This window comes from Urocampus carinirostris, chromosome 15 (assembly GCF_059441175.1).
Source record: "Urocampus carinirostris isolate Australia breed hairy pipefish chromosome 15, RoL_Ucar_1.0, whole genome shotgun sequence".
NCBI lineage: Eukaryota > Metazoa > Chordata > Actinopteri > Syngnathiformes > Syngnathidae > Urocampus > Urocampus carinirostris.
The window spans coordinates 26,111,994-26,246,153 of NC_142363.1; the positions used below are offsets into that span (position 1 = coordinate 26,111,994).

A 134,160-nucleotide genomic window follows, 5' to 3' on the forward strand; every position below is an offset into this window, starting at 1 on the left:
AATGTGTTGGGTGTCCTGAAACAACAGTGCTTAAATTTAGATGAGAGCAGATAGTTCGAGTCATTCCTAAGACTTAAAAAGTGGTCGGCGGCACCCTCTGTTGGCTGCGGCTGCATCGGCTCGCTACAACGGGTCAAGGTGCAATCGACATTTCGTTCTGTGTACATTGTTACACAGAATGACAATACAAGGAAATTATTATTATTATTATAGTTGCAGAGGGAAAACAATTATGTCATGATTACTAATGTGACTCAGCCCGCTCTTTTAGCGCCAACTGCCGCGGGTTCTGATTGGCTCCCAATCAGTATTTGAACCCAGTCCTGTCCGTCCCCTTTTGTCTGTCTGTCTGCGAACCTCAGTGAACATTAGGCAAGCATTTTTCGATCCTGACTCCTACCTGTCCCGTTTTTTGCTCCAGTCTGTCCCCAGCTTTGACCCGTTTTTGATCCTGACCATGTCTGATCTCCCATCCCGGCTCCCGACCTCTTTTTGTCCTCGACTACGTCTTCTCTCTTTTTCTGGCTTCAGACTCGCTTCCGACTCCGAGCACGTTTTTGCTCTCCTGTCCCAGCTACCGACTCGCGTTTTCCGTCCCTGACACCGCCATCGCTCGCCACGGAAGATCCACTTCCGCGTTCAGAGCACAATCCGAGTACCAGAGCGACTCGCGTCCAGCGTACACCGGATCGTGGGCGCAGCCCTTTATCTTCCTTCCAATAAAAATTTGTGAGAAACGCAACGCAAGTGGGTCCTGTCTCCGTTCTGGTCCTGACATATAAAGGCTATTTGAACTTAGTTGAGAATTGTAAACACATACTTAACAGACAAAATGTTCTACTTTCAACTTTTTAAGGACGTCTAAAGGGACGCACACCACCTTTAATTTCCAAAACAGAAAGTTGATTGTTGTGGAATAAGGGGCTGTTATTTGGGAGGGGATGACCTTTCAGGGAATAACGTTCTGAGAAATTAGATTTTTCTTCCAAATATGAGCTACAAATTAGAAAATCCAATTCCCTCGTGCGACCTACTAGACCTTCATGTTATTAATATTCCAGCATCCAGTCTGTTTTTTAGGGCCCCTCTCGAAATTGATTCTCTCATTTCTCCGTGCCTCATCAGGAGGATGCATGTGTTTAAAAAGATAAAAAGGGAGGAGGGCTTATGGAACCAAGGTTAAGTAATAGCAAATCAGCGTTGTGAGAGATGGTGACAAAGCATTTGATGCGCCTCAAACGCCCCCCGCCCTTTGTAATTCCCCGTTGACCTTGGCTTGTTGCTGGTGACTCTGACACCCGTCTGGGGCCCGGTCACGGGGGCCACTTCGAGATGTGCAGATGGAGCAACCGTTAAGAGACGCACTTGGAGATTCCCCCCCAGGCTGGAGGGGGGATTGGGGGAGGGGGGTACATTGGGGGGTGGTCAGAGGTTAGGGCTCAGCCCCTGGCAGCCCCCTACCTTCAACTGGCTCCCCACCAATCCCCTTTCGGGAGGGCCATGGGAAGACGACACATTATGCAGTTGATAAGATTAGGGTGGGTGTGGTGGAGGGATTGGGGGACATTTCGTGTTTAGCTGCCATGTGCAACTCACAAACACGTACAGCTTGAGAATTTTCTGTTATTTTTATTTAATGTTGTTTAATGTTTTCGTTTTTTTTAAATGAGATACTACTAAGCTCATTTGTTGGACTTATTTTTAAAGCTCACATAATCAAAAAAAATTACTCTCATTTGTCCAAACTACTGCTCAGGAACCATCTGCGGCTTGCTAACCATTTTTCAGCAGCCCGGTGCATACTTCGAAAATAGTATATGCTCATACGAATTGAAAGTCTTGGAGGGTTCGGGGATTCCTTTTTTTCTGCAGTTTTGAAAGTGACCGCATTAATATAAATATAAAGGATAAAAAATAGATTTAATAGAAAAACAAAAACCAAAAAATTAACAAATAAACAAAATAGTTTCCATTAACTATTTACAAAAAAAGCATAGCTTTATCCATTTATTGAACTTAATCGTTGCAATTTTGAAAGTCACCACATTAATGTAAATAAAAATGATTCTAAAAACATATAAAATAGATAAAACAAATAACTAAATTAATAAACTAACAGATATTGAAAAATAAAAGCTCAAAGCTTCAAAAAGGTGACGACAGTAAAATCAAATAAAATGAAGTAATGAAAATAATATCTAGTTCTAAACTGTCATGAACTGGAACTGGATCAGGACCCAAATGCGTGACATTTTACACACAAGTCTTTTATGTTACGGGAAATGGGGAGTCATGCACGTTAGGCAGCAGTCTGGCATGGAATGATAGGAATCCAGAAGGCGACGAGATCGATACCAATTGCCCGAAAAGATATCGGACAGATGGGGTCGATACCGGACAGGACGGGAGAGACAGGATTGATATCAAAACAGGATATCGAAAATAAACAGGACAAACTAGACTGGAACGAAACTGGAAAATGATATTGAACAGGAAAAAAAAAACGGGAACAATACCGGACAGGAAATACCAACAGGAAACAGGACCGAGTCAAAACCCACGTCTTGCGGGGCAGAGGTTCGTTGACGGACTGACAAAGGAAGAGTGAGAGCACTGAGCTTAACTAGACGGGATGCCAATCTGTCAACGAGCCACAGCTGACGCCACACGAGCGGGGCCAATTGGGCGCCATGGCAACCGTGACACAAACAATCTTTTTAGAATGTTATTTGTTTTAAAACATAACAAAACAATCCCGTATTTTCATGGAAATTAAAATACATGAAAAAATAATACAGTTTAAATAAATCAATAAATGAGGTCCTTGCATTCTTCCATGTTTCTGTTTCTCAAATGAATTATTCATTTGCATTAAGGGGACATTGTGTATTATTTAGCACCTTATAATGGTAAAAAAATATCGATTTGAATAATAAGAAAAAATACATGAACTATCATATAAAAATGTATTATTTTAGATAACATGAGGCTCACCAAGAGGGAGCTGACATACTTGTTGGTTACATGGCTGCTACGGCCCCAAACCAAAACATTGTGAAAGCTGGGTAAAAAAGAATTAGAAGAACTAAAGTGCTGTTTGGTCACTTTGCGTCCCTGTACCTCTTTGTGCTTTGTAGCACTCATTTCCGATTGCAGTACACAGGACAGCGACATCTGGTGGTCAAATAGTACACTGTGTCCCTTTAAGGTTCGTTACAGGAACAGTTTTGTTTTGAAAAGTACTTAGGAGACAAATGTTTTTATTTTCCATGTTTATGTCAATACAAAAATCACAATTCTAAATCTTTCTTCAAAATTGAGCTTTTTTAATGCATTAAGAAATATAATAATCTGTAAAAACATCTGATAAGAACAAATATTATGCATATAGGTTGTCCATTACCCAAGATACTTGCTCATAAATACATACTCACTAACACTACTGTTTAATGCTTTAGACCACCACTTTTCTCCCCAACCACCAATTGTGTATGTATGTACGGTAACTATTTAGAAAGTCCAGCATTTTCATTATTTTTCCATGCATGGTTGAATATTGGAGCTCTTTTTGTTGTTGCTAGCGTTAACAGGAAATTACCCCTCTAAAACAGGCTGGTTGTGTTCTCTCCCAAAAGCTTAATTACATGAACCCCGCCTCCTTCCTCCCCGACACACACAGTGAGCAATAAGTCAGTGCATCATTGAGTGCATGCAAATGAAGCGTACCAGTACCCCGGTCATTGTGTTCTCAGTCAAGTGATCAAGATCAAGTCATGTGACTGACTACTTTACCGGCTAATGACATGGGCACACACACGGCTTTGATGCATATTAATGCAAGGGGCCTGCTGTGGAAAGGAGGAAACAATGGGGTGGAAAGGGTGAGGTGGAGGGGGGGGGGGGCAAAGCAGGTGCAAAGGGGAAGAATAAGAGGAGTGATCACTTCAGGTTCATTCACTGTAAAAATTCACCTCCAGCCTCAAATAGGGGCTCTGTACTCAAGATGCTTATCGATATAACTGATAAGTCGTATTTTTCCTTTGTTGTCATTGGTGGTAGTTAAGGCAACAGACTTAATCTAATTTGCTTGTCATTGCTCCTCATGTTGAGGTTTTGAGTTTGTCCTTGCCCTCATGTAGGTTTTAGATCAGGGGATGGTGTCATAATAGTCTGTGGTCTGCAATAATCTGTGGTCTGTGCAGCCCTTTGAGACTCTGTGATTAAGGGCTATACAAATAAACTTGACTTCACTTGAATGTGGGGGATTTTGTCAGATTTGGATCCGGAACCGTTCCGGTTGCATCCAAATCTCAAGATCAAAACTGTCTTGTTGCGTATAATCAAACCATTAATACTGTACACCAAGGATCCCAGACCTTTTCTGAAGCTGAAAGCTACTTTTTTGTTACTGATTAGCACAAAGGGGTACCAGAATCGATACATTTAAAAAAAAAAAAAGTTAATATTTTATTTCTATGTTATTATTGTATTAATACCATATTGCAATGATTAGAATTAAGATAAAATAGACTCAGTCAACCACACCTGCCATGCATAAGGGCACTGACTTTTTTAACATATATATTATAGGGTTGAACTTAGAACAAGTCCACGGGCAACTCATGTCTCTATAGGGATTTACCTGGTGTCACAAGCATTTATGAAAGCAATAGAAAAGCATGGAAGTGTCCCATTGTTTGTTTTTGAAAGAATTTCATGAACAGAATCCGAACGCTTTTAGTTACACCTAAAAATAATTGAAATGTGTTTAAGAGGGGGCAAAAATCCACATGCAAAATACTAAACTGTGTTAAATATTTTTCATTAAAAGTTATGAATGACAGAATTAACAAAGAGCTAATAGCGAAGAAATCATGCTATCATTACTTTTTATGCTGTGAACGGAACGGAACGGAAGACTTTGTCATAACATATGGTTCCTGAGCAGTAGTTTGGACAAATAAGAGTCATTTTTTGATTTTGTGAGCTTTAAAAATAAGTCTTACAAATGAGCTTAGTAGTATCTCATTAAAAAAAAAATAAAAAAAAATAAAACAACATTAAACAAAAATAACATAACAAAATAAACATTGTTTGCAACGATATTACACATGGAATTCTAGGATAAACAATATAAACACGTAATAAAGACTTAAAAGTGAAAATTAGATAAAAATAACATCAGGATAAATGGGCAAAAATATTCACAAGGTACAAAGACACCAAACACAATAAAATCAACGCAAAACCCAGTGACAAACTATCCTCAATAGATAGAAAAACAAAACAATACTGCAAACGCACAATCGAGGGGTCCAATCGAAAACTGTTATTGTTAGTCACACCCCTGCTTACTCTGCCACGCCCCCTTCCTTACTAATGACGCCTGGGTGTTTGTCTTGCACAGTTGCACTCTCAAATACTACAGGCAGAAGGACGCAAAGAATCCTAAGTAAAGAGGAGAAACATAAAACATAAAAATACAAGACAGAGAAGAGGAGAACCTCCCTGCAATTCCATGCAGACACTCCAAATCGCATGATGGATTTTTTGGAGCGCAACTATTTCCCTCCATGCGACTACACTTTCAATTTCTGGAACGACTACCTGGGCTTGACCACCCTTGTGGCCCCGCCGACCCGGATCCCGGCGTGCAGTGGCCCCAACTCCATCACGGAGTCCCTCAAAGCCACGCTAGGCTTGGACGACTCGCACATCTCGCTTCTCCGCGCACGAGACGAGGTGGGCGGCTGCGCAGTGAGGAGGGGCCCCTCGGTGCGTCCGGAGGCACCGGAGCGCGGACGCAAGCAACCCCCGCGAAGCAAACCCGAGGTGCGGGTATGCGTGTTCTGCCGGAACAACGGCGCCCCGGAGGAGGTTTACGGCACGCACATTTTAAAGACGGCGGACGGCCGGGTGTTGTGCCCCATTTTGCGGGCGTACACGTGCCCGCTGTGCAGCGCCAACGGGGACAACGCGCACACCATCAAGTACTGCCCGCTTTCTGCCCGGGAGAGGGAGCCGCCCGCCGGGCACAGGGTGACGCTGCAGGGCAAAGGATGCAGAGTGCCCGGGAAAAGGCTCAAACTCTTTCAGTAATGAGGGAGATTACCGGGCGACTGCACCTATTGTTTGATTTTCATGGGTGGGATATTATTACCACCATTCAACATCACTATAAGGTCTTTGTTTGTATTAAATAATGGTTTTATAATGCAATCACTGTGAAAAAAAATACTATTTGTCATTCTATTTTTTACCAAAACAGCATATAATCCGAGTCTGATCCTGATTGCACATTTACACTGGATAAAAAGGTTTACAAAATATAGAATGTACATGTATTACTTCAAACAAACATTTATTTTGAGTGTTGTCCTTTTTGAGCGTGATTTGCGCTCAAGTTTCAAACTAAATTGATTCCAGATCTGATGCTATTTCCACGTTTAGATTCAATGTTATCAGATCCTTTAATCACCTGGTCATAGGGGCACCACTTCCTCTGGTGTGTCTTAGGCGAGTACAGCCTGGCGGGGCCCATCCCTTTGTAGGTTGTTTTTTTGTTTTCAACATGAAACAGAAAACAATGGTTTCCTTGGTTACCTGTATCCGGGGAAGCCTCCTGATCTGACTCAGATACATCACCTTTGTCATTTTCTTGCTGTTGTTTTTCGGTGTAAAGTGTCATCTAAATCTCTTCGGAAATTACGAATGATTTAAAAATGTTATTTGGAAATCTTTGCAAGATGTATGAAATCGTTTTACGAGGGTGTTATCATTTTTGCCACATGTAGACTCTATTTTTAAAACAGGTCAAATCGAGATCAATTTTCGTTTGTGAATAAGAAGTAACATGATATTAACATAGGGTGTTACAAAAGATGTACAGTACTAATGAGAATTATGGCTTTGATCTAGATTTGTGAAAAATGTAAACATAGGTTGTAACCTAGGGGGAAAAACACCCGCTATGCCAATACAGTAATCGGTTCCCACTGAACAAAACACTTAAATACATATCCAATATAATTGTGATACATTTATCTATCCATCTATCTATCTATCTACCCTGCTACTATTCCTTGAGAGGGGTGACCGACAGCAAGACAAACACATACAAAAACAAAGAAAATTAAAAAGGGACAAAGTGGCAAAAAAACACACAAATTTTTTTGGACCATGGCCAATCCAAATGCCCTAACACCCAAACAAGTTAAGCACCTCGGCACCCAAGTTGGTCATGCTTTCGTCCCTCCAAATTAAACGGGACACACGAAAGCGGCCATGTCACCCGGGTCAGGGTGACACAACACACTCTTCTGCTCAACAGCAGGGACAGACAGCTTTCACTGGTTTACCCCTGCCGCATCATACGGGTGCCCTGCCCATCCCTTAGAACGCGTATAATACATTTAATACATTTACAATAAGCAATCAGAGTATGAATTTGTAAAATTAAACTGAGTTTAATTCCAATCTGTTTCAAATTTTCACCTGTGGACCTGATGTATCAATTTGGATGATAATAAGGAGACCGAGTCCAAAACATCTAAAGAACACTTTGGATTTGATCTAGATTTGTGACAAATGCAAACAGTAGGTTGTATACTTGCTAGAAAATTGAAGTTTAAGTTTGGAATAACAAAACTCACAATGCTGAAACAAATTTAATCTGATTCGATTAGTGGGTTTACACCGTCATACAAAATACTTTATCTAATACAGTTGGAATACATTTACCATGAGTGTCCCGAGTAAATAGTTGTAAAGTTCAACTGAGTTCAATTCGAATCTGATTCTAATTCTCACATTTGGGCCTACCGCGTTTCGATGACTTAGGACACCAAAATAATCGTGTGCAGTCTGTTGTGAATTTGTAAAGGCGGGATAAGAAGACAAACCAAACTTGATGGCACATGATATGGACATGAAAAAGAAGCATATTATATGTACCACGGCATAGTGCCGTTGATTTGTGTGTGTGTGTGATTATCTTTTGTCATGCGATTTGTGGACTTTGAAAGTCCTCTTAGGTTTACGATCTGTCACATTTTGGTCTCCTGAATGGAGATTCGAAGGAACATAAGCACTCTTGCAGATTAATAATGACATCATAATACATGTGCTGCACTGCGACGGTGAGAAGCCTAACGCCTTTTCAGCACTATATTCTTATTTTTGTGGCAACTTTTCTACCAAAGCAACACCTGTTCGTGTATGTAACTCATATGCAGCATATTCTTGACCTATTACTTAGATTTGTTTGAATGTAAAAACGACAGAATGTAGATCTGACGATGCAGTCAAAATATTGTTTTGTTAAATTTGAATGAATCCTGTAAATTATGTAAAAGGGTATTAAAGAGCAACATTATAAGGTGTTTAAAACATTGTCCTGTATTTATTTTTACAATACGGGGGAAAAATATTGTATATGAACTTGGAATTGAAAAAAATGCACTCGTGAGAAACAAAATGCCGTCAAAAACACAAAAATAACATGTGATATAGCGCTCTCTAGCGACTAAAATAGTAGGGCCAAATAACGAATGGCAGTGGAAACGGAGACATAATGATCTGAAATATCTTATTCCATTTATTTGCAATTTACACTAAAAAATGAATTACTAAATGATTGAAAAACAAATGCCGGGATGAATAATTTAATTTTTATGGTATTGATCTAGATTTTCAACCATTTTCTTTTTTTCGTTTGTTTTTTGATGATTTTTATTTCGTTTTTGTAGTTAATTTAGAAAGAAATGATCATTTATTTACCTTATATGGCAGCTAGAATATATTTTCTCGTATTTTACTTTTTTTCTGAAGAAGTTATGAGAAATTAGGGCATTTTTTCATTGTTGGTATTTTATTATAATTTAAAAAAAGTTAAATTAGAAAATTATAATTCAAAAGATCACAGTTACATAATATGGCAGATGGAAGACATTTCCTCTCATTTTAAGATTTTTTTTCTAAAGAAGCTAAGAAGAATAATGGCATTTTTTCATTACTATTTTTTATATATATTTTGAAATTATTTTTTTCCAGTTCAATTAGAAAAAAATATCCTTCAAATGATCACGATTACCTTATATGGCAGATAGAACATATGTTCTAAGAAAAACAAACACTTAAACATTGGAAGAAATGCCTTAACTCAAAACAGACTTTTTGAACGACATTCTCTTTTTCTTTATTGCCACAATTTAAAGAGACACGGTGTACACTATTGACCACTAGATGTCACTATACAGTTTCGTGCAACCGAAAACAAGTACTTCAAAGCGCAAGGAAGAATAAGAACTAAAAAGACTCAAAGTGACCAAACAAGAGGCGCTAGATTCTACACAATGTTCCTTTAACGGGAACTAGATCGGTACTCCATAAATACACTCATCTATTCCTTAAGAGTCACACACAAAAAATGTAATAATGCAAGGACCACTTTATTTTTGGTGTGTTGTTTTTTTACTGATATACATATATTATGTTTTGAATTTCCACTAAAATACAGGGTTTGTTTGGTCAAGTCAAGTCATGTTTATTTGTGACGCCCTTGAGACAAGTTGTCTCAAAGGGCTGCACAGACCACAGATTATTGCAAACCGCAGACTAGCATGACACCATCCCCTGATCTAAAACCGACATGAGGGCTAGGAGAAACTCAAAAACCTCAACATGAGGAAAACGAAGAAACCTTGAGAAGGGACTGCACATGAGGTCATCCCCTTTCCAGGATGACCAGGCTGCAATGGATGCTGCATTAACAAACAATAAAGTTAAAATAATCAGATATAAAGTTAAATATATGTGTCATTAATTAATCAAATTGTATATGAACATTTTCAAAAAACACATTCATTTAAATTTAAATTAATTAATCAATTGTATACTTTGTCTTTTCGACAATCAATTAGTTAATTACTGCAAGTCATGATCCACAAATATATTTTAACCTAAGTTTGCACATTTTTTTTAAAGGAAACACATTTAAAACCTTCCAAGATTGATTTTTCTTAGTTTGTATTTAGCACATGAAGCTATGAGTGTTATGAAGAAATTAAAACTGATATTAAACGTATTTTCTGGTAATTAATCATAATTAATCACGGATATAGAAATAGAGGGGGAAAAATATATTTTCTCAGTTACTGTAACTCATAATGAATCAGATATGTATCTGTATAAAATACTAATTATCAAATATTATAGGCAACTCAATCACCAATGTAAAAAATGTCAAGATCACATATTTATCAGTTAAAATGTGTAAAAATTAAAAAACACAAAATTAAATAATAGTTAATAATTTCTCATAGTTAACTCAGTTTATTTAATGTTTTAAAACATAACAAAAATAGTTTTGTAGAGGGCTTGTTTTAAATTATGTAAAAATGTTTTCATTACTTAATTTGATTCATTTCATTTTATATTTTTATCTTAATTATTAGTTTATAAATGTATTGTTTTTTATGTTTTTATTATTTATATATAATTTATTTTTTTAATAATCTGTACATTTTAAACATATTTGAATAAAAATTGCACACAAAAAATATATGTATTTATGTGTGCACATGTATTATTTTCTGAGTATTCAGCGAGCCGCCGAAATATGGTCAGTGGGGTGCAGTTGGCCCCCAAGCCATAGTTTGGACACAATTTTGATACATTTATTGTGTCTAAGTGTTTTAGTATTCAAATATTAAATTTTAAAAAATCTTGGATTAAGATTATTTAAAGAAATGCATGTTTGCATGATAGTTCATGTAATTTTACTTATTATTCAAATCAATACTTTTCTTTTTTAATGAATGAAGTCTGTCTTCATACCAAGAGGAGGCGCTAAATAGTGCACAATGTCCTTTTATAATCTGGTTTTCACATAGACTGCTCCATCATCTCTTTTTTCACTAGCACAATTGCTGTGAGAGAATCGAGAGTAACCTGGTTGCCTTCACTGCAGCACTCAGCTATTGGTTGACTGGTTTGTGACGTCATCATGTGTGTGTATTTAAAGGGCTTGTGTGTACTCTATATAAAAAAAGTCAGTTTTCTGCAGCGTCCCCTAAGCTGGTGCAGTGCACAAACGCTCAGGCTCACCATGAAGGGGACTTCCTTCTGAAAACATCTATTTCACCTCCATAAATATAAAAAGAAAACTTTCACCATGAGCTCCTCCATCTTCTACCGTCGGCCTCAGGACCACAGCAGGGGTTCCCGCTTGGAATCATCCTCATCTGAGTCCCACAAGAGCATCACTGGAGCAAATTCTTCCTCATCCCAGAGAGACATGCTTAATTCGCGGCGGCTTGAGAAGGAGCAGCTGGTGGACCTCAACGACCGCTTCGCTCTCTACATCGAGAAGATCCGACGTTTGGAGGCTCAAAACCGGGCACTGCAGGCTGAGCTGGAGGTGCTTCAAGGGCAATCGTGCCTTCCGTCCCGCTTACAGCAGGTTTATGAAGGGGAGGCGTGTCGTTTGAGGGCCAAGATGGCTTCGGATGGCCGGGAGAAGATGCAGATGGAGGCAGAGAGGGACTACCTGAAGGAGGTTCACCAGAGGGTGAGGGAACGCTGCCAAGAGGAGACCCAGCGCCGAGAGGATGCCCAGGAAGCCGTGATGACGGCCCAGGAGGCGGCGGGTCGAGCGGAACTCTCATACCTTGATGCTCAAACCACAGTGGACTCACTTTGCGATGAGATGAGCTTCCTCAAAAAGGTCTGTGGATGTTTTTCGTTGTATTCGTTTTTTGTAGTTGGGTGATGATTTGCAGGAAATCCATTTGAATGGACGATGACCAAGGTGAAATTGTTTTTTTTCTCCCTTTGAAAATTGACTTTGAACCTTGGAACACCAAATCATGGGAAACAAAGTTTTAAAATTGTATTGAGCAAATTGAGGAATTTTTCTATCATTGTTTTCCTAGCAGAAGGCAGAGGTCAGCAACGTAGTGCCTGCGGGCACTAAATAATCCCTGAAGGAGGAGATATTTTTCTCGTCCACATGGTTCTGTTGAGGTTTTCTTTAAAATAATAATAATTTAAAAAAAAACACAGAATATATTCTGGGACTGCGAGTACGGAACAAACTGCGTGCATGTCACGAGTTTCTCAACAACAAGGCGGACCATGGTTTGTATACCAGAGGGGAGAACATTGAGAAAAAGGCAGGCCAGGACAACAACAGAACCTGAGTATAGTGGAAAATTCCTAAAATCCAACCCCCAAACTCATCCGGTGACAAGTTTAAGATCAAGTCTCCAGGCGATTCTTGACAACACACTAAACATGACTTGGAACAATGTAGAGATTGTCATACGTCGAGTGAATACATTAAGAACATATACTTCATTCAAATATATGGATTCTCATAAGGTGTCTTAATTAAAAGTATTTTTTTTTAAATGATTTATAAAAAGAAATGGTAAGTAATCGTAAACTCATACAATTATGACTATACATGTCATGATTACTCATTGCTCTCACCTGTGCCCGCTAGTTTGGCGCCAGCTGCTGCTTGTTGCCTAATTGATTCCCCTCCTATTTATACCCAGTACCCTAGTCACTCCTTGTCAGTCCGTCAATGAACCTCTTCGCCCGCAAGACGTGTTTTTTGACTCTCTCTGGTATCCTGCTTGTGTATCCTGTCCGGTATCGATCCACTATCTCTCATACTGTTTGATATCTGAATCAAGTCTCCAGTCTCTGGTATCGATCCCGTCTGTCTCGTCCTGTCTGATATCTTAGAAAAGAATATAAGAGAATTTACTTTTATTGTCATTCTTTGTAACCATGCACACGGAACGATACACCTGACCCGTACAGTTAAACTGTAGCGAGCTGATGCAGCCGCAGCCAAACAGGGCGCCGCCATTTTAGACCCAACTTGCTGTGTTGATAGTCATTAGGTGACCAAACCCCCCATTTCCAACCCTTAATGCCGAGGGCCAAGCAGGGAGGCGTTGAGTACCAATGTTGTAAGTCTTAAGTATGACTCGGCCGAGGCTTGAACCAGCGACCTCCCAGTCTCGGAGCGGGCGCCCTACCATCTAGGATACCATTTAGGCTTGTTACAGGCTCCGGTATCGATTCTGCCAGTCTCATCCTGTGCGATATCATGCGCCAGTCTCCAGTATCCTGTATCGATCCCGTCTGTCTCGTCCTGTCTGATATCTGACTCCAGTCTCCAGTGTCTGGTATCGATCCTGTCTGTCCCGTCCTGTCCGGTATCTGTTCGTGTATCTGGTGTTAATCTTGTCGGCCTCTGGCTTCCTGTTTTTCCACGCCGGACTTCTGTCTTACTTCTTCCCCCCAGCGATCGTCAAATAACTGGCGTTTGTGTTCACGCGCATGACTGCCTCATTCCGTAAAATAAAGCTTGCGTGAAAACGTTACGCATCTGGGTCCTCCTCCTGTTCTGGTTCTGACACACACACACACATATGTATATATATATATATATATATATATATATATATATATATATATATATATATCATTATATAAAAAAATCTTACGTCCTTAAATTCATTGTGCGCCTCTGAAAAGACCCCCAGCACTCCAGCTAAGGCACATATTATATATATTTACTAGTCTGGCTCCGTGAGAATATTTTTCTACCATGTGGCCCCCAGGGTAATACAAGTTTAACACCCCTGGGCTGGTGAGTGTAGATTTAAAGATGACAGCCAATTATGTCTGCCCAATAATCCATGAGGAAAGCACAGGAAGAAACTACCTGGATGACGCTTCCGCCGGAGCCAAATGATAGGGTAACTGCAGGGTCCTGAGTCGGGAGCCTCCCTTCATTGATGTTTTTTTCCTTTAAACTCGGAGAACATCTCATGGTGGTGGAGCAACGGCAGGGACGTCTCCCTGCCGCCCCCTGCATGTAATATAACCCAATTACTGGACCTACATACAAAAAACTATATTGATGTGATTATAACAATATACATCTTATACCTCTTATTTGGAAGATCTTTACAGAGGAGAGTGAGGAGCTGAAGGCCCAAATGGAGGTCACAGACATCATCGTGGAGGATGTCTCAGGGTTGGCGGCTGGGCCCCGTTTGGTTGAGGGACTTCAGGAAGTCCGGGCGCAGTACGAGCAGCTAGCAAGCGAGAACATGCTAGCCGCCGAGCGCTGGTACAAGCGCAGGTGCACTGCGGTGGAGGATGCTACAAGCAGGGATCGTCGGCTAGCACGTACAATTCGGGAGGAGACCTCGGAGTATCGGAGGATGCTGCATGCCCAATCTGCTGATGTTGAGGCTCTCCGGAATGTCGTGGAGGGGATGAACAAAAAGATTGGAGAGCTGGAAGAGATGCAGGCCAAACATGTGGAAAAATACCAGGTAAGTCAACATGGTAGACTTGGAAATGTAACTAGATTGTTATTCAATAGTCTATCTACATCCATTTATTTATTTTTGCATTCTGTTTCTAGACAAAGATTGACCAACTGGAACGAGACATCGATGATGCGAAACAGAAGATGGCGCTCTATATGAGAGAGTACCAAGACCTGCTCAATGTCAAGATGGCACTGGATATTGAAATAACCGCATACAGGTGAACACACCCTACTTTTTTTTTTAATAATTTTTTTTATTTCGGAAGCGCCTTCCTGGACACCCAGGGTCGCTGGGCACAGAAAATAAAACAGGGATGTTCCAGAAATAACAACAACAAACAAAGAAAACAATATTAACAAAGTACAGTAAAAAAATCACTGATTTGCATCCTTTGTTTATTGATGTATCCCTGGCGCTTCATCTCTCTTGCTGCTGCTGGACCTTAGTGCTGCCTTTCACACTGTGGACCATATATCTTACTAGACTGGCTGGAAAAAATTGATTGGTCTTCCAGGAACCGTCCTCTTATGGTTCAAATCCTACCTCTCAGATAGGACGCATTGTGTTAAATGTGATGAAATGAAATCTGAGCCTTTTAGTTTTACCTGTGGTGTTCTGCAGGGTTCAGTAACTGGCCCCCTTCTTTTCAGCATTTACATGCTTCCATTAGGTGATATTAAAAACTAATTTGAAGGTTTTTTTGTGTGTGTTATAAGTAAACTAAGTCTCAAAAATATAGTAAAACCTGGAAAAACTAAATATAAACATTTTTCTATTAATTCCCTAAAATAATACTCAAAATGAAGGTTAACAGATAATTTTTCATTCAACTATATTTTGTAACTTTTTAATTCCCAGTATGATTTAACACTCATTTTTGGAATTGTTTTGCATGAATTCTTTTTATAAGTTTTTTTTTAGAGTAAAACAAGAAAAATATGAAAGAAATATGTGTTTTTCTTTACTCCAAAAACATTATAAAATCATAAAAACCTTAAAAGGTAAACCATTATCAGACACATTTTGTAAGTTTCTTTTATTTTACTCTGGTAAATTAGTTAAAAATACAATAAAAAAACAGACAAAGTATATTTGCAATGAGTATAATTATCTGCAGGTAGGACAATGTAAATATTTTAATCTAAATAGTTACTAGTACCCGCATTTGAGAACCACTACACTTACTGATTTCTCAAATACTAAAATTGATCAAGAACTCTTTGATAGACATTTGGTCTGAACTGCAGTGACAGTTTTTTTCTATGTTTTTTTCTTTTTTAGAAAACTTCTGGAGTCTGAGGAGCTGCGGTTATCGGACACCAATCTTCCCTCCGTGCATTGAACTCATTTAAACATCTGCCATGTTTACAAACCGTCACCTAAATGTCATCCACGTCAAGTGAGACAGGTGCTAAAAAACAAGCGAGATGTCCCCCTTCTTTTATACACATTTTGAATAAGTATTCATGCTGAGCTAAACTAAATGTGACATAGGTGGGACGGCGGATGGGTGGTTAGCGCGCAGCTCCATGGTGCCGCAACCTCCCCCATGCAGAGTTTGCATGTTCTCCCCGTGCCTGCGTGGGTTTCCTCCCACTTTCCAAAGACATGGAATTCAGGTTAATTGGCCGGTCCAAATTGTACCTAGATGTGAATGAGTGAGTGAATTATCTGTGCCCTGCAACAGTCTGGCAACCAGTTCAGGGTGTCCCGTGCCAACTGCCCGAAAATAGCTGGAATGGGCTCCAGAACCCCCGCGACCCCACTAAGGATAAGTGGTGCAGATAATGGATGGATGGATGGATGTTGTGACACCTTTTTTAGTACTCTATTATGAAAATGAATGAAACTACTTTTATTACTGAAGAAGACAGAGGGGTTCATTTAAGATCCGAGACACTTATTTTCTTATACAATATAAGTCAAACGGAGTCTCTGAATGTTGTCTGTATGATAAGGAAGAACAATTTAAAATAGTGTGTAACTTACTGTGCAGATTTTCTCACCTGGAGATGATCTTAAATAAAGCTTCTTAAATTATTGCAAGTAACAGCAGGAATACCAAATTCACAAAAAAATTTATTTGTTTGTATGCTCATTCGTTATTGATCAGAAAAAAGTAAATATTTATTTTGACCCCAATCTGTTATTCCAGGATACACGTTAACAATATGACTGGAACAGCTTTTTTTCCATCTTCGCAACATTGTAAAATTTCACCCTTTGCTGTCCCAGTCTGATGCTGGAATTAGAATTCATGCGTTTGTTACCTCCTGTCTCCCGAAGTCCAGCATCAAGAGCCTTCAGCTGGTACAAAATGCTGCAGCGAGGCTTTTAACAAAGACAAGGACATTTGATCATGTTACCCTGTTTTTGACTGATCAGCAATGGCTACCCGTCAGTTTAAGATGTGATTTCAAGGTTCTGTTAGTATTATACAATAATATGTATGGACTTGACCTTTAATATCTTAATTTCCTCCTATGTTCCTGCTCGGACCCTTCACTCAGAAAATGCTGGTCTAATAGTGATCCCAAGAGCCTAGAAGAAATCCGCAGGTTCAAGAGCGTTCTCCATCCGGGCCCCGGTGCTATGGAATGCTCTGCCCTCTGAGATTCAATTTGCAACCTCAGTGGAACTGTTTAAATCTAGACTTAAAACACACCTATATTTTATAGCTTATGAATGACCCATATTTCATGTTGATGATGTCTATGTATTGATTTTAATGCCATTGCAACATCCATTGCAGCCTGGTCGTCTTGGAAAGGGGATTACCTCAAGGTTTATTTATTTCCTCATGTTGAGGTTTTTGAGTTTTTCATTGCCCTCATGTAGGTTTTAGATCAGGGGATGGTGTAATACTAGTTTGTAGCCTGTACAGGCCTTTGAGACTGCTTGCGATTAAGGTCTATACAAATAAACATGACTTGATTTGACGTGTGGTAGGCTATAGAATTTACACTCACACAATATTCTCATCCTTCACTTTCTAAAGACAAATATCACATTTTCAATCCAAGTTTACACTAAATTTTCAGCAACTTGAGTGAACTTGAAATGCTAAGTAATTAAGTGGTTAACTTCTTAGCTACTGTTTGAACATCTATCCAGTAGAGGGTGCTAACAAACGATACATAAAACGTGTATACAGTATTAGCAAAAACAGTCTTAGTTATGCAATTATGATTATAAACAGTGACATAAAACGAAAACTTACTTCAAAATAGGTTGTGACTGACGACGGTGTTTTCTATACATATTTTTGTCCTGTTTATAATGAGCCACTCGAACGTTTTTCAAGATTGATTCAAAACGGAATTCCTCAATATAATTCTTCTTTTACTATGACAACGCGTTGTTAGTAAACAGCGCCATCTACTGTACGATTGAACCATAGCAGATCTCAACCAGTGAAAATGTTTAAAAAATAATTTCCGGCACTAGTTTCAGGCATTTTTGTAAATACCGGTACTTGAATCATCATGTTACTTAAAATAAGAGTAGGCAGTTTTTCTTATTATTTGCGGTTACTGTGGTTCAGGCCGTAGCCTAATACAGAAGCTCATTCATATTATTTTGGTTTATCAATTGGACTGTCATTTTGGAGTTGGCTACATTTTAATCAGTTTTTCAAGATTTCGATCAATTTTTACATTGTTTTAAAAAATGTTTTCAAAATAGATTGGTACATATGTAACGGGTGTAATAATAAATTTTGTTTTATTGAAATTCCTGCTGAAATATGTGTATAGTTTTTGGTAAGTGTCCTGCAATTATGAGTCCAACAGTGCCACCTGCTGGTATCGGGTAGGGTTTGTTTTGGCGTTTGACAATTGACCGGAAGGCGGGGTTTGTTGGCAGTCTACAGAGAGAGCTGCCAACGGTTAGACACCTCTTTTGGTGCTCCACAAAAAATGTTAATTTTAAACATTATAACCACAGCTGACAAATCTATCAACATGCACAGTTATGTGATTGATGTTGTCAAGCCGTTTGGATTTATTTTTGTTTTGTTTTTGTTGTGCTAAAATGTTAATTCCCCTTGTAGAGATCAAAGCCAGCAGAGAAGCTAATGTTGTAACTCATTTCATCTGCAGGTAAATTGTATTTGTTTTTTATACTCATTATTATTATTTCTATTTTCTCATATATAAAAAAAGGATGACGTTGGTTGAAATTCAGACTAAAGAAAAATATGTTGAATTCATTGTAAACGTTAAAAACCACTATACGATCTCTTGTTAAAAGTATCTTGTTAAAATGGATGTAAAAATGTATTGTGATATTCTAAAATGTATTTTATATAAATTGAAAAGAAAGCTCTTTGATTTGCTATGGGCAGTCTACAGAGAGAGCTGCCAACGAGATCAAAGAGATCAAAGCCAGCAGAGAAGCTAATGTTGTGACTCATTTCATCTACAGAAACTGTAATAAAAACCTCATCATCCAGTCCAGCGTGAATGTGGATCTTTGGTGGGACAGGTACACTGCGGTTACACATAAATAAGCAAACTATATCTGCCTGTGGAACATATTTTTACTCTGTTTTCTGTTATTTGTTTTCTTAATACAATTATTTGTGGTCACCGTGGCTCGCCAGGGCGTAATACTGTGTTTTCATTTTGGTCAATAATTTTTCCTGTAGTTTTGAATGTTAAAATACATATTTTTACCTATTTTTCAAGTTTTACTATCTTAATGTTTTGGTTTTTCTTTATAAAATAACAAAAGTAATAATAAAAATGAGAAAGAGTGTGTAATAATAGAATACATAAGGTACGAAATACAAAGGGAGGAGATAAAAGGGGTGATAGAAGAAGGAATAAAGGAGATATAAATAAAATGATTTTAAAGGATTACAGGACGAGAATTTGAGTAGAACGGAAAAAAAGTCCACAACGATTGGAGGCGGTAACTCATCAAATTGATGAATGTCAAATCCCGTTAAATTCGAAGAAGAAGATCACTTCCGGGTCAGAAATCACACACAAGATGGCGCTCCCCTTCAGATGCTAAATGTTGTGATACTTCATTGTCAATGTGACACATTTAGGCTCGTTTAACCCTCTGAACGCGGCCTCCTTGAACGACTGACGACGTCGACAATGTTCCGAGCCGTGCGGATCGCTCGGCTGCTGGTGCCCGGTCGGTCCGTGCTGGTGGAGGCGCATCGCGGGCGAAAGTCGCGAACTGACCCGGTCGCCAAGTCCAAGATCGGGCGAATCAAAGTACCCCCTCCGGTGGACCCGGTAGAAATGGTCGTACTGGCGGAGAGATTTTCCGACTACAAGCTCATCATGAGGGCACTGCGGTACTGAGATGCGACTATTTGGCTTCTTATCATTGCAAAATGTTTACATGCTAATGCTAAATAGAATGGAAAATAATTAATCGTAATTGATAATAACGTAGTCCGCTTTTTTTCTTTTCTTTTTTACAAATAAATTAAGTCAAGTCATGTTTATTTGTATAGCCCTTAATCACAAGAGGGTTTAGAGGACTTTACAGACTACATACTATAATTACACCATCCCCTGATCTAACCCCTACACGAGGGAAAGGAAAAACTCAAAACCTCAGCATGAGGAAAATGAACAAACCTTGAGAAGGGATGTGTGGATTGTCAACAAAACCTAAAGTGCAAATTCTTGAGTGACTGGTGTGTAAAAAAGTGCGGGTACGGGTAACAAGTATCAGTGCTGATACCAGCATTTTTAAAGGAAGAAACATTGCAGGGACAGTGATGTATTATTTAGCGCCTCCAAGTGGTAAAATAACGTTTATGAATGGAATAAAAGGTAAAATACATGAACTGTCAGACGTGGCACTCAATGATAAAAATGTATTAAAATCCTCAAAATACAAATGACAAAGATGATTACATGTTAGGAAAAAATGCAAATGCTTACAAGGTGGTGCTTTGGAATGGCCTGTGTTGTTAGCGCATCAGAAAAAGACTGTCTAATGACATTAGCAGCAACATAACAAAACATAAGAATAGATATATGAAATATGTATTAAAAAATCTTTACATAGGCAAGATAAACTATTGCAGTTTTGTGTTGTTTTTTAACTGTAAAATGCAACAGATTTTTGGATTTAATATTTCTCATTTAAGTCAAGTCATGTTTATTTGTGATGCCCTTAATCACAAGGAGTCTCAAAGTGCTGCACAGACCATAGACTATTGCAAACCACAGACTATTATGACACCATCCCCTGATCTAAAACCTACATGAGGGCAGAGAAAAACTCAAAAACCTCAACATGAGGAAAATGAAGAAACCTTGAGAAGGGACCGCACATGAAGAGTGAAATACTATATAAATCGTGTATTGTTTTAGTTTTAAAATGTGCATTTTGTAAGACCGTGTAAAGTTGTTTTCAAATATAACTATGTATTTGAAAACATTTGCCTTAATTCACTCATCAATATTACCAGCTAGGTAGCCTTGGGGGGTAGGGCGCCCACCCCGAGACTGGAAGGATGCTGGTTCAAGCTTTGACCGGGTGATACCTCAGACTTACAACATTGGTACCCTTTGCCTCCCTGTTTGGCGCTCGGCATTAGGTTTGGAATTGGGGGGTTTGCTCACCTAATGTCTCCCTACTAGATGTTGGGTTGAGCGAGGGGGCTGGGAATCCCATCCTCTTTAACAATCTCCCAAAAAGAAGTCAAAAATGTGAACGTGTTCTTGACTCTAGCCACCTCCCACTAGGGCAGGGGTGTCAAACTAATTTTAACTCGGGGGCCACACGATAGAACAAACATTCTGCCGGGGGCCGGACTAGTAGATTAAAGAGAAAGAAAAATAAATAAAAGAAAGAGAGGTAGAGAAAAAGCGACAGGGCGGGACAAAGAAAGAAAAAGAGGGAGAGAGCGTGAGAAACAAAAGAGATGAAAAGATAAGTCGTGAGAGAGGGGGAAAGAAAGGGAGAGGAAGGAAGAAATCCAAAGAGAAATAGAAAGACAGAAGGAGAGAAAAGAAAGCGTGAAGGGTAGGAAGAGAGAAAGAGAAAAGAGAAAAGGAAAAAATGAAGTTGGAGCAAAAGAAGTTAAAAAGACACAAAGAGAAAGAGACAAAGACCAACAAAGGAAGAGAAAAAGAGAGGCACTGAGAGTGAAAGAGACAGAGAGTGGGAGAAAAGAGGTGGAAGAGAGAGAAAAAGAATTACAGGTACATCGTTTGTGAGAGGCACCTGGCTTTGGCAACATCAAGTGGACATATTTCAACCTGCAGCACGTTTTTGTGCTTCCCTCAGTGAGCGAGCGAGAGAGAGTGAAAGAGACAGAGTGGGAGAAAAAGGGGTGGAAAAGAGAGAGTGAAAGAGACAGAGTGGGAGAAAAGGCGTGGAAAAAGAGAGAGGGTGCGAGAGAGAGAGAGGGAAAGAGACCGAGACAGAGGGGGAGAAAAGGGGTGGAAAAGAGAGAGAGAGAGACAGATAGAGTGGGAGAAAATGGGTGGAACAGAGAGGGAAAGAGAGTGGGAGAAAAGGGGTGGAAAAGAGAGAGAGAGTGAAAGAGACAGAAACAGAGAGTGGGAGAAAAGGGATGGAAAAGAGAGAGAGTGAAAGAGACAGAAACAGAGTGGGAGAAAAGAGAGAGAGAGAGACAGAGAGTGGGAGAAAAGGGGTGGAAAAGAGAGAGAGGGGGAGAGAGAAATAAATACAAGTACAGCGTCTTTGTTTGAGGCACCTGGCTTTGGCAACATCAAGTCGACATATTTCAACCTGCAGCTTGTTTTTCTCTTGCACTTCTCTGAGTGTTATCTCGCGGGCCGGATTCAATCCCTTAGCGGGCCCGATCTGGCCCGCGGGGCGCCTGTTTGACACCTGTGCACTAGGGGGATAGGGCTCCGGTATATAATAATAACAATAATAATTGGCCATGTGTATGGATGATTATCCATCCATCCACACCTTAAAAAAACTTAAAAAATAAACCTCAACATGATACATAGTATTGGTACTTTCCCATCTCTATACTCACTAAATTACAAGGAGTATTTCTAAATTAAAAATGTTCTTTTAAATCTGAAAAAGAAAGGGATGGACCCAAATGCCACATTTATTTTCTTTCATTTTGAAATGTTGAAAGGCATGAGGGATTTGCACTATGGACCAAGTCAGACTGCTTTTATTATTAGAGTGGAGTTCAAGGAGGAGGTGCTTCGGAGGAAATACGACGAGGAGACGGGTTCCATGGCGGAGGCGCGAGCGCGACAGGAAGCTGAGGAGCATCGTAACCTCATGGAACTCAACCAACAAGAAAACCTGCGTCTGCTCCAGCTACGGTCGGCATGACTGAAACACTTCACATGCTCGGTTGCCTTTGAAAAAACATTGTTCTCCTCCAGACTCGTGAGGGTCCGAAACGAAACGGAAGAGGCCAAAAGGAAGAAGTTGGAAGAAGCTCTCCAAAGAGAACAGGAAGAGCAAGAATTTGTCAGGCAGAAAGAAGTGGAAATTGCGCAGTTGCAGGTACACTAGTTCACCTCAATCCGGTTTTTCTTTTAACGAATATCAACGACATAAATTGTTGTTTTTTGACTTGGTCACAGGAGGACGCAAAGAACTTCATCACGTTAGACAACTTGGACCAGCGCATCGAGGAAACGCTGGACAACCCCAAGAACTACAACTTTGCCGTGGATAAGGAGGGCCGGGTCGTTAAACAGACAGTGTTACAATGACAATTTCGGACATTAACTAAGAAAACTGTTGACATAAAACAAAATAGTCCAGCAAACTAAGGATATCCTCATGGAGAACTCTACACAATTATTTCTTTTGAATTTCCATGTTCTTGCTTGTCTTTTTCGTTTTAATGACAATAAATTCATGTTGGGGTTGCTAAATCGCTTGGGTTTGTGTTAGGTCATTGACTTATTTACCAAAACCATTATAGTCCATTTTTGTCAATTGCACCTTTTTGAAGATTCCCATTTTGGGATGACTGGCATTTAGTTCCACGGAAGCAAAAAAATGGACTGCATTTATATAGCGCTTAAACCAGCCACTAAGGACCACCAAAACGCTTTACAATACACTTCACACTTTACCCATTCACACACACAAACAGTAAAACAAATCAAAATAGGCTGTTTTTGTTGTGATAACGGATTGATAAGTTCTGGAACTCAATTTATTCCAGAATAAATTCAATTAAATGAAGTTGTAGTTAGTCATAAAAGCTAACGCTATACACTAGCCCAGTGTTTTTCAACCAGTGTGCTGCAGATATTTGCAAAATTTTGTTTTTGCAAAAAAGCACGCCATTGTTGAGTTTGCTTTCTTCCAGTGATAAGACAGTTAACTGTAACATTCATCCAAATCAGTAGGTGGTAGCAGACAAGATTTTTTTTTATCTACTAATTATCTGCTCATGGGGTAGTACAGGGAAATTTACTCATTTTGTTTCAAGAGGATGTTTAAGATTGCACTGCAAAACAATAATATGAATACGATAAATGAAATAAACTTTTCACATAACTTCTCATTTTACTTATATTTTTATTTTACAGGTTAACAAAAATTTGAAAAAGTTAAAACTTAGTTAAAAAGATGTGCCACTGGCAGACAGTTTTTGCATATTTTAAGTATTATTTGGTTTGGTTAGTTTTAAAGAAAACCTTTACACTGTCAATTTGCGCAACATGATAATCTAAGCTTAAAAAAACGTTAAATTGGTGCCAGTAAATCATTTTGAAACATCTTAAAATGTGCTTAGAGATTTTATATTGAAAATAAGTGTGCCTCGTCTCATATAAGGTTGGGAAACACTGCACTAGCCTGTTTCGTTCACTGGCATGCTAAATCCAGCAGGAGGCAGCATATTGAACGAAGAAAGAAATTTAAAATACTAAATGTTATGCTCCCCTAAAGTATCGTTTTTGCCAATTTAGAAATCATTTATATTTAATATTAGATATGAAAATACGAATACCAAACTAAACAGTTGGGACAGTTGTATTCCTTAATCACTAGCGTCGCAAGTGCACTAGGGGGCGGCATTGCACAAGAAAGCAAGGGAAAATACTCCAGTGTATCAAAATATATTGTCCGCCTGACAATTATGATTCCCCAAATTATATCAACATTTAAAATGTAACTAGCGATTCAGGTTTCTACTTTTTTCGAATACATAACAATCTTTGAATACTAAACAAATTCTCTTCATTCAAGAAATGTATTTTCACTTCAAAAACGAGTCACTATTCAATCAGTTTAAATAAAAAATTAAAAAAAAACGAAATTGTAATTTGTGATGTGTTTTCATTTACAATTTTGTTTGCCAGAAAAATATTTCCGAAATACATAAATGTATAAAGTTTAATATACATTATTTTCCTCTAATTTGTTTTCCTATAAATACATAAACAAAATTTTCATTCAAGCCCATCTGAAGTTCTTTCTAAGTAAAAATGAAAGTCTTAATTTATCCATCCATTATCTGCACCGCTTATCCTCAGTAGGGTCGCGGGGAGTCTTAATTCAATTGGTGTTAAAAAAAAAAAACTAAATAAAAACAAATACATCCATTACTGTAGATCCATGAATCTTTTCATTTAAATTTTCTGACCAACAAAAGACAGAAGACCCTCTTGAGCAACTTTGCCATCCTTGACATGTCAGCACGGAGTTTTAATTGGATTACGGTAACCAGTTAACAGCTAATCGCTTCTTAAATCGATTGAAATAAACTCTGGACACATGCGAGGGACGCACGCCAGCCAAGAATGTGCTAAAAAATATGCAGCTCGTCAATAGAGGGCGCTGTGAGCAATGGTTTGATATAGTTCAGTCAATTTTGATAAGAGTAAATGGTAAATGTTCTGCACTTATATAGCGCTTTTCAAGTCAATGAAGACCTCCTGAGCGCTTTACAATGTGCTTCACACTTACCCATTCACACACACACTCACACACCAACAGGGAGTCAGCCATGCTAGACGTCTACCTGCTTATTGGGGGCATTAGGGTATAAAGAAAAGGAATTATTTAAAGGTGCAGTCCAGAATTTGGGAATTTCCAACTGGCTGACGCCATTTCCGGGCTTAAGTCATCATTGCAGCCTCTGTCAAGCTCCTTGTGTGGTGCGTGCAGGTACGAGCATTTCTGAGATGCTGTTAAATAAACCTGTTTTTTTTTTTTAAATCTGTTTGGGGGGTTTGGGTTGGTTTGGACTGTATTTGAAACAGGCTTTTTATTACTTTTACCATTCGAATGCTACACTAACAAAAACCACAAGCATAAAACCCCTCTCCACTCCACCTCCCTACTCCTTTTTCTGCATCCTAATGTGTTACGCGTCTAAATGAAAATCAGAAAGGCCCATTGGAAGTGTCTCGTTTTATTGCGAGCAGCAGTTGTGATTATATCAGTGTGCATACACATCATAATTCCAATAATAATAATAAGAATTCAAATTGATAAAAAAAAAATAGAATCTTTTTTTTCCTATATCAGAAAATACAGCACCATTCAAAATAATACTGGGAAACTTTGGAGCACCTTTGAAAAGGTAATAAATAAATTCACAATCAAAAGACATTAGAAATAACTGTAAAAAACAGCTCTAAAATGTCCCCAACGAAGCTTTTAAATTAAAAAAAACGCTGCAAAAAATGTCGGACCCTAAATCAGCATCCTTCCATTTATCATTTTTTTTAGGATTAAGAAATCTGGTTGTTCAACTGACCCGGGTACTTCTCAAACTTTCTCTCTGCCTCTTCGCTGAAGGCGTCACCTGTGGGGGAAGATTACAAGGTTAAAGGGGCAATGTGTATTATTTAACGCCTATCACTGGTGAAAACTTCATTCAATAGAAAAAAAACCTTGCTGGGCAAAAAAAGAAAGTAAATGGGGTTGTTTGGTCACTTTGAGTCTCCGTAGTTTGTGTTCTTACTTGTGTGTTGTAAAACTCCTTTTTGGTTGCACTACTTAATATAGTGACATCTAGTGGTGCAATATTACACACTGGGGCTCAAAGGTTGTAAAAGAGAAGTGTCTTTTTGGGGAGCGTGACCGTTTTGGGGGTGGGCGGCTTACTCACCCACATGACAGTTGTGGAACCAGATCCGATGCCCGTCATATTTGCAGTTGCACTTCATGGCGTTATTGGTGAAGTCGCTCTCGGCGACCTCAGCGTTTGGGTTGATCACCACCTGAGTGGTAAGAGTTTGCCCCCCAAAAATTAAAAAATGTAAAAAAGTAAATGGTCTGCATTTTTATAGCGCTTTTCAAGTCAATGAAGACCTCCCAAAGTGCTTTACAGTTACCCATTCTATCAAGACCAGAACGGACACAGGACCCAATTGCGTTATGTTTCTCACAAGTTTTATTAAAGGAAAGAGGAAAGGCTGCGGCCAAGATCCGGCGTTCGCTAGGCGCGGGAAGCAGGTCGCTCTGAACGCGGAAGTGGATCTTCCGTGGCGAGCGGTGAGTGTCTGGAATGGAAACAGGTCAGTACCCGGGACAGGAGAGCAAAAACGTGGTCGGGGTCGGAAACAAGTCGTAAGCCAGGAAAGTAGAGTAGGCGTGGTCAGGATCAAAAACGGGTCAAAGCCGGGGGACAGACGGGAGCAAAATAGGTGGGATCCGGGGTCGAAAAAGGCTTGCCTACTGTTAACTGAGGTTTGCAGACGGACTGACAAAAGGCGACAGACAGGAGTAGGTTTAAATAGGGACAGGGAGCCAATCAGAGTCCGAGGCAGTTGGTGCCAAAGGAGCCGGCACAGGTGATTCACATCAGTAATCATGACACATTCATACACACACACATACCGATAGCGGCGTCAGCCATGCAAAGCAACTACCTGCTTATTGGGGGCATTAGGGATTCAGTGTCTTGCCCAAGGACACTTCGAGATACAACACTGAGTGGCCGGGAATCGAACCTGCAACCTCTTGATCCCAAGACGAGGGCTTTACCTTTGTCATCGCCTCAAGGTTTGTTTTTATATAAAAGTCTCAGAGCCACAAGTGATGCAATGCATATTTTATGATGTGATACTCAAAATTCCGGAACAAAATAGGTTCTCCCAGTGATTTAGGCCTGGAAGGGGCGCCACTAGGCTGTCCTTGCCAAATACACACCACAGGAAATGGTGCGGGGTAGAAATGAGTATTGTCACACGCTGCTGCCCGTCCATGCTAAGGTACGGCTGATTACATATGAGCGGGATGACGCTATACAATGAAAAATAACAGCGACCAGATGATGAAGGTGCTGTATCTGAGTCAGATCAGGAAGCTTCTTGCTATTGGCAACTATGGAAACCAGTACCATCTGCTCCATGTGGGGGAGCAAAACCCTACCTACACAAACGGCCTGGAGAGGAATAGGTACCGCCAGGCTGTTCTTGACCAAAACACACCACAGTAAGTCGTGCCCAGTCTTTATCAGATGATACAATATATTCATACAGTAGACCCCCGGGATACGGATCCCCGCCTTATGACATGTCCACTTAATGGTGTGGAACAAGATGTTTCTTCAGCCCCTCTCCAGCCCTGTTCCTCACTATATGACCAACAAATTATTTTAAGTGCCTGAAATCCTCTTAAACATTGTGGTGTTTGCGTGTATGATGAGTTACGTCTCGAAGATGCTTGTTGGCTTTTAGTCGACATCATATAAAATGCTGGTCTTCTATTGGTATGCGTCGAGGCTTAAAAAAAATTTGGATATGCTATTGGCTAAACTCCCTCCCACAATGCCTTTCTCTTTTAGTTCAGAACTTTATGTGCTCCGTAAACTGTTACTTAAGAGTGTTAAAGCCCTTTTTGTTCTAAATAATGATTTCCAAACATGGTGTGAGCAAAGCTATTTTGTAATTTTTTTTTTTTTTACAAAATACTGCAATTGAGGATGCCAGCGTATTTACTTTCACTGCAGACGGCGCTGGGCGAGGGGACGAAGGAGTGCACAGGTTGTGTGTATAGCTCCTCCCATTCTTATCGCTCACCTAATAGAATTGCCCTGGGTGCATTGCTAGACATTTTGGGTGTTTACAGTTTGTTTTGTGGGTTTTCAACATAACGTGTCTTAGAAGTGAGCATACATTGTTATGGGCTTCCATATTAAAGCTATTAAGCCATGTACAGCCGAAACGGGGTCTGTTGGGTGTGACACCTAAACTGGAAACTGTAGTTAAGATTATGCCCTATATATACTGGACCGAACCTTGCCTAATTATGGCCGGTGTGGCCCTGGCTTCCCATGAGCACTATTGGCTTTGCTTTTAATTGTACAGTAAATAATTGCACATTTTATATTTCATCTGCAAGCCAGATGTACTCATGAAAAGAGCTATAGGTTACCGACCCCTGACTGAGACAGTCTGCAATTTAATACAGTAAATATGAAACTGTGGAATTAAAGCTTGCAATTATCAAGAAGTACGATGAATCGCTACTCTCGCTAAGTTGCATGGCCAAACCCAACCCATAATTGGGGCTATCAATAATAAGGAATCCGTCGCTCCAACTCGCCCCCACCGCATCCACCCTTAACTCCACTTGAGCAGCTAAAGTCATGACCCCATCTCCTGGCTTGAATCATAATTACAGCCTCTGTCAAGCTGCTTGTGTGGCACATGCATGGATTTTTTTGATGCGCTCGAAATAAACTCTTTTTTAAAATCTTTTTGGGGGGTTGGGTTGGCGTTTGGAATGTATTCGAAACAGTCCTTTTCTTACTTTCACCACTTTTCATGCTACACTCACATAAAACCGTGTTGACATTTTCCACGCATGAGCATGAAATTACTACTCGACTCCCAGCCGCCTCCTTTCCTCCAGCCTAAGATAAAAGTAGATAGCCGCGGTGGGAAAAAATTATAAAGCCTCTTCGAACTCAGTTGGGCCTTGTTAACGTATACTTAACATATAAAATATTCTACTCTCAACTTTTAAAGGAAACCAAAAACAACACAATCCAACTTTAATCATATGCACAAATATTACACACAAGTATTATGTACTTTGTTATTTTAATGTTTTATCCAGGGTAGAAATGAGCTTCTTACTATAGGTTTCTATCCCCCGCTATACAACTGACCTGCATGATGTAATTTCCAGGTTTAACGTCCGTGATGTCGATCCACTGGCAGTCGATGTCGTGGCGGTACATGTCCCAGCAGCCCACCGTGATGCCCTGGTCACCAAAGTTAGCACACTCGTAGCGCTTGGAAACACCTAGTGCAAGATTAAGATAGAACACTATGGTAAAGACATAGAACCTCCACTAGCAGGATAACTAAAAAAAACTTGACATCTATCCTTCAATGGTCGCAAAATAGTAAAAAATTATTAGCTTAAATTTATTATTATATTGTTTAGGTTATCTTAGCATTGTTAGTTGTTTTAAGACCACTTGTTTGTTGTTGTTACTTTGTACATGGGGTTTGTTATCTAACAACCATCCTTTTTTTGAGCACACCTGCCTCATTTCCTGCTTTTGTCTATACTCCTAAAAATACCATATTAACGGCACTGTTCTTTTAAATATGTCACAGTTGCCATTGCGGTCCAATTGGCGCCGCCCATGTGGCGCCAACTGCGGCTCGTTGACAGATTGGCTACCTTCTATTTAAACTCAATGCTCTCACTTACCCTTGTCAGTCCGTCAACGAACCTCTGCCCCGCAAGACGTGGGTTTTGACTCTGCCCGGTTTCCTTCCTGTGTTTCCTGTCCAGTATGGTTCCCGTCTATTTTAGTCCTGTTTATTATTGATCTCCAGTTTCGTTCCCGTCTAGTTCGTCCTATTTAATTTCGATATGCCGTTTTGATATGAATCCTGTCTGTCCCGTATCGACCCCATCTGTCCCGTATCTGCTCGGGCAATTGGTATCGATCGCTTCGGCCTCTGGCTTCCTGTCATTCCACGCCAGACTGCTGCCAAACTTGCATGACTGCCCCATTTCCCGTAAAATAAAGGACTTGTGTGAGAAATGTCACGCATTTGGGTTCTCCTCCTTTTCCGGTTCATGACAAAATATCCCAAATTGCAAAAGAAATTTCAAACTTCAAATTAGCAAGGATTTGTTTTCCCTTAAATACGTCGTTCAAATAGTACAGTATATAATTTACTGCAAACTATGTGTTTTAGGTTAACAGTCAACAAAAAAATGTTTTTCTTTATTTCAAAATCAGAGTTAAAAATTTACTATCGCCCAGGAATCCTTCATTTTTTTTAAACCTCACTCAAAGCTAACAAAATCATTTGTTGTTCTTTGCAAAATCACGATTAAAACCTATTAAAATGCCCCTGATATATTTCTTTTTTCATGCGGGCCTCAAAAGAAAACTGCCTTATAGTTTCTGGAATGTATGTGAATCGCAGCTACCGGGTTTCACATATTTCATGACGTTTTCCTGGTACAAAAAGTTTCTATTTACCTTCCTGGCAGTCCGAGTCCTCCAGACAGAAACTGGCTTTGTGCCCTTCGGCCACTTTGGTTCCGTTTGCATTCAGAAGATCGTAGTGGGTGAAAATGTCCATGCTGTGGTAATGTCTGAAACAACATTACAGGAGTTGTATTGACATAAATATTGCAGAGAAAGACATAGTGTAGCATTTGATGGGGATATGGAGGTTCAACATCGATAGCCGTCATTAGCACTGAGTGTTTTAACTTAGCTTTAGCTTGGGAAACGATTTAACCTACCAACCTGCCCAACACCACTTAATAAATGCCATTCTAGCGTACCTAAAATGAAAGACATGGTTATTGCTGCAATCCATTATCCTCGGTCGACTATTGCTGCGAGCAAGGGCTTAGAGTACAAACTTGTATCATGCGTGACGGCTCTTCTTTCTGTTCTTTCCACCTAAAATGAACAGCACCTATGCGGCAGTGATCCATTATCCCCGCTTGACTATTGCTGCAAGCGGGGGCTTGGAGGATAAACTTGTATCACGCGTGGCGGCTCTTCTTTCTGTTTTTTTTTTCACCAAAAATGAACAGCACCCATGCGGCAGTGATCCATTATCTACGAATGAAAACTGCTCAGAGCGTGGGCTTGGAGGACAAACTTTTATCACGTGTGGCGGCACTTCTTTCAGTTCTTTCTACCTGAAATGAACAGCACCCATGCGGCAGTGATCCATTATCCTCGAATCACTATTGCTACAAGCGGGGGCTTGGAGGACACACTTTAATCACGCGTGGCGGCTCTTCTTTCTGCTCTTACAACCTAAAATGCACAGCACCCATGCGGCAGTAAGCCATTATCCCCGAATGGCTATTGCTACGAGCGGGAGTTTGGAGGACAAACCTTTTAATGCATGGCGGCTCTTCTTTCTGTTCTTTCCAACTAAAATGAACAGCACCCATGCGGCAGTAATCCATTATCCCTGGTCGACTATTGCTGCTAGTGGGGACTGAGAGAGCAAATCTGTGTCATGCTTGGCTTCTGTTTTCCGCTCTTTCCACAGAAGATTAAGAGCACCAATGTGGCCTCCATCCATTATCCCTGGTCGACTATTGGTGCGAGCGAGGGCTGTCAGGGGACAGGTTAAAAATATTTCGCATATCACAGGGGGTGGGGGGTGGATGGGGGGGATGTTCCTGATCCCTATTAACTGCGATAAATGAGGGATTACAGTTAATAATTGACTATTTCTATTACCCGTGACAGGCGTGCCACACCCACGAGTGTCGTCCAGCTTTGGGTTTGAAGTCGGCGCGTCCGATGTTGTGGATCTGCGAGGAGAAACGCAGCAAGCGGCGATGACCATAAGGCCAGTTAGCTTTGGCAGCCGATTTGGACAGGCAGTCCTCCTCGGCGGCACAGTAGAGCATGTGAAGAGGCCGGTCCTCGATGTAGACCGACTGCTGCACCAGCGTGGCGTTAAGGACCAGGTCGGATGCCGCTGTGAGGAATGAACATCGATAACTGTCAATTCTTATATGACTGGAACAGATGTAAACTTTTTGTTTCCACTCACTTTCTGAGCAGATGACGCCGGCAGCGAATTTTGCAGCGGACTTTTGGCAATTGAAGGTCTTGTGCTGCTGGCACTGCGCTAACGACATCTCGTCCCCGTTGCATTTGACGCCGCTTATGATCATTTCCGTTACGTTGCTGCTGTCCCAGTACCAAGTTTCCTTAGAGGGAGGGGCAGACATGGAGCGGACAGCCGATTACAGTTGAGACAACAGGTTGTACACATTCAATGTTGGCGCAAGATTGGGGTGGGAAATATTTGTCCTCTGAGGCCATGGTTTGTATCAAAATATGCATGTAATGTCGCCAATTTAAAAATACAATAATTCAGTGTTTTGATTACTTGCATCATTATCATTTAATTGGCAGTAATTAGAATATAAATATTATGATTTCTCAGATTTACAGCTGAAAATTGTATTATTTTAGACATGAAAATGTATTTCAATTCATAGCGTAGTAACTTTGGAATTTGTTATTTAAAACAAAAAAAATCAATAAAAATATTTTGTGGGACTTTTTTTTATTATACATTTAAAGTTACATTGGTTGATTACCAAATTACATTTTCCGCAATTTTTTTTATGGCATTTGAAATAAAAAAGCAGGATTTTTTTGGGAATGATTGGATATTGTTCAAAATTAGGAGCATCATTTATGTAATATTTGAAAATTATTATTTAAAGTTAACGAGTATTGACATTTCATTAAAGAAAATGTAAGTACTTGATACATTATTTGATTTTCTGTCTTGAATATCATCGAATCATAATATAGTTTTATTATATAAAAATATTTCAGTATTACTGAATATTTATGCTTTTAGTATATTTATATTTATAACATTTCAATCAATATCACATTTTTTAATTATTCATTTTTATTTTCTTATGATTTAAACAATTTTAAAAGGGCCGAAAGTAGTGAGGTGTTTTGAGTTCACTTTCCCTTTAATAAAATACTTGAGTCAATTATTGTATAAAAGTCCTTTAAAATCACATAAAAAAACAGTTTTGTTGTGCCATTTACCATAAGTACATCAATAATGTATTGTGATAATAATATATGATGTGGGGCTTATTTGGTATTTTCTTTTGCTGCTAAATGTTATTACACCGTTTTTTATTGCACTATTGTTACAATGTGCTATTTTTTCATTGCACTATTATTGACACTTAGGCTTTTGACCATTAAGAGTCTTTTTTATGTGTTTTCCTTGGAGTGCCATGTCTGATCTTGTTTCATACAACTTTCAACAAGTTGTTATCAGTGACTAATAAAGACAATTCAATTTGAATCAATAGTAAAAAAAAATCAATTAAACGTATGAATCAATTAATAGAGGCTATATTTAGTTACAAATACTTCAGCATAATTGATTATGTTAAATAAAGGAAGTGTCCGATCTGCGTAAAACCCAAAATAAGATCCTTATTGTGAGGCCAGTGGCCCATCATCTTATTTTGGTAGGGATCCTCTTCACTTACGGTGATGGCGTGCATGGAGTAGCCCAGGCCGAGCTGCCTGCACGCCACCATGGCCTCCCTAGTGGTCCAGCCCGCACTGCAAAGAGTACCCCATCTGGAGCCCACCCGAATCTCCACCCGGCCTTCGTATGTGGTGCGGCCCCCTACCAGACGAATCTGCGGACCACACGCCCTGCGGAGAGTCACTCAGGCACCCTTGCATGCAAATTGCCGAGATTTCAAATACAGATACAAACATATTGAGCTCAACTTTAATTTCTTCAAGTTCTGTTAGAATGTAAGTGTTTAGCCTAAGTTATTAGCCTGATGCTAACCTGGATTGTTTTTGTTTTGCTTTGCTTGAAAAGACAGAAAAGTTAGTTCAAAACGAATTGCCACTGAAAAGGATATGAGAGGAGTTGAATTTTGACAGCATGTTAGCAACCTACTTGGTTAGCTTGGTTAGCGTAGCCTAGGCCTAGCTGCCTGCAGGCTACTATGGCCTCCTTGGTGGTCCAGGTCTCTCCACAGATCAGACCCCAAACTTCCGTACCGTTGGTGTCCAAGCCCAGGACTTCCACACGGCCTTCGTGGCGACTTCGCCCCCCTCCGAGTCGGATCTGTGTGGCGGGTCCAAGCGGGGGTTAGTGCAAAGGTCCGGTGGAATCGGGATTTATATGGATCCCACTGGAGCCTTTGTGAGCATTTACATGGACAAGATTAGATGGTTTAAGCTGTAACTAGTCCATGTTGAAGCTATCATTACTGCTGTCAGGATTCTCAAATGGGGCTGGAGGCTGGAAACTATATTGTGGAGCTTCCACATGTCAATGTGTATTGTAAAATAAACAACCAGAAAAAAAGTATGGTGTTGTGATTGCATGTCAGTCTAATCCCCATGACGATGAAAAGGAACCATATTTAATCAATTGGAACATGATGAAAATAGTGATGCACACAACATTGTAGAACTTCTATGGCCACAGATACACGCTGATGTTGCACTATCACACCATTTCAACATATACCTAGCACAAAACACCATTGCCATTAATATAGTGCAATGATCAAATAGATCCACACAACCCTGTGGAGCCTCCATGCATCAATGTCTACTGCAATGTAAACATTGGAAAAAACATATTGAGGAGTGATGAAATGTCACCTCCATCATGTACAACCATGTATTGGAACATGATTAGAAATATTGATGCATACAACATTATGGATCTTCTAGGTGACCACACTTCAGACTCAACTGAATGATTAACATAGATGCAAACAACAATATAGAATAATAACAGCACTGTGAAACTATCACATAAAATCTTTAGCACTCCTAACATAGATGCCAGCAATATTGTGCAATGGCCACCATGTACTACTGAAGACAACATCATCACAACAACTATAACAGAAAAATGGTCACCAGTAATATTGTTATTGGACCACATTATAAAAACCACATCTGAGAGTCTATTTGATACATGCACTCACACAACATTGTGGAGCGACCAAATAAGATGTTTTTAGAACTTGAATGTGCAAATGAGGAAATTAAAAAAGAAAGCACCAATTTTGCAAAATGTTCCGTTACAAAGTGTACTAAAATGTAAACAACGGATGCACACAACATTGTGGAGGGACCACAATATTGTTGAACAATCACAGGTTTACAGCATTAGTAAGAATATATGTCCTGATAGCAGTGAGGAGAACATACTAGCTTGTTAGAGCATTTTAGTCTGATGTAAGTCAACTAAGCACTAAATTGATGTGATGAAATAATCACAAAATGTTAGTCAGAAAAGAGACATTTTCCGGCCAAACAAAGATACTTCATAGAAAGGGAGGTGTCACTCTGACCGAGTTCTCCAGGCCCATGTAGGGGATGTTGCAGCGGACGGCTGCGTCCTCCGTATGCTGGCAGTCTTCAGACGTGATGTTCTTGAATGGGCAGCTCCAAATGGAACGCTCGTGGCCCGAGCACTTCACCTCGTTCATGTAGATGGGACCCACACCTAGGAAAAAAATGTGTACGGAAGAAAAATGTGTACGGAACCATGCAGGAGAAATGTTTTCAACCAGTTTAATTGTGGAAACGAGAGCAAACACCACGTGTTTATGGAAAAGTTGGTGTTTTCCTTGATTCAATGAAAAGAGGAATTGTGGAAATAAGACTGAAATAATCGATTAAGGAACAGTATATACATATTCTCTTATTTTTTATTTCTTGATAAGAAGACTTATAACAAAAATGTTTCATAATTTAAATTCAGGAGGGTTGAAATTTTTGCAATATTTTAATGACTGAATCCCATTGAAATACAAAAAAGAAAATATTTGTTTAATTAGTTTGTAACTTAATCCGCCAATTTCCTTTTTTTAACACATTCGCTCCCATTGACCTATACAGACGTCATTGGCGTTAACTAATTCTGTCACGATTGACCTTTGTGCCAGAAGGCGGCTACTCAACTCTTTTCCGCCTTCAAACGACGCTCCGATTCCGGGAGCTCCCTGCTCCTCCTGCCCAGCGATCGCCGAATTGCTGGCACTTGCTTTCCTGTACCTGACTTCTCAGCTTCCACAATAAGGTTTGTTGTGAAACGTTACGCGTTTGGGTCTACTATCTGTTCTGGTTCTGACAAATTCGGTCAATGGCAGCGAATGAGCTCCGACAGATGTTGGAATAAGCTATTGTTTTCCCTCCAAAAATGTTCTTATTGGTCGAGCTCACATTTCATAACTCCTTCACTGCCGTTAACGGGTATAAACGCCATTGGAATTAGGTCATTCGCTACCATTGACGGCTACAGACGTCATTGGCATTAACACATTTGCTTCTATATACATCTATAACCGCCAATAGCAGTGAATGGGTTCTGACAGATGTTGGAAAATGGAAACTCAAGATTGGTTGAGTTCCCTTTTTCAGAAGCATGGACGCCATTGGCACGAACCCATTCACTTTCTGCTGTAAATGTCAATGCAGTGAATGAGTTCAGACGAATGTTGGAATAGGATAATGCTTTCCCCCCAGAAAATAGAGATTGGTCGACATCCCAATTTAAAAAAAAAGGATTCAAATGCAGTTCAAAGACTAGGTTAGATTTGGAACTATAAAAAAGAGGCTTCATTGATTAATCTATGCTAAGAATTATGCAGTTTTGTATTTTCCAAGACTTTAGTGAAAGAGCGGAAATACATAAATAAATTAATCAATCAATTTTAAATTCCGAAATGATCCCAGTTGACTAATGATGGAAATTCCAGCGCTTCCTTGAAATTGTTTACATGAATTCTCATCATGTCATCTCTCAGCATGTAGATCTTAAAAAAAATGTTTGTGCATGTCAGCATTCCTTCACTACAGAAGAAAAGACCCAAGGAAAGTTCCAGAAACAAGTCAGCAAAAATGTATGTGTGTGCGTGTGTGTGTGTGAGTGCTCCTGGAACACAACTACTATTCTCAGTAGGAGTACTGTAACGCCTTATTAATAAAACTGTTGTTACAACATGGTGCGTTACTCTACTTTTTAAAATCGGATCATTAATTAAAACATCCTCTGATCGCTAACTGTTGTTCTTTCGCTAACAATTTAACATACAACCATCCATCCGCCAACACAAAATTGACTAAATACAATTACAGTGGCACCGTCACAAGCACAGAGTATGAGAATGCTGAGGTTCTCCCAACTGATATTCTCCCTATTGTTTATATTAAAATCCAACTATAAAATAAAATACTAAAATCTGTGGGACAGTTTATATGCGAATAATTGGTTGTGTGTCATCAGTAGCAAATGGTAGGCAGCGTGCTGGGAGAGGGCGTGGCTTATGCAGGAACAACAAAATAAATAGGGCAAAGTGAGAATAGAATTTACAATAAAAAGGGTGCTGAATTTTGGTAAATTTACTTTTTAAATGCCCAACACTGAGTGTCCCACCTTGTCCCATGCGTCCTCCCGTCAATGCTTCCTTAGCGCTACCAAATCCGAGTTCCCGACACACAACACTGGCCGACTGCAGGTCCCATCGGTCGTCACAAACGCTGCCCCATTCGCTGCCCTTCAGCACCTCCACTCTGCCCTCGCCCAGCCGGGCCCCGCCCTTCAGCCTTACTGTGGCCTATAAAAAAAGAAACAGTACAAATTGAGGAATTCAGGAATAATAAGATTGAACGTCATGGGTCACTACAACAATGTGGAGCAATCACATATTGTTTTAAACAGCATGGACTCAAGTAATATCAGGCATAATGAAGGAAAAACACAACATTGTGGAGCAGATGAGTATAGCACAATGTTTACACATAACTCTGTGGCAAGAGCACATGTCAAATGTAACAAAACATGGAGGCATGTACAACCCGGAGTACCCAAAACATCACAGAGTAACTAAAACACATAGAGCACAATCTCCCAGATGCACAACATTGTGAAAATGATGAAGTCCACGAGATAAAAAAACAATGTAACCATACACAAAATTGTGGATTAGTGTCTACTATAAAGATCAGTTGACACATAAAACTGAGGAGTGATAAACTGCATACAACTCTGCAAAGCATCACATAACTTAAACAAAGAAAACGCACACATCATGAAGCAACACCTACATTATAGAACGCACAACAAAAAATATGCACACACATGCAACAATGTGGAGCAACTATTATCAAAAAAATACATGCCACGGTAACTCTGTGATGCACTGCATGCCTTAAGCATAGGCCACACAACACTGCAAGGCAACAACTACATCATGGAACGTCTACCTAGATACACAAAGGAAAAGCACTAACATGCAATGTGGAGAAACCACTATTAAAATAATCTGTGGAGAGATCAATTACACACAACTCTGTGACAGACCACCTTACTTAAACAGAGGCCATGCAACATTGTGAAGCAACTACTTGATTGGGGAATAACTGCCTGGACATACACAATCACAAATCCGTGGACACATACCATTGTAGAGAGGCCACACTTCCAAGCTTAGATTACACAAATATGGAGCCAGACAACAGTGTGGAATGACAACAAATTTGCAAAGTGATCAAAACTTTGGAGCAACCACACAACACTGAATAAGAAAACAAAATATTAAAAAATGCATACAGCATTGTGGAGCAACCCCAATATTGTTTTTATGTTCCAAAATGGACTCGTACAACATTGTGAAATTCCCACTACATCATGGAGTGATTCCAGTTTACAGTGTAAGATGACTACTTTTGATGAGCAACATCACAACAACAAAAAAAGGAACACAAAATACCCCAAAATGCAACACACAACATTGTGGATCATCCCCAATATTGTTTTTGTGTTCCAAATTGATGCATACAACATTGTTAAATGACCACTACATAATAGAGTGATTCCTATCTCCAGTCTCAGAACTAAAGTTTGGGTAGCAAAAACCACAACAAAAAATACCAAAAATTGTGGCCAACAAGATTGTGGAACGTATTGTGTTCCAAAATGGATACACACAACATTGTGAAATGACCAAAAGATCGTGGAGCTATTCTATTCCACCGACAAGCCTCCTTACCGGAGTTTTGGCTTTTTTCTTCAATGATGTGTTTTGCATGAAGAGCGGCCCTGGCATGCAGCTGATGACGACTGGGGCGCCTCCCCGGCACGTTGTTGTACTGTTGGGCCCGCTGAACTCCATTGTGCACGCGGCCAAGTGCACCTCGGTCCCTGTGCACGCCACTGAGTGTACGCGGAACATGCTTTTCTGGCGCTCCAAAAACAACCTGCCAGATGAAAATAATAATTTGGGATCATTGTATGTATGATGGAAAATTTTACAACAGAAAAAGTGTCCCCGAAACCAGAAAACTGTTTCAAGCGTGCTCATTGCCGCAGCGACACCATCAGCGCTCACGTTACCTTGGAAAAGGGCTGCTCTGTTTAGACTTAGCAAAAACTTTTGCGGTTTGCCTGCAAGGTAAACATGGGTTAGACTGCCAGTGTCATTAGAAATACAGATTTCAAAGGAATGTTTCACTTTAAACATGGTGGCTAGCGCTGTGTGGCTACAATTCTTTCTGTATCCACGTGTTGAATTTTTGGGCCCTTTCCAGTTGAAAGTGAGACATCCTTCTTTTCAAATAAAAAAATGAAGAAAATCAATGCGATACATTGATAGCACATCGATTTGAAGTGTACTATTGTGATTCGAATACTAACACAGAAAATACTAGCTACACACTCATTTGAATAGCAAATGACATGTATTGAAATAAAAGGAAGATTTTTGATTATCATGATTAATTCGGGGGCAGCACTGCAGCGCAGTGGTTAGTCCGTGTACGGCACAATTCTGTGGTCATGAGATCGAACCTTCCTGTGTGGAGTTTGCGTGTTCTCCCCGTGCTTGCGTGGGTTTCCTTCGGGCACTCCGGTTTCCTCCCACATTCCCCAAAACATGCATGTCAGGTTAATTGGCTGGTCCAAATTAGAACATGCAAACTCCACACAGGAAGGTTCAATCTCATGACCTCAGAACTGTGCTGCGGACGCGCTAACCACTCTCCCACTGTGTTGCCTATGATTTTTACCATTATCACTGATTAACTTGTTTTCCCCAAGAAATTATTTTACCGATAGTCGTTAGTACAATAAATAAATTATTTACAAATTTCAAATGGGTCTAATTCATAATTATTAAGTAATTTATTTGTTTTTATTGAACCATGTACAACTTTTGGATTCACAAGTACAAAGCTTCGGTCTTATTTCAGTAAGGGGTTTCTTTTTATATTATACTTTGGTTTCTTTGTTCCTAATCAGTTATTTGTACCAAGGGTTACATTTTAAAAATATAAATACACACCACAATAATCAAATCTTCTTTTATGGAAATTTTGATCTAGCAGGTAAGCTTTGGATTTTTTTTTTCAACAACAACACTTATTTTAGAATTACAATTATAAGCAATAATTAAAAATTATCCGCTATTACTCAGTTAGACGGCAAACTGGCCCCAATTTAAGAGATTTAAAGATTACACTTATATTCAAAGATCCTTTGAAATGTGTGTGTTGTTGATAAAAAACTCAAAAAGGCTTTTCCTGTGTGCAGACACAATTAAACGAGCACTAATCTAGAGCAGGATGGTTTCTTGTATACTATAAAAAATGTCGATCATAGCTGTACCAAGAAATAGTCAAAAATGGTTAACATGAATCTAAGGAAAAGCGTTAATAGCTACTCTAAGAAGAAAAGCAACATCCGTGAGCGGCGGATGCGTTTTCTCCCCGGCGACAGAATACCTGGCACCTGCCGATAGGTTAACTTTGGACCTGGAGACCTTTTCGGCGGCACGCTTTCTCAAACGCCTGCAACCCACCAAAAACTCAATCACACATTTTACAGCAATGATTTCTGGAGCTTACAGTATTTTGAACGCGTACGAGTTTTACACTTTTGATTTCGACGATTACACTTTTTACAACGATGAAAGGCGTTTTCACACTGTCCCATAACACGTGTAAGTTACGGTATACACTTACAGTTTTTATGACAACACTTTTTACAGCGGTGATTTCTGGCGGTTACATATTCTGAAAATGTATGAGTTTCACATTTTCAGTTTGAGCGCTCGACTTGGGACTGAAAAGTTGCAGGTTCGATTCCTGGTTCTTCCAAATTAAATGTTGATGTGTCCTGGGGTAAGTCACTAAACCCCAAATTCTCCCAATAAACAGGTAGGTGTCATGATTATTGATGTGACTCACCTGTGCCCGCTCATTTGGCTCCATCCGCCGCGGGTTTTGATTGGCTCCCTGTCACTATTTGAACCCAGTCCTGTTAGCCCCCTGTTGTCAGTCCGTCTGCAAACCTCAGTGTTTACTAGGCAAGCCTTTTTCGACCCTGACTCCCACCTGTCCTGTTTTTACTCCCGTCTGTCTCTGGCTACGACCTTTTTTAATCCTGACCACGTCTGCTCTCCTGTCCCGGCTTACGACCTCTTTTTGTACCCGACTACATCTAATCCCCCGTTCTGGCTTACGACTCGTTTCCGACCCCGAACACGCCTTGCTCTCCCAGTCCCGGCTACCGACAAGTTTTTCTGTTCCTGACACCGCCATCGCTTCTTACGGAAGATCCACTTCTGTGTTCGGATCACAATCCGTGTACGATAGCGACTTGCTTCCCGTGTCCAGCTAATACCAGATCGTGGGCGCTGCCCTTCCTCTTTCCTTCAATAAAACTTGTGGTAAACGCTAAGCAATTGGGTCCTGTTTCCATTCTGGTCCTGACAGTAGGTGCCTTGTATGGCTCATGCCGCTACGGGAGTGTGTGTGTGTGAATGGGTTGTGTGAAGCACATTGTAAAGCGCTTTGAGAAGTCTTCATTGACTTGAAAAGCGCATTTACCATTTTCCATTCTCAATTACAGCCATGACCTTTGGCTTGTAAAGTATTTGGAACATGTACACTTTTAGTAATAACAACTAAATTTTAACAGTGATGATTTCTGGCGGTTGGAGTATTCAAAAACCGTACTAGTTTTACGTTTCCAGTTTTGACAACTACTGTATACTTTTGACAGCGATGATTTCTACTTGTTACAGAATTCCGAACAGTACGATTTTCACGCTTTCGGTCTTTATGATTACACTGTTCACAGCGATGATTTCTGGCAGTTACAGTATTCCGAACAATTACAAGATTGACACTTTTAGATTTTAAAACTATACTTTTTACATCAAAACATTTGTTTTGTTCTTTGTATAATGTTGCTAACAGTGTACGTTTCTGGCTTCTTGGCAAAGAGGGGACATTAGGGAACAGAGGTGCTGACATTCCACAAGTCGGCAACGTGAATTGAGGTCAAACTTAAATATGCAGATACTCCAAAAATTTCACATTTGGCGCCCAACTTTTTGGTGTGAGTCTGCATGATGGCTACTTCAGCCCCACTAAAAGACTTCTAAGGTAGTTCATATCAGTAAAATTTCTTATTTTTAGATCAAAATGCCATGTAGACAGACTTTTCAGAAAATAAATTTAGATCTACTCAATATGTCAACAAATACACACTTTTTAGTGAGTAAGACTGAGTGTGAGCGTATCATTCGCCCCTGTACTACCCAGAGTGCTTTGAGGCATCGGATTACTCAAAAGCGTATACATGCATGAGTAATAGGAAAATGAATGGACTAACCCAACCATTGCAAGCGGAATAGTCGCAGTTGGATCTTAATCGGATTATTGTATAACATTTAAAAGTGAAAAAGTACAAAGGATAATAAATGCCCTTCTCCTGTGTCCCACAACCTAACCCACAAATGATTCTTTAAAACCAGAACAAGGTCACCAGAAGCGCCTTGAGACCAAAAGTTTTCGAAACAGGATGTACAGTATTTGAGGCTCGGATGTGGTTGGCTCCTGCAGAGGTTTCACACACACCTGACGGACAAAAACACACGGGAAGCACACATTTTTAAATGGAAGCCTTTTTTTTGTCCAACCTGGAATAGGAAAGACAGAGATTCTCATAGAGCCCTTGCAACTACTAGATTGTTGCCGTCATGTGAAAAACAAGTATCTCCACTTTTGGCATTTTCTTTAACATAAAACGTGAACAAAAGTAAAAATCTGAAAAAATGCAAAACCTTAAAAGGAAAAGAATGACAAAAATGTAAATGCAATATAGCCAAATATAGCTATTCCTTGTTAAAATTACACTTTTCCACTTATTTGATTACTTAAATTATAATGGCTATATGATTTTATGCACTTTTATCTAGTATGTTTACTTTGATAATAACTACAGTGTCAATTAATGTAATTCAACGTATTTAATTACTTTAAAAATATGACAGTACAACTTTATGTAATCAATTTTAGTTCATTTAGTTTAATCAATAAGACTTAAAACTTAATGCAATTATGAACAGTTTATTCATTTATAATGTTACTGTATAATTTTATGTACATATATTTAATTTAATTACTTTAATAATAATGACTGTATGATTTTATGTATTCATATTCAATTTTTTTACATTAATAATACTTACTTATCATTCCATGTTCTTATATTTTGTTTTATTATTTCATGATAATTACTGTATCATGTATGTCGTTATAATAACATTCGAAGTAAGATCTTAAGCCTGAGCCCAAACTGAAATTCAGGTCGGGCCTAAAATGTCAATCATTGGGTGGGCTTCAGGCCGGGCTTCTCTCGCTGACTTTTTTTTTTCGCACGATGGGTTCAGTCCCACTTTCCCGGGATAGAATTGGTTGTGGAGATCCTCTACAAAGAAAAATAAACTGAAAACAATGAGGAATGGGTAATTTATGAGAGAAGCCCGGCCCGAACCCGAAACTAATCATTGACATTTTTGGCCCGACCCGACCCAAATTTCGGTTTAGGCTCAAGTCGGGTTCGGGCTTAAAATCCTACCTCCAATGTAAATGTAAGTACATAAATTGATACAGCAATTAATATTAAATAATCAAACTAAATATTATAACATAATAAGTCAGTGAGAGAAGTTCTCCAACTTCTCACAAATAGGAAAAAAGTCCTCACAAATAACGTACCAAAATTCGGGTTTGCTCCGGGACGGGTCCCTCAAATCAAGTAATTTGTCAGGCTTGGGCTGGTTCGGGCTTCAATACACGCGGACCGGGTCGGATTATTTAGGTACAATCTTACCTTTAATTTACATTGATCACTTAAATCATAATTACTTTATCATTTTAGGTACCGTAGTTTCCCAACTATAGGGTGCACATAAAAGTCTGGAGTGCGCCCTTTCAAGCAGTACACTTCATGTGTATTGTAAGGTGGACGTAAATGAGGATAGCATGAGACTGCTATAGGGTGAACTGGACGAAAAAGTGTACTCATGTTTGGGACTTAAAGGTAAGTTATTTTTCTCACACAATTTTGTCAGCTAATATCTCGGACCACCTATTTAACGAAGTGTACAAAAATCAGCCACACTGACCGGTAGAAGTTCTTGTTGACCTTCCTCTCGTGAGGGAATCCCAACATGCCGCAAACCACACGGGTGTTTTTCACCGTCCAGCCGGCATCACACACTTGCGCCCAGCCGTCCTTGTACTTGACCTCCAGGACGCCCTCAGTGACCGGAAGACGTTTTTTGGCCGCCGCTACCACCGCGCGCAGTCGCACCTCCTCCAGTTTGTTCTCGTCCACGTGGGCCTGGTGAAAAGTGTTTTTAAAAAGATATAAATATTTTAGGTCAAACGAAAGATCATCAAATGGACAGACCTCGATGAAGTTAGCGTCCACGAATCCCGGGATCCTCTCATCTTTGCACACCACGCCGGCGTCCTCGTCGTGAGTGCAATCGCTGTTGCCCCAACCGCGAGATTTGCACGCGCCGATACTCTTCTCGCCGCCGCCGCACTGCACGTTGTCCAGCCAGATCTTACCTTCAACACAATTTATGACAACTGCAACCACTTGTTGCTAGGCAGACTTTGTGGGGCTCTGGCGAAACTGCACTGAAACATGTATTTTGATTTTAAAAGTGTTTAAAATTTGCTAATTAGTTTAATGGACAACTGTTGCTGGGCAGACTTATTGGGGCTCCAGTGAGACAGCACGAAAATATATTTCTGGGGAAAAAAACCCAGAAAAAAACTAAGTAGTTGATGGGACAACAGTTGCTAGGAAGACTTTGTGGAGCTCCAGCGAGATTGCACCAGAATATCTCTTTCGACTCCATTATTTTTTTAAGTAACTCATTGGTTAATTTTACAATTGTTGCTAAGCAGACCTTGTGGGGCTCCGGTGGAACTGCACTGAAATATGTATTTTGGTTTTAATAATGTTTAAAAGTCGCTAATTAGTTAAATGGACAACTGTTGCGAGCCAAACTTAGTGGAGCTCCATTGGAACAACACTGAGATATATCTAACTAAATAGTAGATTGGACTGCTGTTGCAAGGCAGACCTTGTGGGGCTCCAGCGAAACTGCACTAAAATATGTATTTCATTTTTCAAAACGTTTAAAAGTCGCAAATTAGTTTAATGGAACTGTTGCTAGCCAGAATTAGAGGGGCTCCAGTGAGACTGCACGAAATATATTTTCAGGCAAAGAAATAAAAATAAATAAAACGTAATGTCATGAGCTCTCTCTCTACCGGTAACCAGCACCAAAACCCCCCTCTGCTCTGTCACTGCACCCCGATCAGTTCCACCTGTCTGTTCTCGTTTATAACCAGCTGTTCTGAATTCCCTACCAATCAAGCTCTGTATTTAAAGCCCTGCCTTACAGCCTATCTTTGTCGGATTGTCTGCAAAGCCTACACCCGGAACCTGTTTGTCAGCGCTTCTGACTCTGAACCTGGACCTGTTTGACACTTCTGCCTTCTCTTCTGCCCCGGTCTTTCAGAATCGTGTTTTACCTACTCCAAGACCTGCCACACCAACCCAGTTGCTCGGTTTCCTCTTCGTTCCATCTTTCATGCCATCTTTCTTAACTCCATCTTCCTTAAAGGTAATCCCAAATCTCCACTTCAAGATTTCTCTTCGCTCCAAGACCCTCTCTCCCGTTTTGCCCCATCCTGAAATAAACTTTCTTAACGTGACGCAATTGTGGTCCTCGTCTGTCTGATCCATGACACAGAAGAAGGTAGATGGACGACGATTGCTAGGCAGACTTAGTGGGGCTCTGGTGGAACTGCACTGAGATATATTTTTAGGGCTTGAAAAGAATAAAATAAATAAACAATTTTTTGATTGGACAACTGTTGCTAGGAAGACTTTGTGTAAGAGTGCACCTAAATATCTCTTTTTTAAATGTAACTCATTAGTAGAATTGTTGCTAGGCAGACCTTGTGAGGCTTCAACGGAAAGGCACTGATTTTTTTTTAATTTGATTTATATGAATGAATAAATAAACAAATGAAATGATCTGCATTTCTATAGCGCTTTTCAAGTCGATGACTTCCCAAAGCGCTTTACATTGTGCTTCACATTTCCCAATAGCGGCCGTGATCTGTGCAGCCATGTAAGGCGCTAACCTGCTTATTGGGGGTATTGGGGGTTCAGTGTCTTACCCAAGGACACTTCGGCATGTAACACGGACAAGCCGGGATTCGAACTGGGATCCCTTAATCCTAAAACGATCGCTCTACCTCCTGAGCTACCGCCGCCCCAAATAAATAAATAGTTGGACAATTATTGCTCGGCAGACTTTGTTGGGCTCCAGCAGAACTGTACTGAAATATATTTTTTTATTTTTTGGCTTAAAATAAAGTTAAAACGTAACTAATTAGTTGATTAAAAAATTGTTGATAGGCAGACTTAGTGGGGGTGCAGCAGAACAATACTAAAATATATTGTGGGGCTTTTATTGTTTAAGTAACTAATTAAATAATGTACAACTGATGCTAGGCAAATTTATTTGGGTTTGAAAGCTTAGGGTTAGGTACTATTATCCAAAAAGCTTTTTGGTATAAATTAAAACATTGTTAATGAAAGCATTTGATTTCAGAGCTCAATGTTATTGCTCCATTAACAGTACTTTCTTGTTACTTAGCAACTCCTGCAAATCCATAAATATTTGAGTCTATTAGTTTTTATGGTATTTACATATAAAATATAGTTGTCTGTCCCTGTGTGCCCTGCGATTGGCTGGCAACCATTTCAGAGTGTCCCCTGCCCACTGCCCGATGATTGCTGGGATGGGCTCCACCACCCCCGCGACCCTACTGAGGATAAGCGGTGCAGCTAATGAGATGAGATGAGACATATAAAATACTCTTTTGGTATTGCCCCAAATACAGCCCTTGTTTCTAGGCAGAAATCATGAGGCTTGATGACAACTGCCCTATTTTTATTTGCTTGGTATTATGGGTGTGGCTTGTTACTCTGAGAATTTCATAATAACTGCTTCAAATACATAAATATCTTTGTTTAATTGGTAAAAAGAAAAATACACTTTTTATGGTAATAACATATCAGAGAAGAATTTGTGCGGCATGATCACAACCGCCCTATTATTCATTTCTTGGCATTATAGGTCTAACCTGATGCTAGGCAGGCCTCATAACAACTCTTTTGAACTCATAAATATTTAAGTCTCTCGGGTAAATATAAAACACATTTTTTTATGGGATTGACTCATGGTGTAGCCCCAAATCCAGTGTTACTTGCTAGGTAGAATTTGTGGGGCTTGATCACAAGCGCCTAGTTTTGTATTTTTCTGGCATACGCCTGACTTGTTAAGCAGAATTCGCAGCAGAGGTAAGATCTTAAGCCAACCCGAATTTTAGGCCAGGTAGGGTCTAAAATGTCAATCATTATGTTCAGGTCGGGCTTTTTTGCTGCATATTTTTATTTTTATTATGCGCCTGTCATTGTTTTTCTTTGTCTCTCTGCCTCTCTCTTTCGGTGCCACTCATTTTGAAGAAAAGAATAGAATAGAATAGAATAGAATAGAATAGAATATACCTTTATTGTCATTGTTACAAAATGGGTTAACATATTGTGACAACGAAATTGGGCATGGCACTCCAGTTTTCACATTGGTCTCCTACTGTGGTTTATGGCCCAATTTTCAGCCCGTCAAAATGACCCATGGCCTTAAAATCTTCCCGTCGTCTTAAAAAAACTGTCAATGATGGAAAATTGTCGGTTTACTGTACCGTCTGCAGACTCAGAAATATAAAAGATGTAAATGTTTATACAGTCTTGTTTAACCTAGATTTCGTTACAAAAAACAAGCTTTAATTTGTTATCATAAATCCGCTCTCCTCCTCCTGAGTCCTGACAAATAAAATATGATATTTCGGGGTTGCTTCGGGATAATCAAGTTAATTGGTCGGGCTCAGGCTGGGTCAGGCTCAAATACCCGCGGGCATGGGTCGGGCTGGATTTCTGAAGCCCGATCTTACCTCTTCTTCACAGGGCAAAGTAAAGGGCCAGATATTGGCTGTATAAAGCAAGCTAAAATCCCAAACAGAGTGTCACATCCTACCTTGCCCCTTCCCGTATTTTGCGCTGTGCGTCCAGGCCGTGGCCTCCACGAAGCCCAACTGTCGACACAGCACGTTGGCATTGCCGATGGAGAAATCGTCATCGCATATTGTGCCCCACTCGCCCCTGTAGAAGACTTCCACTCGGCCTTCGTTATGCTTGCGAGGGAATCCGGCCAGTCGCACTTTCAGTTTCTCCGTCTGAGCGGACGAGGATGGCGACGGGCGCAGGTTGGCGAGCGTTGTGGACGGTGTCTGGCCGAGGCAACAGGGCGAGCACAGGACGAGGAAGAAGAGGACGCACAGGTGGCGCCCACCAGTCTGTGTCGACATTTTCACAGCTAGAAAGATGATTTCAATTTGAGACAGAATAATGGAGAACCTAATAGCATTCTTAAAGGGACAGTGTGTATTACTTTGCGTCTCTTGTGGAAAAAAAACTACTTGGGCTGCGCAATCCATCTACATCTTGTTTTGTTCTTGTTTTCTCGTTGTTTGACTTTCTGTGTACAGTGACCTTGGGTGTCCCGAAAGGCGCTTTAAAGTTAAATTTAATATGTAATATTATCACAACTATCATCACTATTATTATTACTACTATTAGTTTTTATTATTATTATTATTATTATTATCGTTGTAGTTATCATTATAAACTGACACCTAATTTTTAAAAATGAATTAAATAACAATAATTTATCATTTATACTAAAATTAGAACTGTACATTTAAACCACAAATTTGAATGTTTTATCAAACACGTCGTTCTCTCATCCATTTTAAAAATAAATATAATAAAAACACCAAAAGTTTATTGTAGAAATGAGCCTTATTAATGATATATTTTATACCTAGATTGACATAACCGTTATTTAAAAGTACTAGATATTGGTTCAAGACAGCAATCTCCAGACATAGCCCATACTATAAATGTACTGTAGGATTGGATTACAAATGCTGGATTTTTTGTTGTTATTGTTGTTTTTGGTCAGGAAGGGGCACAATTTTTGGGAAATAAAACAATGTACTAATAAGGTTTTTCCCAATGTGAAAACAATCACTATTACAATAATAGTACTACAAAATAAGACGCATTTTTTTCAACTTAGCATAAAAAGCATAAAACAATTATGCTTAGAACAAAATAGTGGAAACCGTCCTCTATACCTATTTGGAATCGTCATCCATCTTCCTTTCAAACATTCCCTCGACTTTTTTTCCCATCCCGGTAAGCCCTCGCGTACTAAAATAAGTGTTTGTTCGACTGCCGGCGTCTTTGCCAGAGGTTGCTGACCTCACTGGCTGCACGTTTTCTGCTCTGGACTCAACATCACAGTGGGAAGGCTTCACAGCATGTGTGTGGACTGTCTGGGTTCGGATGAGGGAAATGTATACTTGAATAAAAAGCCACAAGCAAACCTTCCCCAATTCATTCGTTTGATGTGGGACTCAAGAAGCAATGAATCACGGGGGGTGTGGTCTTCATTATCTCATTCAGTGGCATTGACATCTGGTGCAATATTTTACAGTGAAGAAAACAAGTATTTGAACACCCTGCTATTTTGCTGTTTCGCCCTCTTAGAAATCATGGATCGTTCTGAAATGTTCATGGTAGGTGCATGTCCACTGTGAGAGAGATAAACTAAAAAGAAAAATCCAAAATTCACAATGCTTGATTTTTTAACAATTTATTTGTGTGATACAGCAGCAAATAAGTATTTGAACACCTGAGTATCATCTAGAATTCTGACCCTGAAAGACCTGTAAGTCCACCTGCACTCCATGTATCATCCTGAATCAGATGCACCTGTTTGAGGTCCTTAGCTGCATAGAGAAAAGTGTCCACCCATACTATCGGTAAGACTTTAACTTGTAACACGGCGAAGATCAAAAAGCTGTCAAAAGACACCAGAGACAAAATTGTAAACTAAAAGAGCTACGGAGCAATTGCCAAGCAACTTGGTGAAAAAAGGTCCACTGTTGGAGCAATCATTAAAAATGGAAGAAACTAAACTTGATGGTCAATCTCAATCAGAGTGGAGCCCCATGCAAAATATTATCTTGCGAGCTCAATGATTGTAAGAAAGGTAAGGAATCAGCCCGGAGCTACATGACAGGAGTTGGTCAATGACCTGAACAGAGCTGGGACCACCGTTTCCAAGGTAACTGTAGGTAATACACTAAGACATCATGGTTTGAAATCATACATGGCACGAAAGGTTTCCCTGCTTAAACCAGCACATGTCATGGTAAGTTTTCATATGACCATTTGGATCATACAGAGGAGTCATGGGAGAACGTTTTGTGGTCAGATGAGACCAAAATAGAACTTTTTGGTCATAATTCCACAAAGCGTGTTTGGAGGGAGAAGAATGAAGAGTGGGGGTGGTAGCATCATGCTTTGGGGGTGTTTTTTCTGCACATGGGACAGGACGAGTATACTGCATTAAAGAGAGGATGACTGGGTACGTGTATTGTGAGATTTTTGGGCACAACCTCCATCCCTCAGTCAGAGCATTGAAGATGGGTTGTGGCTGGGTCTTCCAACAAGACAACGACCCGAAGCACACAGCCCGGAAAACCAAGGAGTGACTCTGTAAGAAGCATATGAGGGTTCTAGCATGGCCCAGCCAGTCTCCAGACCTGAACCCAATCGAAAATCTTTAGAGGGAGCTCAAACACTGTTTTTCTCAGCGACAGCCCAGAAACCTGACTGATCTAGAGAAGATCTGTGAGGAGGAGTGGGCCAAGATCCCTCCTGCAGTGTGTGCAAACCTGGTGAGAGACTACAGGACCAGTTTGACCTCTGTAATAGCAAACAAAGGCTACTGTACCAAATATTAACATTCATTTTCTCAGGTGTTCAAATACTTATTTGCAGCTATATCATACAAATATAGTGTTAAAAATCATGCATTGGGATTTCTGGATTTTCCTTTTTAGTTTATCTCTCTCACAGTGGACATGCACCTATGATAAAAATTTGATAATTAAGAAAAAAAAAGAAACATTAACTCGACTTATATGCATGCCACTTCTATCAGGAGGGCGGTATAGGAACATGTGCGCCAGCACAAACAGACTGAGAAACAGCTTTTTTTACCCAGAACTGTCGACCAGCTAAAACTGCAGGACTTGTAGGCTGTGAGCCACAGCAAAACACACTTTTTCTACTCAGAAGCCCTTTGATGTACATATACAAAACAGAATATAAGTACGTAGTTTTTTTTATTATTATATATTTCATTCTATTTTATTGTTACAGACGCTCCCCTACTTACGAACATACGAGTTACAAAAAAACGGTAGATACGAACATTTTTTTCAGGATATGAAAAAATATCCGGACATTGCAGTACTGTAGTGCCTCTTTCCGCCGCTACCGGCGTGTGGCGCTGTGAGAGCTCAAACCCAAAGAGGAAATACGCTTCCTCTTCCTAGTTCGTGTGTAAACATTCTATCCTGTACCTCCACCGCGCTAAGAACTTTGACGTTTTTATTGTTTACTATCTCGTGCATCCATTCAATATGGTCGGTGTAAAGTGTATAGAAGAGGCGAGCAGTTTCTTTTGAAATGAAAGTGGAATAAGAAAGCCTGATGCGGTTGAGAAAATGGTTGGATCGCTTTTTTTGAAAACTTTTTACCACGGAGGAGGACCTCTTGAATCGCTTCTTCCAAAAGTAAGTTAAACTCAACTTTATTAATCTTTATGGAGGATATTATTTTATGAAATGTTTATTTTAGTACAAAAGAATACAGGTTACTTATACAAGCCTTACACATACTTATATAAACCTCAAACATACAAAACATAGCACTGAAGCAACTTACGAACAAATTCAACTTACGAACAATTGTTCGTAAGTAGGCCATCGTCTGTAATTCTATGTCGTCGCTAAGTTATTATTTTATTGCCAATGTATAATTCTTAAAAGTGGGATTAAAATAGGCTCAGCCAAACACTGAAACATCTGCCTGGGGGCACGGGGTTATTTACATAAATAACAGAGCTAATTACATAAATAAATCAAAGGCTAAATTTAAAAATAATTTTGAAAGAACTGGTTAGGCATTTAAAAGGACAGTGTGTATTATTTAGCTCGTCTTAGAGGTAAAACAAAAAAATATTGATAAGCATCAACTAACATTTAAAAGTACATTTTTTAAAAATTCTCATAGGTTGACACATTTGCATCTATTTTAACATAACATGAGCTGACATGCTTGTCCACCATCTTGCTGCTAAAAGGGTACCCCCAAAAAACAAAAACCTTGTTGAAAGGCTGGGAAAATAAGAAAAATGGTGTGATTTGGTCACTGAGTCTCCTTAATTTAAATTATTCCTTGTGCTTTTTAGCAATTGTTTTTGGTTGCACTACACAATGCAGCGAATTTGGTGGTCAAATAATATACACTGCCCCTTTTAAGACACTTTTTCATGCCAGTTAGAAATAAAATTTTCAAATTTGAAGCATCGCTGGTGAGGTACTTTTAGAACCGGTCCTCGGGGTACTCAGATAATCTCAAGGGGGCTACCTGGTGCTCGGGTGACCCGATTTAGATAATGAATAGACAAGAAAAAACTGTGTGTAATAATTAGTGCCTCCTTTTGGTACAAAAACCTTTAGTTCAGTTAAAAAATATATTTTGAACACCAGGCAAAAATACAAGAGCTATCATCGGAAGGTTAATTCATACATAATAATCATAGGTCGAGACATTTACATTTATTTTACATAGTAGAATCCGGGGCAGCACAGTGGTTAGCGCGTGTGCGGCACAGTTCTGAGGTCATGAGATCGAACCTTCTGTGTGGAGTTTGCATGTTCTCCCCGTGCTTGTGTGGGTTTTCCTCCGGGCACTCCGGTTTCCTCCCACATTCCAAAACCATGCATGTCAGGTTAACTGGCCAGTCCAAATTGTCCCTCGGTGTGAATAAGCGAGTGAATTGTCATTCCCTCTGTCCCCTGCAACTGGCTGGCAACCAGTTCAGGGTGTCCCCTGCCCACTGCCCCAAGATAGTTGGGATGGGCTCCAGCACCCCCGCGACCCTAGTGAGGATAAGCTGTGCAGATAATGGATGGATGGATAGTAGTGAGCTATCATCTGAAGGTTAATTCATACAGAATTATCATAGGTCGAGAAATTTGTATTTATTTTACATGGTGGAATCCATACCTAGTAGTCGCAACCATGTTTGTCTGGCGTCTTTCTGAATAAAGTATCTATCTATCTATCTATCTATCTTTCTGCTTGCTCTGGTACGGGGTTTTGTTTGCATTAGGCAACAGTGTCATCTAGTGGTCAAATATTACACACTGGGGCTTTAAGATAGTGATGATGTGCCTTTTTCACGTCGAGACAGTAGTATTTTTAATTATTCAAACAACACTTTTTCAACACGAAGCTATCTAAAACACGAAATGTAGCGACAGGTTAAGACTACTGTACTTCATTCTTGGGCTTCGTGTAAACAAACACCCCATTCAAACACATCGTAGCCTACACAAAAAGTTGTTAACTTTTAATGTATATGTGTAATATGTTATGTTAAACCATGTGTGTAGTAAAGCTTACCTTATTCGTGTGAGCTCCGTAGTTTCCTTTTTTTTAAATGTTAGAAAAGAGGAGGAGAGTCACGTGACTTTTCACGCTTGGCTCAGTCTAATTGCTGGTGTATTTAGGGTCGGGGGGTGGCTATGGAGGAAAGTGGGGGGATAATAAGTTGTTGAAAAGCGAGAAGAGGAAAATGTCGTCGTCTTCGTCGCGGGGGCAGTAAATTGCCAGCTGTACAACTCGGCTGAAGAAGAGGAGGAGACAGGAGGGGAGAGAGGAAAAAAGAAAAAAAAAGAGAGGAGGGGGGAGCTGAGTCTAATTCCTGGTAGGTGCACAACCGGACTCTTTCACGGCGGCTCGGATGATGCTTGCGTAAGGGCAAGGAGGGAAGGTTTATTTTTATTTTTAAAGGTAAAATCGTTCACGTGACTCACGCATAAACGCTCACCAACCTGGCCCGCAGGCACCAAGTAGTCCCCAAAGATCACCCAAGTAACTTCAGAGGGTCATCAACACAGCCCAGAGAATCGTTGGTTGCTCTCTACCCAGTCTGGAGGACATTGCGTGCTCTCGCTACCTCAGCAGAGCAGAAAACATCATCAAGGACTTTTCTCACCCCGGCCACCACCTCTTTGACCTGCTGCCTTCCGGCAAGCGCTACAGGTCACACAAAACAAAAACAGACTCAGAGACAGTTTCTTCCCCAGAGCCATTACCACCCTTAACACACACCGCACAAAATACGTAAACTCTTGCAAACACACTACCTCATACAGATGTAAAATTGTATTCATGCCTATGCTCACTTTGCACAATGTTGCCTATTTTTGCACTAACGCATATTGCACTAATATGATCCCAAAACTGTATGTAACATCCTAGATGCCCACACTTCTTGTGTAAATATTGTGTAAATTATAACCTTTTTCTTCTTTGTTCCTTTATCTTCTTTGTTTTCTTTTTTCATCACTGTTAAATGTGAACCTGGAGTGCCACGCCCAATTTTGTTGTCACAATATGTTCAACCCATTTTGTAACAATGACAATAAATGTATATTCTTTTCTATTCTATTCTATTCTATTCAATTCTAACTGGTTCCGAAAATGGTAATAGGGCATTATCATTTTTTTTTGTATATATCTCTCCAGATGTAATTAATAAAAAAAAAAATTCTTCTTAAAATAAGCGAATCATTCATAAAGGTCAGGGCACCACTTCCTGTGGTGTGTCTTGGGCAAGTACAGCCTGGTGGCGCCCATCCTTCTCCAGGCCTAGGGGGTCTGGTTTAGGGGTTTGCTTCCCCACATCGCCTGGTTCGTGTTTATAGCGGTTTCCAAAGTGGTTAAGCTGGAGCACCTCTTTTGCGAGAAAGGGGGAACCAATGGTTTTGCCATATGGCTGTTTCTTGGCCCTTTTCCTTACACTGGGTGTCATGGCAGGATTTCTCCCACGGCATTTTTTTCTCTTGCTCCTCGACACCCAGCAAGTGTATCGTCACCATTACTGTATTCAAAGTCAAAATCATCATTATTGCCGTCTCCATATGTTTTCAGCATACTATTATAATAACAATAATTTTCTTTGGCGATCACGGTGACAACTGACTGTTTTGTGGTGTGGTGTGTGTGTGTTGTCCATCATACAAAGTGTCTTTGAACCTACTAGATAGATAAAGTATCTATCTATCTATCTGTAACCGCGTTGTACGTGTCCCACCAAAGATCCACATTCACGCTGGACTGGATGATGAGGTTTTTATTATTACAGTTCTGCAAATGGATGAGTCACAACATTAGCTTTTTCTGCTGGGTTTGATCTCTTTGATCTCTTTGTAGTACTCTGGTTAAACTGACAAAACCCCGCCTCCTGGTCACATGTTAGAAGCCAAAACCAAACCCCACCCCATACCAGCAGATGGCACTGTTGGACTCAGCATTGCAGGACATTTACCAAAAACTATACACATATTTTAGCAGGAATTTCAATAAAATAAAAGTTATTATTACACCCGTTACATACACCCCCCTGAAATTCTGCTAAATATGGGAGTGCTACACTAAAAAGAAAAAAAATCACATGCCAAAAAGGCAAATACTGATGAAAAAGAGGACACGAAAACTGGTACAGTATTACAAGGAACAAACTGAAGTGCATGTCAGTTCTAAAACTCTCCCAAACGGAGTGTGAAAAGAAAGGAGGCGAGCAAACTCCTAACTAAGCACAGACTCAAAGATGCCTGTTACATCTCTGAAATATCAAACATTGTTCCTGTAGTTGTAAGTGCTCACATAGGCACAATTCTTGTGAAAGTGCATCTCTACTGAACTTAAACTAGGAACTTGCAGATATTGCGGACAGATGATTGTCACCTACCACATGGTCATTCATCTGACAAATAAGACGACTAGGAGGCCTGATGGACTGGCGGACCCTAAGACCATAACGGTTAGGTTGAGCACAAATAACCTGAGCTTGAAGGTCTGGGGCAGTCAAGTCTAAACAGTCAGTATCAGGGGAGTCTGCGTCCAGATGGTCAGTGTTCAATGGGGTCTCGTCTGGGAGACCCATACCCAAAGGGATCATGTTTTCAGAGCACTGTGATGGGCTTTCCGTATTGTCACTTGAAGTATGGTCAACATCTTGTTCGGGGATGTGCTGACTTCCTCGGCTGGATGTATCAACACTGCGAGAGTCGGACTGGGCATCAGATCTGCTGTCTAGTGAGTTATCCTCTACCTCTGGATGAACTTGCTCTTCACCTGCCTGTATCACCCAGTTTACTGTACGGACATCACTGTCTTCAACCGCGTCAGGTAAATCAGGGCATACATCACTTCCATGCATAGCAGCGTCAGACTCTGAGTGTTCAGATTCGCTGGCCAGATCATCCTCACAGGGCAAGAAGCTAACAGAGAGCAGCAAATTCCTGTGAACTACCTTCTCTTTGCCCGTCAGACAATCCTTGACTCTGTAGACATTGAGATCAGGCTTGACTGATATGACTTCATACGGGGTTGACTCCCACTTGTCTGCAACTTTGCGTTTCCCCGGGACACCTCTGTTGGCGATCAACACCCGGTCTCCCACAACGAGAGGTGATCCTTTGGCCCTACGGTTGTACAGCTTGGCATGACGAGTCTGTTCTCTGAGAGTATTCCTCTGTACAATCTGAGCAGCTTCATGTAGATCTTTCTTCAGATGGCGTACAAAGTCAGAGTAGCTGACAACAGCATCATTGGTATTAGCATGTTGAAACATGACATCGACAGGGAGACGAGGGATCCTACCAAACACTAGGTAAAACGGTGCAAACCCTGTTGTCTCATGCTCTGTGCAGTTATAGCAGAATGTGAGCTGCTGCAGCATTTGTGGCCACTTTGCTTTGGGCTGAGGGGGAAGGGTTCTGATCATATCTCCCAATGTTCGGTTGAATCGTTCTGCGATGCCATTTCCCATGGGGTGGTACGGAGTGGTATGGGATTTCTGCACCCCTGCCATCTCTAGAAGCTCTTTGATCAGTTTGCTCTCAAAATTAGCTCCCTGATCAGAGTGGATACGCCGTGGGAAACCATAGACAAGGAAGAAATCCTGCCACAGACGGCGAGCAACTTGTTTGGCGGTTTGATTTCTGCAAGGGAAGGCGTGCGCCATCTTGGAGAAATGATCAGTTACGACCAGGACATCTACAGACTTGTTCTCTTGCTCAGCAGTCCAAAAGTCTATACAGACCAACTCCATAGGCTCAGAGGTGACTATGTTCTTGAGTGGTGCACGGTTGTGTGGTTCCGGTGTTTTCCCTACTACACAGCGCTGACAGGATTTGACATAATTCACAACATCACGTTCCATGCCATTCCAGAAGAATCGTTGCCGCACCAGAGACAAAGTACGGTTCTGGCCTTGGTGACCTGCTGAGTCATGTAAACCTTGAAGGACTTTCTGTTTCAATGAATCAGGCACCACAAACTGGAAGATTTTCTTGGCCATGTGAGGATCTTTCCTTATTTTGTAGAGCATGCCATTCTGTATGGTGAGTCGGCTCCAATGCTTCAGTAGTTTCATCACACTAGGCGACTCGACAGCTCTCTCACGCCTGGTAGGTCTCTTGTGTCTATGCACAAAGTACATGGTCCTGCTTATTGTGTTGTCCTGTTCTTGTAAACCAACAAGCTGACTCTGTGGGAGTGCCGTTGACTGATCTCCCTTCTGCAGAAGATTGAAGTTGGCGTCTGTTCCCATCACTTGACCCACGCCACCAGTGGACTGAGCACTGAAGACAGCAGCAACCTCTTCTGATGTCACAGAACCATTGGAGCCTGATGGAATTGCCCTTTTTACTGACTCGTCTGATGTCCCAGCACTCTCGTCTACAACAGCGTGACAATTGTTGGATACTCTGAACACCTCTTGCACAGTACTGTTGTTCACCCTGTTGACTTGGTCCAAGAGCGAAGTATAGGGCTCGGTAACAAGGCGATGACCCACACATGACCGTACAAATGGCTCACGGCTCAGAGCGTTGGCTACGATGTTCTTTGGTCCGGGAATGTACTTCAGGTCAAAATTGTATGCAGCTAGCTTCGCTACCCACCGCTGTTCACACGCATCAAGTCTTGGTTTGGTCAAAATGTATGTAAGTGGGTTATTGTCGGTCCACGTGGTAAAGTGTCTTCCTTTCAACCAATGGCTGAATTTATCACATACCGCCCATTTCAAGGCAAGAAATTCGAGCCTGTGTGCAGGGTAGTTGAGCTGGGAGCGAGAGAGCGTCTTACTTGCAAAGGCGACTGGTCTGGCTACTTTTCCACCAGGTGGCAGCTGTGACAGGACTGTTCCAATCCCATCAAAGGATGCGTCGACAGCCAGAATAAACGGCGCATCAAAATCTGGGTGGGCCAGAGTGACACCTGTCACGAGGTCGTGCTTCAGTGTTTCAAAGGCGTTCTGGCATGCATCGGACCAATCTGCAGGCGTCAGCTTCACTTGACCTTTCTTGCGGGCTCTCTTGCGCTTATGCTTGTCACCAGATTCAGATGTGAGCCTGAACAGAGGTTTTGCCTTCGCAGAACATGCTTCAATGAAGCTTTGGAAATACATCACCATGCCTAGAAAAGATCTGATTTTACTAGGGCATGGCGTCTTGCCATCCGACTCCATTAGATCAGTGACTTGTACGTCATTTATCGCTCTCACTTTCTCGGGGTCAGTCCGAATTCCATCCTCACTGATGACATGCCCAAGAAATTTCACAGTCCGTCTGAGGAAAAAACACTTTTTGGGTGCGAGCTTGAGGTTGTGTTCCTTAAGGCGAGTAAACACCATCTGCAGGCGTTGGAGTGCAACTTCCTCTGTGGGGGCAAACACCATCAGATCGTCGAGGTAACATAATAGGCTCATGAAATTCTGATCACCAAATATTGACATCATCATCCTCATAAATGTTGCTGGGCTGTTGCAAAGTCCCTGAGGGAGCCGGTTGTACTCGTGAAGGCCGAATGGTGAGGAGAATGCCGTGTACTTTCTGTCGTCAGGGTGCAAGGGGACATTGTAGTAGCCTGACGTCAGATCCATTGTGGAGAAAAAGGCATTTCCCCCAAGTGCGGCCAAAGCATCAGCTTGATGCGGTAGTGGGTAGGCATCCTTTATGGTTCTTGCATTAAGCCTTCTGAAATCAGTACATACCCTTAGTTCTCCATTCCGCTTCCATATGAGAACAAGCGCAGATGCATAGTCGCTAGTCGACTTCTGAATAATTCCTTTCTCTTCCATCTCGTTCAGAGTCGTCCTCAGTTTTTCATACTGACTTGGTGGTATACGTCTGTAGGGTAGACGGAACGGCTTATCATCAACAAGGTGGATACGATGTACAAACTCTTTGGCCTCTCCACAGTCCATCTTATGGCGAGAAAAGATTGACTCGAATTGTTCGATGATATGAAGGAGCTTGTCTTTACACTGCAGCGAAACCTCACATGACTTCAGGTCAATGTCTTGCAGTCCCAGAGCTTCCAATGCACGCATCATGTCCTCTTCTGACCTGGGTCGGACCTCTTTGCTCTGTACACTCTGCACGTTGCACTTGACCTCCTCTGCATTGGGCAGGTCTTCCGCTGCGATACAAGGAGACACATCTGCAATTTTCCTGTTTCTTCTCAGCACCACAACTCTGTCCGTGGGATTAAAGACTTTAACAGGCACCCATCCATCTCCCCAGAGTGGAGTAACAACTCGTCCGACAAGGACTTGTCTGGGCGCAGCCTTAGATTGGGTTGGCTCAACGACCACTGTGCTGCCCGCTGATGCCCCGGCCAACTCAGGTAACTTGCCCCAAATAACGTACTCGGTCCGTGGATTCAGCGTCACGCAACTCTTGATCTTTACTGTCCCTACCTTGTCTGGAATGCAATCACCTCTCCATCTCTCTGTGTTGGAAAGCATTGACAGGAATTGACTGTGGTTATCGGACAGACCGTTGTCAGGAGTGGAAACTAATCTCCAATAGCCATCAGTACTTTTCAATTGAGTCAAAATATATTTGATGGCATTGCTGCCAAGGATCATCTGTTCTGTCTGGCCTGGCACCACCATTACTGGTATTATCATTTGGCACCCGTAAACTGTGACGTGAATGTCGTACATATCTCTGGGAGAAACTTGGTGTCCACCGCAGCCTACAATGACATAATCATCGGCCGTGTAACTCATCATATCAGGGAATTGCTGCAGGAGGTACTTAGCTGTGTCCTCACTTACTGTACAAGCCATCGACCCGCTGTCCAACAGCGCTCTGAAAGTGGGGCCTTTTTGCACAAGTACAGGTGTGTAAAACAGTTCGTCAGTCTCCGCTATTCTCTGAAACCCCTGAAAGATCAGCTTCTTCGATGGAGGTATCTTGTTGCTATACAACTCATAAATTGATTTATTGTCTTGCATGTCAGGCTTCACATTAGTGGTGGGAGGTATACTCAGTTGATCTGCACTGTTCTCCCCTAAGCGCAGATCAGTTAGTTTCCCTGAGGCAGCGGGACAACTTTCGTCACTGGACAATCACGTCGAGAATGCCCTGGGGCATGGCAGTGAAAGCAAAGGTTTTTGTCTCGGCAATGAGAGAGAGCACTGTGTTCGACTTCTTTGCAAATGATACATGGCTTGGCAGTGAAACCATTTATTCTGGCTCCAGGTCGCCTGGTTGGAGCTCCCCCTCTCTCTTGAAACTGGTTCGAGGTAACACGTATCAGAACTTTCTCCAACATACTAATAACGTCCGTTAGAGAGACATACTGTGGGCTCGAAGTCTGAGGTGGCTGGTGCACGAGGGTTGGACCATGGTTCACCTCAGCTTTGTGTACGGCAATTTCCGCTCTATTCGCAGGTTGTTGTAGGGAATCTGCTTTGTAGCTCTTCTCAGCGTGGTATTCATTCAGCACCTCTAGTACCTCACATGCTGACCACTTTTCGATGGTTTTTGATCTGTAAGTGAGTGCCAGTTCCTTGCATGGGCAGTTCCTAATAAATATGCGAGTAACCTCTATTTCAGGGTTGTCAAATGTTTTGCCCTGCTCTCTCAAGCACTCAGAGGCAAGGTCAGCTGCTCTGTTTAGTCTCAGCCAGTAGTCATAGGGGTCTTCCTGGTCTTTGGGCAAAGTTGAATAAAAGTCAGCTAAAGGGACAGCAGAGTACTTGGTACAGCTAAAGTATTTCCTGAGAAGACTATAAATCATGTCAGGGCGGGTATAGACGTCTATATTACTGTTTCTAATGCTAAACCTAACTACATCTTTAGCTTTTCCTCTCAAATGTATAAGGATTTCCTCTGCTTGCTCTTCAAGTTTCACATCACTCCTTTTTATAAATGTCCTCATTAGATCTTCCCACTCATGTATTGTTATTGAGTCTGAGCCATCCCCAATAAATGACGGCGGTTCCTTAACCTTTCTCTGCGTTACCACCTGACTCAATCTGTTTGCTTCATCTTGTGTGGCAGCAGCGTTAGGAGCTACTATATTATGTGACTGTATATTTGAGAATATGCTATCAGCCAATTTATGTCCTATCTCCTGAATAATATTTGCCATGTGATCAGCTAAACCCTCAGAAATTTCACTCGCGGAATTTGGCGTAGATGTGGGTCTGACCTGAGGTGAAGGTAGGCTAGCATGTTGGTCAGCTGCATTATGGGTGCTCACACTGGAACTTGCCTCTACTCTATGTGTCGCACCACCTGGGGTAGAACTATTATCAGAGGGGATGGGGGTAAACATGCCCCTGCCCCTGCCAAAGTGAATAGGTGTGTCAAATTGTGGAGCTAACACATTGCTCTGATTAAACATGTTTCAAAGATTAACAGAAAAAAATGTAAATAAGTCAAAATCACAAAATAAATCAGCAGCCTTCGTATCACTGTGACACTGCACTGTAATGAGCTAAACAATATCGCTCATGTAACTAAAATTTCAAATACTGTGAGCTCATGTGGCAGGTAGGACAGTCCTCGGTTCGGCGAGTTTGATAGAAGTCACGGGTCACGGCACCAATGTAACCGCGTTGTACGTGTCCCACCAAAGATCCACATTCACGCTGGACTGGATGATGAGGTTTTTATTATTACAGTTCTGCAAATGGATGAGTCACAACATTAGCTTTTTCTGCTGGGTTTGATCTCTTTGATCTCTTTGTAGTACTCTGGTTAAACTGACAAAACCCCGCCTCCTGGTCACATGTTAGAAGCCAAAACCAAACCCCACCCCATACCAGCAGATGGCACTGTTGGACTCAGCATTGCAGGACATTTACCAAAAACTATACACATATTTTAGCAGGAATTTCAATAAAATAAAAGTTATTATTACACCCGTTACATATCTATCCATCTATAGACCACCCATTAAAAAGACAAAACATGGGAGCTTGAACCAGATGCCTCCAGCATGAAAGCTCCCACTTGTCTGACCTAACTATGAGTTGTGCAGTACATGTCCATTTTAAGTTCTTAAGTTATCGCTATGCCATTGCATCTCCATTTATTTTGTTTTCTTTCACCGACATATTCATTCACCCTATTGTTTTGTTTGTAAATAAATCTAGATTGTAATGAATATGCATAATGGTGACAGAAATATAATAAAAATAACAACACTCAACAATAACAATAATAATAGTCATATGGTAGATAATGATATGAATGACAATAACAACAAAAATAATAGTCACGATAATAGTTATAATAATAACAAGCCTGATTTTTAGTCATCTATTCATGGTATAAGGCTTCTGCTCACTAACATTTGGATACTATTAACAATAATAACAACAATAAGTCACATAAAAGTTATAATCATCATAATAGTTATAATAATACCAGAAGACTTATTAATTGTACCTTTATATTCACTTTATAATGCTACTAATCACTGAATATCATTCAGACACCAATAATAATGACAATAATAACAACAATATTGAGAATTAGTTATGATAATAATAAAAATATGAATTTTAATAACAATGTTAGTTATTTGTTTAAACCATCAATTTGCTATGTAATGGTTTCAATCCCTAAATATCATTCAAAGTCCATTTACTATACTTTCAGAATAATGCTTTTTTTTCTGTATCTGGATTTGAATTGGTCAATATTTGGATATTGTTTGAGCACATCCTGTAATTTGTTCCTAAATTTCACTACACCAGAGGCAACGCAAAGATAGCTAAGCGGCTGCTTAGAGCCCTACAACCGCTAGGGGGCCCCCAAGAGTAGTTAACTTTTTGGGTGCCAACACTGTCACTTTGTGTGTCCACTCCAAAATACTTCTACAGAAATACAAAAATACTACACAATAACTACAAATTAAATATCAAAAATGGTTCTTGAAAACAGGGACCTCATATATTATTTTGCTTTCATTCTGAAAATTAAAAAATTGTACAGAAATGCTACAAAAAGGCAACTACAGTAATACTACAAAAAATACTAAATATGACAAAAATACTATTATAGCAATGCGACAAAAATACTATTAATTATACTTCTACTAAAATATTTAAAAAATATAAATACTTACTATAATACAAAAAAATACTAGAGAAATATTACTACAAAAATACCAGTACAAGAGGTTTACAACACAAACACTGCAAATGACACCTATCGCAATACTACAAAAAATCTCCTATAGAAATATCGACAAAAATACTACAGAAATACTACACATAAACAATCTTCTATGGAAATACCACAAAATACTAAAAAAATATAATACTCCCAAAAAAGACTATAATCATGAAACTACTGTAATAATACAAAATACAACAGATATACAACAAAAGTACTACAGAAATACTACTATGGAAATACTACATACAGATTACTTCAGAAATACTACACAAAAACTACAGAACCCCAATAAAAATCAGACTTTAGAAATACTAAATAAAAACTTCAGTATAACTTTAAAACTAAATAAGAAACGAAGTGCTCAAAACAGTGACTTTATATATATTTTTGCTGTAATAAACCATTTTGATGAAACTAATCAATTTCAAAAGAAGTATAACATGTAGCATGAGACCCCAGACTCCAAATGAGTTCTATTAGGTATGCAAATGATGAAGTAATAAGGGGCCCTAAATCTAATTTTACTTAGGGCCCCATGAAGGTGCGGGCCAGTCCTGCTCTACACAGACATACATGTACTTTTCCTGGTGGTCCTTTTATCTGGTTGGATCTTAAAGTTACTACATCCCTTTAAGTTATAGCTTCCTTCTTTTCGTGTAAATACTTATTGGATGTTCTCTGGGAGTATACCTTTGTTCACTTTAAATAGTAGTTGTAAAGTGGAGAACTCCACTAGGTCAATGAGTTTTAATAATTTGGACTGTAGAAATTGTCATGACCTGAATGGAATCAGGACCCAAATCCGTAACGTTAACCGCAAGTTTATTGATAGAAAGAAGAAGGGCTGCACCCGCGATCCAGTGCTTGCAGGTCGTGGGAAGCAAGCCGCTCATACAATCGGATCGTGATCCGAATACCGAAGTGGATCTTCCGGAGCGGGTGATGGCGGTGTCGAAGACGGACAAAAAAGGTCGATAGCTGGGACAGGAGAGCAAAAACGTGGTCGGAACCAAAAACAGGTCGTAAGCCGGGACGAGGGAGCAAACGTGGTCGGGGTCAAAATACAGGTCGTAGCCGGAGACAAACGGGGAGATCAGGAACGGACAGGTGGAAAAAAACGTGCAAAAAGCGGGACCGACTGGAGCCAGAGTCAAAGTGCTTGCCTTGTAGAACAGAGGTTTGCTGACGGACTGACAGCAGGAGAGTGAAAGGACTGGGCTTAAAAAGGACAGGGAACCAATTAGGTAGCCCGCAGCGGCTGGCGCCAAATGAGCGGGCACAGGTGATACTAATCAGTCATCATAACAGAAATAAAATATTGGTATGAACAACACAGTACCCTGCTTTGTGTATAATTATTGCACATTTTTGGAGTATAAAAAAGGGATGGAGTGAACTTTTGTATTCATCCATCCATCCATCATCTGCACCGTTTATCCTCAGTAGGGTCGCGGGGGTGCTGGAGCCCATCCCAGCTATCTTCGGGCAGTGGGCAGGGGACACCCTGAACTGGTTGTCAGCCAGTCGCAGGGCACTTTTGTAATCACTGACCCATTATTGGCCATATTTGAAAACGAATTTGGCTTATAAATACCTGAAATAATTTTAGGTACCTTAGTTTGAATGCGTTTTCCGGTTTAATTCACGGTCTACTGTAACGTGTCGTAAATAAGTAAAAACAAAAACTCTTGGAAGTAAAACCTTTGTTTATTAGGGAATTATCACACTTTAGTGATAACCTGAAACAGTTTTAAAATATTTCCCCCCTCTAAAAACACAGTACGATTGTAAAAATGATTGTCGCATGGCAGGCACTTCTACTTTTTTTTTTCTTTTACACGTCAGGAAAATAGACACATTGAGACGAAAATGGGTTATTGTAAACATCAAAGAGTCTGTCGATGATTTTTGATAATATTTTCACGTCACTGTGGAACGCGTACAACATTATTGCATTTATCTGAGGATGTTTAGCTTGATGCTGCTGTTTTGGTTAGCAACCATTTCCAACTTTGGTTACTGTCTGTTGCAAAAGAGGGTTGCTTTTATTTTCAGTTACAGTATTTGCAAAAGCAAAATGTCTGCAGCCAAAAGAATGAGACTGAGAAACGAAAACCGAGGTAAGAGGTTCAAACAGAACTTTGAAAGGAGCCTATCCTGATCAGGGCATCTATTTGATAGTTTACTAAACATGACAACATGTTGCAGCAATTACCTTGACGCCATCTTTACTGCTGACTTGGTAGGCAAAACAGCACAAATGTCTGCTCTATAACAGCCATTTTTTGGTAGTCATTTCAGATTGAGGTGTTTCTTATAAGATGTAACAGACATGGACTTAGCAATTACCTCATTTTTAGTTTTGTTAGCAATAGCTTAAATATTACAGCAAGCTTACTCTTTCATCTCTGTCCAGGTCTCCAACGTGGTTCTTGGAGAGATGTTTGAGCTGTTGATTGAGCCTATTATAACTTCTAGTATTACCTGATAATAACATCGTAGTAACATGCTGTGTTATGTTGAAAAAGAATATCAAACTGGTAGCCCTTCACCCTATTCACTAATACGCCTGCTTTGAGACTGGGAGGTCGGTGGTTCGCGCCCCGGCCGAGTCATTCCTAAGACTTAAAAAGTGGTCGGCGGCGCCCTCTGTTGGCTGCGGCTGCATCGGCTCGCTACAACGGGTCAGGTGCAATCGACATTTCGTTCTGTGTACATTGTTACACAGAATGACAATACAAGGAAATTATTATTATTATTATTAATAATAACTAAGCTCTTATCTTCAAAAAGGTAGAGGATTCCTGGCTTAGATGGTTATTTTAATTGCAGCTGCTGTTTTGGTTAGCAACAGCATTCAATCTGTTTTTCAATTTTATTGAGCCCTACCTGCATTTTAATGAGTAAATGACCATATTGAGGATTTTTAAGGGACAGAAATACAAATAAAAACAACAACTCTTGAACAGAGCTCTGCTGTTCCCCAAAAATAAATTTTGTTTTTAAATAACTTACTGGAAGACATGGTGTCTTTTGCTGTGCATACAGATACGAAAACGGCAGACAGGTCCGGCTCTAGAATCCTACTTCACCTGAATTAGTTTGACGAGAACTAATTTACAAAAAAAAATCCAAGAAGAGCAGTCTATATATTCCAAGAGACTTCAGACCAGTGTGGTGATAATCATTCTAAATGCACAGTGTGACATAATTCTGCACCATAGAAAGTTGGAATGCAACTTTTTGTTTTGTGGATCTCTTCTTTTTTTCCCCCAGCTGCTTCACGTTGGATGTAGCAGCTCCAGCAGAGCTCCAACCGCTCCAAAGTAACCCTAGAAACATATATTCCATGAAGATCAGTACACAAATATGCTTTATGTGTTTGCTCACCTCATGGCGCAGGAAGAGCGCTTTGAGTTGGCCTTTGGACCAGTAGTCCATGGCATACGCTAGCAGCTTCATGGACAGCGTGTTGACCCGCAGGAAATTTCCGACAAAAACAACACGCTCGATGTTCTTGGGTGGTCGGCAAGAAGGTTGGAGAAAACACATTTGATGGTTTTAGTCTGGCCGTCAGCTTGTTTTTACAATAAAGAGTGATTGTATCATATTATTTTAAAATGAACAACCACAAGTCGTTTTATTTAATGCTCAAAATGGTCAAAAGTCTTAATCATGCAAGAATAATGTTTCCTTTAGGAGGAAACATTACAATAGTAACGAAAACAAAGTAATACTGTATTTCGGAGAGTTACAGTGGGACCTTCCTACTTCGCGGTTCGATGTTTGCGGCCTCAGAGCTTCGCGGTCTGTAATGGTTAAAAAAAAAAAAAAAAAAAAATATAAAAAAAAAATATATATATATATATATATATATATATATATATATATATATATATATATATATATATATATATATATATATATATATATATTTTTTTTTTTATTTTTTTTTTTTTTGAAGGGGCGTCGCTACTTCGCAGATTTTCACTTATCGCGGGTGGTTTTGGTCCCCATTAACCGCGATAACCGAGGTCTTACTGTATTACGCTTTTTTCACATAATTTAGTTCTTTAATTACAAGAACAAGGATGTATTTTCAGGTACAGCATTACAGTGGACAAACACTATTTGTGGGACATAGTGAGCCCCCCTTTCACTTTTAGAAAAAAGGTAGTCATTTTTCTAATGGCCAAATGATAATAAAATGTCTTGAAGAGCCAATAAGCCCAGCACAAATATGGCTTCCACATTTTTTGTTTCACTTTGGAATGGATGGAACGACTGCGTCCCCTTTTAGATGATTCCCGCACATACCAATTCACCATGTACCATCATGAAATCTGATAGCATGACATTTTGAAAGTAATCCAAGGCATGTATTGATAAAATAATGTTCTTACCGTAAGGAATTATGTCGATTGGAGGGACATTCTCAAGTACAGAACATTACGCAAATTTCTCACTTCTTTGGCTTTCTAACAAGTTTAGCAACTTCAAACACCGTCATCTGATCCTTGTGGTATCAGATTTCTCAGACCACGGCCAAAGAGGCATGAACTGGTCAAGCGTCCCTGGTCCAAATGAAAAGAGGAGCTGATCGATAGCTCGCCCTCTTTTCTTCTGCCTGCCTGGTTTGCTTGCTGTACAGGGGAATCCCCCAAATAGACCAGCATTATAGCGGGGAATTTTTTGAGAAAATAGGCTTCTGCTTCAGTCTGCTCCCTTTGGACACATATTTATGTATTTTATCATTGTATTGTACTGCTGTTTTTGTGGGAGTATTTCATTGTTTCTTCTTGTTAATTAGTGCCTGATGTAATTTTTCGTGATGTGCCTAAATATATATATATATATATATATATATATATATATATATATATATATATATTTATTTATTTTATTTTCCCCCAAGAAAAACAAACCAAGTATTTATGGAATAAATGTACGAGTTTGCCGCACCTGCTGAAGAGGTTTTGAATTAGGACAATAAATGTCTTTTAATAGTCACAAAGGGGAATAAACACATTGATATTTCAAATTGAAATTCCATGGCAACCAAATTTACTGGACAAGACCTACAAAATTGCATATCATTTCTGACAAAAACGTATTTACTGGAGATGCAAACTAGAAAATAAGCATTAATCGAGGTAGAAAAACAAACACGGCATATCAATTGAGTTGTTTGAAGACAACCCTGGCGCTTTCATAGCCCTGTACAATGCTGCTTGATCGAGACGCCACAAGGCAGCACCGTAAAGAGGCTGAAAGCACGCAGGGATCACGTCCATGCCGACTTTTTCCCAACAAGTTTCCGCGCACGAACTCACCTCATTGAGCGCACACATACGAGTGATGGAGCCGATGTTGTTGGTGATGGTGACCAGCGTGGCCCTGGCCAAGTCCTCTTTGGACACTGACTCTCGCTTGTCTTTGGATATCATGTTCCCAAAACTATTGATGACAGGGAAAGAAAATGACTTATTTTGTGATACCATAAAAATGTATAATATTAAGATATGAAACATATAATGTTAATATTAGTATAATGCACTTAGAACGTACACCAGTCTTTACAATGCAGGCCGGCCCCCAAGCCCTACTCTGTGAATATTTTTGGTATAATTATCCTGACATTGTTTACGTGTTTAACCTCGGGTGCCAGGTGTAATCTCGTAAACAATTATATTAATGACCATCTGATTCTACTGATTTAAGAGGCACAATAAGAACCTGATTGATGAAATAATCGAGTGAATTTTATTTTTTATTTGTTTTGGGCAGCATTAGCTCAGGAGGTAGAGCGCTCCTCTTGGGATCAAGAGGTCGCAGGTTCATTTCCAGACTCTTCCGTGTTATATGTCCAAGTGTCCTTAGGCAAGACACTGAATCCCTAATGCCCCCGATAAGCAGGTAGGCGCCTTGCATGGCTGACTCCCTATTGGTGTGTGAGTGTGTGTGTGAATGGGTAATTGTGAAGCACATTGCAAAGCGCTTTGGGAGGTCTTATTGACTTGAAAAGCGCTATATAAATGCAGACCATTTACCATTTGTTTTGTCATTTAGGGTTTGAATTGTACTGTACAACTGCCACTGTGAATATGCACATATTTAATATATATCAATATATTGTTTCTTACATTTTTATCTTTTGAATTTTTTTATTTATATTTGCACTAAAAGGAGAATACCTCATATATTGTATAATGGCAATAAAAGCCATTCATTCACTAATATTCTCCAACTCACAATTTCAGTTTATCAACAACATTTTTATTTCAATCTTTTAATGCATAGCAATATAAAACAAGTGATTTATCTGTAAAAGGACAATGAAACGTTTTTATAAAATTGGAAAAAACACAACTTAGTACATCTATCGAGCATGCTGGTAATCTATTCTATCTTTTTAAAACAATTTTATGGCAAATGTCTTGTGTGCAACAACAAATTAAATAATTTGAACAATCTTTTTTTCATTGTTTTGGCTCAAGACCAACAATTTACTCTGGAAACCAAAGTTTGATTTGTTTACATATTTTCTGACAATATTTGGCAAACTACTTATTATATTCATTAATTTGTTCTTTTACAGCGATTTAATAGATATCGATTAATCGATTCATCAGCCGATCATAATCAACAGATTAATTAAATGTTGAAACAAACATTTGTTACAGCTCTATAATTTTGTTAAAATAATATTTTTGGGTTTAATATGCTAAATACAGATGTCCATTCTCACTCAAATCATAACACGGATTATTTATTGCCACATTGTCACTTTTAAAATGTGGAAAAATAATCCAGATAGAATGCCTGTGTTACATACCTGGAGGCCACAGCCCAGCCTGGAAGTCCAAAACGCTCGTAATCACCTCCGTATATGTCCCTGACTAATTTATCAACGCGTGTGCTCTCCCCAAGTGACGCCATTTCCAGAGCTTCCTCGAAGGTGGAGCATCCCGTAAGCAGGCAGGAGAGACCCAGGAAGGTTCCTCCGCCCAGGCTAAAAAAAATAAAATAAATCACGACACCATCATAAACTTCATTTCATGAACTGCATCCATGCATGTAATCAGGACCGAGTACCTAGTCCCGGTGACACGTTTGTAGTTGTTCTCCGAGTAAACTGCCATGATGCTGACACCGGAGCCGATGTTGACGAGAAGCAGCGGGTAGGGGTTCTCCAGCGTGTACGGTTTCTGCAAGCAGCGCTCCGGCTCGGCCGGGTTTTCGAAGTAGTAGCACTCGGATAGACCGCCCGAGACCACTGAGTCAATGTACAGCACGCCCCGGATCAGACAGTCCAGCTCGTCTAGCTTGTGAAGTTCTAGGTCGGCCGTCTGGATTGGTGTAAAGTTATGTGACGTTAGTGGTACTAATTTCATTACTTTAAATGCGATATTGGGATCTTGCTTTGCTTGTTTAATTTGACACGTGCTAAGTTAATAGTTTAGTAGACGTTCAAAATAAGGTGAACAGACATCAATGGGTTTTAAACATGAAATGAGAACAGGAGAACCCAAACCTCAGATAAGGATTTCAACCCGTTCTAAAAGCTTTCCCCTGAGCCCCTTATATTTCATCGCTTAAGTTACAAAAGCAGACAAACCCTAAAGGGTGTGGATATCAAAGAACAGCTACATGATCAGCCAATTGTGACCATGATGTAAGCAATGCGTAATAGTCCAAACGACGAACATTACTAATCAAAGTACTCAATACAACTGGCATCCTATGCAGGTCTCAAACATTAAAAATCGAAAAATCTATTTACACTTTATCGTGTACTTATATTTTTAAATATTCAAATGAAATACAGATCCTAATAAAAAAGGTAACATGTATTTCAGTAACAGAAAATTATCCAATAAGTAAGTAACTAAGTGATTTGCTTGACAACCTTGTATATAACTTATATTATAGCTGATCCTGGTCAGAAGAATTCTTATGGTTAAAAATAAAGCCAAAACAATTATGCTAGTTAATTTAAGATGATCCAGCATACATTTGTATTACCTCATAAAGTTAAGTTGTTTTATAAATTATTTTTAATAAATTATTCATGAGAGAAAAATGGATTGCCAAATTACTTAAATTCCTTTATTTTATAGTATGACAGACAATAAATTATCTTCAATTACAATGATTTCCAATTCAAATTCACATTCTTTTAAAAGATTGTAACCTCAATAATTAGTTATTAAAAATGATTTAATATAAATTAAATAAATACAGCTAGTAAAAAATAACTTACTCTTTATTAAATACATTTTAGAATAAATGTAAAAATGTTTTATGTATTATGTTGATTTAATCATCTTTTTTATGTAGAATGAATGTTTATGATAAAATACAGGGGTTCCAATTTTTTTTTAAATCGTTTGATATTATTGATTATTATAATACATATATGTATTTCCTTGTATGAACTCCCAAACAGATAATTTGTGTATAAAAAGAAAAAAAATAGATTTATGTTCCTCATTAGAATATGCTGTATTTGGATTTCCCTTAAAAGTAGAAGCACATTGGTCGAGTCACTTTTCTACCTTTTCATGACGTGTGCGAGCCATCAAAGGGCTCAGCCATAATCAATTACACGGCTACTGGATGTTCCTTATTAGAATAGATATATTTAAAACTGCAGGTTGTTGTTTGACTAATTTTCCTCTTGTGCTTCACTCAGCATTGTCTCACGGGCCACTTAAAATGATAATCCTTGTACTTATATAAATTTCATAGTGCCCTGTTTAGGTGTAGAATCCACCTGTGCTCTTGGGCGAGACCTGTAGGGGGCTATGACGCTTTGCATGACAACACCATGCAAACTAATGGAAGCTGCCGTTAATCACGATGGAAAAACAAATGTAATGGCAAAGCGAAGCCACCACAAAGCAGTGTCAGCATCATTTTTAAGCAGACTTGTTGAGAAACATGGCAACAAGTTCAATCATTTTTAAGCTCTTCACCCATAATTCAAGCACTTTTCAACGCTTAAAAACACGACATTAAAATTTAAAAACCCTGTATTTAAATCTCAAAGGATATCACCTGTGTTATGGGTCAAAACTCAACAAAAGACACTCGTGAATGATCAATTATTGTGATCCCTAAATTAAAAAAAACAATATAATCATTGAACCAGTCTACATTCAACCTAATTGCAAAAGTTAACGCACCGTTCGGAAGTCGGCTTCGAACTTGTAGGCACCGCCGCCGGTGGCGCAGAGGCTTGTGTGCAAGCTGGAGAAGTGCTTGTTGCGGCCCATCTGTAAGAATGCGGGCAGGTCGTGCGTGGGGAAGCGGATGAAGTGCAAGTTGCCCGTGCGGCCGCACAACGTCAGCTCCCTTAGCTCCAAGTGAACGTCGCGGATGCCCGTGGTGCCGTAAGCCGTGTTGGATGTCAGGTAGCGCCGGATGCTTTTCAAGTTCTCCACTTCTTCCTGCTCCTCCTCCGCCGTAATGTCGCGGGGCTCAAAGTACACCAGTTTGACCAGCGTGCCTCCGATGTCCATGCCGAACCACGGGAACGCTGAGTTTTAAATTACATAATCCAGGTGAGGCCCTATACTACACAATAAAATGAATACAGTAAATACTATACATGTGTTTCTGTGGAATAAAATGCAATTTTGAAACTAATTTGAATAAATGTTTCATCAGTTTGAATCTTTAACATTTACAGCATCTCTTACTGTATTGCATTATCACTACTTCCCAGATTTAAATCAAGGATTGTGTGTTGCATTCTGATTGGCTCAACACCACCCTGCCATTTTTCTGCTTGTGGGTCAATAGCGTTGCTCACATTCATAAACGGCTTAAAAACCCCCATTTCGTATGAGCAAGGGGGTAAGTTTGGTGTTGACATTAGTGGGGACATAGCGCATTTTTTAAAAAAATGATCACAGAATATTGGTGGGGACAAAACACTGATTGCTTGACATGGGTGGGGATGGCAGATCAGGTCTGTGTCCACACATCCAAAAGCCCTCACTTCCTCGTGCTACCTCCTCTATCCAGCGATCAAGAGTGTGTGGGTGGCCCCCGAGTGACCGAAATATTGTGATAACGTCACAGGAAACATCAGGCACTGAAAAATTCCAGCAAACTTCATGCATCGTTCATGCAAAAGTTCAATGTTCTTGCAATGAAACGTTATTTTGTAAGAAAAGTGCCCTTGTGTTTAAATATTGGAGGTATCACAAATGCAAAAAAAAGCACCTAAGACAAGTCAACTCAAGTCATATTTATTTGTGTAGCCCTGAATCACAAGAAGTCTTTACAGACTACCATTACAGCATCCCCTGATCTAAAACCTACATAAGGGCAAGGGAATGCATTATTTCACAAAAAGTTGCTTTTCTCAGACGTTTTCTTGGAAATAAGTATTTTCAAGAAACTAAGCAATGTTTAACTGTTGTTTACTAATCTTAGAAATGAAAGATCAGGGTTCTAGCTTTCTTGTTATATATTCTAAGTCATTATAGCTACAGAATTAATTATTTTGTAGGCATTAAACAATAGATCAAAATGGCCAAAATAAGGATGTCATCTGCACTTCCTATTGGAGAGAAATGTCTGGCATTGAATGAGTTAACATATGTATATACAATGATTAGGTTTTTACCCCCCACCATAGACAATTTCACTTTACAATCCCCACTACGGAGCAGATTAATGTCGTATCCCGGGGGTCTATTGTACCAGTCTGTGATATCTGTATCAATAAATATTCCGGATCTTGGTATCGGTTAGAAACATATTGTAATTAATTTCCGTACTAAAAACGGTATAAAGAATGTTTAAGAATTGATTTGAAAGCCGATGATGATGGCCACCGAACGCATCTTCTCCCACACCCCCAACAGCGTAATCATCATCTTCATCATCCCCAGCATCAAAAGAACAGTGTTCAGCCAACGCCATCTTGTTGCAAAACAGCAATGGACGATCACACAAAATTATCCCCTTGAAATAACATTGTCGGCTATTCATGTTCGGATCAAAGCCCGCGAAATGACGTCGGCATTGTGCCTTCATCATATATGTGTCGAATTTATTTAATTTAAAACAAAATAAAAAGTTTAAATATCAATGAAAAAAATGAGAGTATTTTCAAAATGTTAAAAATAATAAACGTTTTTTGTTTTGTTTTTGTAAAGGTATGACAACTCTTACGCGGCCTGCCCTTTTTCACCGAGTCGCTTCGAAGCCTCGGCGTTGCGTCAGAGGCACGGCGGGGAGACTGTGCCCCTCCGACCGATGCGGCCGCCGCCTCCTTGTCGGGGTCGCTCTGGAGACAGCGCGAACCTGGCGCCTCTTTATCGGAGCGCGGCTGCTTCTTCGTGGGCGACTCGTCCTCGTCGTTCGCGCTGTCATCTTCGCGGTGGTGATGCCCGTTGGACGCCATTAATAAGAAAAAAATATTGAAAGAAAGAGAGCGGATGTGTTCACGCCATACATGCTGTTGTAAACGGCAACAGGGGCGTGTAATTGATCCGGTTTGGATCCGAATTTAGAAAAAAGACTAAGATGATGCTAATTTGGGAGCTAACTAGCTAAATTGACTCGCCGCTTTGTGTTCTTTGTGAGGTGGGCGTGGTCTTTACATGAGTGACAGGTCAGGAGCCAATCACAACTAGAAGATTACAATAACTGCGTTTAATTTAGCTTCTTTAGGATATAGTGATTTTTTTAACCCCAAAAAATGTTTTTGATGCTCATTTTATTCTATTTCTTCTTGATTTTTAACATGCGTTCTTAGAATGCGCCTTCCTCAATTTTATTGTTTTCTTCGGGTGCAAAACCAGAACATTTATCCACATCAACAACTTGACTGAATTCTAACAGTTATCAATGCCTGACTGAAGAAATGTCATATACTGTACACATTTCCCCCCCAAAACAGGTAAACTACTAATAAATAAATTGCACCCTTTCCGAAATATCGAAGTACTATGTAACCATGGCAACAATTGTGTGGCTTGGGAGCATTAATACCCCTAAGACTCAAGTTTAAACATTGATAAATAGGTGTGCAAAACCACTGAAGATGCTTTAAAAAAAATCTTTGTTGGATTCATCCATCCATCCATTATCTGCACTGCGTATCCTCAGTAGGGTCAGAAGGTGCTGGAGCCCATCCCAGGCATCTTCTGGTAGTGGGCAGGGGACACCCTGAACCGGTTTCCAGCCAGTCGCAGGGCACACAGAGACAGACAATTTACCCGCTCATTCACACCTAGGGACAATTTGGACCGGCCAATTAATCTAACATTCATGTTTTGGAAATGTGGGAGGAAACCGGAGTGCCCGGAGGAAACCCACGCAAGCACGGGGAGAACATGCAAACTCCACACAGTTTTGATCTCATGACCTCAGTACTGTGGCGCACAAGTGCTAACCACTGCGCCGCCGTGCTGCCTCTTTGTTGGATTAATTCATTTAAAAAATGACAAATCACCAAAATGTAACAACCACTTCAAGTTTCGCTCCAATTTTATTATACTATATGCAATACAAATACAACCATCACAATTTACACAAAAAACATGGTTTACAGACTACAGTAATTATTGCACATATGTTCACTGGTAAGCTGCACCGCTGCCATAAGTTTTACGATTTTTTTCGTCAAACTTGTCTGCTTTTGAAACCATTACAACCAATTATTTACAAAAAACGGAAAATGTTCTATAATGGACAGTGGTTAGCTTTTTTTCACTTATTTTACTTAACATGATTCAAAACAAATATATATATAATTATGTATATTTACCTGAGAAACAGTTTCTCTGGGACTTTGGTAATTAATAGATTTCATGTGTTCTACACATTTCTTACAATTTCATGTCATAATTATCAAAGCCATTAAGGGACAAGGTGTAATATATTAACACTAAAGGTTGCTATACTGTGTAGCGCAATCAAAAATAAGTGCTGAAAAGCACATGAATGAATATAAACTATGGAGACTACAGGTGAACAAACCACATCAGTTTTTTCTCTCACACAAGAGTGGTTGAAATAAATACTACAATTACTAAAACAATAGAAATAAATTACTAAAAACATGGCATCAAAAGGTATCGAGCATGGTACAATAGCAAAAAAAAGAAAGAAAGAAATAGTATCTAGTGCTGATTCTACATTTAGCCTGTAAAACCGTCACAACCTTCCTAACAATAAGGCACCGGTAATATTCCCAATTGTTGCCAAACCAGAATTATTAGCAGGGAATTGTGCAATTTCACTTTAAGTCTTACATTTGAAACACAAGAATTGTGATTCGATCTGCAACCTCAGTGGAACTGTTTAAATCTAGGCTTAAAACAAACTTCTATTTTATAGCATATGAATAACCTATATTTTATGTTGACAATATCTGTGTATTATTTGTTATTGCAACATTCATTGCAGCCTGGTCAACCTAGAAGGGGGATGACCTCATGTGCAGTCCCTTCTCAAGGTTTCTTCATTTTCCTCATGTTGAGGTTTTTGAGTTTTCCCTTACCCTCATGTAGGTTTCAGATCAGGGGATGGTGAAATAACAGTCTGTACTTGGCAATAATCTGTGGTCTGTGCAGCCCTTTGAGACTCTTTGTGATTAAGGGCATCATAAATAAACATGACTTGATTTAACTTAAAAGGACCGGCAAATTTGAATTGAAAGATTGGTGCGAGTATGTTTTAAAAATGTACGAAAAATATAAGAGTTTAGCAATTCTTTCTATAGAAAAATAAAAACCCATGCAGACCATGAAAATAAATATACATAAAAAAATATTTAGCACGCCAACTAATGTTCTTCAACTGTTTTTTTTTCTTTTGCATAGCCCAGACGCATTGCAGGCAATAATCCGATTGGAAGCGGGATTTTGGATTTCTGGTGTATTCCGAATGAATCGTTGACATGCTTTGATAGGAAAAAAAAACCCAACCCGTTTTCAATGGCGTTTGCGAGTATTTCGATTACAAGTGAAGCAGGAGCGACGGCATTACGCAAATAGACGTTTTCGCATGCAAAATGAAATAAAGGATGATTTCTTTTGTCACCAAATGCAACAAAGTAGCGTGATCGTTTCTTCCAAAAATGAGCTCCATCACTTCGTCTTGTGTGTTGTGATGTGCATAGATTACACTATATATGGCTGGATACAATTGTAAAATCCGCTATATAAAGATGAATACACCTGTTTTCACCACGGAGGTGGAACTGAAATGGAAATCAACAGAGAAATCCACCAAAACACATGAGGCTTTTTTAGTGAGTTTGCATGTATCATTAGTCTCTGTACTACAAGTCCCACAGTGCTTTGCTGCATTAAAATATCATGGATGAGGGGATACTGCGAATTACGCACAGGCATTCGGATTACTCGAATTTGGATACATGCAAGAATTATTGGAATCTGAAAGGACAAACCTAACTATTGCAATCAGAATACTCACAGTATACTAAGACCTCAATCGGATTTCTGGGAAAGTTTACATAGATATCAAAAAGCGCCCTCTGTTGGGAAAATGGCGGATTGACCCTCTTGTTTTAATTTCCAGTTAATATACAAGCCCCCTGACAAATAGCTGCTTTTAATGAGTAAAATTTCCCTTCTCTTTTTTTCCCCAGAGTCCCTATATAATGTACCGTACTCAGGGTTTCTTAACCCAGGGGTCTCAAGCTTACGGCCCAGGGGCCAATTGTGGCACTCAGGGTGATAGTTCGAGGCCCTCTCCTTAATATGGAAATTAAAAGGATAGTATGTGTTATTCGACCACTCTGAGACGTTTAGTAATTAAGGGCTATACAAATAAACATGACTTGACTTTACACAATCACCATACTGGCATTAGTAGTTTCCAATGGGATGATTGCTTGTATGTAAACAACCCCCTTGTCAACCCGGGGTGCGGAGAGAAAGTACAGCAAGCAATTGCAGAAAGTTTCTGCTGCAGCATGTTGTTAAGAGCGCCTCGTTGTTGCGGGATGAAAAAGCCGGGTGCCAACCCTGACAAATAAACTCCAAGCAGCTTTAAAATGATAAATTTGAGGTTTAAAAGTGCACTGGCATGAAAGTTAGCATCCTTTTTTTTTATAAATCGTGCTAGCGGTATTTGATTGACATTGGAAAAATTAAGCTTGAAGAGGTTTCAGCAAGTTAAGCGTTTGAAGAAAAAAGAAGCCTCCTTTTCTGTTCGTGTCATTAAACATTGGCAGTGTTTTAAACAGCATAAGTTACTGTTCCTACAGGCAGGATCAAGAGATATATGTATAAATACCAACAAATTTATCCCATATTGATAAGTTTAACCTGCAAAACAGATGGTGTATGATGGGAGCTCATTATTTTGACTTCTTAAAATGCTGGTCTACTAGTGATCCCAAGAGCCAAGAAGAAATCCGCAGCTTTGAGACAGTTTTCCATTCAGGTCTCGGTTGCTCTGTGTAAGGGAAATTATAGTTTGAATGTGCCTTTGTATGATCTTATCCCAGAAAGTGCCTTATCGAAGCCAAATATTATATCCAGGTGCTGTTTGTATTCTTGCAACAATTGTATCCTCTCGGGGCTCGCTAACTATTAAGCAAGATGGCCTTCGCTTTGGTGCTGGGAAGTGCCGGGAAGCCTGCTCAAGAATTTGCCTCCCTTTCCACATTCCTTTCACAGTGACGCATTGTACCTTATGTGTTAGGAAGTTCACTTTCCTTACTGCTATTTTATTTTGCTCACACGTCATCTAGCGACCAGCATTATTCACTTCATTTAAACATGTTAAACTAATGGATATGCCTTTAAAATGGGGTTTTCTTTGGTTTCAGTATATAATAGAGTATTTAATTGCATAATAATTGTAAAAAATGAATAAATAAAGGTTTCTACTTCACTGATTTCTCCTATCAGGGCTTAATTTTGGAATGTATGCCCCGTGATAAATGAGGGATTCATGTATTCATCTATTTATACAATTATTTCTACATACTGCTGAATCAGTCCTCCATAATATGGCTACGAGCTTTTCAGGCAAAAAAATAAAATCTTTGTAATCATATAAATAAGTCCAGATTTCATCGTCAACAAGCTAATTAGGGAATCGCTCAACCCTCAATGCTTCAATTTCCACGCCATAAAAAGTGCGCAGACACCCACTCCCACAGCAGTCACCAAATATTTGGTGTTGGCACCCAGGGGGCCCCGAGGGGCCGGTTTCTCGGGCTCAGGGCTCAAAGTTGTGGCTGTGGGCTCTTGGCTGGCTTCTTTGGCCGGGTCGCCGTTGACAACGTGCTGGATGTCCAGATTCAGGACGGACGGTTCGTGGGAAACGTGCACCACATTGACGAGCACCTCGTCTTCGAGCGCCTCGTCGTCCTCCTTGCTTATTTGCAGGCGGTCCGTGTCCCCGGAATAGGGCTCGGTCGACGATCCGGAGGCGTTTGAGTCCGGATCTTCTGATGGCTGGACGCTGGCGAGGGTGCTGGGCAGGCTCAGGACCTCCGTGGGGGCCTCGGACGTGGAGTTTAAGCTTGCAGGTGTACTTTCTGTAGTGCAGTTCTCAACGATGACCTAAATGTGGAATGGAGAGTTAGAGCCCAAATTACTGACCAGCCAACTCTAATGTTAGCTTAAACTACACAAATATATAAATGAATAAATAAAACAATATCAGTTTTGCTCAATTCTCTTCATTTTTTGATTTAACAATGTTTATTTGACAATAATTTCAACCTATATTTTGCTAATTTTACAGATACTTTGCAGAATTTGAAACTTTTTAACATGTTGATGCTATCATCTGCTGCCTCTGTCAAACAACTTATGTTGTGCGTACAAGTATGTGCATTTCTTAGATGCGCTTGAATAAACTTTTATTTGATCTTTTTTTCGGGGTTCGGGTTGGCGTACGGCCAGTACTGTACATGAAAAAGGCCTTTTTTACTTTCATCATTTTCATGCTACACTAACAAAAAACTGCTGCGACAAGCATGAAGTCACTCCTAACCCTAAAAAAAAAACAACAAAAAAATAACAAAAATACATGAGCTACCATATAAACATGCAGGTTTTTTTTTTAAATATACTCGTTGGTCAATATATTTGCATTAATTCTACATATCATGAGGTTCACCTAAAGGGAGCTGATAAAATTGTCAGGCATCTTGGTAAGGGTACCCAAAGAAGCCAAAACCGTTATGAAAGGCTAGTCAAAAAAATGAGAAGAAAAATTATGATATTTGGTCACTTTGACTATTGGTAGTTTGTATTCTTTCTTGTGGTTTGTAGTGCTCCTGTGTGCTGTACACAACACAGTGACATTTAGTGGCCAAGTAATATACCCTGTCCCTTTAAGTATTATTTTGCTTATTTTAAAATATTTTAAAACAAATTGTGTATTTTAGAAAAGGTTGCAAATTCTGATCTGAGGTTAAGGCTCTTCCGTGTTTTCCTTCCAAGTTTAAAATCCATTGATGTCTTCTCTCCTTACCTTGAGTGTCTATTGAGCAAAATAATTAAAAAATTGTATTTGTCTTATTATATTTATTTTTTAAATCTAGATTACTATAACAAGCTTATGTATTTATACATGTAATTCTTTTATTTGTATTTATGTATAAAATGTAGTATTTTATAGTATTGTAGTATTTACATATTTTAAATAGGCCATCTTTTTAAAGTTTTCCAATTCAAAAATTTTCTTCATTTTAAGCAAATAAATGTGCATAAGGAACACAAGAATGACTGAGAATATTCAATCTCATTATTCTAAAAGAGACCATTTTTCATTGGTTCTTAAGGGCCGTGACAACATATTTTACCAATAACATTCATTTTCCATATGTGAATTTTGCTAAATTATGTACTATAAAGTTAGGTTCAACAGTAAAGTATTGGATGCAACAGAAGTATAAATTTAAGACAAAGATTATGTGTTGTTGATATTACAATTTGAGTATGTAAAGGTTAAAATTGTTTTGTGTTTTATCCTTTTTTAGATTTGTAAATATTTTGATTTAGGTTTTCAGTATTTTTCAGGGATCTGTTTCACAATTAGCTTTTTTTTTTAATAAAAACTGTATAGTTAATTTTTGTATTTCATAGTTTATTTGATGTTGCACTGAAAAGTCAAAATTTTTAGTAGCCATTTTGTTGTGTCATGCAGGGATTCTAGTTTAAAGTTGCTTAGTATAAAAATAAATTAAATGAGTAAGTGGTTCACTGGAAAGTGAATAAATAAGTGTTATTATAATTTTGTAGAATAAAAGATTTTTAAGATATGAATATTATTCATTTTCTGCAGAATATTAAAATCTTATTATTGGTAATATACCCAGAAAGGGAGCCCCCCAATCCTGTTTTTTTCTGCTTTTGTTTCTTTTTCCCATAGCTTTCGACCTATTTTGCTTTTCTCTTTTTTTGTTCTGTTTTTTTTTAAAAGAAAATTATTTCTTACTTATTTTTTCCTAGCACTTTTCTCCTGCTTTTTCTTCATGTTTGTATCCCTCTTTTCTTTCGTCTCCATTTTTCCTTATTTTATTTGTTTCCTTCTTTTGATTTACTTTTTTCAGACTGCCCTCACTACTACATTCAGTTTTCATTGGCTGGGCAAGGTGTGTCTGTGGGTGGGCATTGCCAAATCCCCCCAGTAAACGCCCCTGGTCTAATCGGTCATCATTTTATTTTTTTTGGTCAGGCCATGGTTACCGATCTATGATCCCCAAATTAGGTCATGCGATACTTCTGTTTAGGTAGCTCAGGAGGTAGAGTGCTCGTCTCAAGAGGTTGAAGGCTCGATTCCCGGCTCCTCCGTGTTATATGTCGAAGTGTCCTTAGGCAAGACACTGAATCCCTGATGCCCCCAATAAGCAGATAGGCGCCTTGCATGGCTGACTCCCTATTGGTGTATGAGTGTGTGTGTAAATGGGTAAGTGTGGAGCACATTGTAAAGCGCTTTGGGAGGTCTTCATTGACTTGAAAAGCGCTATATAAATGCAGACCATTTATCATTTGTGAACATGCCTTTTTCTTCTCACCCGAGTTTCTGGAGCTTCCGAAATATCTTCCTTTACAGCAACTTTCTCCACAGACGGGGCAGTTTCCTGCACGGGTATATTGGAGGTCGAGGCCGCGTTGGCTAAATCTATCACGACGGAACTTTCTGGCACACTTTCAATGACATCAGAAATGGTGACGTCGCCGGCATTTGTGTCACTTGATTCTGTAGCCTGAGCAGGTTCAACGTCGAAGGAAACTTCAGGCGTTCTTCGGTCATCCTCATTGTCACATTCGGAGTTTTCCTCCGGTTCCTGGGGATTGGTATTCAGTCGCTCGGTTACTTGCGGAGGCGAGAGGGGGGGTGGGGTTCTCAATGGGGAGGCAGGAACAAGAGGAGACTCGGGTGCAGGAGTCGGGACCTCTGGCTCAGGTTCCGTGCCCTGGCTGGGGCTGCTGGTCTCGGATCTGGGGGGATTGTCAGCCAACGGGGCCTGATGGACGTGGGCATTCACCACTGTGGTCGGGGGTGAGCTTGGGGTGGAATCTAGACCAAAGAAATGACAAAGTTGTGATGAATAAGCACATCCAATTTTTAGTTTAAGGTCTCAAACACCTTGCGTTAGAAGATCTTGGGAGCGGTCCCGACCTAAACCTGGCCCTAAAATGTCAATGTCGGTCGGGCTTCTCTCGCGCCGTTTTTTTTTTCCTCCTTCATGGAGGATCTACACATCATGTAGTTATTTTCACTCAAGTAATTATTTAGATAAAGAAAACGCATACCAAACTATGAGTTTACCTCAAAATCCCTTAATCTAAAGAAATGTTCCTCGGCAGTGTTGGGTTAAAAGACGCGCGGCTTCCACCTTCCACCTCCCTTACATCAGACTTCATTTCTGCTTCTTGACAATACCTTACAAAATTTCTTTCTGGTTTTCAGCCAAATCTTTCACTATTTTCGCCTGTAATCTTCAGAATTTGATTTTCTTTCTGGTGCCATTTTGTTCAGTTTCACTCCCATTCGTAGCCAAACTAGTAGTCTTGGTATATGGTATTAGTATCGACAACTACTCAAGAATGGTGTATTGATATCGATCTGAAAACAAGAATTGAGACATTCCTGATAACAACTGCTAACTTTGAAACAAGAAAAAAAAAATTGTCGAGTACCAAAGCCGTATTTGTATCTGCTGATACCAGGAAAAGCCAGGACTTGAAATTGTAAATGGAAAAATTCTAAATAATTTTAAGAAGACGAAAAATACAGATGGGATTTGAATGGGTTATATATTGTATTATAATTGTCGATAACAACAGCTACTCGAGTAGGCTTCTGCATAAAAGTCAGTCTATCCATTTAATTGGATTAACAGAAAATATTTTGATTTTCAATCCCATTTTTCTAGTACATAAAATGTTTCAATATTTTTAGAGACTGTCAGAAAGTTGTATCAGGCTGAAAAAAATGGTATCAAACATACTTGGTCTTGACCACCACCCTGCACTAGGGCAATACTAAAAACCAGAATGGGAAAGTCCAAACACCTTGAATCGGTATCAGTACCAAACTGGTTTTAAAGGGATCAATACTCATTTGTTCTCTAGTGGGGGTATTTTGTGTACTAGTGGTATCCGCATCAATGACGACTTGAGAGTTGAATAATAGTATCGATCTTGAAAAAATTGGTATGAAGTATCCTTACTAACAGCCACCTTGCACAACACTAATGAAAAGAAAAATAAGTAGTCGTAGCGTACCGCTGGCACCCCTGAGCCTCTCATACTCAGCCCGGACCTCTGCAGCGATGGCGGTGTGCTCGCACATCTCTAAAGCTCGGATGAAATGTTCAGGCCAGCTTTCTCGCCTCTTCAAACAGTCCAGGAGCAGCACCATGCCATTGTAGTTGCCGCACATCTCCCGCTTAGCCTCGATGATCTCCTATCGGGAATAAACACACGTGGGCCTTTCTGGATATCGGCCCCAAACTATTGCTTGGTGGTAGGCAGCATAAGAGTCTCACCCTGTCGTGAGCGGTCAGGCAGGGAAGGTGGACCACGATCTCACGGACTTTGACCGTGGTGACGATGGTGGGCATGTTGGTGCGCAGGTAGCCGTTGTATAGCTTGTTGCTAGCTAGCGACATCTTGGAAGAAAACAAATAGTAACAATTGTTCTTTCGATAGCATCAGTGAGAGCAAATCTCGGCCCAATGAACCATCTCAACCGCAGTCCCTTTTGGATTTGAATGTATGGAGGTTACCTTTGAAACATTCTAATATGATATTTACTGTATAACTTGTACCTTCTCTGCAAACTCTGGAGAGCAAGTGTCTTAACCCCCATCACGCTCTGATTTTACAGAAGCACCATTAAGAGTATCCTGACCAGCTGCATCAATGTGTTAAATGGCACCTTCACCGTGTCCCGCCAAAAGACTCGGTAAAGGTCATTGTTGTCCCCTTCACGCCCCTCCTGGACATATACAACTCCTGCCTCACCCAAAAAGTCACCAGAATTGCAGGTGACCCCACCCACCCATCTCTTCAACCTGCTGCCATCAGTAAAATTAGAAAAAAGTTATTCGAATTTTAAATATTTTTTTTCACTTTGAGTTAAAATTGAGAACAGAGGGGACAGGATCTAGGTAGCAACATATCTGAAGTCATGTGGGACAAATACTGTATTTAGCAATAATACATTCCTGTTCGGTTGATGGCAGACATCAGATATTTCAGTTTAAAGTAGTCCACCGTCTACATTATTTGAAGTCCATGCTGTGGTTTCTATCCTTCTGTTTTCCTGTGTGACCGATTCAAAATGTTTGAAAGTACCTTATCCCATGCTTTTTTGGTCCTTCCCCTCTCTGACTGGATTCTGGGCCAAAATATTTGACTGGTATTCCAAGGCCTATGACAAACCCCTAAAACCAGAAGTGGATCTAGCCATTTTTGGCTGTTCACAGTCAACAGTAGGCCTTCATGTAGCTACACAGCACTCACTGATGCTGGGAATGACTGTTGCCAAAAGATTAATTATGGCAGAGTGGAAGTCACCCATTTCTTCTTCATTTCAGAGTCGGGTGGCTGACCTGCTGTCGGTCATTCAGATGCATGGCACTTCACCACCAACATATTTACCCTACACTTGAAGTGCAACAAACAAACAATAAAAATCGGCAACGAACAATATAAAAGCACTCTAATAACTTAAATGTAACTCTCACAACATGAGACAACTGGTCAAGTAGACATAGCCTACTGTAAGTCAATCGTAAAACAATATAAATTGAATTTCACTCTATACTACAAGTCACAGTTTCTATTTGGACTACTGCTCAAGTATACATATTCTACTGTACTTCAAGTATTTTCACACACAAAAAGTAACCAGTTCAACAATATAAAGTGTTTTAACACTTCAGTGTAAAATAAATAAATAAAACTCTCACAACCTGAGACAACTGGTCAAGTAGAAATCTGCAACTGCACTTCTCTACCTTTCTCACTAACTCCTATCTTTCGCTAGTCTCTGTTGCAGAAGTTTTTGAACAGTTCACTTTTAAAGAAGCAGGAACAACTGAGAAAGAATTATACACGAGTTTCCGCAAGTATGTTGTTAAGTATTGTGAGTTTAAGAGCGCTCTTGCGCGTGATATTACGATAGGACGTTCTCCTTTGTGTTATTGCAGATGGCTGCTGTGCTAAATTGAATGAGAGCCGTGTTCACGTTCAAATGTTGTTGATGAATAAATATGGCTGAAAACTGAGCGAGGGTGTCCTGCTTATCTATGCTGATTTCTACTAGATAAAGTAACGCGCCACTTTTGACCGCCAGTAACGGTTACTTTGAAAAAATAATAAGATTTCACTGTTGCTGAAAAAATAGCGCCGTTATGCCCAAGAAATCAAATGGTTTTAAATCAGTGGTCTGATTCTTAATTTACTCGGGAGGCTCTGGAGCTAAGGATTAGGCGAGGTTGGGTCAAATTGGGTTTTCCACAAAATAATTCTGATAAAAACATGCCACTATTTTCAAATATTGTTTTTTAAACTTCCTTACACAGAGTATGATTTAAAAATAAAATATTAACCATTGATATGAAAACCAATCAAAATCAGTAACAAATGAATCCATAATCCGCTAAGGCAGCACCTATAGAGACAGTATGTATTATTCAGTGACTCCTTGTCATTCGTAAAAAAATATAATATTGATTTATATTAATAGCAAAAATACAGAAATTATTACATAAATGTGCATTTTTTAAAAATACTCGTAGGTGGAGGAATTCCAATTTATTATACATAACAAGAGGGAATTGATACAAGTGTCTGCCCTTTTGCTACCACGGGTGAAAGGTGAAAGATGGTGAAAGGCCGGGCAAAGAAAATTGAATAAAACAACGGTGATTTGAGTTGAATATCTTGTGGTCGAATAATACGCACTGTCCCTTTAACTTTCATATTAAGGCCTCAAAACTAGCATTCTAAAGGGCACAATTTACATTTCGGCTGCAAATTGAGAATCATGTTCTAAAGCGTAGTCTCCAACCGTTTTCAAGCTGAGAGCTACATTTTGTGACCGATTAGCAAAAAGGCACCTAGTTTGATATCCATCACGCCATTATCTGCACTGCTTATCCCGAGTAGGGTCGCAGGGGTGTCGGAGCCCATCTCAGCTATTATCAGGCAGTGGGCAGGGGTCACCCTGAACTGGTTGCCAGTCAGTCGCTGGGCACACAGAGATGAACAACTCACTCGCTCATTCACACCTAGGGACAACATGCATGTTTTTAGAATGTGGGAAGAAACCAGAATGCCCGGAGGAAACCCACGCAGGCACAGGGAGAACATGCAAACTCCACAAGGAGAGGCTGCGGTAGCTGGACTTGAACCCTGAACCTCTGCACTGTGGGGCTGGGCTCTAACTACCCAGCTGCCGTGCCTCCCCAGTTTGATAAGCATTTCTAAAAAAACTTATTGTGTCATTACTATGTTGCTAGTATGTTATCATCAGGTTAATTATTGGAAATAGGCTTAAATAGGAATGAGTTGGGGATAGGAAAGAGTGGAGAGGTGTTGTAAAAGGTTGGTGGGATGTTTGGATGCGTTCTAAGGGATGGGCAGGGCACCTGTATGATGCGGCAGGGGTAAACCAGTGTAAGCTGTCAGGCCCTGCTGTTAAACAAAAGAGTGTGTTGTGTCACCCTGACCCAAGTGACATGGCCGCTTTCTTGTGTCCCGTTTCATCTGGAGGGACGAAAGCATGACCAACTTTGGTGCCGAGGTGCCTAACTTGTTTGGGTGTTTGGGCATTTGGGTTGGCCATGGTCCAAAAAATTTTGTGTGTGTTGTTTTGCTATTTTTTCCCTTTTATTTTCTTTGTTTTTGTATGTGTTTGTCTTGCTGTCGGTAACCCCTCTTGAGGGATATGACCAAGGTAGATAGATAGATAGGGTTAAATAGACTCAGTCAACCACTAAAAAAATAATTTTACTAGAAAATCACAATGACCCAGCACTGGTGAGCTATCTTCAGAACAGGTCTGCTGGCACCTTAGCTGCCCTTAGAGTGCACCCTGGTGCCCGCGGGCACCACGTTGGAGACCTCTGTTCTAATGTATTGTCCACCCACACAAATGTCTCCATGGATCACTTTCACTTTCTGCTTCTTTCTTCCTCATGGCTGAAACAAGAGAGTACAATATAAACCCAAACGTCTATTTTTTGTAAATGAGGCCCCTGAAACTGAAAGTAAAAGTAAAAAAGAATAAAGAAACTGAAAGTCACTTTTGAGACAAAAATGGGAGTTTGGCAAAACTCAAGGTCAAACATCTTGTGGAAAAAAACACATATTAATCCCGCTCCTCTCCATATGGCAACGCTAACAGCTCTGTTGTGTCCACTTCCTTCTTTGTTTGCACTAAACATTGAAAAATTGAGTTTACCGACTTTGAGGCATAGATCCAGGGTTTGTTCACCCTTTTCATGGCCAAATTCAAGCACTTTTGAAGGACTTGCAATGCCCATTTTCTAGTTTCTCCAGTACCATTGAAGTAATTAGGTGTGAATCATATTTTGCAGAGTCACTACAGTACATCTGCGCTTTATAGTTGGTATTTTCAATCTTGCATTGAATTTATCAAGAGATATGATTTTTAGATCTTGAGAAAATTGTGATATGTTTGTTTTTGAGATAAAATCTTTCCCCTTATATGTTTTGGGTAAAAATGACAGCAATATGTAGCTTAAATTTTCAGTTGCAGGAAGTTCTTCACATTACAATTTACCACTGGGAAATGCTACCCTAATTTTTTGCATGGCCCATGATAAATATCCTTGCATTGGTACACATTTCACAGGTGTAGCATGCACCTGTGCTAGTAGGTGCGACCTATAGGGGGCGATGACGCTTTAAAGTACAATGCTGTGCCAACTACAGACGCTGCCCTACTTACGAACGAGATATGTTCCGGGCGATTGTTCGTAAGTTGATGCAGTGCTATATTGTGTATGTTTAAGGTTTATATAAGTATGTTTAAGACTTGTATAAGTAGTCTGTGCTGGTTTGTACTAAAAAAATAAACATTTCTTAAAAAAATATGTTCCATAAAGATAAATAAAGTTGAGTTTAATTTACTTTTGGAGGATGTGCTTCAAGAAGTTCTCCTCCGTGGTAAAAATCAGCCGAAAAAAAGTGCTCCGACCATTTTCTCAACCGCATGAAGCTTCTTCCTAAGCTTATTCCACTTTCATTTGAAAAGAAACGGCTCACATCTTCTTGACACTTTACACCAACCATATTGAATGGACGCACGAGATATTAAACAATAAAAAGTTCAAAGTTCTTAGTGCGCTAAAGATTCAGTACACATAGTACTGTATGTTTCCACACGAAAAAGGAAGTAGAAGCCGAATTTCTTCTTCAGGGTGGATGCTGAGTGACCTCTCACAGCGCCACACGGTGGAAAGAAGCACTACAGTACTGTCTTCTCTCGGAAAAAGGTGCACACAATACAAAATCTAACTTACAGCAATGTCCGGATATTTTTCGAGGTCCCAAAAAAATGATCGTATCTACCGTTTTACTTAAGTCGAATGGTCCTAAGTAGGGGAGCGTCTGTAAATGCCTGTTGCTTCGAATTTCGAGGGAAGAAGAAATGCAATGGCTATGTCATTTTTAAGCAGTCTTGTTGACAAACATGACAGTAATTTCAAGCATCTACAAGCACGTCGCCCCAAATGCAAGCACTTTTACATCCTTGAAAACACAAAATTAAAATTCAAGCATTTTCATGAAAACACAAAATTAAAATTCAAGCATTTTCAAGAATTTCAAGCACTTGATAAACCTGATAAGTTTGTTACTATTGGAAGAGTGCAAAGGAATTTCATGGGATGTCAGTCCCTTATTTAGACCCACTATTGTTCGGTGTTTTGGCTTTTGCATCATTGTCACTATCAACCAATCATGTTGCTGTTCTTTGACATCCACACCCTTTAGGGCTGATCTACTTTTCGTACCGTGGAGATTTCATAAAAGGCGGGGGTTTGGAGTAGGGCTTTAGGAAGGGATAGAGTTTTTCTTATCCTAGGTCTCTACTCCCTGTCCTTGCAATTTCAAAATCCGTTGAAATGAAATGATCTGCATTTATATAGCGCTTTTCAAGCCAAGACTTCCCAAATTGCTTTACAATGTGCTTCACATTTCCCAATAGCGGCTGTGCAGCCATGTAAGGCGCTAACCTGCTTATTGGGGGCATTGGGGGTTCAGTGTCTTACCCAAGGACACTTCGACATGTAACACGGAGGAACCAGGATTCGAACTGCGATCTCTTGATCCCAAGACGAGCGCTCTACCTCCTGAGCCACTGCCGCCCCAAATGTCGCCCCGTTGATGTCTTCTCGCCCTGTTTTGAGTGTCTACTAAAGTTTAAACTTATTAGAACCCTTAGATCGCCTCAACTCACCGGAACTCAGTTGGTCACGTGTCACGAACCTCAATTTAGAGGTGCATCGTGCAAAAAAGATTTGTGTGTGCGTGTATGTATGTGAGTCAGATTGCAGATTAACAAGGAAGGACACACAAACACACACAAAACAAGCCCACACATGCGAGGAAGGCTCCTTGAAGCAAGGGCAACCATTGACCTCTGTAGATTTTTACAATAAAACGTCTCGCATTCTTCGCATTTTAAATTCCTTCTTTGCATTCTTTTTTGTTTGTCATTATTCTTACACAAGCAATGCAAAAACCGGATTGGTGGGGTGGATAATTATAGGTCAGCTGTGGGAATGTCTCCTTAACGCTATTAATCATCAAATTCGTAAATTAAATAGAAAATGAATACTTTTAAACCCTTCCACAACACAAAACAGAGTGAATTTCTTTTAAAATATACGATCTAAGTTTTTTTAGGTCAACATGGAGCCGCTGAGACCACAGTGCTCCAAATGCAGCTGTCGCGGGATTAAAACGTCATTCCCCCCGATTAACAAGCAGTAAAATGAATCAATAAGATTGATCAATAACGAGTTTTAAACTCACTTTTCGCGGGCGCGGGCCGAGTTTCGCCTGAAGAACAAATCCTACACTAAAACCTTGGAGCGGTCACTCGCTGCTCTTTCCGCGCACATCTGCCTAGGCTCCGCCTGTTTCGCCTTCCTATTGGATGAGAAAGCGGTCAGTCAGAGCAAGGAGGAGTCATTTTGTGGAAGAAGAGGCGTGGTTTCCGAGCTCCTAATCCAATGTCAACACTTTGCGGTAGGATTAGATTTGATCTCGATTTCTGCTTTACTACCGTCTCTAATCCCGTCAAATTAATCCGCGCACCAGGACGAGGACCGCAAACACTATTAAAAGAACGCTTGGCATAATATTAATGAAATGTTTTAATTGGTCAAATCAAATAAAAATGTATTCGTATATTTAGTGATGGGCCGTCAGGGCCTGCAAGGCCTTTTATGATGGCCCAAATTATATCTGATTCATATGATGTTAATTATATTTTGTCTAGCAATACTTATCAAATAATTCAAATTGTCTGTCAACAATTTTGCATCTCTTCTCCCGTGTTGCGCTACTTCCAGATATGGGCTTTCATAATTGCGCATTTAACTAGTCAAAATGTCCGCCATTAATTGTTGCTAGCCTCAGAATTCTGCTCGGAGGCAAGGGCCGCACATTTATGAAAAAAAAAAAAAAAATTTGATTCTTTAAAACAGTATTCAAGTATCAACTTGATTTTCGATCCTACAAGAAAAGTGCATTTTCTGAGCTATTTTTTTTTGACTTAACCTTAATAAAACAGCACCCTCTTCTGGGAAGCTTTGTCACGGTACCTGACTCCTCACGCAAAGCACACTGAGGCTGTTTGTGGCATAGCATGCTGCTTGAAAACTTTGCCTGGCCTTTATTGGCTGGTGCCAATAAAACTTACTCTGATTGTCCGACACCGTTAAAACCCGAACTGTGACAATTCTGGTTGGCCAAACACTAAATCACTAAAATAAGAGAGGGGTGAGGGGAAAACACAAACATGGATCTACAAATCCTTGAAAAAAACATGAAGAGACACTTCCTCTAAAAAATGGAATGTATAGGTACACGATTGTTTATCATTTTAAAACCAACGTAGTGTTTATAAAGCTACCGATGACAATATGCTAACAGTTAGCAGTAGCTAGTAAATGGCAAGATATTTAGCCGAAATAATAAGTAATATGGACTCGATAGTAACAATCATAAACATTAAATATCTCTAAGCTGATATTAAGTATGCACTGCAAACCCAAACAATTTTTGATGAGTGCCTCGATCCAATCTTTTTGCTTTTATGCACAACCTTCTTCTTTTTCTGTGACCTGGAGTGTCCGAGTGACCCTGTAAGACTTGGTTTTCCCATTCTTGACGTTTTTTTTCTTCTATTCTGGCACACATACGTGCAACATGACAATAACTAGCAGCAAATACAGCTTTCGTTTCCTCTGTCTTCTGACCAGTGCAAAAATTATTTTGCGTCCAGGTGAAGCCCCGCCCAGCGGATACATCACACTGTTTACGTACAAAGGAGTCTATAGAAGAGGATGTTAACCTATGGCACACGAGCCATATATGACTCTTACTATGAGTACATATGGCTCGAAGATAAAATTATACTCATTAAAATCTCATCGATAGCGTTCCAATTGTGATGCGCGCAAAATGAGTCTAGTTTGCGCATCGCTGATTAACAGTAGGAATGGTTCAGTCCAGTATTTAAACATTATGTTGGCCTGAAAAGTGATGGGTGCCACCAGGCTGTAGTTGCCCAAGACACATCACAGGAAATGGTGCCCCCACAATCCGTGTGGTTAGGGGTTCCAACCAACAAACCGACCAACCGACCAACCTGCCTACCGACCGGCCAGCCGGCTGACCGACGAGCCAACCAACTCCTCACTACACTTTATAGTCAAGGTGTCACACCAACAGACTCCGTTTTGGCTGCATGTCGCTAATTTTTTTTTAAAATGAAAGCTCATTAAAAGACTTAGGTTTAGAGTTGAGAAACTTCAAGATGAAAACCCACAGAAAAACTGTAAACAGCCAGAAACGCCAGCCAAGCTAACAGAGCAATTTGATTGGGTGAGCAGTAGCTAAAGCTATGCACACAGCACACTTCTCTCTGCCCAGCGCAGTCTGCACCAAAGGTAAATACGTCAGTATCCTCGTTTACAGTAGGCTGCGTAATTTTTACTTGCACCTTGTTTTAAAATAATTATTTACGAAAAAAATGAAGGTCAAAATGAGCCTCGACGATCTTAAGTAATTGCGGTAGGGAGATAGGTATGGCTCTCTCTAAATACAAAATCAAAAATTTTGTAATTAAGGCTCTTTTAGTCCAAAAAGTTCCTGACCCATGGTTTATAGGTTCAATGATCTGATTGCAAATCCAGTAATACTTCACTCAGTCAATGCAGGGGTTGTATTATTTGTTATCGCAACATCCATTGCAGCCTGGTCATCCTGGAAGGGGGATTACATCACGTGCGGTCCCTTCTCAAGGTTTCTTCATTTTGCTCATGTTGAGGTTTTTGAGTTTCTCCTTTCCCTCGTGAAGGTTTTAGATCAGGGGATGGTGTTATAATAGTCCGTAGTTCACAATAATTTGTGTTCTCTGCAGCCCTTTGAAACTCCTTCTGATTAATGGCGTCACAAATAAACATGAGTTGACATATATTACTGTCAAATAATTAGTAATAAGCAGGGAGAATATTTAGCCAATCAGAAAGCAGAATTAAGCAAATCCGCGAAAAGTGAAGCGTGTTATAGCGAGGGATTACTGTATAAAAACGGACCTTTTATAAAATAACGACTTATATAAGATTGTACACGAGAAAGTTTAAAAGCAAAATGAATAATTTACACGGTGCAATTAAAATAGCAACGTCATAGTTAAATATTGCATAGCGTATGTATTAAAATGTATATATTAAAAAAACACACACGAGAAAATAAAGTTTTATTGTCGAAAAATCAGAATGTTTTTCCGTTAAAAAAATAATTAAAAAAAGATCAGTGCTCCTATTTATCTGCAGTTCCCCTTTGTAGCCACACGATGACGTCATTCCCGCAATGCAATTTATCAGTCTATGACAGGGAAGGCCGCAATGGGCTCCTTTTTTTCAGCCCGGGAGTTTTCTACCCAAAGCCGGCGATAAAGAAGGAATTTGAATAAATGGAACAGCGGTGAGCTCTTGTAAAGGGTTTTTATTGGGAAGAAATTAAGGTATATGTTGCAGACTTAACAGAAAACTCTTCAAGGTAAAATTATATAAAGATTCTGATATAGATGATAACATATTTACCTATGTACAGTATTAGTAATTTGAAATCAATTGCATTTTGCCTTCCCAACAGATTGTTAGGCTTTGCACTAAACTCTTATAACCCTTATGAAGTAGCTCTACTACACATGTTTTAAATTGGCTACTTAGAAGACAGTGAGCTTCTAGCCTAGTTTTCAAACATTTTAAAGCAGAGAAGCTCTGCTCAGATGTCACCTGAGTCCAGGAAAGGCTCAACAAGAATTTAAATGCCGACTCAATGACGTGGTAGGCATCTGTGAGGGGGTTAAATTGTGAGAGGACAAGGTTTTTTTTTTTTGTTTTTTTTTAGTTTTTTCCTGTTTTCTTATTTTTCCCTTCTCTCCCTTTCCTTTTTAAATTGTATTCTTTTTAGCCTTTTACCTCTTTTCTTCCTTTATATTGTTTCTTCTTTTTGCCTGTTTTATTTGTTTTCTTCTGTCAAGTCATGTTTATTTGTGACGCCCTTAATCAAAAGGAGTCTCAAAGGGCTGCACAGACCACAGACTATCGATTATAATTACAACATCCCCTGATCCCATCACTACGAGTTGATTTGAGCTACCCGGTAAAGGCAATTAACTGCTAAATCCTGCAATCACGTAGCACGGCACACAACAGAGGACAAAGGGTGACAGGCAAAAAGGGGCGAGGAGAATGATTTTCTCCTCCTAGCACCTTTCTGCCCTCCATCGTACCTGACTCATATCATTCGCGCTGCTTTGTGTTCATCTTACTGCTGTAAAAAAGTGGTGGTGGGCCAAAATCCCCCTCAAATTTGGCAGGGGAGAATTCCCCAGATGGTAAAACTCACCTCGTCTGTTGCGCTGAATGTGGCCAACTAGCTGATTAGAGAATTAATGCACAAGTAAGGTTACAGATACATGTTCAAATGATTTCTCTCATCCAGCCAGCCCAAACTCCACTTTGACATGAAATCATGAAATTGAAGAAATCTACCCGTCCTTTCCGATTAGGCACTCCGGTAATGATGACAGGGGTCCCAAACTCAATTTACTTAGGGGCCGCCAGAGCTCGGGTCTGCCTACGGTTGTTCTGTCATACTGCATCTTTAAAAAAAAAAGCTACTTAAAGTAAGATCGAGAAAAACAAAGATTACAACAGCAATATGAAAATAAGGAAGAATACAAACTACGGAGGCTAAACGTGACCAAGACGCAACATCTTGCTTCTCATTTTTTTGCCCTAACTTTTGCAAAGAACGAAAACAGGGAAGAAAAAAATGGGAAAAAAGGAAAGAAAAAAATAAGAAGAAAAAAGGAAAAGAGAAAAAAGCAAAGGGAAAAGAACAAAAAACGGGAAAAGGAACAAAAAAAAAAAACGAGAGAAAGGGGAAAAGGAGAAAAGAGGCGGAAAAGGAAAGAAAACAGAAAAAAGGGAATGAGAAAAGAAATAGTAACAAAGACAAAACAGAAAAAGAAATAAAGGAAAAATAAAAGAAAAAAAGAGGGGTTTTTAGGTATCTTTAGAAGCAAAATGGCCAATATTTATGTCAGTTGTTTCTAGCTTAAGTCAAATAAACGCAGATTTCTTGACCTATTTGTGTCATGATTACCGATTGGAATCACCTGTGCACGCTCATTTGGCGCCAACCGCTGCGGGCTCTGATTGACTTCCTGTCCTTATTTAAACCCTGTCCTGTCAATTCCCTGTTGTCAGTCCGTCTTCGAACCTCTGTTGATACAAGGCAAGCCTTTTTTGACCCAGACTCCCGCCTGTCCCGTTTTTTGCTCCCGTTTGTCTCCGGCTACTGCCTGTTTTGATCCCGACCACATCTGCTCCCCCGTCCCGGCTTACGACCCATTTTTGATCCCGACTACGTCTACTCTCCCGTCCTGGCTTACGACTCGTTTCCGACCACGCTTTGCTTTCCCAGGCCCAGCTATTGACCAGTTCTTCCTTCCCTGACACCGCCATCGCTCGCTACGGAAGATCCACTTCCGTGTTTGGATCACAATCCGAGTGCGAGAGCGACTTGCTTCCCGCGTCCAGCGATTACCAGATCGAGGGGGCAGCTCTTCCTCTTTCTTTCAATAAAACTTGTGGTAAACGTTACGCAATTGGGTCCTTTTTCCGTTCTGGTCCTGACAATTTGTATTTTTAAAAAAGCACGTTTATACCAATGTTGTTTTGTTAATGAGTGTTTTTTTTTACCACTAAAAGCACTAAAATAACAAATTGTCCCTTTAAACATTTGTATTAAGGCAAGGGTCTCAAACTATCATCCTGTGGGCCACTATTGGCTCTCTGGCCCTGCGTTTGGGACCCCTGGTCTATGAGAAAGATAAGAGGAAAGTAGCGTGACTTCACAGGATGCGTGTTTAATGTCACGATTGAAGATGGCCGATATGTGCAAAGTAAATGTCATTGATGATGAAGCCGATGATATTTGCCCTTTGCAGGGAGTCGTACAGTTTAGTTGGCTGTACTTTCCCCTGTCTAGAGCCATTTTCTACCTCCCTAAGAGGCAAATTTCTAGGAGAATATCTGAAAGTGTAAAGATTCCTTGTTGATGTTTTGATTCCACAGTAAATTGATGTCAGAAGTTTGGCTTGCACTTACAGTGCCTCGCAAAAGTAAGATTCTCATATCGCCACATTTTAGGCTTGAAAGTTAAAGCTAAAAAACTAAAACTATTTTCTAAGAATCAACACCAAGTGAGACACAATCGTGAGGTGGAACCAAATTATTTCGACATTTTCAACATATTTACAACAACAAACTGAGAAGTAGGTCATGCAATGGCCCCCTGTGCTCTCAGCTCAGCCTACTGACTCCAGACGTTTCCTGATGATTTCTGAGTGATCCAATGTTGGTACTCAAAACAACACCCAGCGTTTCTCAAAACAACGCCTGCCGTCCTCCGTCAGAGTCCTGTTATCAACAGAACAAGACAAAAAAATCTGCCAGAACAGCCGGACCTGTCATTGAACTAAAGCCTATTCAGTGAAAATCTTCATTGCATTATGAGTCAATCGTATAAAATCCTTTATAGTCAAATGTATAAAATCCTTCACATTGTACAAGAGGCGTTGCATCTCTTGGTTAACTCAGCTACATGCTAAACTCTAAAGACAAGACGTTAAAAACGGTATTATAAAAAAACACATGCTCTCTGCGACCCCTCTTCCCTGTACATAAGCCCCCAGCCCCTCAAACAACTCCAAAAATAACAAACATGAGTTATTAAAATGCAGCTTTCTGTATCACTTATACCAAGGAGGACCAGATCCTCCTCCCCCCCATCGCTGGAAGCTCTTTTTCATTATTAACTCCAGCCAGTCAGAAATGGTTTTGTCCGCAAGTGAAGCGAAAGGGACGCCACATTTTAGCTTAATAGCATTTTGAGCTCAACATTAGCTCAGATAACGCGCACTTTGACCTTGAATGTCTACATTATAAGAAAGTCAACAAATGCAGCATGGTTTATATTTGTAGTTGAGCACTATTTGGGTTCCCCGGCTGCCGATCTGGATTCATTTTTATATGTTTGATTTTCAAACTTGGTAAACACTGCAGTGAATTTGGCAGCATTTCGAGAAATCTGATTATCTGCTCATATTTATCTTCGAAAGAGCTGTTCTCAAATGGAGACACTTAGACTAACGCAGACCTATAATGGAATTACTTTTCTCAGTACTGGAACGCATTCTAAACGAAACATTGTAACTCCCATCGTTACTGAATGGTGCGTTAATGCACTCCTTATATAATCCAGACCACGAGAGGATTTCTTCTTCCGAGGGGGGGATTAACAGAAAATAATGAGAAGCATTGATCGAGGCCAAATTTACAACCATAAAATCAAATACTGAAATCAGGGGTGAGGTTATATGCATATTATTTAGTTGTGTGTCACAAGTAGCAAATGATAAGCAACCCGTAGTAGGGTGTCTGAGTTATACAGGAACAACAAAATAACATGAAAATCAATAGGGCAACCGTGAGGAGAGAAGTGATGGTGCTGGATTTGGGTCTTTTTATTTGTAAAAATATTTTTGGAATAAAAAAAACGTCTTGTTCAGTAGCTAGAAATAGAGAAGGAGATATTTGAGTAGTTTGAAGCGCAGTCAAAATGGATATGGAGTGTCTCAGCTAAGTTTTAATTTGTATGTATGGATGTTTATATATATATATGTATATATATTGTTAGTTTGACTAGTATACCTGTCAAGGTTCAAACTTGAGTCGGAAATTAGCCATTCCATCGGAGGCGCGTGCTTCCAAGGTCTGCTTCCAAGATCGGTTTAGGAAGGAATCACGGTCCGCCTATGACAAGAGACTCATTCATTGAAAAACTCAGGCATAGAACAACACATCTGATTGGCATAAGCGACATCACATAAATACAAGAAAATAATCTGATTGGTTTAGACAAAAAAACACATGTTTGAAGGAAGTGAATAATGCTGGTCGCTAGATGATGAAAACTCTTCAGTAAGCTTCCGGGCACTTCCCAGCACCAAAGCGAAGGCCATCTTGATTAATAGTTCGCGGACCCCAAGAGGATATATCTGTTGCAAGAATACAAACAACACTTGGATATAATCTTTGGCTTCGTTAAGGCACTTTTGAAGATAAAATCATACAAAGTCACATTCAAACTATAATCAAACTGTCATGATTACTCATTACACTCACCTGTGCCCGCTCGTTTGGCGCCAGCTGCTGCTGGCTACCTGATTGGTTCCCCGTCCTACTTAAGCTCAGTCCTTTCACTCGTCTGTTGTCAGTCCGTCAGCGAACCTTTCGTTTCACAAGGCAAGCATTTTTGACTCCGACTCCCGTCGGTCCCTTTTTGTCACCCGTTTTCCACTCGCCCATTCCTGATTTCCCCGTTTGTCTCCTGCTAGGACCCGTTTTTTGACCCCGACCACATTGTGATCTCCCGTCCCGGCTAACGACCCGTTTTTTGACCCCGACCACATTGTGATCTCCCGTCCCGGCTAACGACCCGTTTTTTGACCCCGGCCACGTTCTGATCTCCTGTCCCGGCTAACGACCTGTTTTCCGTCTAACTACGCTACAATCTCCCGCTCCGGAAGATCCACTTCCGCATTCGGAACACGTTCCGATCCCAAAAGCGGCTTGCTTCCCGCGTCCAGCAAGCACCGGATCGCTGGCGCTGCCTTTCCTCTATATTTCAAAAACTTGTGAGTAATGTTACACATCTGGGTCCTACTTCTGTTCTGGTCGTGACACAAGCTATAATTTCCCTTACAATACCTCACTATTTTTTATATTTTTTTACTATTATGCACTGTTTACATTCTTGTCGCAATTGGCCAATCATGTTGCTGTTCTTTGATTGCCACACCCTCTAGGACAGATCTGTTTTTGTAACCCAGGAGATTAAACAGAAAGAAAGCGCTCTAGGGATGGATTTTAGAACAGGTTGGAATTTCTTGTCTTCTCCTTTTTTTCCTTTCCAGTTCATAATCTATTAAAGGCTTCTCTCCTTATTTTGAGTGTCTACTAATCTATAAATCTATCAATGGGACAAGTAGCCAAAAATTCCAACTTTTTCCAGGCAATTGAGGCTACTTGATTGTGAGTTCCCAGATATATACTCATACGAGGACTTTAAAAACCCTAGTTTGGCTCACGTGTCATATAACAATCTTTGAATCAGCTGTGTAAAAGGCGGGGGACATAAAAAAACGACATTTTTCAAGGAGCGAAAGAATAAAAAGCGATAAGGAAGCGACCCCGAGGGCAGACGCTCGAAGGCAGCGTCCATACTGCCGATGAATAAATGATACGTCGCCGCACAATCGCGGTCCAGAGCTTTTCAGAGATTTTTTTTTCTTTATCATAAATCTGCCATCCTCCTCCACCTGTAACCTTTCTTTTCACTCGGGACCGGGAAAATGTCAAAGCCGACGCCATGCAGCCAAGGGGCTTAACACTAGGCTGCCGAACACACAAGACCACTAAAAAGTCTCTCCTTTTCACTGTCCAAGAAAGGTTAGCACAAGGAAGAGGCTGTGCTGACCCATTTATACATGTTAACGCATAAAGAATGGATATAAAAGCTCAATTTTGAAAACTGTATTCTATTTATTATGTTTTTAGGGTTTAGATATGCCAAAATGCAAATATGGGTTTCAAGACTGAGACTTGACTACCGTATTGAGAACGTTTTTTTTCATAACTTCATATTTTTATAACAGTTTGTTAATAACCCAGATTTTGTGACATAAAAGTTTTACTACCGAAAGAGATTCCTGTTTAAGAATGACCGACCTATCTATCTACCTAGCTAACTATCTATCAATCTACTTTAACATAACTCACGTTATCCCTCGCTGCTCTGCGCTTTGTGCTCCACAGCCTCAATGCATGGCGGCCCATTATCCCCAATTGACTATTGCTGCGAGCAAGGTCCCGGTACTGGTGGCTCTTCTTTGTCATTCTCTCCATCAAAAAGTGAACTACACTCGTTTGGCTGCGATCCATTATCCCGGAACACATATTGTTGTGAGCGGAGACCAGCAGAGCAATTTAGTCAGTTCTGGTAGCTCTTGTTTTGCCGTTTTGTCCACCAAAAAGTCAACTGCATCTCGGCTCTTCTTTGTCATTCTCTCTGTCAAAAAGTGAACTACACTCGTGCAGCCACAGTCCATCATCCCCAAACACATACTGTTACGAGCGGGGGCATGCAGAGGGCATTTTGTCAGCCCTAGTAGTTCTTCTTTGCTGTTCTGTTCACCAAAAAGTTAAGTGGTCTATGGCTCTTCTTTGTTGCTCTGTCCACCCAAAAAATATTTCATTTGTACGGCTGCTATCCATTATCTCTGGTCAGATATTACCGTGAGTGGATACCGCTAGAGGGCACTTTTGTCAAAGGGCAGGCCAGAACTGTTGTGGCCATTATCTCCGGTTAACTATTGATGAGAGCAGGCGCCGGCACAGCGCGTTTTTGTTTTCAGTTCAGGTCCCAGAAGCCTGCAACTCTGGCATGCCTAAAATGATCTGCGCTGTTGTGACCGCAATCCACTATCCCTGGTGGACTATTACTATGCATGAAGTGTCCGCACAGTGCCTGTTAAAGATGAAGGGGAGGCTACTTTGTAAATTTTCACATTTTACAGACCTTTTCTGTCAGTTGCAAGATCCTAATGTCACAAAACAGGCAGGGTGTGTGACACAACTTGGGAAATTTCTTCTTAAGAGGTGGACAATATAACGTGTTTTGATCATGTTAATGTGCTTCAAACGTTGTCAAAAATGCTTGGATAAGCAGCAAATGGTTGAGAGAGTCTAAGTTGCCGTTGCTCCCGCAAGTGCAAATCAAGCCCGAGTGTCTGTTGTCTCTGTGGTTCTGGATAAAAGGGGCCTTGCGGCTTGCCTTTATCTGCGATTGTTCTGTTTCGCCTCATGTTTGTGTGTCAATGACAAATGGAAAGACTCAAAGACATGTATTAGCATGTTTTCATCATTTTATTCAACAACTTATAACTAGACTTAGTAAACTATTTAGTATTTATCAAAACAACTCAAAACACATTTTGAAACATGAAGACATGATTGAAATGTTCATAATAGTAGAAGCAAATATAATACAGATTTTACTTTGTATAATAAAAGTATGTTACATCTGGTTACACACAAGCTATGTCTAATCAAGAGTTAACAACATTGTGGAAAAGTTGCGATAAGAAAGCAGTATACAATGAAATATGGACTTTTATTTTTCGCACTACAGCTGCCTCGCTCCCCTCCTTTAATCGCCACGACAGGATTTGGACCCGGTCGGAGCAACCGGCACTTTGCCGATTAGTGCAGTGAATACAACGAAATGCGACATGATTCCATATCTGAGAACGCTTGGATTGCGTTTTAAACCGTTATTAAAGTACAGGCTAATCGCGCTTGCCACGGGATTTAGATGAGATGTGTCCATATAGCTGATCATGTTTTGTTTGAGCTTTTAGGTAGGCTGCAATTTACATAATTTTGCAAACATGTATGCATGTCCAAGATTTGATCCCTTAAAGAAAAAAAAAAGACAACATTTGATTAAATCTGTAATCCATCCATCCATTATTTACACCGCTTATCCTCAATAGGGTCGCGGGGATGCTGGAGCCCATCCCAGCTATCCTTGGGCAGTGGGCAGGGGACACCCTGAACTGCTTGCCAGCCGGTCGCAGGGCACGCAGGGACAGACAACTCACTCACTCATTCACACCTAAGAACAATTTGGACGAGCCAATTAACCTGACATGCATGTTTTTGGAAAGTGTGAGGAAACCGACGTGCCTGGAGGAAACCCACGCAAGCACAGGGAGAACATGCAAACTCCGTATAAGAGGATTCGATCCCATGACCTCAGAACTATGCCTCGAACGCGCTAACCACTCAGCCACAATGCTGCCCCTAAATCTGTAATATACTGTTAAAATAAATTACACTTTTTTTTTCCATTGTATAAAATTGGAATAAGAAATGTTGGCTTTGCTACACTATCACATGCACCATTTTCTGGATAATTTTTAAATCACATGTATTTAACATTGTTACACTTGAAAGTGAACAGTCAATTAAATCATAAAAACAAATGAAACGACTATTAAGAATACATGTAACAGAATAACTATTAAAAGCCTGTTTGAATAAATGAATATTGTTAAATTCCATGAAAATAAGCCCAGGTGTTTTTTTAATTTGAAAAACTAGATTTATCATAACTTTTGGGTATGTTTGAGGCATATTGATACCCAAATCTTGAGGAGTTATCGGAACCGATACCACAACGATACCACTAGAACATAAAAATTCCCTTCTTTTTACAAATCGTGACTTTTTCAATACATACCTTAAAAATGCATTTGTTAGTTGAGATTGTTTTTCATATCATTTCGGAATAATGGAAACTGGAAGGAATCCTGAGTATCCATACTGGCTTTATCATAATTTTTAGGTATGTTTAATACGTATCGATACACAAGTCTTGCAGAGTCATTGATACCAATGCCAAACACACTTATTTCTTTAGTCGTAAAAATACCCTCCAGTCTGTAAAATATGACTAATATTTTTGAGAAAATACCTTTTGTGACAACATATTTTCCTGATGAGGACAGTGTGTAATATTGGCCACTAAATGTCACTGTATTGTGTCGTGAAACAAAAAATGAGTGCTAAAAAGCACAAAAAACGCAAAGTATGTAGACTCAAAGTGACCAAACATTTTTCGTAATATATTTCTTTTTTAAGCGAAGCCTTTCGTAAGCTTTTTAGTTTTTTTGGGTAACTGTAGGAGCAATATGGCGACAAATATGTCAGCTTTCTCTAGTTGAGGCTCATGTTGGTTGGTTGGTTAGTTGGATACTTTAGCCACTAAGGTTGTAGCGGCACGATATGCTGTGGTGTGTCTTGGGCAAGTACAGCCTGGTGGCGCCTATCCCTCTCCAAGCCAACATATGTTTCCGACTGTTCTCGAACCGACGACCTGTTGGCGTGTTTTGTAAAATAAATCCAATCTATTGCTCAACTTACACAATGGTTTTTAAAAAATGCACGTTTATAAATCAATCAATATTGTTTTGGTTTTTTTTAAATAGTGTATTTACCACTAGTAGGCGCTAAATAATCCACACTGTCTCTTTAACATAGCAACATTAATGGAAACTATTATTCATTTAATTTCAGATTCTTAATTGATAAATGACAACTGGAAGGATTCACGAGTATCAACAACTTAGATAAAGGTAAGTATAGGCACAGATAGCAAAACCTGGTATCTTGGTATCAAGTACTTGTCCATTTGTGTTTTTACTTAAATAAATAGGTTACAAATACATGTGAATGAAAAGTAACAAAATAACAATAAAAAGCATATTTAAACAACTAAATAAATACTACATAAAAATAACCCCAGGTGTGATTTAATTTGCAAAACTAGCTTTATCATCATTTTTAGGACTCCCAATAGGGAAACTAGTAGCACTGTACATACAAATGTTTCTTTCTTCTGCAAAATGACTGGAAATACTTTTATAACCCAATATTTTTTGGTTAACGTTGAAGCAATTTAGTGTAAAGAATTATTCCTGATTGTTAAATGGCCACTGAAAGGAATCATGAGTATCCATTCTGTAAAAAAGACTAGTATCGGGACTGATATCAATACCTGGTATCAGTAATTGTCTTTTCATGTTTTTACTGAGATAAGTTGCAAAACTGTCTTTATTTTAATGTGTTATAAATATAATGTTTCTTCCCATATTCCAGTCCAGACTCAATCATAACCAGAATCATCAGTCAAATTAGAGCATCTTCTCTTCTTTCTCCCATGGAACAGGGTCCTGCTCGATCTCCACTTGCGTGTTCCTCCGCCCCGTCCAAAAGTGCTCCACATCAGGAAAAGGCGTCTCCGCATTGGCTTGCAACGCATTGGCTTGCACCGCATTGGCCCCTGCGCTCCCCATTTCGGCTCCATTTCCCTCCGTCGCCTTCGGGGCTTGCGCCCCTTTGGGCCCCCGGCACGCGGCGAGCAAGCAGAGCTCCACCAGACCTTGGCGTACGTCATCATACATGCCTACAAGGAGCACCGGCGAGAGCGCACTGCACACGTACACAAGCACCTGTGCGCACAGGAGCACCCCCGCGGGAGGCTTGTGGTACCCCAATCGCACCCAGGTGAAGGTGCCCCATTCCGGGAGGAGCATGAGCCCCAGCGTGCTGCTCAGGCACAGCAGAACCAGGGTTACTTTGCTCTGGCGGCGCGGGCTCGGTGCATAATTGAGAGCCCGGTGCAGACTTTTTGTATAAAACGCCACAGTGAAGAGGAGTGGAACCACGTATACGACAGTGGGGTAGATTTTGTAGAAAACAGCCATGAAATCTGCTGCACAGGAAGGAATCAGGGACACGCACACACCCCTCGTACCGTGCGTCTGCAGCGAGGAGAAGAGCATCTGCGGGATGGGGAACAGCATGGACAGGAGCCACGCAAACCCAACGCTCCAAGCGATCCAGCCGCGCTGTGAAGCAGAAGCAACCGGCTCCATGGTGTGCTTAGCCCGGGTGCTGACAGCCAGGATCAGCGTCTTAGCCACCAAGCACGCGTGCTGGAACCAGTCGGCAGTGGCGCACGCGAAGTGGCCGAGCACCCAAGCTTGTTTATAAGCGGCCAGTGCGCGCATGGGAGCACAAAGAACCAAAATGAGCGCGTCCGTGGAGGTCACCGAAGCGAGAAACGCTTTGGCTTCGGAGCCTCGATCCGCGCGGAAGTCGCGAGCCAAGACCAAGAGCACCAAGAGGTTGCCGGCGGCGCCCGTTACGCACACGCCGAGGAGAAACACCGGCACGGCGGTTCGGATGTCGTCCCCGTCGAGGAGCTGCACGCCGCCCGCAAAGTCGACAAAAGTCCCGTTCGGGTCGGAATCCATTTCTTCTGGGTGAGGAGTACGCGGTGTCTGGAAGAGGGAGGAGGGGGTTTCGGACTATTTAAGGCGCTGCCATTTAGGCGGCGTCGACGTCATGGAGCGCAGGAGATCGAATCGGAGCGCGCCGCAGCGGGATGTTGTGTGAGTGCTCGTGGCCGCGTGCGTCACGACAGAGGGCGTGCGTAAAAGGAGCGTGGGTGTTTAAACTTTTTCAGAGGAAAAATTAAGAATGTCAGTTCATTAAAATGGAAAAATTGCGTGATGCATGTTCATTCCGTTCAGTTTATCGATGCCAATCAGCAATTATTTGGATTTATGTACTGTAAACCCTTGTTTATCGAGGTTAATGGGGACTGGAAGCCCCTTGATATGCAAAAATATGCAAAGTAACCCCACTAAAGGGCGTCACTTTGGCATGAACCAAAGGGACCACACCAATATTATGTGATCACTTAAAAACAACTCCCCACCAATTTGGACCCTACCAATCATGTAATCACTGCTAAGATCAAACAAACAACCTTGGCTCCACTCCAATCTTAACATGCGTACTTTCGGCCCCTGCTAGCAGAAAATGTGTACAAAGGATAATGGATCGTGGCTGCTTGGGTGCTGTTCATTTTGGCAGAAAGAATGGGGGGAAAAAACGGGCAACACGCATGACACAAATCTGGTCTATCAGCACCCCCTTCAGCAATAATCAACATGGGATAAAAGATCGCGGCCAAAAGAGTGCAGTTCATTTCAGGAACGCCTTATCAGCCTTAACTTTAAGAAAAAAAAAGTACCCGGTTGGTTCCTACTCAGCAGTAGTTAAGGGGGAGAATCGAACGTAGCCGCACGGTGCCTGTTCATTTTAGACAGAAAAAAAAAACAACAAAAAAACGCCAAAGACACAAATTTGCTTTCTCGGCCCATTCTCATCAATAATCGAATAATAAATCGCGACCATTATTTTAGGTGTAAAGAATGCAGAAAAAAAAAGAGTTGACAGGCCTGACACATATTTGGTCACTCAGCCCAGCTCGCAGCAATAGTCTACTACTCAGCCAAAACAGTGCAGTTCATTTTAGGTGGGCAACATTGGCACACTTCGAAGGCCGAACCCAAAAAATGCACTCAGCAATAGTTGGCCGGGGATGATGGATTGTGTACGCATGGGTGCTGTTCATTTTGGGTGGAAAGAATCCAAAAAAGAGCCACCACCCACGGCACAAAGTTGCTCTCTTAGCCCGCTTTCATCAATTGTCGTCACTGGATAATTGTTAGCTGCCAAGACAGTGCAATTCATTTTGGGTGGGCCACAATGGCAGACCACAGCAGCCCACACAAAAAAAATATTCTGCTGGGCCCTGCTCTCAGGAGTAGTTGACAGGGGATAATGGATTGCGGCCACAATAGTCCATTTTATTCAAGGCGGGCCAGAACAACATACCCAAAAGTGCCCAACTCATGGCAATATGCGAACAGGGATAATGGATTGCGGCTGCACAGGTGGCGTTTATATTTGGGAGGACAGTACGACGAAAAAAAACGCCGCCAGGCAAAACAAAAGTGCACCAGCTGATACCCGCTTGCAGCAATATGCGATCGGGGATAATTCAATATTTTTTTAACCGCAATCCATTATCGCCGCGGATTACGAAGACGTGAGGGACTGCAGTACTTACCTATTACGTTATTTCAGAGACACATGCTTTCATTTCCAATCTGCAGTTTCCGTTATTAAGTCCAGACAGAGAAAGAGCGACAAAGCTGGCTTGACCATGAGTTTGTTTCAATCAATTTTCTACAAAGAAACAACACAAAAGGGGAATGTCAAGGATCACCACAAGAACTTTAATTCCACCTTTTACAGAAGCAGAATGTTCTCTTTGAGATTTCATTCGTTGTGTAAGATTCTTAGTTATTTAATTCCCTTCTCGTCTGTGTAAATGTTATTGTTTTGAATAACAATATATAATTTCATGAAACCTATGCATGCTTATCTGACAGTGTCTGAAATAATGTCTGCCCGGACGCCCGGGGCGTGCATCTTTTACGTCGGGCGTACAACTTACAAAACGTCTCCGCGTACTCCTCACCCAGAAGAAATGGATTCCGACCCGAACGGGACTTTTGTCAACTTTTTCAAGGAAGAAGAAAAAAAACAAAAAAAAACCCTAATGATTTTTTTGTCATATCAACGTTTGCTTTATTCCGATTTCGAAATCTTCGTTCGGTTTGGAAATTTCAGAATTTTGGTTCGTTTGATAATTTGCATACTCGGCAGCCAATCAGAAGCCTGCATCGAATAACTTCGTGCTTCCGGACTTTCCCGAGCATTATAAGGTCGTGCATTTGCATATCATTTTCCAAAGTAGACAGAGAACATAAAAAATGGATAAGTGGTTAAGAATCAAGCCAAAACCTCAGAAACAAAATTGATAACGCTATAAAACATAAACGTACATTAAAAGCATCGTGGAAAGAGGAGTTCACGTGGCTTGTAGCAGACGACGCAACGCAAACATTGCATGAATGAAGATGAGTAAATACTGTACAGGTACATACTGATGGCAGATTGAAAACAGCGATGTCAGATTCATGTAATGAATGTGAGAAGTAGATTTATAATAAACTTAATTTTAAAGTGTTGTTCTGTTATATATTCTGATAATCAAACCTTAATACTTTGCAACAATGGTTTTGGGGCAATTAGGTGTCTTATTGTGTTTAAAGTTGTAAAAAATGGGGCAGGCAACTTCATGGCTGGGCAGGCAACATTTCAGAGTTGTCTGCCCTGGTGTTCGGTAACTTGTTGTCATGAATTTCAGACACTGGTACCTGACTTTTCACTCATTATTTAAAACATGTTTGTAATACAGTAGACCCCCTGGATACAACATTAATCAACTCTGAGGTTGGGATCGCAAAGGAAAATTGCTGTAAAAAGGGGGATAGTCACCTAGAGTAATTAGCTCTGAATCCCCGATACCCCAGGTAAAACATTAAAATCACAAAAGAGGATAAGTAAGTACAACATGTGTGTAATATATATGCAAATGATGAAATGTAAATATACATGTAAAGCAAGTGTCTCCATCCTTTTTCAAGTAGAGAGCTACTTTTGATTACTAATTAGCGCAAAGGGCACCCAGTTTGATATGAATTCCTAAAATAGCAACTTAGCTAGATTCAGATTCAGATCTACTTTATTGTCATTCTAGTACACGTGTATACAGAACGAAATGTCGATACATCTGACCCGCACAGTTTCCTTGAATGTACAGATATAAATAAATGTTGTACTGAGTATTGAAGTACTAATAATATGCTAAAAAATTATAGCTATGTATAGTATTATGCAGAAGTGCAAAGAGTGCAAGAGGAGCAGCTAACCAGATGTGCAAAATGGGCAGTCAGGTAAACAAGTAACTATACAATAACAACACTGGAGTACGATAGTGCAGAGGAGAACAGATGTGCAAAGGAGTGGCTAGGTATAAGAGAACTGCCAGTAGTGCAAAAAAAACAAAAAACAGATGTAAAGATTAGCAGCTGTGTAGGCTTACTGTGTGTGTGATTGACCATTTACTGGCTGAAGATATTCAGAACTAAAGGAGATGTTCTCTCTTTTATCAAACAAGCCCTTATTAGCTAATGCGGGCTGTAGACCATGAAAAAAAAATCCTGCTGTTGGCCGAGAGTGGTGTCAATCAAAAAGTCAGAGGCTGACCACTATATTGGGAATTATTTTACGAGTCTGTTCCTTTTCAGATGGTAGTTTTGGAGCAAAACGAGCAAATTTCAGGAAGCTTCGTCCGTAAGGTTGCGCTCGGAGCAGCTGCCTGAAGGACTGTTGCCACGGTTACGGATGGCAAACGACAAGGTGTTGCCTCCCGGATCATGCGGGTGCGACGCAGGGGTGAGGGGGCGCCCACTCAAAAGCTGTCACCTCAATGGAGACAGCCGGTCGCTAGGCAACCCCATCCATGATCTTAAGGGGTGTGATGGCGGCAGGGGGCGAGTGCATAGTGATGGCGCCCTGATGTGTTCCATGAGGGCGGGGATCACTTCACACCCGCATGGGTTGCCGTTAAGTTAAGGGTAATAGTTGTGCTGGAAAGGCACTACAGGATGATAGAAAACTCGCAACACCCGGAGAAAAGGTTGATCACCCGAACACTCACCCGACCTCCACATCATTCCCATAGATACGGTATGACAACCGCACTTTATCTCAAAAAAAGAGTTGGAATTCTCATTACTAGTCTGAAACCTGTTCTCTTGGATGCGAGAGCAAGGGGCTGTAACGCTTCACATGACACCTCGATAATGAGGAGTGGAGCTACCATCTCCATCATTTTTACATCTTTATTCCTTTAAAAGTGTGGTCTATCGAGTCAGACTGCCCGTAAACGCAGCAATGGAAATCATCTCAGACATTTTCAAGCACTTCACCCAAAATTCAAGTATTTTCCTGACCTTGAAAACACAACATTAAAATAAAATCATTTAAGGATTTCAAGCACCCGTACAAACCGTGAATTTCTAGTTGCCGACCCCGGACCTACCCCCACGCAATTCTTCCCAACAACAACATTTAATTGCAGACGCCAGTCAATGTGGACATTGTGGAAAGGGGCTTGTTTGTTCCCCGAACCTCCTCACCTCCCCCCAAGTACGCTTTCACCCCCGCAGGCTGGGAAATAAGAGGAATATGTGGGACACTCAAAAAAAAAAAGAAAAGCGGGAAAAAAAGAAAGTAGTAATGTTGCCTTTGGATGTCCATGTACTAAGAAGCTTCAACACTACAGGGACAAAACTCATACACAAACACAAGCTTTTCATGACTATAAAAGAGAGCAGTCGGAAAATATACTGAATTCACTGACCAACTCATGTCAAACCACATTTTTTTTCTACTAAAAGCATCCAGTACAGTTTCACAGGAGACCATACCCAAAGAGATCACACTTTTTTACAATGACAAGATAAAACATATGAGCTTTTGACAGCAATTTTAACAAAATTACAAAAATGAACATTAGAAAATTACTCAATATATAAGAAAACAATATTGACAAAAATAACAGTAAGCCTTTGACAATAATTTCAACAAAGTTAAAAAAATAAAAATACAAAGAAATACTATATATATATATATATATATATATATATATATATATATATATATATATATATATATATATATGTATAATAAAAATAATAATAAATAATAATAATAATAAATGAAGAAACTATAAAAAAATATTGCACCCAAAATTGACAAAAACCTTATCAATAATTTCATTAAAATCACAAAAAAAGCAAACATTAAAATATCAATTTGAAAAAGCAGTCCAAACATTAATCCAACCAAACTTACACAAAAAAATCCAAATGAATAAATATTTAATACAAATATTATAATATTATATCGATTATCATTAAATAAATGACGAATAGCTTGAACTCCATTTCTACAAGATCACACAAATAAACACATCAATTAAAGATATTGACTAAACAATTACAGGCGCATCAGAGCAAGAACTAACAGAATGAGGAATATCTTCTTCCCGAAAGCCATTATCACCCTAAACTCCCATCTACTGCGTTCATGAGCATACTGTTCCGTACAACTGCCATTGTGAATATGCATACATTTATTAGATATCATTAATGTATTGTTTTTAAAGGGTTTATCTTTTGCACTGAAAGGTAAAGCCCTCCAATTTTACTCTACTTGAATAATGACAATAAAGGGCAGTCATTCATTCATTAAAAACATTAAAACATTAAAAATAAATACAATCTATAAATATAGATATATACAGTGAAGAAAATAAGTATTTGAACACCCTGCTATTTCTCCCACTTAGAAATCATGGAGAGGTCTGAAATTTTCATCATAGGTGCATGTCTACTGTGAGAGAGATGAACTAAAAAGAAAAATCCAGAAATCACAATACATGATATTTTTTATTGATTTATTTGTGTGATACAGCTGCAAATAAGTATTTGAACACCTGTGTATCATCTAGAATACACTGAAAGACCTGTTAGTCCGCCCATTAGAAGTCTACCTGCACTCCATGTATCATCCTGACTCAGATGCACCTGTTTGAGGTCGTTGTCTGCATAAAGACATCTGTCCACCCCATACAATTAATAAGACTTTAACTGTTAACTTGGGACAGGAAAAGTGCACTGCATTAAAGAGAGGATGACTGGGGCATTGTGCGATTTTGGGGAGCAACCTTTTCCCCCAGTCAGAGCATTGAAGATGGGTCGTGGCTGGGTCTTCCAACATGACAACGACCCAAAGCACACAGCCAGGAAAACCAAGACGTGGCTCCGTAAGAAGCATATCAAGGTTCCAGCATGGCCCAGCCAGTCTCCAGACCTGAACCCAACCGAAAAATTATTGGAGGGAGCTCCGTGTTTCTCAGCGACAACCCAGAAACCTGACTGATCTAGAGAAGATCTGTGTAGAGGAGTGGACCAAGATCCCTCCTGCAGTGTATGCAAACCAGGTGAAAGACTACAGGAAACGTTTGACCTCTGTAATAGCAAACAAAGGCTCCTGTACCAAATACTAACATTCATTATCTCAGGTGTTCAAATACTTATTTGCAGCTATGTCACACGAATAAATCCATTGTGATTTCTGGATTTTTCTTTTTAGTTTATCTCTCTCATAGTGTACATGCTCCTATGATGAAAATTTCAGACCCCTCCATGATTTCTAAGTGGGAGAAATAGCAAATTAGCAGGGTGTTGAATTACTTCTTTTCTTCACTGTATATAAAATATAATCATGCAAACTTACTGTGTTTTTTCTTTAATCCCCGGGATCCAGGAATGAAATTACTCAAACCCACTGGTACCCAAACCCACCAATTACCAGGTCAACCCTTTGCCCCTTTAATTTTCCTACAAAATAAATGCTAACCATCTTCATTAGTGATTTCATTTTTTTTTACTGCCAGGCATCACGCAAAGAGATAAATGAGTGTCCGCCTTCAGGGAAAGGGCAATCTCCCCTCCCGCCTGCGAAACTGCAAATAATTCATGGAAGTCTTGTGGAGGGCGCCACAAGGGGGGTAAGTAAACTGTGGATACTTTTGCTGGGGGGCTACTTTTGATGATTATTTTTTTAATTAAAACTAAATAATCCAAAAAGCAGCTGCCAGGCTTTTAAAATGTTGCATTTGTTTTGGAACAGGCTCTTAAAGCACCATTCCAATTAAAATGTATTGATGACTGGTTGATTGATTTCCTGAACAATTTTGAAGTGGTTTAGAGCTATTCTGTACAGTGATCGTCAAACCAAATTGGAATTGTATAAGTGCGCCCTCGTGTGGTATAAAACTGTCTAAAATAATTGCAGGTTTTGCGCACCCATGTGGTGGTTTAAATGGACATAGTGTAATATTCAGTGCCTCCTATTGGTACAAAAACTTTCATTCAGTAAAAAAAAATGATTTGAATACTATGCAAAAATACACGAACTATCATACCAATGTTCATCCATCTATCCATTATCCTCAGTAGGGTCGTGGGAGTGCTGAGAGCCCATCCCAGCCATCTTCGGGCAGTGGGCAGGGGACACTCTGAACTGGTTGCTAGCCAATCACAGGGCACACCAAGACAGATACTCACTCGCACATTCACACCTAGGGACAATGAGAACCGACCAATAAACCTTACATGCATGTTTTTGGAATATGGGAGGAAACTGGAGTGCCCGGAGGAAACCCACGCAGGCACGGGGAGAACATGCGAACTCCACACGGGGAGGCTGTGGTAGCTGGACTTGAACCCTGAACCTCCGTACCATTCAGCCGCCGTGCCGCCCACCAATGTTCATGTTATAAAAAAATCATAGGAAGAACTTAGTAGTCACCGCTATGTTTTTTTTCTTACTTTTTTCCTTTCCTTATTTTTGTCTTTTTTTTGCAAAGTCTGGGCAAAAATAATGAGAAAAAGACGGCGGTTTTGGCACTCTTGAGTTTCCATATTTTTGTATGTTTTTCCTTAGACTGCACAATACATTGGCATCTAGTGGTCAAATATTACACAATGCACCTTTAATAGTTATAGTCTAATTTAAAAAAGGTGTCAAAGTGTGTTTTTTATTTTATTTATAGCAAGTGTTTCAAAGTGTATTCATGATTTTTTTTAATATATTCTCATTTCACACTCAATAGTAGAGTTCAGTGTAATTATGAACTATTTGCAGCCATAGTGGTTTCATCAGTTTATACGTTATTTTATACTTGTTCTTTCTATTATGTAAATCCAGCTTTCTATGCTAAAGTATGTTTAGGTGTATTACACTATTTTGGGGGGCTTGGAGAGGGATGGGCACCACCAGGCTTTACTTGCCCAAGACAGAAAAACAGGGAAATGGTGCACCTCGGGATCCAACCACCCATTGGACAAAAGTGTTGTGATAGCAGACCATTACCGCTAGAGAGCAGCAGACGTATATCCATTTTTTTCAAAATGTATTTTTATTTTATTTTTATTTTGGGGGCAACAACGTGAGAAAAACGATGACATTTTGCGCCGATAGAAGGCAGAATTGACAAATCAATGAAAAAAAACAAGCCAAATTATCTTTTGGGGGAAACCGGTCATTTTAAGTAATTACTTTAATTATTCGAATAAAGTAATAGCCTGTTTCAGGAAAGAAAATCGTAATATTGTAAGTAAAAGGTAATTTGTTTTTAAAAAAGCCTTTAGTCAATAAATATTTTGCAAAAAGATGTTTTTGAAATAAAAAAAAAACGTTTCAATAAAAGTCATTTAAAGTAATTGCTTTCATTTTTTTTAAATGATGAGAATAAATTAGTGGTCTATTTGGGGACAAATTAATAATTTTATGTGTAAATATGGGGTCCCTAAACCACTAGGGTGTAGGGGCACCATTTCCTGTGGTGTGTCTTGGGCAAGTACAGCATATAATTTATATTGTTATTTTTGGCCAACAACAACAAATACTGGGTTTGTACACTTTTTCACGGCCAAATTCAAGCACTTTTTTTAGGACTCTCAAAGCCTATTTTCTAATTTCTTCAGGACCATCCAAAGAAGAAATAATGCATTATTATTTTGTTAATAATGATAGTTAAAGATAAATTGTCATAATCATTATTATAATTATCGATCCCACCAACACTAACGATGTATTTAAGGTGGGTGTGAGCCAAGAAAAGTCAATTCTTCTAAAGCTTAAAGGAATGTAAATGGTCTGCATTTATATAGCGCTTTTTAATTCACTGAAGACCTCCCAAAGCGCTTTACAACGTATTTCACACTTACTCATTCATACACACTCACACACCGATAGCAGCGTCAGCCATGCAAGGCAACTACCAGCTTATTGGGGTCATTAGCGATTCAGTGTCTTGCCCAAGGACATTTCGACACAGAAGAGCTGGGAATCGAACCAGCGACTTCTCTATCCCAAGACGAGCGTGTTAACCCCTCAGCTTCTGCCGTCCCCGAGTTGTACAGAATGTGGAACTTTGTTGCTCTCTGCCGCCATCTCCTGGTTAGTGTCTTAATTGCAGTCCCAGATCATTCTTGATGCGTGTGCAAGTACGTGCATTTCTTTAAAGTGCTCGAATAAACTCTTCTCATTTCGTCTTTCATTTTTAAGCAGATTCTTTTTATTTTTCTTCATTTAATGCGTGATCTATCGAGTCAGACTGCCGAAAAACATGGCAACTATTTCAAGCATTCACAAGCAATTCACCCAAAATTCGGACACTTTCCGAACCTTGAAAACACAACATTAATATTCAAGCATTTCAAGGACTTCACACACCCGTACCTTGTAAATTTCAAATTTTCCACTATAGATATACACCAATGAGTTCAACATAACCCTAGCTGGCCCCGGTCCACAGTATTGCGTTTGTGTTTTGAAGACGTTAGGAAATAAAATGGACATTTGTCAACACAACGTACCTAATATAGTGTCCACGCCATAGACATCATAACCGGGAGTCAACGCCAAAGACATCCAAGATGTCAAAGTGTCAAACTCAAAGGCGTCCATCTGCACGCATTCGTTGTGCAGCTTATTTATCAACGCGCTTCATCGATTGATCCCAACGCAAACAAAAAAGCGCCGGCTCGTCTCCGGAATGCCAAGCGGCCCAAGGCGGCCTCACCGTGGATTTAATCCCGACGGTGGATGGGATCCGGCGGTCACCTCGACCTCGGCCGGTCCGGAAAGGTCGGTCGCAACCAGGGCCGCAACTAAACACTATTTTAATAGTCGACTAGTCACCAACCATTGAAACGATTACCGTATTTTTCGGATTATAAATCGCACCATCTGAAAAAATGATTTTTGAAGAAGGAAAAAACATATATAAGTCTAATTTTTGTGGGAGATTCATTTGATAAAATCCAACAAAAACATAAATGTCACCTTGAAGGCAATTTTTTTAAAAAAATGTCCCCCAGTGTAAAATGCCTGCTAGCATACATCACTCGTCCAACTGTTACTAAAATGACGTTGTATTTCATTTTTGGGGAATGTATTAGAAGAGGTGGGCAGCACGGCGGAGCAGTGGCTAGCGCGTGTGCGGCACAGTTTTGAGGTCGAACCTCCTGTCTAGAGTTTGCATGTTCTCCCCATGCTTGCATGGGTTTCCTAAGGCACTCCGGTTAAAACCCCACATTCCAAAAACATGTATGTCAGGTTAATTGGCCGGTCCAAATTGTCCCGAGGAGTGAATGAGCGAGCAAATTGTCTGTCCCTGTGTGCCCTGCGACTGGCTGGCAACCAGTTCAGGGTGTCCCCTGCCCGAAGATACCTCCAGCACCCCCGCGACCCAACTGAGGATAAGCGGTGCAGAAGATGGATGGATGGATGGATTTAATTAATGCTCCTTAAAGTCCGAATCATCACCAGATACACCAATAGTTATTTATATCTTTAGGGCAACTTTCTGTTTTCTCAATTCTTTAACATTTGTCTCTGGCACGTTGAGTGAGAATAGTGTGATAATGAAATAAAATGTAATGCCTTTTTATATGTCATCTATACCACTGGGCGTCTGGTCCCAGGTTCGATTTCAATTGCATCCGTTGCATTTTCTGATTAAACTATAATTGCAAAAATACGGTAATATACTTCAGTAAAACAGCGTGTATAACAAATAATTATGGTATTTCTATTAAAGTGTTGACATTTGCACATTGAGTTGCCCTCTTGCCTTTTGATATAGTTCAGAATTAAGGGGTGTTTGTCAGTGAAAGCATCTCTTTATGGGGTACAGGGTGTCATCGGCATAAAAGCACCAAGCGGCTCAGGTATAGTTTGTTCCCCTACGACATTGAACTGGCCCTTATTTCCCTGAGCAGATGAAGGATAAATTGTCTATTATTTGCCATTTTAAAAATCCAGCGAGATAAGACCACGTTCCGTCATTTGGACCCCTGGCCTGCGGGGGCGCCACTATGCAGAACGCAGCCCCAATTACCGGCGCCTAGTTTGCCGTAATGACTTTCCAATGACGCTCTTGATTGAAATGTAACTGGCGAGGCCGCAGGGCTCCGGAGAAAGAGCAGTAAAAGGGGGAAAAGTTGGAGCAGGTAGCAGGGAAAAAAACTTATTAAGCCGCGCGGCGCTGGCAGCTAGCATAAATTAGCATATTGAGGGTAAATATGCAGACTATTGACGATAATAAAGCGGGATTATTCAATCCAATGAATGTTAAATAGATGGAGGCAAGGCCGCTTCGCCTCTTATCTGCTCAAAGCTTGCTTTTATTTTAATGGCTTGACAATTGCGCTTATTGTTCCCATTTGGTCCGAGGCCGTGCCTTTGCATTCCCGGGAGATTTTTTTTTATGATTTCATGTTTTCCCGCCGGTCACGTGACGTCAAGTGGCACATTTCGCAGGGCAGGAGCGTCAGCCTCGGGCCAGCATCAAGATAACATTTTCATTATGCGCACAGCCTGATGCACACGTCGATTAAATTTCAGTGGAATAAAATAAATATCTTTTCTTGGGCCACTGAAAGCCCATAAATCAAAAACATTTGACTTCTTATTGTGTGCAATAAGACTTTAAGCAGTTTGTGAGTATGTGTGTATGTCAAGGTTACACACACATACACAAGCATATTTTTAGTTCAGAAAGGTATGGTCGTAATCTTATTAGATTTAGTTACATTTTTTTAAGTAAAACATAAACGTAAAGGGACAGTGTGTATTATTTCACCACAAGATGTCACTATATTGTATCATGCAAACGAAAAACGAGGGCTAAGACGCATTGGTAAGAATACAAACTACGGAGACTCAAAGTGACTAATCCGCGCTATTTTTCTTCTCTTTTTATTGCCCAGCCTTTTGCAAGTTTTTGTGTTTTTTGTGTACCTGGAGCCACTTGTTGCTGACCCCCACTCTTGGTGCATTTCATATTACGATAAATAATTGCAAGTTTATCTACCTACAAGTATTTAAAACAATTCATGTTTATATAAATTTTAATGTATTTCGCTTTTTTTTTTTTTAAATCAATATTGTTTTTGTTTAATCAATGAAGTTTTTTATGTTATGTTTTTTTTGTATAGCCCTTCATCACAAAGAGTCTCAAAGGGCTGCACAGACCACAGATTATTGCAAACCACAGACTATTATGACACCATCCCGTGATTTAAAACCTACATGAGGGCAAGGAAAAACTCAAAAACCTCAACATGAGGAAAATGAAAACGTGATTTACCTCTGGTGTGCCGTGACTGAGCTGGTACGGTGGAGTTAATAGGTGGATGCACAGGGGAGGAGTTGGTGGATTAAAAGGAAAACTGATTTCAAGTCAAGTCAAGTTCATTTTTGTATAGAATTGTATTTGTCGACTAATCTGATGAAGTAAACGTGCTTTAAAAAATATTTTGGGGAGAAAATAAAGTTACAGTAAATAGAAATTGTTATTTAAATTTAATATGTTGACCTCAAAAATAAATAATTATGCTCGAATTAAATAAATAGCACGAGGTTAAAACTTCTGCCTGCAAAATTTCACTCAAAACATCTCAGATTGGTCAACAATTGTAAAATGGATGTATAAGTTTTTTTAACCACTGGGCTAAATAATACACACTGTCTCCTTAATTACCAATACCACTTGGAGGAAAAACAACCTTACTCAACCAAATTATTATTTTCTCACATAATTCAAAAGTACAAAAAATGTGCTTGTCTTGTGAAGAAAAAAAAAACAATTGTGTTTTGACAAAAAAATAAGACAAAATTACAAAACCTTTATGCAGTATATTTGCCAGAAAACGTACTAGGACCAAGTGGGAACAAAACGTTTTGAGCATGGATTTACATTTATTCATAACATATTTGAGGATACATTTCTTGCTAGTAAATATGAAAAATATATTTTTAATGGTAAATGTTAAATGGTCTGCATTTATACGTAAGAGAAAAAAAAAATCATTACTCTACAATCACAGTATCCTAAATTTTGACAACTAGATTACCATCTACTACTAGTCAATTTTCTGAGCCCCAACATAAAAAAGTCCATTAAGATGCAGATTAGATACTTGGGCTAGCCAGGAGTGTAAACAACAGCCGAAACGGAACGTGACCAAATCCTACAGTTTGCTCATGCTAGCGCGACGCTAGTTTATTGATAGTGTGTCCCTTTGACCGTGGGTCACGGCACAGGGTTAGGTTGAAGGTCGTACGGGTCCCCGGTGAGCAAACGGTGGCCTCGGTAATCCCCAAAAGGGCCAGAGTTGACTGTGGCGGCTAGTAGTAAGTCTGGATTCCCCCTTCCAAAACAAAAAAAGATCTCTTTTTGCAATGCTAACGATACTAAGATGCATGTTTGTCAAGGACTTAACGAGACGTGTAAAGAAAATGATGAAGCCGAAATGTAAACAAAGTAAGCAAATGCCATGTTCTTTTGAAAAAGAATACATAATTTGGGGGAGAAAGCTATTGTTAGCATTTGCAGGTTTTTTTGTGCTTGGGCAACAGACATTAGGTCATTTTCTTGTCATACGTTTTACAATAAAGCAAACGTGAGAGGAAGGAAATTAAAATTTTAGGGGGAAAACAATCTTCCCTTGAGTGACTTTTTAAGAAAAAGTCAGAATGAAGCCATGTTTTATAATAAAAGTTATTCAAACCGGAAAAATAAGTCTTTTTTTACACAATGTGTTAAATTATTACTCAGCTCCAATTTTCCAAATTTATAAAAACAAAATTTAAGTAGTGAAATCTTTTGGCATAAACAAAATATATTTTGGAAATAAATATTTCTTAAATAATTTTAGAGGCAAAGTTTAAACTATTCTGTTATAATAAAAGGAACAAAACAAAACATATATAATTTTAATGTGGGGTGTGTCGTTTGAGGTGCCCAACTGAGTGTAAAGAGCCCTTATGTTTTTTCCCACCACACCTAGCTGCTTTATCTTGTTTTTCGTAAAGTGGTTTGGGGCGGAACACAGGGGGAAGAAGGAATGGGGGAGAGTGACTTCATGCTTCTCCCTGCTGGTTTTTGGTTGTTTTTTGTCAGTGTAGCATGAAAATGATGAAAGTAAGAAAAGGCCTACTTTGAGTAAAGTCTAAATGCCAACCTAAGCCCAAAATAAAATAAAAAAATATATATATATTATTTGAGCGCGTCTAAGAAATGCCCGTACTTGAATGCACATCATAAACAAGCTGACTGAAACAATAGGAGATTTTTCATCGAATATGTCATAAAAGAATAAAATGATTGAGGTCTGATTAAAAAAAATATAAAGTTGCAAGGATAAAGTGAGAAAAATTTTGCAAATTGATGACTTTTTTTGTTTTAAGGTTGAAAATCATAAATGTATAACCGTAACGTAATATGGGAGAGCAAAAATGAAATAAAATAATTCACAATGGAAGTGAAAACGAGTATTAATATTGTGCGAACATTTTTAGTCAGCCCTTTCTGAAGCTTACACTTTGATTTATTTTAATGAAATCTGATCCTGTATTATTATTGTTTTGCATTTAAAGGTTCCAAAATCCATTGTATGCCTTGCGCCTTTTCCTAAACGCGACAATTGTCCTTGCGTGTTTGCCGAGCGCGGCGGAGTTCAGCCGTCCGCGGGGCGTCAAAGAGAAAGGAAGGAGATGGGGTGAGTGGGGGTGTTCTGGACAAATCCTTACTTTATACAAGCAGCAGGGGGAAAAGACCCTCGTGGGAAATGATCTCTGCCCGGGCAACGACAAACACTCAAAGGACTCGGCTGGGGACAAGAAGGGGGCTCCTCTAGTATGCGCCCCTTGTATTAACTCTTTAGCCCTTCGCGTCTTCATTCGTGATGTCGCGTGGGTCCCTGGCTCCAAGGTGGACCTAATAAAACAAGGCAGTCAATTGACAGATCTAGACTCATGTAGTATGGAACACTAGCTGCCACAGGAAATCTCCTAATTTGCTGATTTTCAGTACATTTGATTTCCTATTGATTAGCAGAGTAACTGTAACATTCATCCAATTCTGTTGGCGGCAGCAGCTTACTATAGATTGTTTTTTCTTTTCATCTACTAAGGGTTTATAGGAAAATATATTAACCCTGGATATTCCACGGGTCATAATTTTCCAAAGAAGAAAAGGGATTTGTCAGAACACGAACAGATGTAGACCCAAACACGTAACGTTTCGCACAAAGCTTTATTGGAAAATCGAGGAAGTTAGGTGCAGGGAAACAAAAAACAGCGATCCGGTGCTCGCTGGGCAGGAGGAGCAAGGATCTCATGGGATCGGAGCGTGGTCGGAATGCCGAAACAAATGGAGTTGCCGGGACGGGCAATCGGAGCGTGGCCGATGTGCAAAAACGGGTCAAGTAGTCGGAGCGGGAGAACGGAGTCGGTCGGTGGGCAAAAATGGGTCAAGTAGCCGGAGCGGGAGATCGGAGCATGGTCGGTGGGCAAAAACGGGTCAAGTAGGCTGAGTGGGAGAACGGAGCGTGGTCGATGGACAGAACGGGGTCAAGTAGCCGGAGACGATCGGGAAGTCAGGGACAGACGAGCAGGATACAGGTGAGGACGGGTCAGATGGGAGCCACAGTCAAATAGTGCTTGCCTTGGGTATGTGGAGGTTTGCTGACGGACTGACAAGGAATGAATGGAGTACTGAGTTTAAAAAGGAGGGGAGCCAATCAGGAAATGAGCAACAGCTGGCGCCAAACAAGCAGGCACAGGTGAGGGCAATGGGTAATCGTGACAGGATTTTGGGTTCTCCAGGGTTGAATCACTTATTTTATTCGAAGGAGCTGTTTAAGATGACGCTGAAAATAATAATAGAATAAATCAAATGAAGTACAATTATTGCACATCATTTGCTGATTTTCATTATTTTCTTTTTTCACAACAAAAACTGATAAAGTTAGAATTTATTAAAATGTTTGGCTGGTTTGAATAATTTTCTTATTTCAACTGAAAAAATAGAACATGGTAAAAAAAATGTTCCACCAGGAAGAGTTTTTGCTCATTCTAAGTATAAGTATTGCTGTTATTTAAAATAATAATAATAATAATAATATTATATCCATATCAATTATCTGCACCGGTTATCCTCAGTAGGGTCGCGAAGGTGCTGGAGTGCATCCCAGCCATGCTCGGGCAGTGGGCAGGGGACGCCGGGACAGAAAACTTGCTCATTCACACCCGGGGACAATTTGGACTGGCCAATTAACCTGACATACATGTATTTGGAATGTGGGAGGAAACCGGAGTGCCTGGAGAAAACTCACGCAAGCATAGGGAGAACGTGCAAGGAAGGCTGGTAGCGGGATTTGATTCCATGACCTCAGAATTGTGCTGCGAACGCGCAAACCACTTATCCACTGTGCCGCAATGATATTATAATTATCAATAATAAAAATAGTACAAATGTCAAAGTTTGGTAAAAAAAAAATGTTGTTCAAGCAAAGATAGTTTTTGCTCATTTTAAGTATTATTGTTGTTATTTTTCTAAAAGAAAACAAGATAGAAATAGAGTAAAAAAAGAAAACTGAAAAAAATTTGAATTTAGTAAGAATATTGGTTCACCAGAACGGGGGTCCTAAACATGTTTTTTTTTCCTTTTTAGGGGAAAAAAATGTTAGTTACTTATAGTATTTTGTACCTTTGGGAGTAAAAACGTATTGAATACACTGTGCCACCTATTCAATGAGAAAATTCACTTTTTAGTAAGGACCACTTAAAAATTGTCGCCGGGACACTAATCCCTCCCAGGCCTTAGTTTAGACACCACTGTTGTAAATCATGCTTTGCAGTTTACTTCTGATTTCTGTCCTCATCTAAATAAGTACTAAGAAATATAATATGGAGTAGTTTTCATTAAGTCCTGTCTTTGCATGACCGATGTGCCGAGATGCATTCTACGACAAACAGGTGGCGCTCCAGAAACACTAAGGACAACTAATCGTTTTCTAAAAGGTGTTTGTTATTTCTGTTGGCTGCTTGAGGAGTGATTGACAGCTGGCCGGAGGCCCGGAGGCCGCCGTTTAGCGGCTAATTAAAATGTAAGACGGACAAAGCGCGTCTAAGTCTTGTGACAAAGGACGAAGCTCCTTCTTTCTGTGCAGCTGCTAAAGCAAACGAGACATAAGACACATGAGAGACGAGACCCGACTACGACAACACAAACACGGGCAGCCACCACAGCTGTTCGGGTGAGCAGAGCTGGACTCAGTGGCCTGGCGCCGTCCTGAGGCGCAGGCGAGGTGCATTCAGGTGTCACTCGGAAACGCAAACTTTTCAAATTATAAAAATTGAGGAATGAGATCTTATAGGTTGATATGAGTGAAACAAAGACTTGAGGGTCCGCGACACAACTGTCCCCTTTTCATACTCTGTACGATGTGCAAAGCGCAAATGGTTAATGCAAAGAACTCACTATATTACAGAGCGCACTCTCTCCCAATAAGAGCGCCACTTCCCCCTAATGTAATGGAGGTGCAACTGCATTTTATTCTCAGACAAATTAAAAAAAAAGTCTCCCAAGGTCGCCCCCTGGCAGTGCCTCACGTGACCCTTGGTGTCAGGAACAAGGACGTACACAAACATTTCTTTGAGGATTGATACAAGTCAAAGTTCTACACTAACAGAATTCATATGACAGAAATAAATATTGATACTTGTGACTACAGTATCAAATCAGTTAAATAAGATATTATATTGCAGAGTAAAATTTCAATATGCCTGAAAACAGATATTGAGATCCTGAAGCTTGCAATATCATTTTACCCGATTTAATATCAATATCAGCAACTACAATTGTGATACCACCAAATGACATATAATATAAATTAAGACCTACAAGAAGCTACTGCAATGATTCTATCAAAGTGGTGTCCAAACGATGGCCGGATTGGCCACATGAGGCCCATCAATAATTTTTCAGTGGTCTGCTAATCTAGTGAAAATGATACTTGCTCTATACAATGTTTTATTTGCTGTACAGATTTTTTTAAATAGATGGAAATCAAAATGACATTTCTAGACAACGGTTTGAATTTATGATTAACTTTAAAAATATTGGTTTGCTAAGTAAGAGCCAAGGTTCACAGATGCCTTGACCGCTAGGGTCGCAGGGGCACCACTTCATGTTGGGTGACTTGGGCAAGTACAGACTGGCAGCATCCATCCTTTTCCAGGCCACGGGTTTGCTCCTCACGATAACCAGTAGCAGGAAAAGCCTTCCTAAATTGACTCAGATACGGCACATTCATCATCTGGTCGCTGTGATGTTCTGTATGGTTCCCTTAACCACTAGTAGGGGTACCATTTCCGGTGCATCTTGGACAAGTACAGTCAGATGACGCCCATAAACCCCAACAAATGTTTCCACCCGGTCTCGAATGTGCTAACCACTGATCTATGGAAGCACAATACGTATGCTTGGGGAAAAATATTTGGTTCCAAAATAATGAGTATCAAATTACTATCAAGTTACTATACGCATTGTATCACTTGCGGCTTTTAAATTTTTGTACAATTTAGAACAATCTATATGGCCTTTATATCCTTCATTTTTTATGTAAGAGGCTCTGAGGAAAAGGTTTGAAAAGCAATGTTCCAGCATATCAAATATAAATTTTGTAGATAAGTGTAACCAGATCGCACAGCATGTATATCGTCCAGAAATCGACAAATAATGATATTATGCCATGTAGTACTCTAGTCATGATTTCGGTATTTTATCCATATTGGTATGTACTGTGTTTCAATTTAAAACTGCATTGACATAAAATGATAATATCATGATGTCATCAACTTAAAAGGGGGTGCTTCATTTCAGATGTCTTTAAAAAAGTTGTAAGTTCAATATTTACTCCATTAAGTATGAGTTTTAACTGAAAAACTGCTTTTATCTTATATTTAGCAAAGCTAGGTAGGGGGAGTGAGGGCTGGGGGAGTGCTGGAGAGTGATGTCATGCTTGTTCATGCGAGGGTTTTTGTTTCCACTTGTTAGTGTAGCATTAGAATGTTGAACGCAAGTGAAGGGCCCGTTTCAAGTACAATCTAAGCGCAAACCCAAACTCCAAAGATGAAAAAGGAAGAGTTTATACGAACAGGTCTAAGAAATGCACGTCCTTGCTTCAACGAGCGGACAGAGGCTGCAATTATGACACAAGCCAAGAGATGGCGGCAGCGAGTAAAATGTTCCAAATTCTGCACTTTCCCATTAGGTTTCCTATAAGACAAAATTTTCACTATCAAAGCATTTGAAAACGAATCTTATCTTATCTACTATTTACTGGATCAAATATTGAGTTTGTGACAAATCCACATAAAAGAAAAACAATTAATAGTGATGATGAGACTTTTTAAAAGTGAAGTTATAGTTTTAATTGGGCTGGATGAAATATCACAGCGAAGCTGCATTGTTCTCTATTAAGAGGGCCAAACACGACATATAATAGGCTATACAGATCAGTTTTAAATACGATTTGGATTCCAGCGCACGTCTTTGTGGGTACCCTTGCATAAAGGTCAACTTCCATCCGTTTGATGGTATCGCAAATTCCATTTTTCCTGCCGGCACCTGAATGCAGCAGGTGATTATTGCCGTGCCACGGCTCTTTCTCTGTGGCTTGTGGCGCTGAGTTAATCTCCGCGGCCTCGATAACACACTAACATGCATACACATGGAACTAAAGTCCTCGAGCACTCCCCCCATTGTAAGCCCAATTACTGCCATTTAATTGGCTGGCAGTAGCCATTTTATCCTGTGCGACAATAATGTCATTTTAGACTATTTTTTCATTTCTCATTCAAATCTACACAAATAAAACACTCCCTTGACTTTCCCAAAAAGTAATACAACTAATGAAACACCTGTTCTATATGTGCTTCATAAGTCACGCAGGACACTTGATCCTATCGCTGCAGCCTAAATATTTACATGACGCCCAGCAAAACCAATAAGGCCAGTAAGGCAGCTCAGCTGCCTGCTCAATCTAAGCCACCTAAGAAGATATGTTATACATTTATGTTTTCATCACACCCAAGGAAAATCTGCAGGAAATGACGCCGTGATCACAACTATGACAACAGAACAGAGTTAAAAGTTGTTAGCAACAGCAATCGACATTTCGTTCTGTGTACATTGTTACACAGAATGACAATACAAGGAAATTATTATTATTATTATTATTATTCATTTCGATTTATCCATGCTGAGATTTGGTGAGTGTAGGCAGGTAGATTCTAAAATATTGTTTCTTTACACAGAACGGCATTTTTTGACCAACTTGTCTTTCCAGTTGTTTATGTATATTTAATGTGTGTATGAGTTTATGAACCACGATTCAAACTTCAATTTGCTAAAATTTGGGTCTATTACTTCTAGATACAGCCCTGTCTTATTTTTGTTGTATTTAGTGCAAGTGCGTTAATTTTCAATTTATCGTCGTTAGGGTATGTTTTAAAAAATATATATTTTCTAATTGCAAGTGCAGTGTTGTATGTGAGGTGTGTAGTTTGAAGGATCCCTTAGGTTAAAATTGAATATTTCTCTATTAAGTATGTGTTAACAATGTCCAAATGAGTTCAAAGAGGGGGGGTGGAGCTAGAAGGTTTTCATGCCCGTGCTTGCAGTTTCCTTTTGTTCTATGATTAATATGGTTAACATAAGAAAAGGACTGTTTCAAACACAGTCCAAATGCTAACCCAAACCCCCCAAAAATATAAAAAAAGGAGGCTTTACTTTGAAGAATTTCACAAACTTGCACGTGCACCAAAAGGAGCTGCAAAGATGATTTCAACCAGAAGATGAAGTCAGCCTGTACAATATTTGGAAGTTATGGACACAACATTTAATCTTTGATTCTATCTTTAATTTTAGCATAATAAATCAGAGGATTCATGCAATGGTATCTCTTTTTAACCTTTCAGCCCAAGCGACCTTTACTCCTTTTTTTCCAAGATTTTTGTGATTCTTATAGAAATGTTTCTTGTAAGCAAAGTCGTCTAAAATAGGTGTCACTTAAGAAGTGATATCTGATTTCTAAGATTTATGAAAAAAACTACCTGAAGTTCTGTTGTGATTATGATGGTTTGACAAAATATTTGTCAAGGTTACCCAACCATCAATCATCTGCACCGCTTATTCTCAGTCGGGTTGCGGGGATGCTGGAGCCCATCCCAGCTATCTTTGGGCAGTGGGCAGGGGACACCCTGAACTGGTTGCCAGCCAGTTGCAGGGCACACAGAGACAGACAACTCAGTCTTTCATTCACACCTAGGGACAATTTGGACTGGCCAATTAACCTTACATGCATGTTTTTGGAATGTGGGAGGACATCAGAATGCCCGGAGGAAACCCACACAAGCACGGGGAGAACATGCAAACTACACACAGGAGGTTCGATCACATGACCTCAGAACTGTGCCGCACACGCGCTAACCACTGCGCCGCCGTGCTGCCTCTCAAGGTTACATTTGTGGAAAAAACTAAAGCTCTGCTACCCCATGGAAAATAATGAATGTTTCCAATTACAGTAGTAATGTCAAATATACAGCCCGTTGGATGATTTAATCCACTACAAATTTCAAATGTCAAAAAAAGAATTGTGTCTATCAGTCATTTCTATCGAAAGTTATTATTCTTAAAATAACTGCAAACCAGATGTTTCCTATAGCTGCAAGAGGGCAGTCAAGAATATACCATCAGCTTAAGTATGCCCCAGTTTAGTAGTTTGATTTGATGTAGTCTGATCTTATTGCCCATGTACTGCAATGCATTTTGCATTTCTTTTATTTCATCTCAAACCAGCACGAAAAATAAGGCAAAAAGATATCTCTTTCAAAGTTCCCACTTGAGTTTGTATAGTGTGGTGAGTTTATACAGGTGTAAAACTGCATTCACTCAACTGTTAGAATAAACTACGTTTAATGCTCAAATTGCACAATGTCTGACCATTTCCTTTTTTTGCACTATGATGTCTATGCTTGCACCAATGTATATGCGGACTATTTTTGCACCATGATGACTTTGCACCAAATGCAATATTGCACAACCGTTACGATACAACGTTATCACGACAACCCTGTATGTAACATCCCACATGCTGACATTGTTGTGTAAATACCATGTAAATTATAACTATAGCCTTATTCCCCTTGTTTTACAAAAGTCAATTCCATTGAAGTTGGGAAAAAGTTTAAAATGTCAGTAAAATTAGAATAGAATGACTTGCAAACCTTTTCTAACCCATATTTAAATGAATACACCACAAAGACAAGATTATCCATGTTCAAACTCATAAACTTTATTTCCATAAGCAAATAATGATAAACTTAGAATTTTATAATTGCAACAAGTGCCAAAGTAGTTGGGAAAGGGGCTTCTTCACCATTGTGTTACATCACCTTTCCTTTTAATAACACTCAATAAACGTTTAGGAAGTGAGGAGACTAGTTGTTGAATCGTTGATAGTGGAATCCTTTCCCATTCTTGCTTTATGTACAGCTTCAGCTGTTCAACAGTCCGGGGTCTCCTTTGTCTTATTCTGCGCTTTATAATGCGCCACACATTTTCAATGGGAGACAGGTCAGGACTGCAGGCAGGCCAGTCAAGCACCCGCACCCTCTTACTACGAAGCCACGCTGTCGTGAGACGTGCAGTGTGTGGCTTGGCATTATCCTGCTGGAAGAAGCAAGGGCGCCCATGGTAAAGATTCTGTTTGGATGGCAACATACTTTGTTCCAAAACCTGAATGTACTTTTCTGCATTAATGGTGCCTTCACAGATGTGCAGGTTACCCATTCCTTGGCCACTCATGCACCCCCATACCATCACAGATGCTGGCTTTTGCACTTTGCGTGCATAACAGTCTGGGTGGTTCTGTTCTTCTTTGGACCGGAGGACACGACGTCCACAATTTCCAAACACAATTTGGAAAACTGACTCATCAGACCACAGAACACTTTTCCACTTTGTATCAGTCCATTTTAGATGGGCTCGGGCCCAGAGAACCCTGCGGCGTTTCTGGATGTTGTTGATGAATGGCTTACGCTTTGCAACATAAAGTTTTAACCCACACTTACGGATATAGCGTCGAACTGTATTGACTGACAGTGGTTTTCCAAAGTGTTCCTGAGCCCATGTGGTGATGTCCTTTACACATTGATGTCGGTTCTTAATGCAGTACCGCTTGAGGGCTCGGAGGTCACGGGCATTCAATAATGGTTTACGGCCATGCCGTTTACGCACAGTGATTTCTCCAGATTCCCTGAACCTTTTCACAATATTATGGACTGTAGATGATGATATCCCTAAATTCCTTGCAATTGTACTTTGAGGAATGTTGTTTTTAAACTGTTCAACAATTTGCTCACGCAGTTGTTCACAAAGAGGTGAACCTCGCCCCATCCTTGCATGTGAATGACTTAGCTTGTTCGGGTCTCCCTTTTTTATACCCAGTAACAACTCTCACCTGTTGCTAATTCATCTGTTCACCTGCAAATAGTTGGTTGATTTCCATTCATCCACTTTCTGAGTAGTTATTGACACCTGTCCCAACTATTTTGGCACGTGTTGCTGTCATCAAATTACAGAGTTGATGATTTTCTCCCAAAACAATAAAGTTTATGAGTGAAGACAATAAATATGTTGTCTTTGCTGTGCATTCATTTAAATATGGGTTGAAAAGAATTTGCAATTTACTTGGATCAATTTTTATTTGCAATTAACACACTTTCCCAACTTCATTGGAATTGAGTTTTGTATAACATTATCTTCTCTGTTCCTTTATCTTCTTGCTCATACCCTCACTATGTGTAAAACTGGAGTGTCATGCCCAATTTCGTTGTCACAATATGTTAGCCCATTTGTAACAATGACAATAAAGGTATATTCTATTCTATTCTATTCTATTCTAAACTATTAACACATTCAATACCAAACATGAAAATCATTTATCCCTATTGTTTCTGAATAAATGTGTTAAAAAATATCCATTGTCATCTATGGTTATAATATGTAGATATGCTACTAAAGTAGTCTGAATGATAAAGCATAAACGGAAAAACTATACTAAGGTTAAAAATTTAAGTTTAAGAACAGAAAGCCCCAGAGTCAAACTGAGTTTGATTGCTACTGATTAGGTAGTGTAACGGAAAACAGGTTCTAAAAATCACAAGATTACAAACTACAGAGAATTAAAGTGAGCAAACGACTGCTAGGTTTTTGTTTTTGAGTACCCATAGCAGATGGTGCACAATGACGTCAGCTACCTCTAGATGAGGCTCATGTTGGTTGGCTGGTTGGTTGGTTGGTTGGTTGGTTGGATCCCTTAACCACTAAGGTGATAGGGGAACCAATAAATGTGGTTTGGTTTGTCTTGGGTAAGTATAGCCTGGTGGCCCCCATCCCTCTTCAGGCCATCATATGTTTCCGACCGATCTCAAACCGGGGACCTTTCGTGTGTTATATAAAATAAATGCACATTCCTCAAAATACGAGTATATCAAAAAGTGTACGGTTATATGACAGTTCATGTATTTCCGCTTATTATTTAAATCAATATTGTTTATTTTTCACCATTAGGGGGTGCTCAATAACGCACACTGTCCCTTAAAGTTTTCTAGACATAGTGCAAGCATAGTGCATGGGCGCATGTACAGTATACTGTACGTGTTTTGCAGGCCGTCCTTAGCAGCTGTCTTGGGATGTACTAAGGACGGGAGCGTTTTATTACGAGCGTCGGGGGTGAGAAAGTGAGCCCTGATTAGCTTTCTAATTAGCCACTTTAAACTCTAAATAGGCCATTTGCACTCTGCACTCCTATGTCTGTTTTTCTTGGCTTTGTGCATGTGTGTGTGCGTGTGTGCGTGTGTAGCAGCTGCTTTCACTCATTGTTTTCATTGCAGAGTGTGTTTGTGCGCATGTACGTACTTACGGCTTATCATTGGTTATGTAACAGCTGCAGCAGGCAGATCTTCATCCTGATGAAGGGATGATTGACAGCTCGGCCTCCCGGAATAGAAGACAAAACGGGCCTCGAAGCGGTCGCTCATCAGTGTCGGGATCTCCGTGTCGGCACTCTGATTGGATGGGATAAAGTTGCAAATGAGACAGATTTGTTTGGCAAAGGAGACGTTTTAGCCAGCGATACTCAGAGCCTCTTTAGTCCACTCAAGTCTCCCCTTACAAATCAACTGCTCAACACTGACTGACTTTATCAGCACCCTCAGCCTATCTCTGGCTGGATCATTTTCCTACCATGAACTTTCAAGCACCAAGAACCAGAAGTTCGTGGAATTTGTGGTAATGAGGCTTGAAAGCAGGGGTGGGCAAACTTTTTGAGTAGCGGGCTGCATTGGATCAAAGATTTCGGCCAAGGGGCCGGTCCTGGAGACCTATCCAATTATTCTCATTTATGAATGCAGACATGTACATGATTATTACTTTTTAAATAAATAAGTTTCATCAAATTGGTTTCAAAACAAAAATGATAAGGCAAAATAATATATTAGGTCCCTGTTTTAAGCACTAAATTGGATATTTAGTTTTGAAGCATCACTGTAGTTGTAATTTTTGAAGTATTATTGTAGTATTTCTGTAGTAGTATTTTTGTATTGCTGCTGTAGTGTTTTCTTGAGATTTCAATATTATTTCTGTAGAATTTTTTGTAGTGGGTCTGTACTAGTATTTTTGTAGTATTTCTTAAGTGTTATTGCAGGATATCCGTAGGAGTATTTCTGTAGTAGTATTTTTGTACTATTTCTGTGTTTGTCTTTCTGTAGTAGTAGTTCTGCATTATAGTTTTATTCTGTGGGAGTATTTTTGTATATGTTTTTAGTGTTTTTGTAATATATCTCTAATAGTATTTTTGTAGTATTTCTGAAGAAGTATTTTTGTATTATTTCTGTAGTACTATCTTTGCAGTATTTTTGTAATATTTCTGCAGTAGTATTTTGTAGTATTTCTGTGGTAGTATTTTTAGTATTTCTGAAGTATTATTGCAGTATACCTGTCGTAGTATTTTTGTAGTAATATTTTTTGTAGTATTTCTGTAGTATTGTTTTGCAGTATTTCTGTAGGAGCTTTTTTCTAGTATTTCTGTATTGTATTTTTTTCTGTAGTAGTATTTTTGTAGTAATATTTTTGTAGCATTTCTGTAGTATTGTTTTGTAGTATTTCTGTAGTAGCATTTTTGTGGTATTTCTGTGGTTGTATTTTTGAAGTAGTATTCCTGTATTATAGGTTTTTTTGTTGTAGTATTTTTGTCATATTTCTTTAATATTTTTGTAGTATTTCTGCAGTAGAATTTTTGTATTATTTCTATAGCGTTTGCGTAGTATTTCTGTGATATTTTGGTAGTTTGTAGTACTTCTGAAGTAGCATTTTTGTATCATTTTTAGTAGCATTTGTTCATTATTTTTCTAGTATTTCTGTAGTATTTTGAAGTATTTTTGTTGTAATATTTCTGTATTGTACTATTGCTGTAGTATATTTGTAGTATTTATGTATATTTTTTTATTTTCAGAATGAAAGCAAAATTACACATGAGGTCCCTGTTTTCAAGCAGTAAAATTGATCATTAGTTTTGTGCCATTTCTGCAGACACACAAAGGGGCAATGGCGACAAAGCTGGCACCCAAAAAAATAATTTTTTAACTAGTACTTTATTTACTATCATATATATTGTCGTTATAGTTTAACCATTTTAGTTGGCGGATTAAAAAACCTGACGGGACACATATGACCCGCAAGCTGTAGTTATTATAGCCCTGTTTTAAAGTCGAACTTTGCAGGCACTCCCTTTCAGGAATTATAACCTCTCTAAAGGTCAAGCAAACAAGGTTATTTTTTGGCCTCGCCGATTTAATAGATTTATGGGGAACTAAAAATAATTTGAAATGCATCAATGAACTGGAATTTTAACAAAATGAATCATAAAACTATCTAAAACTAGAGC

At 39.9% G+C, this 134,160-nt stretch overlaps 6 protein-coding genes and 1 pseudogene across 11 annotated transcripts; 3 read left to right on the forward strand and 4 right to left on the reverse strand.

Annotated features, from left to right (window-relative positions):
• Positions 1 to 5,433: 5,433 nt before the first annotated feature.
• Positions 5,434 to 8,364, forward strand: LOC148351991 (nanos homolog 1 pseudogene; annotated as a pseudogene).
• A 2,712-nt stretch (positions 8,365 to 11,076) lies between these two features.
• On the forward strand, positions 11,077 to 15,999 carry neff2 (neuronal intermediate filament family member 2). The gene is made up of 4 exons (XM_088354301.1): positions 11,077 to 11,725; positions 13,986 to 14,363; positions 14,456 to 14,580; positions 15,645 to 15,999. The coding sequence occupies exons 1-4, from the start codon at positions 11,174 to 11,176 to the stop codon at positions 15,703 to 15,705; spliced, it is 1,116 nt and encodes a 371-aa protein (XP_088210427.1). The 5' UTR covers positions 11,077 to 11,173; the 3' UTR covers positions 15,706 to 15,999.
• A 3,333-nt stretch (positions 16,000 to 19,332) lies between these two features.
• On the forward strand, positions 19,333 to 23,224 carry mrps26 (mitochondrial ribosomal protein S26). The gene is made up of 4 exons (XM_088354374.1): positions 19,333 to 19,677; positions 22,514 to 22,660; positions 22,724 to 22,847; positions 22,928 to 23,224. Exons 1-4 carry the CDS (start codon positions 19,472 to 19,474, stop codon positions 23,057 to 23,059), a joined length of 609 nt encoding a protein of 202 aa, XP_088210500.1. The 5' UTR covers positions 19,333 to 19,471; the 3' UTR covers positions 23,060 to 23,224.
• Positions 23,225 to 25,730: 2,506 nt separating this feature from the next.
• loxl3b (lysyl oxidase-like 3b) lies at positions 25,731 to 54,615 on the reverse strand. 5 transcript variants are annotated; one of them, XM_088354563.1, is made up of 17 exons: positions 54,359 to 54,615; positions 48,786 to 49,124; positions 45,068 to 45,231; positions 44,781 to 44,998; positions 41,086 to 41,151; positions 39,701 to 39,751; positions 39,357 to 39,564; positions 37,742 to 37,922; positions 35,655 to 35,809; positions 34,238 to 34,408; positions 33,810 to 33,965; positions 32,324 to 32,483; positions 32,005 to 32,248; positions 30,772 to 30,887; positions 29,431 to 29,567; positions 26,422 to 26,533; positions 25,731 to 26,115 (listed from the first exon to the last, which is right to left on the reverse strand). In XM_088354563.1, the coding sequence occupies exons 2-17, from the start codon at positions 49,114 to 49,116 to the stop codon at positions 26,042 to 26,044; spliced, it is 2,544 nt and encodes an 847-aa protein (XP_088210689.1). In that variant the 5' UTR covers positions 49,117 to 49,124; positions 54,359 to 54,615; the 3' UTR covers positions 25,731 to 26,041. The 5 variants fall into 5 exon arrangements, with proteins under 5 accessions (XP_088210689.1, XP_088210686.1, XP_088210685.1 ...); XM_088354560.1 differs by lacking the exon at positions 34,238 to 34,408; XM_088354559.1 differs by lacking the exon at positions 33,810 to 33,965.
• An 11,525-nt stretch (positions 54,616 to 66,140) lies between these two features.
• Positions 66,141 to 76,078, reverse strand: pank2 (pantothenate kinase 2). Of its 2 annotated transcripts, none has more exons than XM_088354849.1 (7): positions 75,643 to 76,078; positions 73,641 to 73,993; positions 71,548 to 71,801; positions 71,288 to 71,464; positions 69,786 to 69,909; positions 67,843 to 67,968; positions 66,141 to 67,784 (listed from the first exon to the last, which is right to left on the reverse strand). In XM_088354849.1, exons 1-7 carry the CDS (start codon positions 75,872 to 75,874, stop codon positions 67,734 to 67,736), a joined length of 1,317 nt encoding a protein of 438 aa, XP_088210975.1. In that variant the 5' UTR covers positions 75,875 to 76,078; the 3' UTR covers positions 66,141 to 67,733. The 2 variants fall into 2 exon arrangements, with proteins under 2 accessions (XP_088210975.1, XP_088210976.1); XM_088354850.1 differs by having other exon boundaries at positions 73,641 to 74,031; positions 75,643 to 75,760.
• Positions 76,079 to 78,742: 2,664 nt separating this feature from the next.
• Positions 78,743 to 92,104, reverse strand: mavs (mitochondrial antiviral signaling protein). The gene is made up of 5 exons (XM_088354988.1): positions 91,992 to 92,104; positions 85,466 to 85,588; positions 85,203 to 85,383; positions 83,486 to 83,991; positions 78,743 to 81,020 (listed from the first exon to the last, which is right to left on the reverse strand). The coding sequence occupies exons 2-5, from the start codon at positions 85,586 to 85,588 to the stop codon at positions 80,562 to 80,564; spliced, it is 1,269 nt and encodes a 422-aa protein (XP_088211114.1). The 5' UTR covers positions 91,992 to 92,104; the 3' UTR covers positions 78,743 to 80,561.
• A 10,631-nt stretch (positions 92,105 to 102,735) lies between these two features.
• LOC148351997 (G protein-coupled receptor 151) lies at positions 102,736 to 106,821 on the reverse strand. Its single transcript, XM_088355104.1, has one exon. It carries the CDS (start codon positions 106,708 to 106,710, stop codon positions 105,586 to 105,588), a length of 1,125 nt encoding a protein of 374 aa, XP_088211230.1. The 5' UTR covers positions 106,711 to 106,821; the 3' UTR covers positions 102,736 to 105,585.
• Positions 106,822 to 134,160: the final 27,339 nt, after the last annotated feature.

Bases quoted from the DNA above. Each gene is read 5' to 3' on its own strand.
- mrps26 (XM_088354374.1), top strand. From the start codon at position 19,472: ATGTTCCGAGCCGTGCGGATCGCTCGGCTGCTGGTGCCCGGTCGGTCC. The intron at 19,678-22,513 runs GTACTGAGATGC...TTTTATTATTAG, and splicing joins CTCATCATGAGGGCACTGCG to AGTGGAGTTCAAGGAGGAGG. The intron at 22,661-22,723 runs GTCGGCATGACT...GTTCTCCTCCAG, and splicing joins CTGCGTCTGCTCCAGCTACG to ACTCGTGAGGGTCCGAAACG.
- loxl3b (XM_088354563.1), bottom strand. From the start codon at position 49,116: ATGTCGACACAGACTGGTGGGCGCCACCTGTGCGTCCTCTTCTTCCTC. The intron at 26,534-29,430 runs GTCAGTTGTATA...CTTACCACTCAG, and splicing joins CTGGAAATTACATCATGCAG to GTGGTGATCAACCCAAACGC. The intron at 26,116-26,421 runs GTGAGTAAGCCG...CTTCCCCCACAG, and splicing joins GTTCCACAACTGTCATGTGG to GTGACGCCTTCAGCGAAGAG.
- LOC148351997 (XM_088355104.1), bottom strand. From the start codon at position 106,710: ATGGATTCCGACCCGAACGGGACTTTTGTCGACTTTGCGGGCGGCGTG.
- pank2 (XM_088354849.1), bottom strand. From the start codon at position 75,874: ATGGCGTCCAACGGGCATCACCACCGCGAAGATGACAGCGCGAACGAC. The intron at 73,994-75,642 runs GTAAGAGTTGTC...TTTAAAACTCAG, and splicing joins GGTGAAAAAGGGCAGGCCGC to CGTTCCCGTGGTTCGGCATG. The intron at 67,785-67,842 runs GTGAGCAAACAC...ATATGTTTCTAG, and splicing joins CGCTCTTCCTGCGCCATGAG to GGTTACTTTGGAGCGGTTGG.
- neff2 (XM_088354301.1), top strand. From the start codon at position 11,174: ATGAGCTCCTCCATCTTCTACCGTCGGCCTCAGGACCACAGCAGGGGT. The intron at 14,364-14,455 runs GTAAGTCAACAT...TTCTGTTTCTAG, and splicing joins AACATGTGGAAAAATACCAG to ACAAAGATTGACCAACTGGA. The intron at 14,581-15,644 runs GTGAACACACCC...TTTCTTTTTTAG, and splicing joins ATTGAAATAACCGCATACAG to AAAACTTCTGGAGTCTGAGG.
- mavs (XM_088354988.1), bottom strand. From the start codon at position 85,588: ATGTCGCTAGCTAGCAACAAGCTATACAACGGCTACCTGCGCACCAAC. The intron at 83,992-85,202 runs GTACGCTACGAC...TCTTTGGTCTAG, and splicing joins GAGGCTCAGGGGTGCCAGCG to ATTCCACCCCAAGCTCACCC. The intron at 81,021-83,485 runs GTGAGAAGAAAA...TTCCACATTTAG, and splicing joins CGGAAGCTCCAGAAACTCGG to GTCATCGTTGAGAACTGCAC.